This window comes from Peromyscus eremicus, chromosome 19 (assembly GCF_949786415.1).
Source record: "Peromyscus eremicus chromosome 19, PerEre_H2_v1, whole genome shotgun sequence".
NCBI lineage: Eukaryota > Metazoa > Chordata > Mammalia > Rodentia > Cricetidae > Peromyscus > Peromyscus eremicus.
The window spans coordinates 65076847-65221025 of NC_081435.1; the positions used below are offsets into that span (position 1 = coordinate 65076847).

The 144179-nt window shown below is 42.1% G+C and overlaps 2 protein-coding genes and 1 long non-coding RNA gene across 4 annotated transcripts in view; 1 reads left to right on the top strand and 2 right to left on the bottom strand.

Moving 5' to 3' along the window:
- Window positions 1–30742: 30742 nt before the first annotated feature.
- Window positions 30743–75886, bottom strand: Ark2n (arkadia (RNF111) N-terminal like PKA signaling regulator 2N). Of its 2 annotated transcripts, XM_059246016.1 has the most exons (4): window positions 75107–75886; window positions 52175–52342; window positions 43455–43581; window positions 30743–33571 (listed from the first exon to the last, which is right to left on the bottom strand). In XM_059246016.1, the coding sequence occupies exons 1-4, from the start codon at window positions 75819–75821 to the stop codon at window positions 33382–33384; spliced, it is 1200 nt and encodes a 399-aa protein (XP_059101999.1). In that variant the 5' UTR covers window positions 75822–75886; the 3' UTR covers window positions 30743–33381. The 2 variants fall into 2 exon arrangements, with proteins under 2 accessions (XP_059101999.1, XP_059102000.1); XM_059246017.1 differs by lacking the exon at window positions 52175–52342.
- A 52753-nt stretch (window positions 75887–128639) lies between these two features.
- LOC131895959 (uncharacterized) lies at window positions 128640–129762 on the top strand. Its single transcript, XR_009375335.1, has 3 exons — window positions 128640–128701; window positions 129220–129247; window positions 129497–129762. It is a non-coding gene; the product is annotated as an uncharacterized LOC131895959 (long non-coding RNA).
- An 11184-nt stretch (window positions 129763–140946) lies between these two features.
- The window catches only part of Haus1 (HAUS augmin like complex subunit 1), an 11248-nt gene continuing 8015 nt past the window's right edge, over window positions 140947–144179 (bottom strand). Inside the window, exons 8-9 of the mRNA XM_059246446.1 lie at window positions 142739–142786; window positions 140947–141139 (exon numbers count right to left, since the gene is read on the bottom strand). Coding sequence (XP_059102429.1) covers window positions 141089–141139; window positions 142739–142786 — 99 coding nt within the window. The 3' untranslated portion in view covers window positions 140947–141088. The remainder of the gene's footprint in view (window positions 141140–142738; window positions 142787–144179) is intronic.

Genomic DNA, 144179 nt, shown 5'->3' on the forward strand with positions numbered 1-144179 from the left:
GACCCCTGGAGAACTTCAGTTCACATTATCAAGGTTTTAAATATCAAATGTTTTCTTCTATTTTTTTTTCTTGTGAATTGTATGAAAACGGAGACTTTGGGGAAAATGGGAAGAAAACGGGGAGGGGGGTGAGGGGTTAAAAAGGTGAAGCTGGAAATATGTAGAGAAAGGAGGGAGCCGTCTGACGTGGAAACAGAAATCTGAACACTTCCCCCACGTTGTGGATGTTTCCTGTGTCCATGGCAGCTGGCCTGCTCTGGGTGAAACATGAAATAATTCAACTATAGTCTCTGCTCTTCACCACTCCTCCAGGGATCAGTAGCTTCCTGGGAGAAAGAAACTGCATTTTGCCTGCTTGCCCTCACTCTTGAGGGCAAGTTCATCTATCCTGTTGTGACATCCTTCCTTCACCCACATTAGAACCAACTCCTTCTTTGAGCTTTCAATATAGACTGAAGGCCAAGCAGTTCTCCAGGACTCCTCCAGGCCTTTGGTGCCATATGAGGACTGCTGAGACATTTAGCCTTGTGGACCAAGCAACCTACCAGAGTTTCAGAAACAGCCATTGTTGAACTACCCAGACCACATCCTGCAAGTCAAAGCCAATCTAATAAGTACCCTTACAGTGTATGTGTATATGGGTATGTGTGCATATATACTCACACATATGCACTATATGTGTGTGTGTATATATATATGTGTGTATATATATATATATATATATATATAAAAAATATCAGTTTTGTTCCTTTAGAGAACCCTGACTTTATTCAAAAGATTTTATGAGATGCTGGGGAATATGGTGGGGATAAAGGGACTCTTGGAGTCACCAGGTCCTGTGCATAAACCCTGAGATGTTCCTCCACGCGTCACCAGGAGAGAGAAAGTTCAACAGAGCCCAGGTTTGAACTCATTTATTAGATGATAATGATCATCTTTAAAATGATGCCAGGGAACTTTCTGGCCATCTGACTTCCTCCCTATGCTCCTCACCCCTTTGGCTCCTGGCCAGTCCTGCTGAACCAGCTTGTCACAGCCTCCTGGATCCTGGTCAGGGCCTGGCCAGATGCTCCCCCAGCCAAAGAGGATTAGGCCGCTCTCTTCTCCATGATATAGGCACCATTCACAGATGTCCAGCTGCTAATGCAGCTGCTCCTTCTCACAGCTGGGGTGAGGGCAGAGCCTGGGGATCAACACTCATGGAGAGACACACCTCAGAATCCAACCTCCGTCCGCACCAGAGGGGCCCAAGGCAGGAGCTGTCAGGTAACTTCTACAACAGAGTGAGGAAGTTCCAGAGGGTCCCTGGGAATGATGGAGCACTCTGGGGGGTATGCCACAAAATTCAGTCCCCAGGACCGCCATAACAAATTACCACAAGTGTAGTACCTCGCAGAGCAGAAACGTATTCTTTCCACAGTTCTGAAAGAGGAACTGTGAGACAGACAAGAGGCCCAGGAGATTATACTCTTGCCAGGGATCTAAGACAGCACCCCCGTGGCTTTTTCCAGCTTCTAGTGGCTCCAGGCATTTTCAAACTTGTGGCCACATCCCTCCAAACGCTACCTCAGTGGTCACATGGCTTATTGTGCACCTGGAAAATCTATTTTCTTCTCTCTCTCTGTTCAGGACAGTTGTCATCAGATTTTCAGAGCTTACTTGGGAAATCCAGGATGACATCATCTTTAACGTTGTCATCTCCACAATGACCTTTGTTCAGGGAAGGTCACAATCTTGAGTTTTGAGATAATCTTTCATGGGGACTCCCTACAATCCATGGCCACCTCACAGTCTCTTGGCCACCACTTCCTGTAGTTCCTCCAAGTGCACCCGTTGGGTGGCTGAGGCATTTCACTCTACCCAGATAAAATCAGGAGTAGGCAAGAGGCCAACCTAGTGTTGCCAACCCCTGGACCTTGAGTTCCCAAGGCCTAGGGGGAGGTCTGGCAGGCCCAGAGGCTTTAGAGTTCTAAGCCCTGAGAGCCCGAGGCTTACTGCCCCAGGCTTTACAAGCTGGAGACATATGGCTCCAGGGACTGGAAGCTTACTGCTCTGGATCTTAACTCCCAGCAGCCCCAGCACCTGGCAGCTGTACAATCCCACAGCAGTGAGCAGCCACAGTGGGCAACCCTAAGCCCTTGGCTACTGGAACCCTCTGCCTTCAGGCTTGGTGATTTGCTGTCCCACCCACTGCTGCTTCTGCTGTCCCCTCCTCCTGTTACCTGTTTGCTCAACCCATTCCGCTAGCGATGATGTCACTGGGGAGCCACCTCTTGACCGGGTTTAATGCTCTATGTGCCAGAGAGTGTCTTCTGGCTGACTCAGAAAGTGAGCCCAGCAGCTTGTTTATATGGTCAGAAAGGAAGGTGTCTTGGTTACTTTTCTGTTGCTGTGAGAAAAACACTCTGACACAACCAATTTATGGTAGAAAGGGTTTGTTCTGGCTTCCAATTCCAGGGTACAGTCCACCATGTCAGGGATGTCACAGTGGCATGAGGGAACTGGTCTTGCTGCATCTGCAGTCAGGAAACAGAAAGGGATGAATGCATGTTCAGCTCACTTTATTTCATACCGTCTAGGATTCCCTTCCCATAGTGGGTCAGTCTTCCCACCTCAATGAATTTAAAATAATCCCCTGTAGGCATGCCCTGAGCCCCTTCTCCCAGATGATTTTAGACTCTGTCAAACTGATAATTAACATTAACCACAATAGGAGGTGAGGTGGCAGTCAGTGTTTGCCCCAATTAGTATGCACAGCTCTTCATGCAAACGAAGGATTGTGTCTGCACTAATCACAAGCCTTCTGCTGGGTAAGCAAGGGAAGAGCCTCGCCTCTAGCACACTGAGTTGACTGAGGCTTGTGATGGCAAAATACTGGCACAGGCTGTTTGAAGCAGCTGTGGCTGGAGCTTGGGAGTCAGAGTTCAATTTCCGCAGCAAGTAGCTGTAGTTGTAACATAACTTCCTCAAGCCATCCGTGGAGTGTTCAAATGCCAAATCCCCGTGCTTCCAACTTACAAGTTGCCTCCACATCTGGCTCTGATAATTGGCATTTCTCTTAACACTGGTAAAGTTGAGTTTCTTTTCCTTTGCTTGAGGGCTATTTTTATGCTGGTTTTATGGTTGGGTGAATTATCCATTCCTATCTTTTGCATGTTTTTGTATAGGATTCTGTCCTTGTTTGCTTCTCTGTTGCTATGATAAAACACTGAACAAACGTAACTTGGGGAAGGACAGGTTTATTTCAGCTTACACTTCCTGGTAACAGTCCATCACTGAGAGAAATCAGAGCAGGAACCTGGAGACAGGAGCTGATGCAGAGGCTGTGGAGGGGTGCTGCTTACTGGCTTGCTTCCCCTGGCTTGCTCAGCATGCTTTCTTATACAACCCCAGGTCACCACCCCAGGCGTGGCACTTCCCACAGCAGGCTGGGCCCACTCAAACATTAATCAAGGTGATATGCCACAGGTCAGTGTGATGGAGGTAGTTCCTCACTTGATATTCCCTCTTCCCAAGTGACTATAGACAAAAACTAACCAGTAAATATCTAGTTTCATTCTTAAAGACTTCTTTTATATTCTTGAATTATGTGTACGTGTGGGCATCTGTGTGGGTATGTGTGGGTGTCTATGTGGGTATGCGCACAGGGGTATAGATACCTGTGGTGATCCGAATGTAATTGGCCCCCATTAGCTCGTAGGGAGTGGCACTAAGAGGTATGGCTTTGTTGCAATAGGTATGGCCTTCTTGGAGGGAGTGTGTCGCTGTGGGGGCGGGCTTTGAGGTCTCATATATGTTCAAGTCACCCCTAGTGTCTCAGCTCACTTCCTGTTGCCTTCTTCAAAATGTAGAACTCTCAGCTCCTTCTCCAGCACCGTGTCTGCTTGTATGCCACCTGCCATGATGATAATGGCCTGAACCTCTGAACTGTAAGTGAGCCACCCCAATTACATGTTTTCCTTTATAAGAGTGGCTGTGGTCATGGTGTCTCTTCACAGTAATAGAAACCGTAACAAAGATAGTACCCAAGGAGGCTCAAGGCATCAACTCCCCTGGAGCTGGAGTTACAGACAGCTGAGAGCTACCCCATGTGGGTGCTGGGAACTGAACTTGGGTTTTCTACAAAAACAGCATTCATCCATTGCTTCAGGCCCCAGTAGCTCATTTTTATTTTTGTTATGAATCGTGCAAGGACCAACTTGGAAGCATCCTAAAGATGCAATGCCTGGAGTGGTCACAGCTTAGAACAGAGTAATGACAACACAACAGTCTAAGGCCTCCAATCATAAACTCGGGGGCGGGGCCTGACTCCCAGGACTTCCTTCCTGCCCCCCACCACTGTCTTCCTTTCTCTATTCCTCCCTCCCTTCCTTCCTGGAGGAGCTTCTTTTTGTGTTTCTGTCATTTTTTAAAGATTTATTTTATGTGTACAAGTGCTTTGCCTGCATACATGTCTGTGCACCACATGCATGCCTGGTGCCTGGAAGTCAGAAGACAGCATCAAATCCCCTGGAACTGGATTAACAGACAGTGGTTAGCGGCCATGTGGGTGCTACAAATCAAACTCGTGTCCTCTGAAAGAGCAACAAGTGCTCTTAACTCCTAAGCCCTCTCTCCAGCCCCTGTTTCTGTCAGGTTTTAGAGAGACTATCGCATCTGTCTTTGTCTTTTATGGTGCAAACCTTGAAATAATCTTTATGATAAAGAGGGATAACCAGGTAAGGTGGCACACACCTGTAATCACAGCACCTGGGAGGTAGAGGCAAGAAGACCAGGAGTTCGAGGCCTATCGTGGCTTTATAGCAAGACTGAAGCTAGCCTGGGCTACATGTATCAATCAATCAATCAATCAAAATCAAGCCAAGAACAATCCCGCTTTAAAAAGGTACGTTAACCAGTTAATCTACCACACTTACTTTGACCACTGAGCCATCTCTCCATCCCGCTCCCACACCTTTTTTGAAATAAAGTTTTGCTATGTAGCCCAGGCTGGTTCTAACTTGTGATCCTCCAGCCTCAGCCTCTTGGGTTCTGGGTATATACAGGTGTATACTGCCACATCTAGCTATAATCTCCTATTTTTGAAAACCATATAGACTTTATGCTTATCTACATAGATTGAATAAATCCAAATTTTATTGCTAGAAACCGTTCAGAAATGGTTTGTGAGGCACCTTCTCCCTCTGTCCTTCTCCTTCTCCTTTTCTTTGACCCACTACCTGCTCCCTTTTCTCCTCCTCGGATACCTTTCTAATAGGTTTGGTGTTTTTTTATAAATGTACATTCTTGCTTAATTAACATGAATGGATTGCTGTGGCTCTCCCTCTCCGTGTTTCCTCCGACTCTGTTTTAAGCTCCTCCATGTGGCCATGCATATATCAAATCTGTTCCTTTTGACTGTGGGTGTGGAAGGGAAGGACACCAGCTTCGGCATCAGCAATCTGAGGATAGAACAGAGGCTGGAGTCCAGCACAGGACATGTGAGGATACAGGGGCTGAGTTCTCGGAAGCAGAGAGCCCGGGTCCTAAAACCTGCTTCCCTCCATGCACAGTCGGGCCCTGCTCCTTGTCACACTTGGAATAGATGCTGTGGCTCTTGTGTGTCCACACAGGGACTGACCTCATCTGGCTGAGTCAACTTCAGAGGCATTAGCCTTTGGGGGTTGTAGAGCTTGGGGAGGGGGTAATCGGCAAGCATGTCAGGAGAGAGGGGGATAGATAATATCGGATGGCAGCTTATCTCAGGAGCTCAGCCAGCTCTCGGGGGGAAATCTCCAGTTTTGCCTGGTGTGGTGGCACATGCCTGAAATCCCAGCACTTGGAAGGCAGAAGCAGAAGGATTGCAGGGTTGAGGCCAGCCTGGGCTACATAGCCAGACGATGATTCAAAAAACAAAGAAAACCCTTCATTTTTGTCCCCTCTTCTGAAGCTCCAGGATGAAGGAACAGAAAACCCATACAGCAGGATGCACACCCTAGGCTTGGGGCAGAGAGGGTTTGGTACCAAACCTATGCCAAGCATGACCTATAGGACCAAGCGGGAACCAGACCTATAGGACCAGCTAACTAAGGCCCCTTCCTAATCCCACAGCCACTGCCCAGGGCCCATCAACAATTTGGGAGGAGAGATCTGAGTTCAAATAGTTCCAGGCTAGTGGGAGGGCGGTGGCACTACCATAGAAAATGGAATGGAGAAGAAGACAATGGGCTCGCTTGAGGTTCCCATAGCTGACGAGACCCCAAATACATACACAGACCTCTTTCTCTCTCTCCGATGATTGTGCTTCCTCAGCCCCAGGGGCCGACAGGATGATGCCAGGCTCCTTGTACTTTCCGACCTGGGCCACCACAAGGTATTGCCCTGTTAAATACAAATCACTCCATCCTGGGTATGTCAGTGAAAGTGAAAAAGTGAGTTTGTTTAACCCAGGTGGCCTGGACTGGAGGTGCTTTGGGAATGGGTGTGGTTTGGGAGTAGTTTAGCATTAGAGGAATCGGGGCTGTCAATAAGGCAGAAAGGAAGAAAGGAAGAAAGAAAGAAAGAGGGGGGAGGGAGGGAGGGAGGGAGGGAGGAAGAGGAAGGGAGGGAGGGAGGGAGGGAGGGAGGGAGGGAGGGAGGAAGGAAGGAAGGAAGGAAGGAAGAGAGAAAGAAAGGAGGCCTTATTCCCCCTCACTGGCCCCAGCCCTCTGACCTCTCCCAGCTGCCTGCTCAGTTCCAGGTTTCCCACCTGCTTATCCTGAAAAGGAAAGCCTGTCTGTGTGGGGGCAGCCCCATGAACAGACAGCCAGGCACGGTGCCACCAGACACTTCAGTTCCCCAAACCATCTTCCCAGATCCAGACAAAGGAGGGTGGTCCCCAGCTCGGGCTGAAAGGCGATCTGGCCAGGCTGGATTTCATGAGGAGCCTCTGTCCATTCATTGACCAAGTGGAGGGAGGGAGCCCCAGCCACGCAGACCTGGTGGAAAATGTTCTTTCCTCTCATCCCATGTCGATGTCCAACAGAGGAAGCAGCAACAGCAGCTCACATTCCTGAGTGGCATGTGTCACAGATGTGCTCAAAGCATCATGAAGCCAATGGCTTCCATTTCCACTTCGTAGGTACACAGGGTTAAATGACTTGCCCAGAGTCAAGTCACTTGTGAGGAGTGGGCAGGGACTCACCTCGTGTGGTCTGGGCCCCAGCCCTGGCTCCATGCACCTCTAGAGCAAGTGGCTCCATTCACCTCCAGACAGATCTAGATCGTTGTAGACATTCCAGGATTCCCATGACAATGGATGAGTATCAGGTTTGCCTGGGAAACTGTCTAAAAGGCACCCCTGTCTTCTCACAGCCCCCAGTAATGTATTAGCATAGATCACAGTGAAAGTGTATAGCTCTTGAAAGAATCCTCCAGATTCTGAGGCTATCCCCCATCACCCCCAAGAACTGCCATCTCCAGGCCTGTGCCCATCAGGCCCAATGAGAAATAGCTTCAGTCCTCCCCATATTCAGAAGTTGCCTATTGCTCAGCTGGGGACAGCTCCCAGGCTGATGGTGCCTCCCAACCTTTCCCCGGCCCAGAGGGTCATTTCCAAGGCAAGGAGAAAAGTGTAGATATGGCCAAGCCCCTTGAAGTGTGGAGACAGCAGGCACAGGGGGTCAGATAGCAAGGATTGAACTTCTGACTCCAGCTGTTGAGCCCAGTGCCCCAGGACCTCACGAAGCCCAGCCTGCAGCATAGGCCGCGCATTGGAAAATGGCTGCATTGAAAAGCTGTTTTCCCCAACGGCTTGCCGTAAGGATCACAGGAAAGCATAGACGCCCTACGCTTAGCCTGAGAATGTTTTCAGAGAAGTGAAAATGAGAAGGGGAAGACCTGTGCTAAACGTGGGCAGCACCATCCCATAAGCAGACAGCAGCATCCATCTCTCTCTGCTTTCCTAGTGTGGATCCAATAGAATCAGCTGCTCCAAGCCCCCGGTACCCTGCCTTCCCCCACCTGATGGCTGTACTCCCAAGCTGTGACAAACCTTCCTTCCTTCCTTCCTTAAGTTACCTTTGCCAGGAATTTGGTCACAGCAATGAGAAAAGTAACTAATATAACTAGAAGTAAGCTAACTGTGACTACAAACCACATGAGTAGTCTCTGCTTAACCCTAACTCAACATACCTCCAGTTCAACCTCCCCAGCCAGAACCCCAGGTCCCCAGGGCCACTCCAACACCATCTGCCAGGAGATGAAGCACAACAGAGGCCATCAGAGGAAAGACACAACAGACTTAGCCAATCACCCTCAAGACGATCTTTTATAAACTTCACAAAAGTGTATGGACGTGTGTGTGTGTGTGTTTGGGCCTCTCCCAGTGGGCCCTTCAGAGCCAGGAGCCTCAACCATTAAACTCACCTGTCTCACCTTTCATTCTGTAAGCTCTCACCACACAAATGCCATCAGGCAATATGGAGGGACTCACAAGTTCTCATTTTAGTTTTTATTTGTTTGTTTATTTGGCTTTTGTTTTGGTGCTAATGGTTGAAGCCAGAACCTCACACATACTACTGAGCTGCCCCACAACACCTATGTGCTTTGGTTTTGGTGGAAGGGACAAATGTGTCTGGTGAAGTACAAGAGAGCAGGAAGCTCATGAAATCTGACTCAGGGGTCCTGGTCCTAGCACAACTGTGCCATGGAGCTTCCCTAGTGAATGATGTTCATATTAAGTGGGCAGAATCTAGAATTGTCAAGAGAGAGGATCCTATGGATATGTCTATGGGGAATTGTCTTAGTTAGGGTTGCCATTGCTGTGAAGAGACACCATGACTACGGCAACTCTTATAAAGGAAACAGTTAATTGGGGTAGCATGTTACAGTTCAGAGGTTCAGTCCATTATCATCATGGTAGGACATGGCAGTGTGCAGGCAGACATGCTGCTGGAGAAGGAGCTAACAACAGGAAGTGGTCTGAGACACTGTGGCTTGAGCATATATGAGACCTCAAAGCCCACAGTGACACACTTCCTCCAATAAGGCCACACCTATTGCAACAAAGCCACATCTCCTAATAGTGCCACTCTCTATGAGCTTATGGGGGCCAATTATATTCAAACTACCACAGGATTTTTCTTGATTATGTTCATTGATGTGGGGAGACCCATCTAATTGTGGGAGAGACCATTCCCTGGGCAGGACATCCTGGACTATAAAATAGAGAAGGTGAGCTGAGCACTAGCATGCATACATTCACCCCTTTCTACTTCCCAACTGTTGCTATGATATGACCAGAAGCTTCAGGCCCCTACTACCTTGACTTTCTGCCCTGATAGACTATACCTTCAACCTTGGGCTAAAATAAACCCTTTCTCCCTTAAGTTGCTTTGGTTAGAGTGTTTTTATCACAGCCACAGGAGTAGAAACTAAGACAATGGGTACTGGTGGCACCCGCTGACAGTAGATACAAAAGCACACCATGAGTTGAGACTCTTGAATAGGTCCACACAGCACAGGAACGTGCAGGGTGGTGACAGGTTGTCCTCAAGACAACACTCCTGGTGGTGGCACATGAGCTGGACCCTAGAAGACTCAGACAAACAAAAGAGCATACCCAGGCAGGCCATGAATGTCTCCAGCAAAGAGCGTGGGGAGAGATCCCCTGAGAAGTGCAGCTCTGCTGAGCAGCCAGTGGGTTCCTGTGTTAAATGACTTCCAAAGGGTCTTCTGTTTATAAGGAATTTAAAAAAAAATTCCCCCAAACACACTGTCCTGTAGGCCAGACAGTCAGGGACAGTGCTTCTGGAGTCATACAAGGATCAGCACTGAGTGGCTTGGGAGTCCCCCACCTAGGCAAGCCCTGTGGTCAACCTTGTCAGGAATCCAAAGAAAACCCCTTCTAGTGTTACAGTTCAGTCCCCAGGACATGTGGTCATCTCTAAGATCACTGTGCCCACGTTCTCACTGGCCTTGACCACACACACTCCCTACCTATCCCCTACTTCATTCACCTGACAAGGGTATGGTCCTGTTCACAAAGAGCTCAGAGGGTTTAGGGACAGATAAGCGAGGTGACACAACAATGCAATAGGCACTCGGAAAGGCCATGCTCTAAGAGCATAGAGACAGAGCTGTGGTCACATATATGCTCATGTATGTGGTGAGTGGGGGCTGGATACTGACCTGTGCCAGGACTGTATTCCAGCGAGCTTCTGTTCTGGTAAGTATGCTAACATGTATTGGATGACAGACCTGAATTTGGTTCAGCAAATCAGGTCATTAGTTACCAATGGAATGCTCACCAAATCTAAACAGTTCTGCCTGACTCTCAAGACCCCCCACAGCCAATCCCATCTTAAAGATCTACCTAGAAAATTTTTCTTCTTTCCACACCCTAACTAACTGTCAGCCAAGAAAGCATCCTCACACATGTGGGAGACACATCTTCTTTAACTTGACATTTATTGGATTTGAAAGCAAGTCAATTGTAGGAAAGTTGAAGAAATCAAAACAGTCCTATGACGTGAAGCATCTCCCATGGTGCAAGCCTTAATAATCATTTTCTTGCCATCTCTATTCAATGTAAATATACTTAGCTATATGTTGCTAAGAAAACCCAGAGCACAGTTTTACAGCCTACTCCTCTGCCTCAATGGTAACTGAGCCTACTTCTTTCTGCCTCTACATATGTACCTACAGATACAAAGACCTTAAACCAGTGGTTCTCCACCTTCCTAATTATTGTCTTACTTAATTCAGGCAACAGGAAGTGTTCCGTCTCACTGGGGGTATATGAGAACTCAAAGCTAGGCTCCAGAGCAACACACTTCCTCCAACAATACCACACACTTCTTTCCCTTGGGCTGGTTCCACTCCCTGTTAGCAGCTCTCCTTGACAGGTATTCCACGACTCTGGCATCTCCAACATCTTAGGGTCTCCAAGGCAGTCCAGGCTTCAACTTCAGTTTCACACAATGGCCTCTCTGGGCCTCCATTCAGGGATACCCCTGACACATGCCTGGCCTCAGTGGCTTTCCTTAGTCACGGAGGGAGATTCCATAACCCCCTTCTTCTATCCTTGATCTAAAGCCAGAACCATGTGGCCGAAGCTACCAAGTTCTGCTGCTTACTGGGATTGGAACACAGTCCTCTCATTCAATTACATGGTCACTAACTTCATGTTTTCGATGGTTCACTGCACTGCCTAAGTAAGCTTGGCTGTTCTGGAACTTTCTCTGTAGACCAGGCTGGTCTCAAATTTTACATTTTTTAATTTACCCTGCACATCTTGCTCCTTTTCATTATAAATCTTCATCAGAGTTACCACTAATAACCACATGACAGAGTCTACACTAGGCTGTTTTGAGGTTTCCTCTGCTAATGAAATTAATCCAAAACTCTTTACTTTAGCCTCAGGCAGACTCTTCAGACAAGGGCAAAAGGCAGCCACATTCTTCACCAAAATATCACAATACTGGTCTCTAGGCCATATACCAATGTTCTTCCCTTCTGAACCCTCTTGACCTAGTGCCCCCACAGTTCAAATCACTCTTAGCACCACTGTCTTCCATGCTCCTAGTAGTATGACCCATTAAGTAGAGCTTAAAGCATCCCACTGCTTTCTTAACCCAATGTCCAAAGGTCTATACTCCTTCAAACAAAAGCATGGTCTGGCCTATCAAGGCAATACCCCTGTCCCTGGTACCAACTTCTGTCTTTGTTAGGGTTTCTATTGCTGTGAAGAGACACCCTGACCATGGCAACTCTTACAAAGAAAAAAAAAGAACATTTAATTGGGGTGGCTTACATTTTCAGAAGTTTAGTCCATTATCATCATGGTGCAACATGGTGGTGTACAGGCAGACATGATGAAGCCGAGAGTCCTTACATCTTGACTCAGAGGCAACAGGAAGTAGTCTGTCTCACTGGGCATGGCTTGAGCATTTATGAGACCTCAAAGCCTGCCTCCACAGTGACACACTTCCTCCAACAAAGCCATGTCTCCTAACAGTGACATTCCCTTTGGGTGGGGACCACTTTCTTACAAACCACCACGCTAATGATGCAACCCTTTAATACAGTTTCTCATGTGATGACCCATAACCATAAAATTATTTCATTGCTACTTCATAACTGTAATTTTGCTATTGTTACAAACTATAATGTAAATATGTGATCTGCAGATATCTAATGTGACCCCAAAGGGGTCAAGACCCATAGGTTGAGAACCACTGTCTTGGAGTCAGATGGGGAATGACGGTCACAGGAAGAGGCAAGGACTAACTTCTGCTTGAGCACCCCGGCAGCCTTACCCCCCCTTTCCCAAGGTAACCCCTCCCACTAGCTGGCAAATCTCTCTTCCTTTTCTGTGAACTGGATTTAGTCCCTCCAGAAGGCCCTGTGTTCTAGTTCTGTCCTGAATGAGACAGGCTGGCCCTACGGCTTTTCCTTGCCAACTCCTCAGTGACTCACAGTTCCTTTCCAGGTTTAATAACCCCAGACCCCTCGCCATCTTAAATACCATCTGATCCATCCTCACTGCTATCCCATTTGGTCACACACTATCAATCTGTACCACTGAGGAAGAATTGCAGATGTCTTAATTACTGCAGGTGTCTTCATTACTACTTATGATCTTTAGTTTCCAAATTTTCTGTCACAAGTTTATACTACTTCTATTACTTAATAAATAATAATGTATAGTATTACTTTCCTATTGTGGTATTAGTTTGTTGTTGTTTTGGTTTGTTTTTTGCTCTTAAATACTTGTAAAACTTTTTTTTTCTGAGTCAAGGTCTCATTATGCAGCCCAGGTTGGCCTTGAACTCATAGTCCTCCTGAGTGCTGAGTGCCATGACACCTGCATTAAACAGTTAAATTCATAAGTGCCAGTGGTGACAATAGTCACTCCTAACCCAAGGGCTCCAACTGTACCTGACCCAGTCTGAACTATTTAGTGGAAATATGCACACACCATCAATTCACGAACTATGAGTGGTTCTCCTTGCCATAGGTTGCCATAATTGTTCCATTGCGTCATTAGAATTATTGTTAATCTACTGTTAATTACTGTACCTAATTTATAAATTAGAATTTGTCATAGGGCTGGGGGGTCTAGCTCAGTGGAGAAATGTTTACTTAGCATTCACAAGGCCTTGGCTTCATTCCCATGCATCAGAGAGAGAGAGAGAGAGAGAGAGAGAGAGAGAGAGAGAGAGAGAGAGAGAGAGCTCTACCATAAGTACATGGATACAGGAAGAAATATATTCGGCCTTGGTACTTTGGTCTAGTCACAGGCGTCCACCAGAGGTCTCAGAATTCGTCTCCAGTAACTGAACCCCCACTGCACTCACTGTGTCCCCCACCCACTGTTTTCCTCCAGCCCTTTGGTGAGTGGACCCCAAGCTCCAAGGCCACAGTGACAGTGGCATTCTCCCCGCTCACATCTATCTCCTGTGCACACAGGCAGCCAGGGAAACTGCATTCAGCAGCTTGCAAAAGAGTCTTTGCTTCTCCTGTCTGGCTGATCATAAATATGTTGAGAAAGTGTAGGAAAAATACTTTGGTAACGAAACTCACTGGGTATGGCTTGCCATGACTTAATGAACTATTCTGGAATGAGCATGTTCTTTGTAACGAGCTCACAGACCATCTGTTTAATAATTCCAGAGTGCTGTTGAGTGGCATTAAGCTGAGATGCCAGAAGCTGGATCCTTTTTATTTTGAAAATCAGGACATTTTGCTCCCTCTGGCTGCTTAGTCCCTTCTCTTTTCTCTAACCCATCCTCCAAGCACTTTCTCCTCCATTCCTTCAGGACCAGCCAGTGGCCTCATCTTTCTGGAACTCACAACCAGAACAGAACCATAGCAGCAGCAGCAGCAGCAGGGAGGAGAGCGTTTGTGCCAGACCTGAGCTACTGTGGCCGGGAACGTTGCTCACTCACTGTTGTGTCATAGGGAACTAAAGTTCCAGTCATCTAGTTCTAGTCAGCAGCTGCTACTGTCATCTCCACTGGCTAAGGGGTGGACAGATTCCCTGGGGTTCTGGTCCCTGCATTGCTCAGGGACTCTTACTCAGCACACAGTTGCTGAGCCTTGACTACAAACCTGGATTTTAATGTGCAATGTCTCATTTCTTTCTTTTTTCTTTCTTTCTCCAGCTCCTCCTCCCCCCCTACCCCCGCGACAAGGTTTCTCTGTGTAGCCCTGTCTGTCCTGGAACTCACTCTATAGACCAGACTAGCCTTGAACACACAGAGGTCCACATGCCTCCGCCTCTCAAGTGCCGGATCAAAGGCATACACCACCACACTCATCACTTCTGGGGCTCTCAGCTTAGTATTTCTAGTACTTTCTATACAGGCCCACAAGGCCATGGGCCACGGGAAGTGGGTCCCCTATGGCTTTTCTTCAGTATCAGTCCTGGTCCTGCCTCCTGGTGAGCTCTGGCAGCAACCTTCACCTTCACTCTGTCACTGGGAGAAACTGACTGGAGAGGCTGAAAGACCTTGCCCAGTGGCTTCCACCTCTCACCAGTTTGGAGAAGAACCCACATTATGTTGTTGAGACTGTTGGGGTGTACCCAACTCCTAGGGCCTGGAAGGATGACACTGTAAATAAGATTTTACCTTTTGTTCCTCCTGCAGCACCCTGAGGGCCGAGACCCGCAGACAATTCTGTTAATCCAATACTCACCAAGGCCTTCCAGGCTGGTAATTGAATTCTGCTTCCCTCCCAACCCAATGGGGTGGGGAGGGGGCAGGACTCAGCCAGCTTCTGCCTGACAACACACTGGGACAGGCATCTAGGGAGGGCAGGGACCTAGAAGTTCCTTGCCAGCTTCCCAGAGCCACACGGGGACAGACTTGCTCAAGGGCCACCTCTGCCATTGCTTCAAGGTGGGGCGTGGCTTGTCTGAAGCAATGGGTGATTGACAGCAAGATTCTGTCACATGGGGATGAAGTCCTGGAGATGAGAATCCACAGATTACAAGTAATCCTGTCTGGATGGGTCTTCACGGCCTCTAAACCCCAACCCCAGGTCGTTCCAAAATAAACAGTTGCCAGGAAGTGGGACAGGGGAGTCTGTCTCAGTGTGCCTTAGACCCAGCCACATGGAGATGGAAGAGCAAAATGGAAGCCTGGTTCTGGGACCGGGTATCCAGGGAACTCTCTGGCTGAGGACAAAGTTACCTGTCTCCCCTTCCTCTCCTTCCCCCTCCACAGCAGACAGCGTGTACCCAAGCTCTATTTAGCATCCCAGCAGCTCCTCAGTCACCCTGACTGGCAGGCATGGTCACACCTGCTGCTGCACCAGCCCCCCTGGATCATGCTCCTCCGCTTGCTGTGCTCTGGCAAATTCTCCACACATAGCCCTATGTGGCTCCCCGGCACCTGTCACTCTCTAGTGGCTTCTTAAGCCCCTTTAAGTCCAGGCATCTCTGTGACTTTGACCCCTCACCTCTCCAGTGTTATCTCTTGCTATACTAAGCTCCTCAAACATTTTAGCTTAGTCCTGGCCTGTTACCTCAACCGAAGATTGCAGCCCGCACTCCAGCAATTCTGAAATCCTATTCCTACAGGAGTCTGTGTGGAGGGGCCGCTAAGAGGGTAAGATATTCGATTGCATTCATACCACTAGAAAGGACAGCATCTTTGCACCCAGGCGCCTGGTCTCATAGTCCAATTTCTTAAACACAGTCCCAACTCTAGCTTCTTTGGAACCTTCTGTGGGCACCAGCATCTCCCCTCAAGCCACTCCATCCCCTAAGCCCATATCTACTAACAAATCCCTACTACAGTTACTATTCCTGCTTGCCTGATACCCCGCCCCTCAAAGCTCACTCTGCTCCAGGTTGGCTTTAAGACAGAGGTTCCCCCCTCTTGCTACACACTGGCATCACTTGGGAATCTTAAAAAATGTAGATGCTTAGGGCTGGAGGCACAACTCAGTGGTTGTGCATGGCTCACATGTCTGAGTTCCGGGTTACATTCAGCCTGGCACTGAAATCTGACCCCATTCCTGGACATGTGATTAAATCCATCCCATGTGTGCCCTTGACGAGAAGTCTCCTCCAGGTTACTCTGAAGTTCAGCAAAGTCTGCTCAGAATAGAGATGGCACCAGAATCATGGGGAAGATGACGGGAACACACACTGACTCCCTACTCTAGTCTGACTCTACACCTGAACTGTAGTCCCAGCATGTGCATTTCTAACAAGTGCCCCGGTGAGATGTGGGCTGCTGTCACTTCAGATCCAGGAGCCCTGGAGCTCAGGTGTCCTCCAGATCTCTATGTATTCCCAGAGCATCTATTGTTAATCACGATGAGTCCTGGTCACACTTGCCAGCCCAGAGCTCTTTGCTTGGTCACACTCAATGAATCACGAGGCACTTAGAGAGGCTTCATGCTCCACACAAATGGCTGTCACCATAGAAATGGAACGGTGAGGATGATCGGAGCTGTCTTTCACGGAGGGCCTCCGGAGGCTGGACCATGTCCTCAGAGCTTCACATACAGGGCTGCTTTGATCCTCACAAGCTTCCTGTAAGCAGGAAATATCACTCTGCTTCACAGACAAGGGTACCTTGACACTGGGGTAGGGTGTAGATGTAATGACTCAAACACGCAGGTCCCGGATGGACAGGACAGCGGTAGTGTGGAATTACATTTATATCATTGTACCAGAAGTCCCTTTTCCAGGCAACCCCAAAGCTCACTCTTCCCCTCCTCCACAGCCTAGATTCCCATTGAGTCTCAGAACAAGGGCTCCACCCTTTGGCGGGCTCTCAGATCAGGGTGTTAGCAGTATTTTTTTTCCCCAATAACCGAGTCTCAGAAAGACGAGAGGGGAGAGGACCATACACAGCATTGTTCGCCAAACACACATGAGCTTAAGCCCAGAGTGCTTCAAGATGTGCATGTCTTACCACAGGTCCCTGGCAAAAAGTTTACTCGCTTAGAGTAAAGGCCTCCACATCTCCACAGAAAGGGGCTCGTTCCCTGCCGTGCAGGCGCTGGGAAGAGCGACGTCGGCCTCTGCTGGGCACCAGAGACATTGCAGAAGAGCTGTGGCATGGGAGAGCCCTGAATTAACCATCATCTGGGCTTAGGAAAAAAATAACAATTTCTTCAAAGCAGGATATCACATTGTTTTTCTAAAAAACAGACACACTTTGAAACAAAATGTATGCTGGCTAGTTTTTTGTTAACTTGAAATAGCAAGCTTCCTATGGAAGAGGGAACGTCATATGAGAAAAAGACTCCATCAGTTTGGCCTGGAGGCCTGTGGGAGCATTTCCTTGACTAATGATCGGTGTAGGAGGACCCCCAAGTCACTGTGGGCAGTGGCACCCCTTGGTAGGTGGTTCTGCGTTGTATAAAACAAGCAAACCGAGCAAGCTATAGGGAGGAAGGCAGAAAGCAGAGGTTCTCCATGGTCTCTGCTTAAATGTATCCTGCCTCTTGGTTTCTGCCCTGCTCGAGTTCCCTCAATGGACTGTGATCAGGAAGTGTAAGCAAAGGAAACCCCTTCCTCCCTGTCACAGCAACAGAGAGAAGCAAACTAATAAAAAATGATTTTTGTTTTTTATTTTGATTTCCAAAACAAAACCTGCCCTGGTCACCACACTGTCTTCTCTGTGAGCTGATCGATAAGTCCACAGTCATTTCTTCTTTCTAGGTAGCAGTGGAGCTCCTTGAGGGGAGTCCCCATTTCTGTCTTCATCCAGACCCGGGTGCTGACTGACCAGTTTGTGGTCATTATGTAAACAGACTCATGTAACTAATGTTGCAGAATACCAAGGCAGTGCTAAGGCCCGGTCTTTTTCGTGTTGCAGAGGCAGAGGAGGCAATGAGATGTGTAGAACAGACTAAACATGAACTCTCTGCTCCTACCTCCCTAACCTTGCTTGACACTGAGGCCTAAGATCCCAAGACTGATGTGCTGTTCGGCCAATTCCAGAGCTGGGCCTTCTGATTCCTGGGCCAGCTCTCTGGAAACAAGGAGAGGGGGTAAAGTAAGGTGGAACCATCTTGGCCTCTTTCTCACCTCTTGCTCTGCCTTTCAACTTTTCTACCCATTGTACTTGGCAGAGCTAAGACTGGATGAGACTAGACAGTGGTCTCTGCAGAGTGGGACCTTTGGTGGGTAGTTTCAGTGGGTCTGGGCATAAATCCTATGGGTCCCTAAACCCAACTCCGAAATTCGTTGTCTAATACAAAATACACTTTCACTGTTTTAGCCATAACGCTTTCTATCACAGCACATCTCTAATAGAAGGTGGTCTTGTCAACTGTGCACCATAGTGATTTGAGGCAAGTCTGTGTGGGGTGGGGAGCTCAGAAGGCCCAGAAACGGGGTGTTAGTTACAGCTGCCTTGTAAACCCTTGGAGCAGTACTACTACATCAGTGCCCTGGCTCTGGGACTGGGAGTTCCCCCTGGGGTCTGACTTGCATGTACAGGCTGTTAGCAGTACCCCCGCTCTCTATTCACTATATATCAGTAGGAACATGTACCCCCCCAACACACACACACACACACACACACACACACACACACACACACACACACACACACGACAGTACTCAGCCTCCTAACAAAGTCCCCACTTCCAAATGTCAGTTCTCTTCTAATTCAGTTCATTGCCAAGAAGAAAGAGTTCAGTGATCCCCATCATTTCAGAAGTATACCTTGATTGTAGTTAGGGGATTTTAAAACTTGTCTTAGTTTTCAGACAGGGTCTCTGTAACCCAGTCTGGCTTCAGATTTTTGGCGAGCCTCCTGCCTCAGCCTTCTGAATGCTGGGATCACAGGCCTGGGTCACCATGTCTGATGCACTTTTGTTTTTTTTTTTTAAATGTGCTCTCCCTACCTTTAAATATAGAGTTTTTTTAGGTAACAGCATGGCTCCCACAGCTAGCATATCTGTGGGGTGTTCCCAAGGCAACTGCTCCCTCTAGCAGTTTCTCTCTTGAACCATGCTGCTGCTCACCTCCATGCCTTGTCCAGGTTTTATACCCGAGTAATACCTACCCACGCGCACCTTCCACCTGCTGGAAACCATCCTCAGACTTCGATGAGAAAGTCTGTCCTTCCACAGGAACTCCCTTCATCCAGCCGTCCCATTCAGCCTGCTGGTTTAGCAGACTTCTTTCTGTGGTCTCACCACCTTGTGTAGCAACCTTAACATTTGGCTAGTTTTTGTGATGGGTTGTTACACCAGGGAGCGCCAGCTACTTGTGGATGAAGACTGGCCCCAGGGTCTGGCCCACTGCCTAACACTTAGCAAATACTTAAGTCTTGGCTGGTCCAGTCACATGTGCACAGCCCAGAGACAGCAAATCAGCAGCCTGGGGCTATTTCCGACCTGCAACGTTTTACTTGGCCCCACTACGCCCAGCTGGGCTAGGCCAAAGAGCACTGATCCAGATGATATGGTTGGCAAGATTCAGGACATAGATTTGGTCTTTCTTTTGGTTGACTATTTACTAAGCCAGAAATGTACCAGGAAATTATTGGACCGAGGATGCCAGCTGCCACTGTTCCTTGAGTATGCTCTGTACCTTACAGGAGTGGCTCTCTGTAGTCTTAGTAGCCTGCATAAAGTCAAGGTCAGGGTACCTGGCCTCCCAGGCTCTCTGTTCATGGTGGAGAGACAGAGGGGAGGGAAATAGGAATGGTGACCCCTTAGTAATGGGTCTGGCTGACTTTTATTTCTCCCTGTACTAACAGGTCTGTTCCAGCTGTATAGCCAGCAGGCCTGACTATGACCACATGTGAACACTTCAAAGTCAGAAATTTGCACTTTAAACGAAAAGGAAGAAAGAAACCTGTAGCTTAAGTTTTCCTGCCTGGCCCACAGTCAGGACAAATCTCTCTCACCTGCCAGTCCCACAGCCGCTCAGACCCAACCAAGTAAACACAGAGACTTATATTGGTTACAAACTGTATGGCCGTGGCAGGCTTCTTGCTAACTGTTCTTACAGCTTAAATTAATCCATTTCTATTAATCTATACCTTGCCACGTGGCTCATGGCTTCCCGGCATCTTCATATGCTGTTTGTCATCATGGTGGCTGGCAGTGTCTCTCTGACTCAGCCTTCCACTTCCCAGCTTTATTCTCCTCCTTGTCCTGCCTACACTTCCTGCCTAGCCAATGGCCAATCAGTGTTTTCTTTATTGACTAATTAGCAACACACTTGACATACAGACCATCCCACAGCAGAAACCTACATTTTAAAATTTAAAAAAAAAAAAGGAAACAAAAAAGGAATGAAAGAAACTTACATTTTAAAACTCCTTTTAGGAAACACAGCCTCTTTTCACTTACCTTTGTTTGTCTGTCTGTTTTTCCAAGACAGGGTTTCTCTGTGCAGTCCTGGCTGCCCTGGAACCTTTGTAGACCAGGTTGGTTTCAAGCTCAAGGTATCTGCCTGCCTCTGCTTCCCAAGTGCTGGAATGAAAGGTGTGCTCCACCACGCCCAGTCTCATTTATCTTTTTTATTAGTGTCTCAGGCAGGGTCTCACAATGCAAGCCCGAAAACTGCTGTGTATGCCAGGCTAACCTCCAGCTTGTAGTGTTCCTCCTGCCTCTGCTTCCGATCTGATCACCAGCAGTCCCACACAGTGTAACAGGAACAGGTGTTCACACATCGAAAGACTTGAGTTCCCAAGAGCCTGTGGCAGCCACACCTCCAGTGTGGTTGGTTCCAGCTAGTTAGTGCCTGAGCTGATGCTCAGTAGATTTGGAATATCTCACTGCTAAGGGGAAGGTTTGCATTTTTCAGTGCAGGAGCAACTGTGCTCTGGCAAGGGGCCAGGGAGCCCATCAACAGAGCTAAGCCTTGGAGGATAGCAACACCACCTGAAGCCAAGGCCTGGCACATTCTTGCTCAGCATCCCTGAACGACACCACAATCTCTCTGCTGTGACAGCGACTGAAAGCCTGCAACCAAGAAACGGAGTGAGAGCCTTGGCAACAGATCTTAGAACAGAAAAGGGCATCGAGAGTGAGCTGTCACAATCTGACCCAGTGCCCCAAAGGCAGTCATGGCCAGACTGGCAGGATGCCAGTTGTGGGACATGGGCTCCTTACAGTGGTGGCAAAACCTTTCGGGTGACACGGAAGAAATGGTGCTCAGCAGGACCCCGAGAACTCACTGCATCCTGTGCCCCACCTTCCTTACACAGCCTGCCTAGAACCTCTCCGGGAAGCCATAAGCACTCCCATTCAGTGGGAATAAGGGTTGGTTTATTTAAGAATAATTTTTACCTGTAGTTTGGACAGTGAGGAACTGTATCTCTCCAAGGGGTGGGGACTCTTCTGTAAAGGGTGGGAGTTCTTCTGAAGTCTCCCAGTGTCAAGATAAGTGTGGAGGAAGCCAGTTATGTTTGCCTTCAGTTATGGCCATTTTGTCTCCTGGGTCCCCTGTACATAGGTCATAACTGTGTTTTGTGGCCCCACTATTTAAAATTGTCTTCAGAGAAGTGTGTGGCATTTAGTAGCATTAACCACTCAAAACATACTACCTTCAATTCCAAAGGTAGTTCATATATTTCTAATAGAGTTGCATACTATAAATCATCATTTTAAAATGTTTTATTTATTTTTATTTTTATGAGTATTTTCCTGTATATATAGACATGGATGGATGGATGGATGAATGGATAGACGGATGGATGGATGATATAGATGTACCATGTGTATGCAGTGCCCTCAGAAGCCAGAAGAGGACATCAGATCCACAGGAACTGGAGTTGTGAGCCACTGTGTGTGCTGGGAACTGAACCCAAGACCTTTGCAAGAGCAGCAAGTGCTCTTAACAGAGTCATTGCTCCAGCCTTAGAAATTAATATTCTAAGGAATGTAATTCAGTGGGGTTTAGTATATTCACATGGCTGTAACTATCACCTCCATAACTTTTTAAAGTGATCTTATTTTTAATTTTAAAATAAGGTGTGTGTGTACACGCCTTTGTGTATACACACATGGAAGTACCGTGCCCACAGATGCCAGCTGATTCTTTGGAGCTGGAGTTATAAGCAGTTGCAAGCTGCCTGACATGGGTGCTGGGAACCAAACTCAGGTTCTCTGCAAGAGCAGTACATGTTCTGAACTACTGAGCCATCTCTCCAGCCCCACCACTACATAACTTTACAGCATTTCATCATCTCCAAAGATAGCCCTTATAGTTTGGGTTTTTATTGCTGTGAAGAGACATTATGACCATGGTAAATCTTTTTTTGGGTTTTTTTTTTTTTGTTTGTTTGTTTGTTTGTTTTTCAAGGCAGGGTTTCTCTGTGAAACAGTTATGGCTGTCCTGGAACTCATTCTGTAGACCAGACATCCACCTGCCTCTGTCTCCTGAGTGCTGGGATTAAAGGCACGTGCCACCACCGCCTAGCAACCATGGTAAATCTTATAAAGAAAATATTTAATTGGGCTGACTAGCTTACAGTTTCAAAGGTTTAGTCCATTATCATCATGACGGGGAGCATGGCAGCACACAGGCAGATGTCGTGCTGGAACTGAGAGTGCTACATCTTGCAGGCAACGGTCGACTGACTGTCATACTGTGGGAAGCTTGAGCAAAAGAGACCTTAAAGCCCACCCCTACAGTGACACACTCCCTCCAACAAGGGCACACCTCCTAATATTGACTCCCTTTGGGGACCATTTTTTTAAAACCAGCACACCCTGTTTCCTCCTTAGCAACCAGTAATCTTTATCTTTTATAAATAGAAGAATGTGCAGTCTTTTTATAAGTGGCTTCTGCCATTGAATGTGGTTTAAAGGCTCATTCATGGATCACTAAGCTCTTGGACTAAGATAGCCACTTGATGAACAGTTGAAAGGTTTCCCCAAAAGTCTCCGGCACTTTGTTTTCCCACCAAGGGTGCACGAGTATTAGCTTCTGCATTTCCTCAACACTTAATGTCACCTGACTCTTAAACACATACTTGAAAGTTTTTATTGGTGGAAACAATAATGGGATTTATGGTATTATGGTTTACACATGCCAAGTCACAATCCATTAAGGGACATGTGGTAGTTTGCATGTGATTGGCCCCCATAATCTCACGGGGAGTGGCACTATTAGGAAGTATGGGCTTGTTGGAGTAGGTGTGGTCTTGTTGAAGGAAGTATGTCACTGTGGAGGTGGGATTGAGGTCTCATAGATGCTCAAGATACTGTCCAGTGTCTGAGTCCACTTCCTGTTGCCTTCTATCATGATGTAGCCAGTACCATGTCTTCCTGCACACCGCCATGCTCCCCGCCATAATAATAATGGACCTGAACCACACAGGTAAGCCACCACCACAATTAAATGCTTTCCTTATAAGAGTTCCTGTGGTCATGGTGTCTCTTCATAGGAATAGAAACCCTCACTAAGACAGGACGCCAAGGCAGGAATCTGGAGGCAGGAATCAGAGACCACGGAGGAACATTGCTTTTTAGTTTGCTCCTCCTGGCTTGCTACAGTTTGCTTCCTTATACAAGCTAAGATTACCTTCCCAGGGAGGGCACCACCACAGTGGACTGGGCTGTTCCACATCAATCACCAACCAAGAAAATGTCCCACAAGCTTGCCTTCAGGCCGTTCTGAGGCGGCATTTTCTCAACTGAGGTTCCCTCTGTTCAGATAACTCTAGCTTGTGTCAAGCTGACAAAAAGCTCACAGCACATCTACCATACCTCTCTTCCCCACTCAAATGATGGTCACCCCCTCCCCCAAATAAGTGCTCTTCTGCTCTCATGGCAGACACGTATGTATGTATGTATGTATGTATGTATGTACACACATTTATGGTTAAATCTAGATTCTACGTGAAAAATTCAATATCTTGTCCTTTTTGGCCCCACATCACTCTCTCGTTCTCCCACCTTTCTCCTTTGAAACCCTTTCCTCTACCCACACAGGCCCTGTTCACACACACACACACACACTCACATGCAAGCATTCATGCATACATACACACACACACACACAGGCATGCACACACATGCACATGAACACACACACATTCACACCCATGCACGCACACAGGCATGCACACACACACATGCATGCGCGTGTGCGTGCACACACACACACACACAACGTATTTTCTCATAATAGATATGCTATCTTTGTTTTTCTGAGTCTGTCTTGCTTTACTTTAACACGATGGTTTCTAGTTCTGCCCACTTTCCTGCAAATGACATTTTATTCTTCTATTCAGCTGAATAGACTCTATGGTATAGAAATATGTTTTCTTTATCCATTCTTCTGTTGACGGCATCTAGGTTGGCTCCATATCTTGGCCACTGTGAACAGTGAAGCAATAAACATAGATGTGCAAGTATCTCTCTAGTGTGCTCAGACTCCTGTGGGTTGATATCCAGGAGTATAGTTGGATAACACAGCAGCTCTATCAAAGAAACTCTTTCCTCCTCAAGTTGCCTTGGTCATGGTATTTCATCACAGTGACAGAAAGCAAACTAAGATAGGTTTGTGGGAGCAAATAACACAAAAAGAAAAAAACCTAGTATCTTTACACATGAAAATGTTATAATGAATCCCATTATTGTTTTCGTCAATGAAAACTGCATTCTCATTTGTCAATGATTGTAATTATTTACTGAGTGACCACAGTACTCCTTAGAAAGTCCTCTAAGTATCTCCTGCAGTGCCACTTTGAAAGTTGTGAATTAGTCAATGGTTTTCTTGAAATATCTACATTTCTTCATCAAATGTAAAAGGTAATTTTGCTGCATATAGCAACCTTGGTTGGAAGTTACGCTCAGGGCTTGAAATATAGAATTCCTTTTTTTCCTGATCTACTGAGATGTCCACAAACAATCTCAAACTCCTGATGCCATGACTTCCCTACAATGGACAGTTTTCTCAAATTGTGTGTGTCTGTGTGTGTGTGTGTGTGTGCACGAACACACAAGCCCATGCACATGGGCTTTGAAGCTAGAGATACCAGGTGTCTCACTCTACTGTCCCAACCTTATTTTCTCAGAGGGACCTACTCAGTGTCAGCATTGCTGTGATGACACACCGTGACCAAAGCAGCTTGGAAAGAAAAGGCTTTATTCGGCTTACACTTGTACATTACTATAGGCAGATTTTTCTGTCCCGCCTGCCAGCTCCCAAATAACCACACAGAGACTTAATTATGAAAGTTCAGCTGATAGCTTAGGCTTGTATTTGGCTACCTTTTATAACTTAAATTAACCCATTTCTAGTCATTTACTTTCTGCCTCATAGCTTTATTGTTTGATCTCCGTAGAGCCCATCCTGCTTGCCTGCACCTGGCTAGCAACTCTCCCCTTCTTCCCAGCATCCTCTGTGCCTGAAAATCCTGCCTAGTTACTGGTTGTTCAGCTTTTTATTAAACCAATAAGATGACACATCTTTACAGTGCAGAAAAAGGTTATTCCACAACATATCATAGTCCATCACTGAAGGAAGTCAGGCCAGGAACTCAAGCAGGGCAGGAACCTAGACACAGGAGCTGACACAGAGGCCATGGAGGAGCGCTGCTTACTGGCTTGCTCCCCATGGCTTGCTCAGCCTGCTTTCTTATAGAACCTAGGATCATTGGCCCAGGGGAAGCACTGCCAACCATGGGCTGGGTCCTCCCCCATCAATCATTTATAAGAAAATGTCCTACAGGTTTGCTTACAGCCCCATTTTTATGGAGGCATTTTCTCAATTGAGGCTCCCTCATCTCCGGTGACTCTAGCTTGTGTCAAGGAGACATAAAACTAGCCAGCACAGAGGGTCTCTCACTGAACTTGAAGCTTACTATTCTGGTGGTGCTGGTGGTCAGTGAGCCCCTGGGAAAAGCCTGTGTCTACCCCATAGTGCTGCAGTTATAGGCATATAGAGGCATGCCCCACTCTTACGTTGGTGCCAGAGATTCACACGCAGGTCTTCTTGCTTGCACAGGTCCTCTTGACTTAAGGAAGGGCTGAAGAGATGGCTCAGTGGTTACCAGTGGGAAATGCTCTTGGAGAAGAGCCAAGTTTGGTCCCAGGACTCCTGTCAGGTAGTTCACAACCACCTGTTACTCCAATTCCTGGGGCCCTGACCACCTGTGGCCTCCATGGACACCTGCACTTCTATCCCTACCTCCCCCCCCACACACACACACATAGACACGATTACAAATAAATCTCTTTTTAAAAAAGAAATGAAGGGAAACACCAAACAAAGAAGAGTTTTTTTTTCTTCTTCTTTTTTTTTTCCGAACTGGGTCTGTGTGTAGCCTGGGCCATCCTGGAACTCTCTGTAGACCAGGTTGGCCTTGAAGAGATCTGCCTGTCTCTGTCTCAAACAAACAAACAAACAAACAAAAAACCCTCAAGTCCCTTTAGCACCCTCAGTTTTCAGAGGTTATCCGCCACCTTTTGTTGCTCACTCACCCATCCACTGACCTGACCTCTGGCCCAGGATAACGATCTACCCTAATGTCAAACGTGCTTTAGAATTAGCTATAAAGATTCACTAGTCCACCTCAATTCACCTTCTCACTCCTGAGACTAAAGTGTCACCTGAAGGGAATAGGTCTAACTGCTTCAAGTGCCAATGACCGAAGCACAGAAGGTGGAGGGTCCCCAAGGAGCTTCTTTCAGCAAAGAGTAGGGAGTCACACAGAACAGCTAAGGTATGTGACCAGGCAGCATGTCAACTCTAGACCCCCACCATACCTCTTTGCAGAGTTGGTTGGCCATTGGCACTCGTACCCATCCTTCACCCACCCATCAAATGCCACACCAAGGCCCAGCAAAAAGATCTCATGACTCCCCATCCCACGACGGGATCTGCGGTGGCCCTGAAGATCCACATCCTCCTGGGTAAGCACGCATTTCTTCTGTACGTCTCTGCTCCTCAGGATCATTGCCTGCACTACTGAGCTCACTGCTCTTGCTGCTGCTTCCTATAGATTCTCTGGCTTCAGGTAGAGTCTCGGAATCAAAATCCTACAGTGGCCCAGGAGCTCCCCTAGTTCTATGTGTCAGTGCTTCTGAAAATGGAGTTTGACCCTGGTACCCACGTGGAAGGAGAGAACTGATTCTTGTAAGTTGTCCTCTGACCTCCGTGCTTGGGGATACACATGTGCATGTGAGCAGCAATAGAGAGAATAAATGTTTTAAAATTTAATTTATATTTTATGTGTAAGAATGTTTTGTCTGTGCCTGGCACAGTTATACACTACCACGTAGGTGCTAGGAATTTAACCTGGGTCCTTTGCAAGAGCAGCCAGTATTCTTTAACTGCTGAGCCATCTCTCTAGCCCCATGTTTCAAAATTTAAATGATGATGATGATGGAAGCTGAGTATGATGATGCACGCCTTTAATCTCAGCACTTGGAAGGCAGAAGCAGGCAGATCTCTGTGAGTTGGAGGCCACCTGACCCACACAGTGAGTTCCAGGCCAGCCAGAACTACACAGTAAATGCCTATCTCAAGAAAGAAAAAGGAATGGAGTCAAAGAAGAGAATCACACTTACCAATGATCTCAGAGGACTACTCCTTCCAGAGCAGTAACATAGCTAAAATAAAACTAATGTGGTGTGTGTGTACGATTGCTCTGTAATTTTTTCTTTTTAGATTGAAGTTACAATAAGATGGTGTCTACAGTAAAGAAAACAAACCATTAAGACAGCAGTTCTCGCCTGGTGGTGACACATGCTTTTAGGCAGGCAGATCGCTGTGAGTTCAAGGCTAGCCTGGTCTACAGAGCAAGTTCTAGGATAGCCAGGATTACACAGAGAAACTGTGTCTTGAAAAAAAAAATTAGGGCAGTGGTTCTCAACCTTCCTAATACTGCAACCCTTTAGTATAGTTCCTCCTGTTATAGAGACCCCCCCACACCATAAAATTATTTTCGTTGCTACTTCATAGCTGTAATTTTGCTACTGTTATGAATTGCAATGTAAATACCCAATGTGTGACCTACAGGTTGAGAACCACTGCAATAAGGGCAAAGAAAGCCAAAGTCCAGCAAGGACTTCTAGAAGAAAGAAGCCCATATGGGACAAGCACTAGCCACATATTATTTTATTTACTTGTGCCTATTCTACAAAAGTCAAAAGGTCAGAAAATGAGGTCACCCATAAACAGTTTCCTTCTAGAGTCAAAGAGTGTGTGCCAGGGGATGGTTACAAACTCTTGGTGGGTGCTAATACATCTAGGTTTCAGACACAAGGCAGTATGGAGGAGGCATTTTAAACAAACTGGGAACAGCCCTGCTTGGTAAGCAGAATCATTAAGTCTTGGACTGCAAGGATCTGGAGTTGAATGACAGGAATTAGGAGCTAGGTCTCACTCTCTCTCTAGATCTTCATTCTTCTTCATGCACTTTACAAAAGTCATAAGATATTCATACATGGATGGCTTCTACCATTTTGGTAACCAAATAAAATTCTGAAAGCAGAACCAAACTAGGAAAAGTTTGTGAGGTTACTTGTAAACTACAGTGTTAAATCATAGGCAATCATGGTGGTCAGACCCTGGCATGGTGGTTTCTGTAAAATGATTAGTCCTGAATGGAGTTTTGTTCCTGGGAGCAAAGGTACCTTCAGTTGTAACTAAAATCACTGGCCCTAGCTAAGGAGAGAGATACAGGCTATAGAGAAACTAACGTATGTGGTGATATATTGTGTACCCTAATAAAACTTCCTGAAGATCAGAGAGACAAAGGAACAAGCCACTGTCACGTCTTACCTCTAGGACTGAAAAAGCCTCTAGTTCCTGTCTCCTCACGCCTTATATACCTTTCTCCGCCCAGCCATCACTTCCTGGGATTAAAGGCATGTGACTCCCAAGTATTGAGATTAAAGGCATATGCCACCACTGCCTGGCTCTATTTCTCTCTTAGACTGAGTCAACCTCATGTAGTCTAGGGTGGCTTTGAACTCACAGAGATCCAGACGGATCTCTGCCTCCTGAGTGCTAGGATTAAAGGTGTGTGCCACCACTGCCTGACATCTATGTTTAATCTAGTGGCTTGTTCTGTTCTCTGATCTTGAGGCAAATTTTATTAGGGTACACAGTGTATCACCACAAATATAAAACTATCTTTTCTTTTTTAAGTGCTTTTTATCACTGTATACGTGTTGGACAGTACACACGCAAGTATGTGTTGGGAGATGCAGAGAATTATCTTGGTTGCCATCCTCAGGAATGCCATTCACCTCCTTGAGACAGGGTCTTTCACTGGCCTAGAGCTTACAAATGACTGGCATGTCTGGGCATGATGCTCCAAGGATCCTCTTGTTTCACACTTCCCCAGTGCTGAGATTCCAAGCCTCTACCACCACTGAGCTTTTTAATCGGGTGCTGAAGACCAAACCCAGGTTTGGGTTTGGCAAACACTTCACCAACTGAACCAACCCCCTAGTGTCATAAAACTATTTTTCCCTAGATCTGACACAAGCTACTCACAACACATCTTGGAAATAGGACACAGCTACGGATTAGATGGTCTATGAACAAAATAGAATGTTTTCACCTCCAAAGGTTAGCTTGGGGATGGTTACCAGCACTACCTTGTTAACTAAGGCAGGAAAAAAAAAATTCTCAGAAAGTATCATTGTTTAAATACACTCTATTTTTATTTTGTCTTAAAATAGTTTAACCTTTATGCTACAGACTTATTTCAAAAAACAAAATCTCATCTTGCACCAAAAAATATATATATAACACTCTGTTTATTTTTTTTCTCCAAAGACCATTAAATACTAAATGGAAACACAAACTAAATAATGATGTAAAGAACCAAATTTCATTTTACAAACTTGAGTTGCACATTTGGAAAACATTACTTCTACGCAATGATTTGTCGTCACTGCATCAAGTCCACACTCAGTCCCCAGCAACAGCAGATCTGTTAACGCCAAGTGCACTGGTTCCTAGCCATACAATGGCTGACAATTCATGTTCAAGGTAAGAAGAGCAAAAGATTCAATGACCTCTGCACTCTTTAAAGAACAAAGCAACAACAAAAACATTTCCTAGTTTCCAGTGATTTTTTTAAGATCACTACCCTTTGAAATTTGTTAGAGAATAAGTAGTGTTTTAAATAAAAAGAAAAAAAAAACACAACAGCATTGGACTAAACTACGTGATTATTTTAAACAAACAGTGCACAATCCGAGGAAGTTTGGTTAGGGTGCAACAGTTTTTATATACACATGGAAGTCACATCACACACATATGGGAGAGCAGGAATGGGGGCTCAGCTCTTTGCCTTTATTAAAAAAAAAATAAAAAGGAAAAGAAAGTCAAACCTAAGACAAAATTGTGCCCTAGGCTTTTGCAAGCCTTGTGACACAGTACAAAAAAAGCAGGCAATGCATTTGTCTTCAGTCCCTCACGGTGTTAATGTGTTAACAGTAGATGAACAATAACTAACTAGCAACCCGGGCAGCTCATGCTCGGAACTGTGGGACAAACACACAATGGCTGCTCTCTCACACTGACAACATCCAGTTAGTCTACAACAGTGGTTCTCAACCGTCCTAATGCTACAACCCGTTAATACAGTTCCTCATGGTGTGGTGACCCCAACCATAAAATTCTTTTCATTGCTACTTCACAGCTCTAATTTTGCTGTGAATTGAAATGTAAGTATCTGATATACAGATGATCTTAGGAGACCCCTGTGAAGGGGTCGTTCAATCCATAAAGGGGTCATGACCCACAGGTTGAGAACCACTGATCTACAAGAACAGCCAGCTACAAAAGAGCAGTAGTTGCCGCACAGAGCTGTGCTCCTCTGATTTTTCAAATTGGAGGGGAAGGGAATTAACCACATTTGTGTCATAAACCAATATGTGATCCCACTGTATCCCTCAAACAATATCTTGGCAAAGCATAAAGAACTACTTACGCTACCAAATGTAAAACTTTAATTAGAAAACAATACTCTTTAAGAAAATTTCAAATGTTCTGAGAGTTATATGTCACAAAATTTGATTAACACCTTGCCAGAAACCACATTCCCACTCTCCTGGATGTGCAATAACAGAGGAGTTTGGATGCCCTCTTAATTAGTTATCAGATGGGAAAGTCCATACTTTTTAGAGAGCCGACAGCCTCAAGCATCCCTTCACTCCTTGCATATTAATGCCTACATCTTTGTTCTGATGCACCAAGTCAAGTAGTCAGGGACCTGCATCAGGAGTAAGGATCTGTTTGTACAACCTAAGATAAAGGCAAAAAGCCAGAAAAGAGCTTAGTTACAACTCCCTTCTGTCCCCAATCCACAGTGCACCCAAAGTTAGGGGATGGCTAATAGGGACTAAAGAAAATGTCAGGGGAAATCACCTACTGTATAGACTTGAACAAAACATTATTAACAAGAAAATAAGTAATGCGAAAACATTCTTTAAAATGGGGCTGTGCCCTGATACTGGGGGAGATATAAGCTATGAAAACTTCAAGTCATACACTCCACTATATTCTCTTATCAATGATTTTCTGGAAAGCAAAGACCAGAAATTATGTTTCTCCTTTGTTGAGTATTTTAATTCAAGTAAAAAAAAAATGTGTAACAGTAAAACTCAATAAATTAATCCTAAAGCAAGATGTGAAGGTCCAAAGATACACCAGCAGTGAATTTTCAAAGTTCTGTTTCGCTCTGGCCTCTGGGTCTTTGGTTTCTGTCTAGGATTGTGGCCAGGTGAGAGCGATAAATGATGTACTGACACTGGAGATTCATGATTTTTAAAGCCTAATTAGTAGTAGACTGAAGGAAAAAAAAAAAAGAGAGAAGTTGGTGAGCAGAGGGCAGATCAAATGAATACCACCAGAAAAGATCAAAGGACACGTGCTCAAATACATACCTACTGAAGAAATCTACAGAAGACCTGAAGTAACAAGAAGGGGAATAAAAGAATAAACTTGTCTTTACGTAAGAAAAAAGAAAATGCCAGGCAGACTCATGCATGAGCATGCAGGCTGTGTCTCATTCCCCTCAGGCCTCCACAGCATCCACCCTGCACAGTGTTCTATGCAGTATGGGTCCTTAGTCAATTGTGTGTGCACTGAATGAAAATGGCTGGTCTCCTCCTACAATCAGGAAGAACCAGCAAGGCATAAGGAGGGAGGCAAAAGGACATGGCAACAAAGCATGTAACAATGCAAACAGAATCAAAACCCACTAAAACAAACGTGAAGTCTTCTGAGCCAGTATTACTTCACTCCCCCGGTGCACAATACATGGTGTTCTTATTCTAGGTATTGCTTTTTAAAGTACTTCACTAGTAACTACAACAGTATAGGAAAAAAGGTAGTAACTAATGCCACAAAATTCCTCTGCTGGCATTTCCTAAATTCCCTGAAGTTTCTATTACCCTTTACTAATCCTTTTAGACATTGTAAGACTTAAAGTACTATCAATGTGCTTTGCATCTGACTTCTTAAGGTATGTTTTCATTTCTCTTGTGTATATATCTTAGAAGGCAAAGAAAACTACGCAAACACAGCATGAGGTCCAGTTACACAGTTGTCACACATCCTCTCTGGGGCAACCAGCTGCAAGAAAAGGCACTTTCCTCTCAGATTTGCAAGTGCCTACAGACTTAGATGCCACACAGCCTCTTAAATTCTTCCTACTCAAGTAACTAGTTTCCATGTTTGCCTTCCTAGTTGAATAAACCAGGGGGAAAAGCTGAGAGAGAGATTTCCCACTGATCTCTCAATGCACTCTTCAGATATCCAGAAACTCTCAAAGAATTAACAATTATTGCAACAGGAGACCAATTGAGTCCCCTTAATAGTATCTGGAAATAAAGGGAGGGGGCATTTCAAATATTTGTGTCATGGCAAATTGACAAGGAGCTATGTCAGGAAAGAAGGCAGAAGACATACACTAAAGAAAAAATATATTTTATAATACTTCTGTCTTCCACTGTAAAGGAAGGGTTTTCTAAATGCACATGCCCTACCAGGTGCCAATGAGGAGGACCTGACTGATGTGAGCGCAAATGCCCTAGAGTAGGAGTGACAGTGAGGCAGACAGAGGGTGGTCACATCTAGATATTAATTATTAATTTCATTATTCAGAAAAATAAATATAAGATTCAAAACCTGAAATCCATTTTGACTAGTAAGTAAAATATTATTCTAAATGGAGGGTGACTTTTAAGGTAAGTCACCAAGCAAAATGAAGTTGTCTAATAAAATCCGCCATTCTCATATTCTTATGGAGGAAAAGAAAAAAATTATTTTCTCTGTGATAAGTTATTTTCCTAAGTGAATTATTTTAATAAAAAGAGGAGGGGAGGTTATCATGAATTTCAATTCCACAAATGCCACAAACAGCTTCTGAAGCTGCAGCTATGACAATGAACTTCCATGTCACAAAGAGGAGGAGGTGAAAGGGAACAGTGCAGAGAAACAGTGACATTGCATTACAGTAGGTATTTACGTCTGCTATCCTCATCCAAGGTCAGGTCAACAACCTCTGCTGGTGAAGCCCAAGTCTGCTGGGGAGTCACAGCAGTCCATGACTGTGTTTGCCGGGAGCCCACATACTGCGTGCCAGAGCCATGCTTCCAGGAAGAAACACTCTGTATCACACCTCCTCGGGGGTGAACACACCTGCAATTGTGTGAAAAATAAAGTCCAGTTAATCTCACCGTTAGAAAATTATGAGATAATATGACTTCATTTGTACTGTCAAATACTTTACCAATCCTATTATGCAAGCTTATTTTAAAAGACCAAGTAAGTCAGCTCCTGAGAAGTACCACGGTCAGTCATTGACAATAGGGAACATGATTTTCTTTGAAATCACTTAAATCTCTCTGATTTCTATGATAATGAAATAGAAATTCTCAACAAGTTGAAACAACAAGAAAAACAGGTAAAATCTGCTTGTAAAATAAGTTCTGTAACACAATTAAATAATCATGTTAAAAATAGTGAAGATAGGCCAGGTGGTAGTGGCGCACGCCTTTAATCCCAGCACTCAGGAGACAGAGGCAGGAGGGAGGGAGGGAGGGAGGGAGGGAGGGAGGGGGGGAGGGGGGAGGGGGGGGGAGAGAGGGGGAGAAAGGGAGAGGAAGGGGAAGGAAGGGAAAGAAGGAAAGAAGGAAGGAGGGAGGGATGAAAGGAAGGAAGGAAGGAAGGAAGAAAGGAAGGAGAGAGAGAGAAAGAAACAAAGAAAGGAAGGAAGGAAGGAAGGAAGGAAGGAAGGAAGGAAGGAAGGAAGGAAGGAAGGAAGGAAGGAAAGAGGATGGGAGAGAGGGAGGAAGTGAAGATAGGGGGCTGAAGAGATGGCTCAGTGGTTAAGAGCACTGGCTGCTCTTCCAGAGGTCCCAGGTTCAATTCCCAGCACCCACATGACAGCCTAAGACCGTGCAAGACTGTGCAACTCTAGTTCCAGGGGTTCTGACACCCTCATACAGACATGCAGGCAAAACACCAATGCACACAAAATAAAAAAACAAATTGTGAAAAACAGTGAAAATAACGCTGTTTTATAAGTTATATTTCTAAAACATATGGGAACCTTGCATAAAAAACTTATAAGTCTCTCACTGTGACTCAGTGAAAGGCACAGGGCTGAAGCCCTCAGTTTATAGCACACGGGAGGGAAGAACTACACTGCTAACAAGTCACACGAGTCCCTGGGAGAAAACGGTTTCAGAAACACTAGAGCTTGAATTCCACATTCCAGGCAAATGATAAGCCCAGAGCCCCTGGAGGAACACTGAGTCTTGACTCAGATTGAGAGGAGGGCAGAGGGCTCTGATCCCACACCTGAAATGACTGAGTGTGTGTGAGGCAGCAAGCAGCATGAGCTCTGGTAGCCGACAACCAGAGCTCAGCCATCACCACAATGTTATTCTCTGACCACTACATGCTCACCATGATGTGAGTGAATCCATCCACACGTATCACACACATGGTAATGTTTGAAAAACAACAACTGCTTTTAAACCATACACCACCCCAAAATTATCTACCTGGTCTTTCAAAGGTTAGCCTGCCAACAACTAAGAGAACTATGGAAGAACAGGGCCACTGGCAGATGTATGTTGTTGTTGTTTTGAGACAAGGTTTTTGCTATGTACTCCAGACTAGCTTTAAATTGACTAGATATCACAAGCTGGCCTTGAACTAACACTAATCCACCTACCTCAGCATCCTGAATGCTACAATTACAGGTGTAGGCCACCACACCTGGCTCAGAACACAGATTTCCTAAGTATCAGAGACACAAAATCTGTTCAGAAATGGGCCAAGTAGCCACCAAGCCAGAGGCTACAACAGTTTCAAAGACTAGCTAACCAAAGTATTAAAATAAGGAACCCACAGCCCTACAACCTGTTAAGTAAACACAGACTGAGTGACTAAGAAGTAGGAGATTGTCCTGGAAGTGAAACATCTACAGAAATTATTGGATGGGATACTTCAGCAGTTTCATACATATCACCTTGCTGGACAATTCCAAAAATCCTGTGAGGTGGAATGAAAGTCATTACCCATGGTCTACATATAGAAACAGGCTTAAGCAGGTGACAGGACTTACCTAGTCGCAGTACTCTTAAGTGTCAGGTAAAGGAACTTTGAGACAAGTCTACTTTAAATCAGTGTGTAAAATGAACCATCTTAAAGTATGAAGTTCTCTAAAAGTTCAAAAGCTCATTTGCACAAGCATTCTAATTTAAGTAAAGCTAGCTAGAAACTTAGTAAGAATTCAGGGACCAAGGCAGCCAATATAATCTTTGCACAATTCCTAGAACATCTAAGCTAGGCATATAAAGTCCCATTGTTATTCTTCCTAAGGAATCATGAGCAATGGTTTTAAAGTGATCTACTCTAATCTGTATTTTACAGAAGAGAAGGACCAAAGATGAAATGCAACCTAAGTATAGAACTACAGCAAAATCATGTCTCCATTCAGGTTTATCTTCCTCTAAGTAACTATGCCTTCTTCAAATGACAGCTGAAATACTACAGTTTGATCCAGAGGACTGCTGCCCAGTCCCACGGGTATTTGTTAAACATCAAAACAGATTCTAGAAAAGTATTTGGTGTAGGAGCAGGGAGTTTGAGTGAGAGGTTTAAAGCCTGCATTTACTACTGAAGAGTGAACAGCCAAGGAGGCCAGGAGATGAAGCACATATTTAACTAAATGGTCACTCTGTATCGTGTTACAAGCAGTTCTAACGACCATAAGCGAAAGGGGTAGTTAAGACACTGGAACATCTAAAAGACCTAAGGACGAAAACAAGCCATGACCACCTCAGATTCTCTAGAGGATATAATGATCATACCTCTCCGGTCCAAAGCTTTCCTGGCTCCAGACAGCTGTAGCCAAGTGGTTAGCTCCAACAGAGAACCACCATAAACTGCACAGCCCCATGAAAGGTGCCATTCTGCCCTTCAGAAATGTCAAAGGCAAGTCACACAAATCAGCTTCCAGAAGGCAAGTCTTGGGTGATCACGTCTACACAATCCAGCCACCACAAACATAATAAATTCCCCCTTAAGATTCAAGCTGGGGGGCTAGGAGGGCTTATTGCTCTTGCAGAGACCCTGAGTTCAGTTCCTAGCACCTACCTTGGGCAGCTTACAACCACCTATAACTCCAGCTTCAGGAGATCTGACACCTCTGGGTTCTGAAGGCACTTGTACTCATGTGCCCACACCCCCACACAGAATGAAAAAACACACATTTTTTAGAAGAGTCAAGCTGGACACCTCTGAGAATTAAAGAAAATGCTAGCTTGACCTTAGAAGTCATCAGTGACCAGGATTTCTTGGAAGTTAGGATCAAAGTCACTGGGGAATGGGCTGGGGAAGTCAAGACTACAGAGTGAAGACACAAGAGAATGCCTGTGCTTTGATCTGTGGACTGGCTACTTAAAAATGAACAGTTTGCAAAGATTAAGATGTACATTATGACTTGTTGTGTGTTATCAGCAGCATTCATTGTTTTCATGATTTAATTACATCTTAAATAGAATGACAGCCAGGAAATGAATGAAACACAGTGAAAACATGGCCCTGCAGCCCTAATACAGGCTTGTTTGTTGTTTTTTTAGTACAGAAAAATAACTTTGAGGGGTAGTGGTTAATGTACGTATTCATGTGGGTACATGCATATGTGTGTGGTATATGCAGCTGTTTTGTGTGTACACACCCACAGACAACTTCAGCAACCTTCCTTGATTGCTTCTTTTCCCTGAGACCCTGAACCCAAGGCTCATCAATCCAGCTGGACTGGCTGGCCAAGGGGCTTTACGGGTCTGCCAGCACTGGAGCTACAGACACAGCTGCCCTAGGTGCTGCGGATCAGAAATCAGGTCCCCATGCTTTGTGCACAGGCACTTTACCAATGCAGACACCTCTCAGCCCAAGAATTTGTTCTTAAGTGCTCAAAACAGGCTGGTGTTGGAGAAACGTCTCAACTGCTTTGTAAAATAGTGCACAGTAGAGAGATAATTTATAACGATAGGATGGAAATTTTCATGTAATAAAACTACATTGGTTTTTATAAGGCCCACGGAGTTGATCTTGGGGCTTGAAAGTTTGAGGCATTAAAATAAAAAAGGAACAATTTTCATGCATTAACCCATATGCTTTCCTATATTATGAAAGGCATAGAGTAAGGAATATACTTAGCTGAGTTTTAATTGGTCCAGTCCAAATCTAGAGCAGATACAGGCTGCATACTTCTGCATAGGAACTGCAATGAATCAAAAAACCTAGAGACACATTTGAAGGAGTTTTTGTTTCTGTTTTGACAGGGTCTCACTATGCAGCCCAGGCTAACTTCCAGCTTGCTATTCATCTGCCTCAGCTCTCAAGTACTGGTTAGTATGGGCACTATACCTAGCTTATTCTTTTTTTGTTATTTTGCCTTTTTTTTTTTTTTCAGAGCTGAGGACCGAACCCAGGGCCTTCAACCACTGAGCTAAATCCCCAACCCCGCTTATTCTTAATTTTACATTTTTTAAAAAATGTCTAGACCTCATTTTCCAAAATTCTAGAAAAAATGTATAAACAATAAAATCTTATAGAATTTCTTATTTATCATATACTCTGAAGCCAACAGAATAAAAATTTCACAGAGGCAATTTCTTTACATTATAGAAATCTGTGACATGGTTTACTCACTATTCTAAGAGAACAATATCAAAGATTCATCATTTTTGCTCTCACTTACAGAGCCTGAAGGTGACCTCTTAAACATCTAGCTGTTTTTCCTAAGTGAAAACAAAATGCATCCTTGTGATTTTAGGGAGGTGCCGGGTTCCTTCTCTGTTCTTTTTTAGTATTGATGTTAACAATTGGGTTCATAAAACAGTATGAAATGCAAAGATTCTTCTGTAATTCACTTGCTGCTTTCTAAAACAACATTAATATCTAAAATGTTAGGAATCTTATTCACTAAAGTCTCAGAAGAGGTTACTGAAGGACCATCAACACAGTCCTATAAAAGAGCTCTATAGGCAGTAACCTACCTACCTAGGAAAACTACCACTGGGGCTGGTGGAAGAAAAGGGGAAAAGACCAAGAACAAAGAGAAACATCGGCATGAGGGTCATGACTTCTCCCAAGACTTAAACAGGCGCAGAAGAACTAGGGACCTGACAAGTCTCCATCTTACTAGCAAGAAACACACTGTGATACAGAACTGCCCCCAAAGGAACATCTGGAAATGATAATAAATTTGAATAATGCCAGGAGCTCACCACAACAGTACAAGGTCACCATAAACAATGCATTCAACCATTAGTTCAGAGAACACACTTTCTAATCTATGGCTAGATAAAATGCACAGGACAAAGTCTAGCATGGTTTCTATGCCAGCCTGGTCTACACAGCAAGTTCCAGGCCACCAAGGCTAGCTACATAGTGAAAGCTTGTCTCAAAAATTACATAATAAAAAAAAAATAGATGGATAGACAGATCAATCCATAATAAAAGAATACAAAAGGATATTAGCAAGCAAGAAAAGAAAAGCAACCTCACTGAAAAGGCACATTATTAAGCACAGAAGTCAAACAGGGAGAGTGGCACCCGCCAGAGCAACCAACCCCACAGAGAATACTCAAGGACCACATTTTCTAAAATTCTTAGGAAACCCATGACTATGTAGAATAGCAAAAGCAGAGAGAACACAAGACAACTAAATCCAAACAAACTATCTACACATGCAAATAAAATGAAAACAGAAAGACTTGGCCAAAACCTAAACTCTTTCCAAGTGATAATCTTTTTTTTTTCGAGACAGGGTTTCTCTGTGTAGCTTTGCGCCTTTTCTGGAACTCACTTGGTAGCCCAGGCTGGCCTCGAACTCACAGAGATCCGCCTGGCTCTGCCTCCCGAGTGCTGGGATTAAAGGCGTGCACCACCACCACCCGGCGCCAAGTGATAATCTTACCAGAAGCCTACCAATACTTCCTAATTGCAACCCAAGACCTGTAAATAATTTCTGGATGAGATACAAGCAGGCAAAGGAGAAACTCTGACCACCAGGAAAGCCTCCTCTGTGGGCTTCGCTGGGTTTTAATCCAATGTGTGAGTGAAGTTTACCAGGCTATAAAACACTTCTAGCAAGATAGAGCAGTCAATCGAGACTACTCAATTCAGTCCTGGATCCAAAGGCCAATATAAAAGATAACCTCAAAAGGAAATAGGATTTCCTTTAAAATCTCCAACAGAATCCACAAACTTTGTATTCTGCTGCCCACACAGCATTTACCACTGAAGTTTCAAAATGGTTTCTCATCTGTAATATGTTTTCCCCAAAATTCAAACTAATGGATCAGAATAAAGTGCAGCTTTACACTGCAGGGCCTGTAAGAAAAGGTCCTTGAAGGTAATGACATTCAAAATGTATTTTAAGTTACATGACTTGGTTCAGGAAATAGTACAAAATAGATACAGAAGATGATGACAATCTAGACCAGTGGTTCCCAATCTGTGGATCGCGACCCCTTTGGGGTCAAACAACCCTTTCATAAGGTCACCTAAGACCATCTGTATATCAGACATTTACATTATGATTCATAACAGTAGCAAAATTATAGTTATGAAGTAGCAACAAAAACAAATCTATGGTTGAGGGTCACCACAACATATGGAACTGTATTAAAGAATCCTGGCATTAGGAAGATTGAGAACCCCTGCTCTAGATCAAATACTGACATTAAGATGGGTATACCAGAGATGGCATCTATACACGAGTTAGGGTTAAGAAGGAATTGAGATTTTAGACTGAATGTTTTTAATGATAAAACTAGTGCCAGACACCATAATATTGGTGGGGGTGGGGTGGGGGAAGTGGGTGGAGGTAGAGATGGCTCAGCAGTTAAGAGCAGTTGTTGCTCTTCTAGAGGATCTGGGTTCAATTCCGAGCCTCTACATGGTAGTTTACAACTGCCCATAACTCCTATTCCAGGCGATCTGCTGCCTTCTGACCTCCACAGGCACCAAGTACAAATGTGGCACACATACATACATGCAGGCAGAACACTCACACATACAATAAAATGAATAACTCTTCAAATAATTCAAAAGGAAGCTAAAAAGTTCATGGTGGAAGAAAAGCTGAGCAAAGGAGCTAAAAAGAAGGGCATCTAACATTTCTAGGTATAAGGAAACAATGAAGAAGGGAGACGTGACAGGAATACAGAGAACCAGAACAAGGGGTGTGCCTTAGCACACACAAAAGACAATTTAACTACGTCAATCTCCCAAGAGGGTATCATAGTAGACAACCTTAAAAATCACAACAGGAAAGTCCAGAAAGAGCCTAACACAGGACTGAAAAGGGAGAGTGTAAGAAATAAACCAATGGCAAAAACATGTTAAACTAAGGGGAGAAAAGTCAGCATTCTTTCTTCCTCATCTGATGAGAAAGTCAGATTAAAAAGAAAAGTTAACTAATGTAAGAGAATCTATGAGGAAAAGGTTTTTTATTAAGTCAAGAAAAGAAGAAAAGATAAAATTGGAGTGGAAAACTCGTCTCCCATACAGACAGAGCTAAGAGAGGAAGATGTGCAGGCGCACGTCTGGCCAAAGGACTGGCGTGTGATGCCCAGGACAACACCGACTTCCAGAGAGGCAGAGCTGCCACTCCTCTGGGCTCCGCTGAAAAACTCCCTCGGGAAGTATGACAAAACCTTAGGTACCTCAGTTCACACACATCTGCAGGTCACTGCAATCTACTCCTAAATTCATTCTTTATAAGCTATACATAAAACACTGGTAAATATTTTATTAACATACTAACATGGGATGAAATTAGAACAAGGAACAGAGTAAAGAAGGTAAGTGTGTTATACGCTTCTTTGTTAAAGCACACACACAACTTAACCCTTGTTGGGGAGAAGCGCTAGTTTTGATAGATGGAATATACAGATTTGAAAATGTAAATGCTTGGTTTTCATGTAACTGTATTAAGACAAAAAAATACATCTGAGAGGACTACAAACAATTTTTTAAAAAAAATAAAAATAAAATAAACAAAGCAGTACCTGGGACTGATACATGTAGTCAAGCCCTCCACCCTTGAGTTATACTCACAACCAATCATTTAAAATAGAAAGCTTGCGTAGTGGCATATACCTTTAATTCCAGTACTCTGGGAGGCAGAGGCAGGTGAACCTCTGTAAGTTCAAGGCCAGTCATATCAACCTACTGCATGTACCAAAAGTGAAAGAAAGGAAGGAAGGAGGGAAGGAGGGAGGGAGGGAGGAGAGAGAGAGACAGAGACAGAGAGACAGAGAGAGAGAGAGAGAGAGAGAGAGAGAGAGAGAGAGAGAGAGAGAGAGAGAGAGTCTAAGACTTTTTTTTTCCTGCCAAAGACTAAATATTTGGCTTTGGGGACCATGCAGTCTGCTTAAACTATTCAACTCTTTGGCTGCAGTGCAAAAGCAGACATGTGCTATGTGCAAAATGGACTAACAGTGACTCCATTAGGATAATTTTATGAATTTCTTAAGAATTTTATGTCATAAAATACCATTTCTGCCAAAGTATTTTAAAACATACAAGGGCTGACAATGCTGATCTTCCAGAGAATCAGTTCCCAGCATCCACATCAGGCAGCTCACAACCGTCTATAACTCTGTAACTCCAGCTCCAAGGAATCTGACACTCGGACTTCTACGGTCGCCTGTACTCTCATACAAATACACCTACCCCCACACACGACTAAAAATAATAAAATCTTTAAAAACTAAAGTATAAAAATCACTCTTAGCTCTCAACACATACAAAAGCCTGTGGTAGGACAGATTTGGCCTATGAACCACAGTTTGCTAACCCCTACCATAAAGAACATCAAATTCCATAAAAATTACATTCTTTAACACCACATGTTTCATGGATATTTTTGATTCTTAACCAGCACAAGAGGTGTATCAGATTCATGTCCCCTAGCTGTTTGTTCTCAATACATTTCAATGTAAAATGAGGGGAAAGAAAGCAGGAATGAGAAAACAGCACACAGTACTTCTTTTCTTTCTTGTTTTGTTTTGTTTTTTCGAAACAGGGTTTCTCTGTGTAGTTTTGGTGCCTATCCTGGATCTTGCTCTCTAGACCAGGCTGGCCTCGAACTCACAGAGATCCGCCTGGCTCTGCCTCCTGAGTGCTGGGATTAAAGGCATGTACCACCGATGCCCGGCTTGTTTTTGTTTTGGAGACAGGGTTTCTCTGTGTTGCCCTGGCTGTCCTGGAACTCAGAGTGCTGGGATTAAAGGCATGCGCCACCACAGTCCAGCCAGACACATCTTCCTTTGCTTAAGAGCAAACTCTGACATGGTACCCAGACATTTGCTTAAAAGGAGGGGGAAACCAGCTGTAGTTCACACACACCCATGACTGACGTGTTCCTTTTTTTTTTTTAGATTTGTTTTATTTTGTATGTATGAATGTTTTGCCTGCATGTATGCACCATGTAAGTGCCTGGTGCCTGCTGAGGTCAGAAGAGGGCATTGGATCCCCTTACACTGGAATTAGCCGACGGCTGTGAGCAGGCACGTAGGTGCTGGGAAAAGAACTCTTCTATAAGTGCAACAGTGCTCTTAACCACTGAGCCAACTCTCCAGCTCCAAATGATATGTTCTTTATATGCAACAATATGGAACATGCTCTAAACCTCAAACCACATCTTAACAAAAAGTATTAAACCAAAGAAAGCTGCAAGACAGACTACACCTTTATGCCAAGGATGAGGTCTACCATTTTCTTTGTTTTTTTAAAGATTTTATTTATTATGAGTGCTCTATCTGCATGTACGCCTTTATGCCAAAGAGGGCATCAGAACCCACTAGAGATAGTTGTGAGCCACCATGTGGTTGCTGGGAATTGAACTTAGGACCTCTGGAAGTGCAGCCAGTGCTCTCAACAGCTGAGCCATCTCTCCAGCCCCGATCTACCATTTTCCTATCACTTATTTTTTTTGGTTTAAATAGATTTACAATTTTAAGTATCAGAATACCCCCAATTACTCGCCTACCTTGCATGCTCCTGAACACCCACAATCTCCACTTCACTGTCTGAAGAGGCAATATGAATTTCTTCGTTAAGTGGTGCATTGCCAACAGATGTTTTGTCACCTGCTAGGAATCCTGGATCCAAATGACCTGAGAGAGGAGGAGAGGAAAACAAGCAATACAGTTTGATTTCTTTATAGTAACAGCTCACTAACAGATTACTCATCCAGTTCGAATTACAGAAAAGGTAAATCTATGCAAGCTCTGTAAGTCACAGCAAAACTGCTACTATGTCAAATAAACAGGGGCACAAATCTATTGTTTTCCCCTTTTTCCCTTTTTTGTGTGTGTGTGCATGTGTGTTTGTTGTGCATGTGTTTATGTATATGTGGTGTACATAGATGATTTTTTTTGCATGTGTGTAGGTGCACATGTGTGGCATGCGTGTGGATATATAAAATTGATATCAGGAATCATCTTTCATCCATCTTTTACCATATTCACTCAAACAGGCTCAATTCAGAGCTTACTGATGTGGCCAGTCATAACAGCCAGCTTGTATCCACCTTCAGGCTGAAATTACAAGCAGGCTCCCATGTTTCCCTGGCATTTGCATGGGTTTCTGAATTCCAATCCTCACAACTGCATGGTAAGCACTTTAACCACTGAGCCATCTCCCAAGATGCTCTGCCATTTGAAAACAAACAAACAAGCAAACAAACTGGCTTTTAAAAAGAAATATAAAGGGCTGGAGAGATAGCTCAGCCGTTAATATTAAGAGTATGTGCAGTTCTTCCAAAGAACCCAAGTTCAGTTCCCAGCAGCCTGTAACTCTAGTTCCAAGGGATCTGATACCTTCCTCTGGCCTCTATGGGCACCTGCATTCATATACACATACCCACACACAGATGCACATAATTAAAAATAAAATATCTTTTTTTAAAAAAAAATATGATATATGGATATGGCATGTATCCAAGCAGCAGATCGGGACTTTCAGGTAAAAGTCTCTTATTCTACACTTCTGTCTCTTAGGAGAACAACGAAATCCTTCAACTAGCACTCTACCTAAATATATTTATACATAAACTGTACGACATTCTATATTTTATTCTGTAGTGCTTTTTGCATTCAGCTCTAGTGTACTATTAATGACCTGCACAACCACCTCGAGGTCAATGAGGTAGCTCTCTACTGTGTATCATCATAGAACAAAATTCTAAACCAGAAATCTGCAAAGGCATACACAGAATAAAAGTAACTACTACTACTGTATTTACACCAAGATGCTTTGTGGAAGACTTAACATGTTTTCCCTCTCAGGGAATGACGATCTGGCAAAGTCTAATCCCCAAATCCATCTAAAGGCAAAGACAAGAGGCAGATGGAGCTTTGGGATCTGCGTGACTGACACATAAGCTGCACACTGCCGACAACTCTCAATAGATACGAACGAGCCTGAGTGCCAGAGGCGTAAGCCAGTTCAACGCAGCACTGAGACAGAGAGGCTCTCCATAGGCGTCTGCGTACACTATTCATTACAGCATACAATGAGATGCCTCCAGTGTCACAGTGAGCTGGACAGTCATAGACCCGACATAAAAGGCAATGGGCCACATCAAATCAAAATACACGGCTCTAAAAACAACCCAAATATGAAGAAAAGAGTTCAGCTAAGTGCCCTCCTCTTAAATATACAATCTTGAATTTGCAATTCCTACATGGCCAGCAATTAAGTTCAGTGGTAAAATCATTTGTCCCTCAAGCCAGACAACCTGAGTTCAATCCCCAGGCACACAATGGAAGGAGGAAATAGACTCCCGATAGTTGTCCACTGACCTACACACACACACACACACACACACACACACACACATACACGCTCTCTAACAATTTTTAATTAAAAAATTAATTCCTACAAATTAACAGGGTTGCAGTCAACATAAATTTCCATTTACTCTTTAAAAGATATTTGCATTTGAACATGTTGTCATCTAATACAAATGTTTTCTCTATACTTAACAAAAATGTTTATGAAACCTCATACAAATGAGACCAATGAAAGGAAAACTTTACAGACATGGGTCTTCCTTCCTCTCCTCTCACTCGCTCCAATGCATCAGCAACACTGAGAAATCTTGCATCCTCACTCCCGTCAACTTTTCACAAGACCCTTCTGGAAAAGCACAGGCAGCCCCAAATCTAAACTTCATGGTGTTTGCATCCTCTAACCCTGCAAACTCACCTTGGAGAGTTCCCCCAAGAGGAAAAGGTGTTACAACAGTCATGGGCACTACAGTGCTAACAAAAGCTTGGGAAAGGATACACATAACATTTAAAGTAAAGTACATAACTATTATAAAAATGTGTAGACAGTAAGGAAAGCTGTGAAAAGTAATCAGGTTTGGTGAGAGTGTTAGTGCTTATTGTTTAGTGCTGTTTTTCCTATTTTAGGAAGTTTAAAATGACTGAGTGTTGGTGAGATGGGTCAGTGGGTAAAAGCACTTGTGGACAAGCCTGGCTACCTGAGTCTGATCCCCAGGACCCACATGGTGGAGGGAAGAACCTACTTTCACAGTTGTCCTCTGACCTCCACATGTGCACTATGGCACATGTGTGCCTACATAGAAATATTTTTTTAATGACTAGAAACAAGGTGAGCAAGACTATATTACAGTCTGCATGAGTCTATAACATGGTCTGGATTTCATGTGGTGGCACTGGTAGTAGCCACCAATCTTTGAAACCTACATGCACAAATATTCTCCACACAGCACCTATTTTTGCTAAATCTGGGATGTTGTTTAAACGGGATTTGGGGAAGTCTAGAACTGGCAAACTCAGATCCTTATTCTGTCTAGCACCTTGCTGTGGTATAGTGTTTCATCCACCAGTACCTTGATGCTTTAGTTACGGTCATCACTATGCACACTGCTCCGGATGCACTGCAGGGAGGGACAGACTGACAGCCTTGATCTTCGCAAGTTTCAAAAAGTCTAGACTCGATATCTCCAGTAGATTTTACTGTTTATCTGTGTGTTCTTATGTTCCTATAATAAGTATATTAGCTGTGACATCATATACATTATACTAGGCGGTAGGGATACCACTGGACACAAGGCAGACTCAGGCACTTTTCTCAACAAATCTATAACACATTCAGTGATAGTAAAAAAAAAAAAAGCAGCCCGCTACCCACAGTTCAAAGAGCTGCTCCATGAGAGGGGTAGAGAACAGCCTGCAAAGACGAGTAATGATACACATTTGTGATCCTAGCATCTGGAAGCCAGGCTGGGTTACGTACATATCTAGCAGTGCAAGGAAACAGACCAGGCACATTCTCCAGACTTAAGTTTGATCAGGGAAGCTGAGCTCCAGGGAAGACTGGGCACAAGTGAGAAGGAAGTACCTTTAGGGTCTAAAGGTTTATTGATAGTTAGAGTAGAAAAAGTAATGATGAACAGTGCTGGCAATATTGTAGAGGTGAAACCACAGGTTGGAGTCTGGACTTGATCTTGAAAAGTGAGAAACTACTGAAAGACCTATAGAGTGACATAATTCAGTTTTGTATTTTAAAGACTTCCCTTTGAAATATAGAAGCCAAACTGACAGCAGGGCCAGAAATTACAGGCAACGGAACCAGTTAGCTATACTGCGACACTTTCTAGGGAAGATACAAAATGGGAAATGCTCCTGTGACACTGGGATCAGATAAATGGAAAAATGCAGGAAGTAGAAAATGATGTACGCTCATTATTTAGGCAACTTGAAGGAGACAATGGAGGCTGAGGATGGCTGCATGCCTACTTTTCAGATCTCCGACAAACAGTTGGGGGTACTGTTCAAAAACTTTTTTGACTCAGAGATATAAAGAAAACAGACTTGATAAATCCTTACCATCTCTGAGAAAAGGGAGCACAGAACAAAACCCTAATGACCACCACTAATGAAGAGGTGGCACAAAAAGGGGAGTCTATGAGGAAACAAAAGCAAAAACCACCAAAGACATGGTCAGGTAAGAAGTGCCAACAGGGTATTATCCACTTGGAACCCCTCCCGCTCTTGGGAGTTCTTTCTCAATTTTTCTTAATAAATCTGTGCTCACTCTGCTGAAGGAAAAAAAGGGAAAATAAGTAGGAACCTCTATAGTCAACAACAAGATGACCTTAGAAAGCAGAGCCTCAGGAATGATGGGACCAAAACAGCACAAAAACTGATGGGAAACAAGAACAGACAAACTGCAAAAGGTGGAATGTGGACGGAAGGATGTAAGACAGTGGTAAGCAAGCAAGAGGACTCGAGGGAGAGAGACGAGTGTATATGATATGTACCATTCTTAAAGATGTGCCAGATCAGGCTTTATTTAGAAAAAAAGAAGAAGAAGCAACAGAGTCATGGCAGGCAGCTAAAGTGATCTTCACTGGATGTGAACAGGGAAGCTGGAAATGGGTTTAGAGAAGTACTGCAATCACTCAAGGAAAAGAAAAGGGAGGGGGAGGGGGGAAGGAGAGGGGGAGGGGGGAGGGGGAGGGAAGGGGAGGCAGAGAGGGAGAGCAGAGGAGAAGAGAGGAGAGGAGAGGAGAGAAGAGGAGAAGAGAAAAGGAGAGAAGAGAAGAGAAGAGAAGAGAAGAGAAGAGAAGAGAAGAGAAGAGAAGAGAAGAGAAGAGAAGAGAAGAGAAAAGAAAAGAAAAGAAAAGAAAAGAAAAGAAAAGAAAAGAGAAAAGAGATTCCTAAGGAAAGGACAGCCTGAGAGTCAAGGTGAAATTTCCGATTAGGGAAATAAAGTGACCCTTAATCCAATTCTGTAACTGGTTCAAAAGCATCCTACACAATAATTCAAACATCACATAAGAAAAAGTAAACACATGGCAAGGACACATGGCAAAATTTAAAAATGTACAACTTTGGCTGACTAGTGTCTTTCCTGATTCCAAACTAGTCTTTAAAATCTGCCAGTTACTCAACTCTTTTACCGAGGTCAAAACTAAAGATATTAAATAATGCTAACTCATACAAGAATATCATCTAATTGTTTTGAAATGGAAGCTGGCTACTCTATTACCAATGTTACTCAAATGACCCTACATACATCAGGGCTGTGGACTTGAGCTGACATCCCACTATTAAAGTGAACATATGAATAGTCTGGTCAGTAACTAGAATTTTATCTGTGACACAGGGACACCAGAACATTTAACTTATATTCAAAACTCAAAACAGAGAAAGTGCCAAAACTAAAAATCATGACTTCTATTAACATTTTATAATGGATACCACAATCTTTAGATCCATATAATAGATTCCTACTATAAATTATAACACTCAATTTTATTATTTTTTATAATGACATCATAATATTTAGAACTATAATATATTATAAACTATAAGACTCAATTTTTTTATCATTCACATAACAGTCTACATTTTCGTATCTAGGGAAAATGACTTTGAAAGAGAGACATCTTCACAAGAAAATGTCATGGGAGCTATTGAACAGTGGTAATTGTATCCTAAAGATTAACCTAACATAATTTATGGCCCAAACTGCACACATACTCTGTGTATTATAACTTAAATTATATACATATATATAAAATTATATGTGTATATACATATATACAAAAATTATATGCATATATACAAAAATGTTAACAGCAGCATCACTTAAAACAGCACCCTAAACATTCAGTAAGAGTAAGTTGTGATATACTCACATAGAATATTAAACAGCAATGAAAAACAAACAGTAATGAACCAGACTCATGCTTAGCAAGCACAAAGCTCACAAAATGTTTGAGAAAAAAATTACAAGTGATTGTCTGCAATGCAATTAATTCTAAAGTAGGTGTGTTTTTAAACTAACTACTAATTAACAAACTAAATACATGAAGAACACAGAGACGCCAAACGTGAAACAACCAATTTAGGACAGCTCTGAGAGGAAGGGGAAAGCAGCCGAGCTGAAGGCCCTGGTGTCAGTCTCCTCACACTCCTTCAGCGTGTTGTACTTCTTAAAAAGAACAGTGGTAGGTACACAGCAATCATGACATTTTAAATAAACAAGCTAAAATGCACAGTGAGCCCTCCATCCCCATGGCTGCACATTCAGAATTTCCACCAACTATGAACAGAAAATACCGAAGGAAAATTGCACTTGAACATGCAGTCCTTTTTGTCAGCATCCCCCAAATAACAAATAGTACAATGACGAGGGCTTGTAAGTAATCCAAGACGACTGAAGTACAAAGATGTGTGGGAGTTATATGCAAATACTATACCATTTTATAACAGGCATTTGTTACTTCCTATGGATTTGGATTTGTTGTTTTCAGACAGAACCTTACTCTAGCACAAGTTAACCCCAATATACTCTGTAGCCCAAAATGGCCTTTAACTCAAAGTGATTCTCCTAATTCAGTCTTCCAAGTGCTGGAATTATAGGCCCAGTTCCTCTGGGGTTTTTCATTTTCATTTTTTGTTTGTTTTTTATTGGGGGGGGTGTCAAGACAGGGTTTCTCTGTGTAGTTTTGGTGCCTGTCCTGGATCTCACTCTGTAGACCTGGCTGGCCTTGAACTCACAGAGATCCACTTGGCTCTACCTCCTGAGTTCTAGGATTAAAGGTGTGCGCCACCACCGCCCAGCTTAGTTTGCTTTACAATCCAGAGACTCTAGAACAATTCCCCCACAGACACTGAGATATGACTATACCTGAATCTGAAAATGTAAATACTACCCTAGATAGAACTGCTGGGTTTTCTTCAGATCAAAGAAACACATTAACATTTCTACATGAGTCAAAATACTCTTAAGAATTCTCTATACTAAGAATTACATGGGCTAGAGAGACAGCTCTAAAGTTAAGAGCACTGGCTCCTCTTCCAAAGGATCCAAGTTTGATTCCCTGCACCCACATGGTGGTTCACAAGCATCTATAACACCAGTTCCAAGGAATCTGATGCCATCTTTTGGCACCAGGTATGCAAGTAGTACACAGACATACATGTAGGTGAACACCCACACACATAAATTTAAAAAAATAAATAAATAACATGTGGGCTAGAGAGATGACTCTGAGGTTAAGAGCACTTGCTGTACTGCTGGTCTTGCAGAGGACACAGGAGCATCTCCTAATACTACACAGTGGCTCACAAGCACCAGGAGCTCCAGTTCCAGGGAATGACAACCTGTTCTGGCCTCCATGGATACTGCATGCACATGCAGACAGGCAGGTGTTCACGTTCACACACACGCACACAGAGAGAGACAGAGAGAGAGAGAGAAAGAGAGAGAGAGAGAGAGAGAGAGACAGAGAGAGATTTAGTTTTTTGTTTTTTTAAGAAAAAGAACAACATGCTGGAAATTGTTCTTTTTTGTTGTTGTTGTTGTTGTTTTCGAGACAGGGTTTCTCTGTATAGCTTTGGAGCCTGTCCTAGAACTTTCTCTGTAGACCAGGCTGGCCTCGAACTCACAGAGATCCACCTGGCTCTCCTTCCAAGTGCTGGGATTAAAAGCGTGCCCCATCACCACTCAGCTTTTTTTTTTTTTTCCTTTTTTTGAAATTGTTCATTTTTATCCCCAATAATGTACTAGAAAGTGGCCTGTATGTAATGACATGGTCAGGGAAACAGGAAAATAAAATTGAGATGGATAGATTACTTCTTCAGCCATGGATAAGAATTGAAGAAAAACACATCTAGTAATAGAACAAACTAAATCACACAGCTTGGAAACATGTTATACAAGATGTTTTTAATTTTAAAGTATTACCTCTATTCAAAGTATTGATGCAGAATACTAATAAATCCTTAAAAAAGTCTTCTTAGGCAAATATTTATACACATAAAAATGAAAATCCAAAAGAAAAACAACTGATCCAAAACAACCACCATTGGCACTGTGTTTTAATTCAGAAAACTAAATTATATTATAAAATTTCAAATAAAAGTAATACTTTGGCTAATGATTAAATTACCAGACCAGTGCACTAAACCAATGAACATGATCCTTCAAAAGCAATAAAGAAAACATACACGGCCTAGGAAGGTTTTTTACGTTTCTTCCCCTTTTATCTTAAGTACTAATCTTTAAAAATGAAAGTTCAAATTAAAAAGAATATTTGAGGAAGAGATTGAAGGGAAGCTGGAGGCGTGGGAAGAAGTTCCCAATATGCAGTGAGGTTCCTTATAAGTGTCATGTTAAGAATGTCAGAGACCTCAAATAATGGGACACAAAAAGGACATTCTCTCTGAAATGGCGCAGGCCGAAGGTGAAAGAAAGGTGTTAGAGGAGGTGAGGAAGAGCTTGCTGGGGAGGAATTCACGGGGAGAATGCAGAGAGGAAACAAGGACCGCACTGTAGATGAAGAGGCACAAGCAGAGAGCATCCACAGCCCTCCGGAAGCTGCAAGGCAAAGCTATCCACAGTCAAGGCAGGGAAAGAACTGGCCAAGGAGTACGAGGACTTCTTGGTTGCCTTTTTAAAAGCATTTTTAACCCAAGAGTATGCCTCCTGGAATTTGATGCCTACACATTCATATATTTTCATTTGCTTCCTTCTAATTAAGAAGTAAAATGACATGCTACTTAAATCTTTTGTTATACAGGGCAGCCTGGATAGACACAATTACTCAACGACAGAGGCTGTGTATGGCCTGTTCTCCTCAGCAGGGTCTACTACTAGAAGAAACGGTTGGCAGGACTCATGCATATTATGTCATTAGAAAAAGGGGTAGGGAAGACCAACCTGCCTCTAGAAGCCCGCTGGTCCTCCAGGTAGCTCCTGTGTTCTGGCCGCCTACTGAATTACTGTGCTCTTGAACTACTGCAGCCGCCAATAAATTGTCCACATTTACCACTTCTGGGTCAGAGCTGGTGTCAGACATATCATAATGAGCTACAACTGGAGGTCCATCTAGGGAGGAAAAAAAATGTATACTTGTATCTAACTTGTGGGGTAAGAAATATCTCTCCAACTAATTAAGAGCCCACTAAATGCTGGGTGCCTTAACTTAAGAGCTCACTTTATGCATCTAGTATTGAGAACATGATGCTGAAGTAGAAAAAAAGCGGAGGGACACATTTTGGAAAGAGGAAAAGGGCAGTACTATGAAGAACAGAAGACAAGACTACACTACACAATGGAACACTGAATTATTCCTACAGAGCAACAGATTAAGAAAAGGCGATGAGGACTCCACAAAGAAAATGGGGGGAAACTGCAGTAAACTGCTGAAATCTAACTTCATGTCTTTAGAAAAATGAGTTTAGCTCTTTTAGTAGCTAATATTAAAAATTCCTAGTAGACTTAGAAAGGAAAATCACACATACATTTTCTTATTTACTAAACAAAGTTGTCACAAGAGCTCTGCTCCACTAATGTATTTACCGCCAGCAAGGCCCTTTTACAGTAACAGGGATGTTACACACTTTATAACATTCTACAAAAAGGCAATACCACAAAACCCACTGTCAGGATTTTGCTTTCGCTATCTTATGAAGGTATAGGGATATTTATATTTTCTTTTCCCTGAGAAAGATAAGTTCATTCAAGTAAAGGACAGCAACCTTGTGAGTAGGTTTTAAAAGAAGTTGAAAAAGTTCTCATTAGAAAAGTAAGAACATGCTCCCAACCCCAAATCACATCACTAACTGCAGGTAAGTACCAAAGTAATTATACTACAGTAATTCATGCTACAATAGCCCAATATTCATGCTTATAAAATGAACACATGCTTTAAAATGGTATTGCCACTCTCTTCCTAACACAGTAGCAAAAGTATTTTGAAATAGCTTTCTTTCAGGAAATCCCTCAACCCCTCCCCCCTTTTAGAACAGAGCTAAAGGGAATGCTGTCCTTCCCAATAGCTAGCTATAAAGAACAAGCAAACTGTTTTCTCCACAGATTTTTAACATCACCCAACAAATGAGTATCAAACACACCTATTTATGACTATGAATATATGTATCAGTGAATCAAAAAATAACATACAATGAAGGCTTATTGTTTCAAATACATACATCCATTGTATAAACTATCACTGAACAAAACACAGAATACAGATGGGCTATTTATCCCACATCTTATGTGGCAACATTTTTTAAAAATAAAAAAGTGATCAGACATAAAAGCAAATGAGTTGTCAGGTGCCACTATATAAAGGACAGACACATCACAATATGAAATTCTGACGATCATGGCAATTTTAGTTAACTACTTAAAATCATTTCCAGTTTCCTTACAGGGGTAAATCAAGTTCATCAAAGCCCATAAAATTTAACAAGATGGTAATGGAATTTAGATCAACAGCAAAATTTGTTCACGTTTGAGGTTTTTCTTTTCTTAAAAAGTGCATTTTCCTATAGAATTTTCGTCAGAGTTCGAAATGACGATTGTGGAATTATGATACTGTGTGATGTCCAAATACTTAGGTACAGAAGGTAAGGGGACCAAGTACAATGTTGACTATGTGACCATAGGTTCTATTTTTGAAAGAGCTTTGTGGATTTCTTCAGTTGTTTGCAAAGAATTATTTACTGATTTATTCTAAAATTTACATAACCAATACCAATTCAGAGCCATTTATCCACATATTCCCCATCTTTGTCCCCAAATGGAGAACACAGGTCACAGGTCAAGTCAAAATTGTACTACTCCTACATGTATAATCATGCAAATAAGTATAAATGTATGTATACATGCAGAGTCACATCACCTACCCATGGAAATAACTTGTCTGAAAGTCTTCATCAGTAGAAAATACAAGCATAAACTTGTTATCTGGCTTCATTCTTGTATCTTCCATATTTCCAAACCGCACACCTTATAACTTAGCTTAAATTTAGTATTTATCGTAAACAAAGACAGCAATATTTCATATTTTAATTATATTTAACAGTTAAATTATGATCACTGTCATTTTTCATTTCCAATGGATTCAAACAATGACAACTCAGAACTATACAATCTTTAATAAAGTAAAGTACTTTTCCAGCTTTGACTTTCAGTGAGAAAGCACTATTAAGGATCCTGTGTTCCAAGGTATCTTACACCTATCATTAGTAAGCCAAAACTAAGTAAATGTATGGCACTGGCAATGGAGTTTGATTTGAACTCTGAAAAAAATATGTGATATTAGCTAAATAATGGTGACAATTTGTGATAATATTTTAAAGTGTGATTCTGGCTGCATAGAATTTAATTTTTTTCAGTTGATTATTTTTACATTTACTATGGGAGTGTGTGTGTGTGTGTGTGTGTGTGTGTGTGTGTGTGTGTGCGCGTGCGCGCGCATGAGCATCCATTTGCATGTAGAGGTCAGAAGACAACTTGCAGGATTCAGTTTGCTCCTTGCACCATGTAGGTTCTGAGGATCAAACTCAGGTCAAACTTGGCAGAAAGCATCCTTCTCCACTAAGCCATTTCACAACCCTTTATCTGTTTTATTTTTTAAAATATATCTTCAAGTAAAACAATAAGACCACTGAGAAGCTATAAAAGTTCAGTGTGTTAACACAAAGATCTATGCTGTCAATTCATGGCTGCATATAATAAGCACTCTCCTGATTATTCCTATAAGTTTTTAGAACAACTGAATTCCTACTAATAAATTATCTTGACTTTCAAGAACATCAAAATAGTTGCTTTACGTAGGTCTACATGGAAACACTAACAATTTAAGATTCAATTGTTAACATAAGCATATTCCATTCTACAACAAATAAGGCTACCCAAACAGCATTCTCCATCTGCCAACTGAGAACCATCACACCCATAAAAATCGGCACACAATAATACATTCGCTAGTTTTTGTACAATCATTAAAAGCATCTCCTTATAAAGGCAAACTGAATACAGTTAGTTAATAACATCAACGTGTGGTTTATCCATGTGCTATTCCCCCTCACTAGTTGCTTTCATGGGAGGACCCAGACAGGGGATCCTTCTGAGTGCTAGGATCACAGGCATGTCCACTTAGCAGAAACATTTTGAATGTTTTATCATTTGTTGCAAATACAAAAGAAGAAAATTTAAAATCAAGAATCTACCAACTACCTTTTATATAAGGACACCAACACAAAGCTGGAGAGGTAGGTCAGTTGTCAAGTCCCTATATAGCATGCACTAGGTCCAGGGCTTAATCCCCACCAACACAAAACACTGTGTTAGGTTTGTACTAAGTTCCTATCTTATATGAATAGATTCTAATCAATCTCTCAATCTCTCAGTCTCTCAATCTCAATCTCTCTCCCCCTCCCTCCCTCCCTCCCTCCCTCCCTCCCTCCCTCCCTCCCTCCCTCCCTCCCTCCCTCCCTCCCTCTCTCTCTCTCTCTCTCTCTCTCTCTCTCTCTCTCTCTGCCAGTCTGTCTGTGCACCTGCATGCGAACGCACCAACCCTGAATATTCTTTCTAGTCTCAGGCCTCATTCACCTTTTGTTGTTTTGAAACAGGTACTCTCACTGGCCTGTACCTCTCCAAGGAGGCTGTTCTCCTTGGCTAACACACCCCAGTGCTGGGATCAGAAACCTATAGTATTACTCCTGGCTTTTTCACATAGGCTCTGGAACCAAGCTCAGGCCCTCCCTCACATGTGCTGCAAGCACTTTTCTAAGTGAGCCATCTCCTCAACCTGGTTCTAACTTTTCAAATACAAATACTGATGAATCTGTACTGCTATTCATTCCTAATAAATTGAAGTTTTATTTCAACTTTCTCCATTATTGATATTAAATGTTTAATAAAATTACTTTCTTTTTCAAATGTATTCTAATGGGAAAGAAAATCAAAATCACAGACTAAATAAATAAATAAATAAATAAGTAAGTAAATAAATATTTCTTTACTATGTTTATCCATAATGAATTTCCTTTCAAATTTGGCAATGAGAAGCTTATAATTTTATAACTATACAAGGTCATCGCACAATTTAACTGCTTTTCCATCCCCCTTTTTCCAGTATTGGAAACTCAGGATCTCATGAATGCTAGACACTACCACTGAGCTACACTCACAGCCTTTTCAAAATGTTGAGACACGGTCTAGCTAAAATGCCTAGGCATTTACCCTCTACCCTGCTTCTTTCTCTACAGATGAAAAGCCTAAGTCCTTAGTAGGTAGAACTATTTTAAAGACTCTTTAAAATAGTTGGGAGGCACACACAAACTCTGTGAGTTCGAGACACTTATCTACATACATAGCATGTCTTAGTCAGCCATGGCTACAGTGAGCCCTGTCTCAAAACAAACAAACAAAAAAAAAAAAAAAAAACACTTGCCTACTGGCCCATCTTTCTGTCAGAAGGAACTATCCTATTTCATCTGTCTGCTTCTTTTTCCATGTACACTCTGCAAAACAGTTTGCATGCAAGCAGCTTTGGGGAAATAGCAATGCCTCAGCTGGTGCCTTCTATGGTTATACACAAACCTAACTTGCTAAGTATCAGGCTAAGATTAAGTTAAATGAGGCCATCATTAATGCAGGTTTTATTCTCTAATCTCAGTACCTAGGAGACTAACACAGAAGGTTTATAAGTTCAAGGCCAGCCTAGACTACATAGCAAGTTCTAGGCTAACCCTAATTAGCTACAAAGCAAGACTCTGTTTCAAAATCACTAAAAAGAAAAACCAAGAAACAGAAATGAAATGTTAGTTTGTAAGTATTCTTATAAAAGCATCTCAAAACCAAAGATCATTTTGGATTGGTCCACACTTGGCATAATCCCTACCTACAGAGCACTTCCACTAACTTGCATTCCCAGTATCTCATTATAAAAGTTAATTAAATCTAGAATAGGATGTCTTCATGTATTCTAGATACCTAGAAATATCACTCTTCATTCACTTTCACTTAAACCATATCAGGCAACGCACCAAACATGGTTTATTCCTTTGAGTACTTCTATGACTACAGTAACACACAACAAAGTCCAGAGAAAATTCCCTTCATCTGTTAGAAAATTCATTTCATCTGTTACACCTCATCTCTCCAATCCCCAAACAAGGAGAGAGAATGTCTGTCCTGTTGCTACTAAGGAACCTCAAGTGGTCCCCTTTCCCCAACAGGCCTATGCCCAGTGCCATTACGCACAAAACATCAAGAGGAGAATGAGGGGAGAGACACCCCTCAGCCCAGTCTGCTCAGATAATGAGATATGAAAGAAGTTAGTCTCAAAGAAAGGTTCTAATGGATCACCTAGCCAAGGAACCACAGAAAATAGAATGTGTGTGCTTGTGTGCATGGTGACTTATAAGGTAATAAGGTGTAGGCTTGAGGAACTGGAGGAAAGGGACAGACTTCAACATACAGAAAGGAGAATGAATTTTAGAAGAACCTACTTTTAAAAACACTAGTTTTACTACCTTCTAGAAGACAAAAATACAAATTTGTATTTGTAAGTGGAAAAACGCTTGAGAATACTTACTTTGTTTTCTCATTACTATCAAAGAAAAAAGTATAAATTAAGCCCAGCCACCTCTGAGAAAAGACTTATGTCAACAGAAACAAAAATTTTAAAATTTTTAAAAGTGCAATCTTTAGAAAAACAACCTTAAGTATCAAAAGCTGTGTGAGTGTATTTTTCTTCAGAATAACATTATAAAGCTATTTTAATCAAAAGAAAAATGTTTAAAAAGGGGGGGGATAAACAGATGAAATTCAGCAATATGTACTACATTTTATGTTTAGGAATTATGCCACTTTTAAAATAAAAACAAGCCAGTCTGCTCTAAATTTTTTCCACTGTATTCATCTCAATTATTAAAATTGAGGAACTTCATAAAGTTCCTACCATGGAAATGGTTTTAGGAACCATTGTCTTTTCTTCATACTGATAAACAATTAAGTCATTTTGCTCAGAAACAAAGTTACCTACGATAGATACAAGCGTTTCACTTATCACTTTCAAAGGATCAAAGAGGTAAAGGGAGTGAGTGCTTCAAGATGCTCAGAATACTTGAAAAGCTGATCAAAAGAAAATGGCAGCTTAACACCGCAGCATTATCTACAGAGAAAAGTAAGCACTGAATAAAGTGAGCTAACTGAAAAGATAACCAGTACCACTCAGAGAGATCCTTAAAGGAACCGAGAAATACAGGCCTGGGGCATTTGAAGAGGCTGCCATCTGCTTTAAGGACTCAGATCTGTAGAAACTGACTAAAGCGTACACTGCAGATGCCAGAGAGCACATGCTAGTGTAACTTCTCCAAGTTTAGTTCCTTGCCAAAGATTCATTCATCCGCCACTTTAATTCCTTCTTTAAACAGACATGGTCTACATTTCCGCATTTTCCCAAATACCCTTTGATTTTTAACATGTAACCAGTAGAGCAGAGAGTTTAAAGGAAAAGATACACTTTCAGGTTTACAGTTGTGTTTTATCTCCCTTTTCAATATGCCAATTCCAAAACTGAAAATCATCCTATAAATATTGTGTAAAATCCATTATTCTAACTATAAACTAACACTGATAATTTTATTGTAGAAATATTATTTCTTGATTCAGGAATAGACAATTTGTTGGTAGGAAATGACTAACATTACAATGGAGTCCTCAATAGAGTAACAAGAAACATTTCTTTTTCAAATTTTTTATTTAATCTATTAGTTACACTCCAGATGCACAGACATATAAAGGATATAAAGAAAATGCAATAAAATAAAAACAGCAATTTAATAACATTGTTCTCAAACCTTCAAGGTTCTAATAGAAATAAGAATACATTTCATGAAGGCCATTCCGTTGTTGTTCATGACACATTCTGTATAATACTGTGGTGACCTAATACAGCAATGAGACCATCTACTCTGTACTTAGCACTCTAGTCTGCTGCTGACTAACTTCTCTAAACTTCAAAGGAAGGAAGAACAGAAATTACAACCCCCTCCAAAAGCATAGCATGAAGTACTTTTCAATGTTATTTAAGTTTGTCAATTCATGTACCTTCTAGATAAACTGACACATTTCTTGTCTATACCATAATTAAAGGCACCTATGCCATTTTTAAGAGGATCTGAGAAGAATCTAAGAATTTTACAAAACAAATCAATAAAATAAATTTAATGTATAAGTTTAATAAATTTTGTAGAACTATTTTTGATACTATACTTTGACATTTGGCATACACAAAATCTTTTCACCATCTCCATACATTATTTAAATCATTTTAAGAGAAAAAAAAAGGTTTAAACTAAATAAAATATAATACTTTCAGAAGATTGCCTTTGCTATGGTAATTTGCCCATAATTTTTTATTACATATATATGAAGACAGCAAGAAGCCTGCATACCATTTTTCCTATGACTGTAGTGTAACTATCATTAGGCAAAGTCAACTGCACACTAAAATGAAACTTAAGACCTAGTGTGAGGATACAAACTGTAATTCCAGAACTTGAGAGATAGAGCCAAGAGAATCACAAGTTCAAGATTATCCTTGGCTACACAGTAAGTTCAGGTCAACCTGCATTACAGGAGACTCTGTCTTAAAAGTAAGAAAATAAAATAAAAAATTAAGAAAGAAGAGGAAGGAAAAAAAAAGAAAATTATCAGTAAGAGTCAAGCAAGGTGACAAAGGCCTGCAATTCCAGCAAGGCTGGGGCAGGAGGATTATAAATTCAAGGACAGCTACATAGCAAGACCTTGTCACTGACAACACAAAAGTTTATCAGTAATATCAATTTAAGATGCCTTGCTGAAAAAAATGATTTACTACGTAATTTTTTCATTAATAACCACAGTGTACTTGTATGAGCCACGTAAGCTTTCATAAGTCTAGAAATACCTATACTCAGAGGCTCTAGCTTAAAACCTATATAACAGTAATGCAATAAGCAAAATAAATTTATTTGTGTATGTGTACTTTTTTGATTTGTTTTGCTTATTAAAGACAGGAACTCATTTTGTAGGCCTCGCTAGCCTGGAACTTGCTATGCACACAAACTGGCTTGAAATTTGCTATGTAAAGCATACCAGAGTGGCCTTGAATTCAGAGATCCATTTGCCTCATCTCCCTGGTGCTAGAATTACAGGCATGCACCACCATGCCAAAGCTAGATCTCTTACATTTTTTTATTCAGCTTGTTAGCAATAACTGATGTCCAAAGATATTGTTTTAAAATAAAAGCTCTTCCCCTCTCCAGTTTAATTACCACTAAGTTTATAGTGAGTAACATTTTTCCCTGCATGTTAGGAAGCAACAAATGGACAGTGTATTAATGACTGGATCCATTCCTAACACTGTAGACTATGACACAGGAATTTGCCTCTAGACACTCATCAAACTAATTTTAATGAATTCAGAATTAAGGTGATAGGTATATATGTGCATGCATACACATCCCTGAGATTAGACTCCTTTATCTGATTTGGGAAAAATAACAAACAGAAAGAAATGAGGGAGGAAAGGAAGAAAGAAGGAAGGGAAAAAAAGAAAATTAAAAAAGTTTCTTATTTTATAAAACTTCATGCAATGGGCTGGAGAGTTGGCTCTGCGGTTAAGAGCACTTAACTGCATATAGTGGCTCACAACCATCTTTAACTCCAGTTCCAGGGGATCTAATGCCCTTTTCTGACCTCAGAGGGCAACAGGCTCACATGTGGTACATATACATACATTTGAGCAGAACACTAATACATATAAAACAAAATAAAATTTTTTAAAAATTTAAAACTCATGTAAAATATTAAATCTTAAGCTTTTAATTTCTTATGTATTCTAAACTAAATTTTTACTTGAACTTTTAAAGTTACCTCAATTTTAATAATGCCTACAAAATATATATCAATATAGTTGTTAACATCTCATAAGTGGCTCTAATAACCGGACTACTTTAATCTGCTACTTAGAGTCTCTTCAAATGACTAGGTATATAATATTTCAGAATGCTACACTAGTAAATACTAGGGGAAAGCAGACTACAGAAACATTATTAGAAAATATTATTTAACTTAATGAGGGAATTATGCCCTTGAAATGCCACAAACTAAAGTGAAATACTGCTGTGAGGAAATAAAATGGTCAGTAAGAGTTATTTCTAAACATGTTCCTTAACATTTGCCAAATAATTTAACTGAAGTAACAACTTTTTGTCAAGTCTTCAACTTGACTGTCTAATTCTCTATCCCATGAAAAAAGCCACAAATGAAGACAATCTCCTGATAAAGAAACTTCCATAGGCAGATTAAGAGATGGCACAGTCCAAATAAAGGATTACACTCTTACATAGAAGCATTTCAGTAATGCCTGGACTAGTGTTATAGGTTGAAAGACGCTTCCTGCCAGAACTATCCCTTTACGGACTATAAGTAAATCCAAACAGAATACAAGGTTCTATCATTTTTTTAAATTGCTGGACAACTACAGGAATTCATGGGAAATGAAGGGTTGACCACTAGGCACTTAAATAACAGCTACATTAAACTGTTATCACTTAATCTGGAAACAATTCTCACTTGTGATTTTAAGAATACAGACATTTCCCTCACTGAAGACAAATTTAATAATCCATTTCTTTGAATGTCCATAATACAAGCTCAAATGATTTTGACTTTTGAATCTGTGCAATCTGGAAATGATGCTATTGTTAGAGTAAAATCTATTCTCAAAACAATAATCCTTAAGACAGTTATAATGCATTATCTTCAAGGCACTGTGTGAAAATGAAATCAGAATAAAATTTTTTTGTACATGCTTCTACTGAAAAATTACTAAGGCTAAACTCTGCAAACTATAAAATGCCAAGTTTTAGTCTAAGATAAATTCTTAATATTTTAGTATATATTTTTTGAATTAAACAGTGCATTATAGAGTTCCTTCTTTCTACCAAAACCCACTTTCACATCTTTATCCAAACTTTTGCAGAGAAGACCTCCCAAAATGAAAAGTATTTAACACATCTTCAAATATTCAGAACAGTATTCTATTACCTGAAAGTATCAACTATTATTGAAAAATTCCAATTAGTTGAATTTTTCCTGGTTTTATTCTTGGAAAAAATATAGAAACATTTATATATCCAGGGTGGTGGCACATGCCTTTAATCTCAGAATTTGGGAAGTAGAGGCAGGTGGATCCCTGTGATTTCAAGTCCAGCCTGATCTACAGAGTGAGCTCCAGGCCTGCCAAGGGCTACATAGTAAGACACTGTCTCAAAAACAAAACAAACAAAAACCTATAGAGCTCTTACTCAACAACAAAAAATGAGACTATATCTAGTCAATATAATCAATATCAACAATAATTTTCTTACAGGTTATTTCTAAAAGAATTGGTCTTTTTATTTTAAAAAATAAATGTAATTTTCAGTTACTTATTACTTGCTTAATATGTTAAATATTTTATCAGAAAGCAAAATAGAACTCATTAAGTTTATGCATGCATTAGAAAGTCATAGCAACATGCTGAAATGAAAGTAGTATTTTTATGTCTATAAGTCTACTTCTAGTAAAATTTGATTCCAGATTGAAAGAAAAGACAAAATAAATTTCCTCTGAAAACATCTCAATTTCAAGGAAAGATTATTGATCAAAGTTCAGTCCGTTACCCAAAGGCAGGACGCTTTCTGTTGATATAAAACTTAAGATCTATGCACGTATATACTTATAAAATCTGACATAGTCTGTAACTGTACTTTCACTTCAGAGAAAACTCCATCAGTTATAATACACTCCTATATCTTTTACAGGGAAAAATCTTGATGTTCAAACCTTATCTCAATTGATCAAATGAAGTTCATAAACTTTCAACTCATTACACAGTAATGAGGACATCAATCTTAGACAAGAACACATTAAACTTTCCACAGTTAACACAATTCCCATACACTATGTTAAATTACAAGTATTTGCTTAATTCAAACCTTCTAAGAAAAAGGAAAACCTTGGCTGAGTCTATTACTGTTAATTTAAAAGTTGCAAATATTTACATGCTCTATGATACCTGGCTGGCATGTGTGAGGCCCTGGGTTAAATCTCAAGACCACCAATAAGGGGGGGAAGGGCTTGGAATGTAGCTCAGTTGGCAGAATGTCTGCTTAGCATGCAGGAAGCCTTGGGTTGGATCCTGAGTACCTCATAAACTGGGGGTGGTCCATAGGAGGATCACAAGTTCAAGGTCATGCTCAGCTATACAAGTTCAAGAACAGTCTGTGATATATATATAAGAAACCCGTCTCAGCCGGGCAGTGATGGCACACGCCTTTAATCCTAGCACTCAGAGGCAGAGGCAGGCAGATCTCTGTGAGTTCAAGGCCAGCCTGGGCTACAGAGTGAGTTCCAGGAAAGGCGCAAAGCTACACAGAGAAACCTTGTCTCGAAAAAGAAAAGAAAAGAAAAGAAAAGAAAAGAAAAGAAAGAAAGAAAGAAAGAAAGAAAGAAAGAAAGAAAGAAAGAAAGAAAGAAAGAAAGAAAGAAAAAGAAAGAAAGAAACCCCATTTCAAAGTAAGTAGGGAAAGGGGTAACTTTTTTTCACATAAGATTACTGAGAAATATTAAGATGAATTATAGGCTTCATTTCTTAGATGCAAACTTCTAAATATACTATCTAGTCTGCAAAACATAGAATTTGGTTTTTTCCATAATAAAACTAATCTTTTTTATTAATGTGAAGGAAAAGGCCAAGTTTCTCAAAAAGAAAGTATAACTTAAAAACCAGTTAACATTACCAACATTATGTATCTGTTGAAGCCTTTCATGCCAGTTTAGCTGTCTCTCACCATACTCCTACAAATCCTCAAAAAGATTAAAAAAAAAAAAAAAAAAAAGAATCCCACATACAAACACATCTATCATACTGCAAGACTTGTGTTTTGTTTTGCTTCCGGGGCAGAGGAGATCATACAGTCAGGGATGACTTTGAACTCCTGGTCCTCCTGCTCCACCTCCCATCCTGGGATTAGAGGCATACACCACCAAGTCCAACAAGCCTGTCACTGCTGTCCTATTTAGTCCCTTTGCTACCCCAACATGGCACTTTTAACACAATCAAAGACTATTTATTTTCAGTCTAAGGAATGAAAACAATATTAAACTAGTAATTTGAAAAGCAAATTAACTAAATAAACTTTTTCACTAGCAACTTGAAAACCCATTCAATTCCCCTGACTGATACTTGCCAGGGCTAATTGAAAGTTGATCTGTGTAACAATGAAAAGTAAAGTACTGCCCACTAAGGACACTTTTATTTTCCTTGGTTTCAGTTACCCTACAGTTAGCTGAAGACCGAAATAATAAAGAGGAAAACAGAGAAATGACTAATTCACAAATTTTAATTTGCACAATATTCTGAGTAGTGTGATGAAATCTTCCACAGCCCTGAGCCCAAGCTCGGAGTCATCCCTTTGTCCAGTCTCCACAAAGAAAGCCACCATCTCAATTATGAGACTGTTTCAGTATTACAGAACTTTTGTTCAAGTAACCTTTACCTAACAGTCCAACTCTAGGCCAGTAGTATTCACCTCACCATGTAGGCATGATATCTGCCATCTTACTACATCACAATAAGGGTGAATATAGTCCAATAGGATCTTTTGAGACACTAATTCACACAGCTTTTTAGTGTACTGTTAAAATTTTTCTATTTTTGTTATTGCTATTAACCTTAATGTGCCTAACTCATAAACTAAGTTTTATAGTAGAGTACATACACAAGAAAGAAAAACAGTATATACAGGGCTTGGTACTATATGTGGCTTACAGCATCCACTGGAAATCTTAGAACATACCCTTTCCCAGTAAGGGGGAACTATTGCACTATTTTTCCTCATGCAGGAAATCAACCTGCAGTAAGCTGGCCTTTCCTATAATATTGTCCTGCTCCCCTTAAGGAAGGGCTTTGCTATAACCCTGACTGACCTAAAACTCATGATCCACCAGCATCAGCCTCTTAAATGTTGAGATTACAGGCCTGCACTATCATGCTCTGGTATTCCATACAGTATGTTGCATACCGGTACAAAAGTAAATATTTACTCAAGAAAGTAATGCATGCTTCCGATGTACAATATATTATAATTTAATGAAGACTACTGACAAATTAGTTCATTAAATAAGGAATATAAAATGCTCATGTAGTATATTCTTTCATAATCTTCATACAAAAATTACAGGATTTAAATCAGAGTAAGGTGACAAATATTTATGGAATGAATGGCAAGATACTCAAGTTATAAACTACTTATGAGTTTTTACTAATAATTTTTTCATTAAAGTTTTATTTAGATTTTTTTTGCACGAACAGGCATAAAAAAGAGACTCATTCCTTCCTATTGTTGCAAAAACATAATTTACGTTCCAACCTACAAAATAAAAACACAAGCTAAAACTTATCAAAGTGTTGCTTTCTGTTTTAAATACTTTTGCTTTTTGTTTGTTTTTGGAAAGTTTCACATAGCCCAGGCTAGCCTCAAACTTGCTAGATAGCCAAAGGTGGCTTTGACTTCCTAGTATCCCTGCCTCCCTATCTCCCAAGTTCTGGGATTATGGGTACATGCCAACAGGCTCCAGTTAGGAATACCTCATTTAAAAAGAAAAACCAAAGCAAACCTGTTTGCTATGTAGTCTTTAAATACCATCAAAAGAAACTTTTAACAGGCAAGAGTATACTTTTTCCTTAATTCATAAAATGGGCAACACACTTTAGTGACAAGTTCATAGGTGATTCAGAAATGCTTCCACTTTTAGCAATGTTAACTAGAAAACTATTATGTTTTGGGGAATTCTAAAATATGGTCAGCCTTCCAATGGGCAAGGAATGTAAGAAGTAACCAGGGATTGCTGTGGCAGGACTTGCAAGTTGGGCATCAGCATTTAAGCACCTGACTGGGTGAGGGGGAATTCTTGGAAATTTGGGTTCCCTGGGTTCCAGGGCTGCTCATTGTCTTCACCAGTGTCAAAGTGAGTTAGTTTCACACCCACATTCAGGACTTCTGCCTATCTCTGTAACTCAGGAAAAGTTACCGGCATCTTCTAGACCACTGCCTATACAGTTCCTATCACACACCACACCTCTTGTCAAGTAATCTTGACATTTCCTAATTCCTTGAACACTCATTCAAATCCTCTAGCACAACTGATGTCAGCTTTGAGACACTGCGGCCAATAATAAAACATTAATAATTTAGAAAAGTGTATTTTTATTTAAACACACTTACCTCAGGAAAGTGGCAACAGCATTGTTGTTTGGTTTTGTTTTGTTTTGTTTTAAAGCCTGGTAGATAGATATACCACTGGTAAGCAGTGTTGAAATTCACTAACCAAGCCAAAGTAACTTATTATGAGGAAATTAATAAAATTACTAATATCGTATGATGCTACCCTTTTTCATAGCTTCAACAATCTATATGGGAAAATTTGTTCTCTTACTGTACGACTGTCTTTACCTGCAATTAACTGGTTTTTAGCCTTTGATAAACATAAGAACCCGGAATGGCTTAAAACACCACAAACCACAATGGCTCTCAGATATCTAAAGTTTATTTAATTTTTTTTAAGTTTTCAAGATAAGTTTAATATACAGCTTTAGTTGAGAACCACTGTATATACTTTGTCAGGTGAACCCATAATTCTCACCTGACTGAAAGCATTTATTTATTTATTTATTTATTTATTTATTTATTTATTTATTTATGTATTTTTGATTATATGGAAAACCACATAAAGGATGTATAAGATCCATGTGTACTTCTGGGCCAGACCTTAGTGTCTGCCAGAGTGTTAAAAGGACTGTATGCCACTGGGAGCAAAGGAGTCTTGTGTTTAAGTTTGGGGTATACAGGCTAAATATGTAGGATGTACAGCTCTTGCCTAGCATGCATGAAGCCTGGGTTCAGTTCCTAACACTGCATGAAACCAGATGTGGTGAAACACTCCTATAATCCTATAATATCAGTATTTGGAAGATGAGGTGGAGTCAGAAGTTCAATGTCATCCTCAACTGGGAGCTAACCTGGGTTACAATGAGACCCTGTCTCAAAAATAAATAAATAAATAAATAAATAGAAAAATAAAGTTCAGTGAGAATTATATTTATCCCCTATATAAGATATATTAACAGTTCTAAGTTGTCCTCCAGTAAAGAAACTCGTTTTCACATAATCTAGCATATTCCAAATATGTGAACATATAAATAGGTATTGATATTCTGTAGAAGAGTAGTTTCATAGAATTCTTGTTTAAGATATGGCCTTACACAAACTGTTTATCCTTGAGCTGGATTCTTTTGGTTTAGGCCTCTAACAAAACTAACAATATTAAACTCTTCACTTTCAGGACCAATATTAAATAACCTGCCTTCTCACACTACTCTTGACTATACTATCTACAATAGTTTTTCTATCTAACTCTCATTCAGTCTTTATCTCCTATATGCTTTATTATTGTTGTTGTGGTAGTTGTCATTATAGTATCTGTAGTATATGGTATATATTAACATATATAAGTATATATTAGTAATATATTAGTATATTTTATATATTATATAGTATAGAATCACCTAGTAATAATGAATGCATTTATTATCTGGCTCCTGAGGGTAGAGTATATTTCATGAGGGAGGAGACTTCATTCACTATTATGCCCCCAACACTGTATATTAGGTACGCAAATACTTGCTGAATAAAATGACTGATGGAATCAATCAATACTGGACTTATACCATCTACCTATATCAAGAAATTGTATGAACAGTCCTGGGCTTGGGATATAGCTCAGTGAGAGAACACGTGCCTAGAATGTGCAAGGTCTTGGTTGGGTTTAATGCCCAGCACCACCCTAAAATAACACAAACAAAATTGGAGAACAATCTTATGAACTGTTCTATCATGTTTACTCCGGGTTTTTTCTAACAGTATGGCTCACTTTATCATTTAGTGGCTATTTACAAGGATGCAAAAGAATGCCTCATTATCAAGAAAAACTGTAGACACTAAGAACTTTTCAATCATGCCATCCTTTTTTCTATACCTACATACTACTGTATCAATTTTTAGCTCCATTCTACTTAGTAATAAAAAAAAAACTCTTCAAGTTTGCTACCTACACTTCCCCTAACTTCATCTTACCCCTTTTCTTCTGACTACTCTTTCTCCACTATCTCCACTTTAAAAAACAAAACAAAACAAAGCCTTTCATCTATATGCATGATTCTTTGAGAAGGATGTGCCCTCTCCTATTGTATATTTAAGCTTAGGGAAACCAGACCAAATAGAATTTATACTTTATTTTCCTTGTGGTTTTTGAGACAGTGTCTCATTATGCATTCCATGCTGGTCTAACTTGCAATCACTCTGCATCAGCCTCCTGGGGGCTGTGAGTGACTTATAGGGTATTACTATACCTGAACTTTGTACTCCTGTCTTTGTGACAGGATCTCATTAGGTAGCTTAGGCTGGCCTTGAACTCGCTATACAGCCAAGCTTTCATTAAACTCCTGCCTTTGCCTTTGGGTACCACCCTGCTTGGCTTAAGCAGAATTTAAAGAGTAACTACTTTCCTTTTAGCTCCATTGCATGTGCTGCGTAAAAATAAGTGTAGGGCAGAAAATCAGAAAGCAAAGCTGATCTGTTAAATACTGGCACTAGCTATTTCTTGATGAATATATAAATAGGTATTTAAAAATTGAATTCAGGAAATAGTGAGCGAACACTTATACTAAGGACAGTAACAGAAATTCTAGCCTCAAAAAGATGATTGTCGGCCATAAACACTAACAAATATGAATTTCAAGAACTAAAAGCAAAGGACACATTTGTCAAAATCTACAGAACTTAGAAAAATGAAGTGAACCCTAACAGTACATAAAGGACTTCAGGAATAACAGAAAGTCAATGTAGGTTTATCATTATTTTTTTAAAAATTTAATTTGGGTCATTAATAATGTGGAGGCTGGGTGTGAAGGCAGGAATTTGGAAGAACTGTTCAAATTTGCTGTGAACTGAAAACTACTAAAAAGTAGCTTGTTAAAAAAAATTTTTAAACAGGGACAATATTCTCATCTCAAGTGAACATGATCTTTTTTATTGACACTAAGGTATAGTCTGTGTTGTGCATACGAAGTTAGTGTAGACACTCATTTTAGATAAGGATGAAAATAATGTATCTTTAACATGAGAGGCTGCCAAAGGACATCTACTTCAAAGCCTATAAATGTAACATGCAGGAACTGTAACATCCAGATATACCCTTAAACAATGGATGCTTTAAAAACACTTAGGGTGGGTGTAATGGAAAACGAGGTGGAGGCAGGAGGATCACTAGTCAAGGCCAGTTACCTGATCAAACACTGTGTCAAAAATACACAAACATTTCACTTAGCTGGAGAAAGAGGTGCCCATCCAATTAATAAACAACTGTGCACAGTATACAACTCTGATTTCTAATCATCAGACCCCATTTTTTTGGAACATCACACCCACTGGCAACTCAGATGACCAGACTACCAATTTTACATTCTCATTCTCACCACCACCCACATTCATGCCACACAGCCTGGCTAACTAACTGAACATTTCACCTGGAGAGTTATAAAGGCACTGGTACCTAGGTTCAGACCCCAGAAGATTCTGATTTGATTGGGCTGAAGTGTGGCCTGGGCACCAAAAGTTTTAAGTGGCTATTAAAATGCATAGCTAGGTTAAAACCTGCATGACTCTCTTTTAGCCTAGTCTGCATTTACTGAATAGTTTTTTACCTGAATGTTCTGCCTCTGTGTTGTATTAGCAATATTATCTACCAGGTCTCCTAAACAGCTGTCAAACTAATTCCAATTACAGAAAACACAGTTACATTAAATACATGAGGCTTTAAGCCACTGAGGGTCACTTCATATTTAATCTAGGAGAAAGGTCAACAACCGGTGCTTCATGGAGATCCTTATGAGTCTAAAGGTCTTCTACTATGAGTCCCCACTGCTTGGATTAATATCAAAACTTTTCCAACAATTAAATACCCAATAGATTAAGAAACCCTACAAATTCAGAAGACAAAAAGCACATGTGCCAAGAAGAAAATGTATGAAGAACATGAAAATTGTTTACCAAAAGAAACAAGTGCTGGGCGGCAGTGGCGCACGCCTTTAATCCCAGCACTCGGGAGGCAGAGACAGGCGGATCTCTGTCAGCTTGAGCCAGCCTGGGCTAGAGTGAGATCCAGGACAGGCGCCAAAAACTACACAGAGAAACCCTGTCTCAAAAAAAAAAAAGAAAGAAAGAAAGGAAGGAAGGAAGGAAGGAAGGAAGGAAGGAAGGAAGGAAGGAAGGAAGGAAGGAAGAAAAGAAAGGGAGGGGAGAGAGGGGGAGGGAGGGGAGAGAGGGAGGGAGAGAGAGAGAGAAGTAGCAGAAGTAGTTTTTCAACTTTACTAAATAGCAAAGTAATACAAATTAACCTGAAGCTCCAATTCTTCACCAAATCAACAATAAATAATTTATCTATAGAAAGAATATAATACATAAACACTCAAACTCCAAGATAAAATAAATAATGTATTTTTAAACATAGTTTTAGACTATATGGTCAGAAACCCTAAGTATTCATACTCTTAACTTATAACAGCAAAATATAAAAATGGCTTAAATGGTAAACATTAGGTAAGTTATTTTTATAGTTAACTAAATTATTCAAAATTCAAATAATTAATGTATTAGTTAAAGGTGTAAAATGCAATGTTATAAAGAAAAGGAACACAGAAATATACCCAGCATGACAAATTTTGTATTATAGAAGACAACATACTCAAATGTTAACAAAAGTATTATTATGGCAGGCTGGAGAGATGACTAAGAGGTTAAAAGCACATGTTGCTCTTGCAGAAGACCTGAGTTCAATTCCAGGCACCCACATGGTGGCTAATAGCCATCCATAACTCTAGGTCCAGGGAATCAAAAGCCTTCTGACTTCTATGGGCAACGAGCACACACATGATCCACATACATGCATTCAGGCAAAACATCTGTACACATAAAAAAATAAAAATAAGAAAACTTAAAAGTCATTTTTAAAAAGTGAAATTATGGGTCACTTAAAAATTTACTACTATTTTTAAAAAAGATTTATCTTTATTTTTAAGTGTGTGTGTGTGTGTGTGTGTGTGTGTGTGTATCTGTGAGTAGGTGTGTGCACATGTGTGCATGAAGGCCAGAGGCATATTAGATCCCCTGGAGCTAGCATTAAGGGCTTTGTGAGTCATACAATGTGGGTGACAGGAATTGAATCTCTGAAAGAGCAGTACTTGCTCTTAATCACTGAGCCTTCTCTCAACCCCAAATTTGTTACTTTTTAAGAATGTTTAATTCTAGACAAGAATTATGTGATTGAGTATAATAATCATAGAAAATTAACTAGACAAGTTTGTCATGATACATCTGAGCATACCAATATCTGTGGTGGATATTAGGTATGGAGATGCTGGCTTCAGTAGGGATGAGCTGGTCTGATGGCCTCACATGAATTAAGAATTCAGGTTATTGTAGACAGCTGTCCTCAATAACCATCCTCACCTACTCCAAAAAAGGTAAACCAGCTGAGACAACTGACTCTTATCTGCCACAATGGGTACCCTTTTGGAACCTCATTCTGAAAAAGCATGTATAAGACTATTAGACCACACAGAAGTAGTCATAATACCAAGATGAGACAAAGTTACCCCAAGGCTCACTCTAGGCTAACTATTAATGAAAAGGAAGGGTTACAGGAGAAAAAAAAAATGTTTTCTGGATGCCCATATATACAATGATGCAGATGTTTACTCAGGAAATTAATTCCCTGAACTGAAGTCTAATGCCCATTATTCCTAACTAAAATCAAAACACTTCCAACAAACTTTACAGAACTAGAGTGGTTTTTACAGAGAAATTGCCCCCCCTATGAAAAAATAATGTTCCATTCATAAACTGTAAAGAAAACAAAAAACATAAATGTTCCAATCATAAAACTGCAAAGATAATATATAAAGCACATCAAAAACTCTAGAGATAAGCCAGGCATTTGATAAAAGGCCTTAAGTATTCAAGGTAACTATCACATAGCATTTTTACATTGGTTTACTATAAAATACTATAAATTTATCATAAAATCTCTAAGTCCTCCAAATGAAGCACTGCCAGATTATCTTCATCATGTTCTTCCAAATAGATATTTAAAGCATCCATATTTCTAAAAACTTCAAGAAAATGGTACAATGCAATACTAAGCAGCCTATCAGTTAACTAATTTTTTAAAAACCATAAACATCTCTTCCCAAGATATCAAACTAAATCAGTAAGCCTGTACTAGTGTGTACCATTATCTAAATTCTTTAAAAGAAAATATACTGTTAAATTACTTGGCATATAGTACAATCAGGATACTTCCTTCAATTTTTAAGATGTGACTAAACAAAAGCTTGTAATAAAGCATTTTCTGAATTACTAAATTGGTTGTATCTTGACAAAAAAATCACATAGTAGGAAACTTTTTACTGTTCCAATTGCTTTCCATTCTGTGTAAACAGCTGGACTCAAATTTCAGCATCCAAAGATTCTCTTAGACACATCCAGTGAAGGTTCACCCGAATGTCCATGTCGTTGCACTCAAGTTGGTTCACAGCACTTTTCAACAACTACTCTTGCTATAAGGTTGAGTGTACCTCCCTTCTTGCCCAGAGTTATAATGTGACACAGGAAATTAAAAAAATATGTGTCTGTCACAGTAGAAATGTACAAGGAAACAGTTTTTCAAAGATAACAATACAGTTGACCTGGAGTTCCTTATATTTAAACACTAGTTCAATGTTTTCTGCTTTGCATAATTACCAAAAAAGACCATTTATACCTGTTCTATGTGTGAATAGGGCCACCTTCCCCTCCAAAAATATAAACAGTGCACATCACAGTCATACAGTGGCCTCCATCTTCAACTACCATTTGATTTTCCACAATTACCTTAGAAACTGTTACCTCTTCTCAAAGGCCAAAAACTTACTAAGTAATATAAAAAAAAAAAATAGAAACTATAGTAAATATTAATTTACTTCAATGTTTGATTGGCATACAATTCAGAAGAGATGGCAAAAACAGAAAGAATACCAATGTTTCAGAGATCTTAAAAAAGGTCTAACAGTCAGAAATGAAAAAACAGCACCTAGCCTGTATATTAAGGAAAGAAGGAGAGTATTCATTAGACATTACTCATTTCACCTCTACAATGGGATTCTAGCTTTAAAAAAGACTTATTCGCCCGCCTTCTCCTTTTCCATAAAAAAAGGCAAAGTGTTGAGGTTATATGAAAATCTGTTTATAACTGGAATTAAGTACTGTATCAGGAGATCCATTATAATTTGATTAATAGATTAGAACAGAATATAAGAATACACAAACAATTTTACAGGTATTTAAAGGCTTCCTTAAAAAATTATTAAATGGAAAACTGAAATATACCTAGAACATGCTTTAGAACAATCTAAAAGTCTGCTTCTTTCATGAACTTCATTTAAATCTTTTCCCATTTGTTTTAATATAAGGAACTACTAAAGGAATTCAATCAAGATATTATCACAGTAAAAAGCATTTCTCAAGACTGTTTAAACTCATATTTAATATGCTATATGAAAGAGACTTATTGTTAGAAGTTCACACCTATAAAGTGTTTTTTAAATCATTCTTGCTATTGAGTTTACATGGTTAGGTATAAATTCAAATAACCAATATGATTTTTCTTGAAATATCTTTTGTACACCAGCAATATGTTGCCTTATGCATAAAACAGAAAACTAAAAAAAGTCACCTATAAAACTTCAGAAAACCAAAACTTTCCCCTCTTCAATGCAGCAATAAACAATGCTGCCATGACCTCTTAAGCATGTTACTTTACAAAATAGTCCTAGTCATATGATTCTCTTCAATAATGAGAACTCTTCACTTAAGAACCATCCAGATATCATCTTTCTTCCTCTATGAAATCTCAAGACTGCCTCTGTAGCACACAGTATCAGATGTGACAATTCAGGGAAAGCAGACATGTTAAAAATGTAATAAACTACAGACCCTTTTCTCTATGAGAGCTGAAACAAGCCAATTTCCAAGTAACTTTTTAAAGCTTGGGAGATTAAGGGGAAAGTTTTTTTTAAAACATTCTTTACAATTTGAGTGACAAGGTAGGATAAAAAATGTGCAATATGGGTAACTAGTTTATCATCCACTAAACCTGAGGGAAAACACACAAAACTATTGTTTTAGGAGGAATAGTAATTAGAAAGCTTTCATGAAAAAAAGTGTATTATTCCAGACACCATAAGCTCAAGTGCAGAGACTAGATAATAAAGCAAGGTGCCTATTCCTGAGGAAAACGTACTTGTACTTAGTAATAATGCTGAACAGTGAGTATTAAACCTATGCAGTGCTAAAAAGGCAATGATGGAAGTTCAGATAGTATATTACAGAGAAAGGCCTGTAAGAATTCCATTGCTTAAAAAATAATCTTGTCCCTGTCATTAACCACTTAATGTTTTTGCTGATGTGCTAAAGTGCACTGGCAACTCAGAGCAGGTCTGCTTGTTTTTTAAGTTGGCCATGTCTTGTTAATAGACTGCAGTCTTCAAATTTATATAGAGCTGCAGGTCTCCTGGATTTTTTCAAGTGTCACTCATCTAACTGAGTCTGACAGCTGAGAAAAGCCATCAAGTGCTTTACAGTCAGTTTAAAAAACATCCTCTACCTGGTATCTCTGCAGTGATTGTCTTGCTGCTCCCTGAAACCTCTTCATCATCATCTGATGAGCTCGTGCTTGAGTCACAAGTCAGGTCACTATCACTGGTACTACTGTCCTGCAGCAAGTTGTACTTCTTTCTTGCAGCAGCCTCCCTTTTCTGCCTCAGTAGTCTGATCCTTTCCTTGTGCTTTTGGCTCCGATGACCTTTAACCTTGGTGACTCGGCCATTCTGCTTATCACTGGATTGCCGGTTTTTCTTGGCAGCCATAGTAGATGTTTCACTTTCAGAACGGGACCTCCTGGACTTGCGCCCAACAGTGGCACCAGGCACTCCTGAAGTATCTCCTTCTACTGTTGTTTCTGCTTGAGAGGGCTCATTCTCCTCTACAGAAGACAACGTATCTGAATCAGCCAAGTGACCACTAGAGGAAGGGGAAAGCATGCAATGATTAGAGGAGTCACTCTCATAGACTCGGCCAGCTGTGGGCTTGTCACTCTCTGTGGATGCTAACTGAGACTCCGAAGAGTCCCTTCTCAGTTCCATCAACAAACAGGGCATTGAAGAAAGAACTGCAGAGTCAGCTACACCATCCTTCGGAACTTGAGATTCCAGTTCTACAGAACCATCTTCCTCTTTGACCGTCTCTTGTTCAGAGGTTTTTGGTGGGGCTGCAGACTCAATGAGTTCTTCTACTTTTCCCACTGTCTCCTCCATCTTCATTTCAGAATTCCAAATTAAATCATGGAGCAGAGTCTAGGAAACGATATCAAAGATGCAACAGGAAAGCAGCCTGTATGAAAACACATAAAGTCAATGACTAGAAATGGAAGATTATTTAACCTATACAGTATGCGATTTTTCTAAGTGGCAAAAGCTACTACCTAGGCAGACCTTTAAGATATTATGTACCCATACTCTGCTTGACTGGCAGTCAGAATCACAAGATTTTATAGCATCACAATCCTAGCAGTCTTATCTACTAAAAATAGAACATTAATCCCCTATTGCTGTAATTACAGTAAGTAACCAAAGAGTTAAGTTTAGAACTTTAGATAGAGTTGGGAAAGTAGTGTAGCACACAGTGCTTGTTTAGGGTACCTAAAGCCCTGCACCAAAATAAGAAAGACTTAAAAGACTCAAGAAAGAAATCTTTGAAAACTTTTAATATAATTAATGTGTACTTGGCTTTAGTATAAATGAAAAGAATGATTTAAAATACGACTACTCTGGGGCTGGAAGTGTAGTTCAGTTGATAGAGTGTTTGCCTCGCATATATGAAGCTGGGTTTCAATCTTCACCACTACCTAGAATTAGACATGATGGTACATGCCTGTGATTTCAGTACTATAGAGGCAGAGGCAGAAAAATTAGGAGTTCAAGGTCATCCACAGTGAATTTCAGGCCACTCTGGGATACATGAGACCCTATATCAAAAAAGAAAAAACAAAAACCAAAAAACAAGGAGGAGTAATCTGACCTAGACATGGTAGCACAGGCCTATAATTCCAGCTACTTGAGAGGCTGAAGTATGAAGATCTCCAAGTTAAGACCTACTTGGACAACTTTCAGGACCCTGTCTCAAAATGAAAGCGAAGGGGCCAGAAAGATGGCTCAGTGGTTAAGAATACTTGCTGCTCTCGCAGCATATCTTGGTTTGGCTCCCAGAACCTACACAGCTGCTCCTTTCTGTAACTCCAGTTCCAGGGCATCTGGTGTGTGTGTGTGTGTATGTATGCATGCATGTATGTATGTATGTATGTATGTATATATTATATATATTCAGGCAAATACTTCTACACATACAAAACAAATCTTTCAAAAATATATACATATAAAGGGGGAAAGGGTTGGTATGTAGCTTAGTAGTAGAGTGTTTGTCTAACATGTTTAATGCCCTAGTACCATCAAACAGCAGGAGCCTGGGAATCACTGTAACTGAAATGATGGTTTTATACTCAATTCCCTAAAGAAAGAGGAGATGTAAAAGGGAGAACTATCTAATGTACTCTCATGGATTATTAGGGGATTGGTGGTGTGTTTTTTATACACGTGTGTGTGTGTGTGTGTGTGTGTGTGTGTGTGTGTGTGTGTAGGTGCATGTGGGGGCAGATGAAAATCTCCTGTGTCATTCCTCAAAAGCCATCCGCCTGTTTTGTGAAACAGGATCCCTTACTGGCCTGGAGATGGACAATTCCACTACACTGGCTGGCCAGTGAGTTGTAGGGAAGCCTATCTTTGCCACCCCAGCACCTGACTTTTTAACACAGGTCCTGGGTATCAAAGTCAGGTCTTCTGAATGAACTATCTATCTCCTCACTGCTTCCTTTAAAAAAAAAAAAATCAAACTACATGCTTTTGGTAAATGAGGAACCAAAGTAATTATATGCATCAAACCTGTTTGCATTCCCCTCAACAGAAGCTATCCCAAAGGAGGATTAAGAAACAAGGCCATCTGGGCATGGTAGCATATCCGTGTAAGATGGCTCTTGCAAGGCTGAATTTGGACTGAAAGTTGGACATCAGCCTAAGCTACACATTGAGAGCCTGTCTCAAAGGCCAAATTCTGCTGTTCTCTCAGTCCATCTACTGACTGAGTCTTGTGTCTGATGTTTTGTTTCAAAACCAATAGCCACTACATACAGTTCAGTTACTTTGTGAACCCAGGAAATTCTCTGACTAGGTTCAGGTTTTAAAAAAACTCTCTATACGTTTTACACCTTATATGCTGTATTGAGCCTGCAATGTCCTCACCACCACCATGAAGGACACAGCTCTGATTAATCGTGAGCAGAATACAACCTTTAACCACAAGTCTGTACCTTTTCCATCGAAAAGTTCATTGATGGTTTTCCAGAGAATGCTAAGAAGGAGCAAGGCAAGCCACTCCCTCACTTGTACACAGAATACAGAAGGCAAGGACCATGATGTCCCCATAGGCCACAAGTGCAAACGTTAATCATGATGGTATGCTAGTAAGGTATAATATAGCTTCTCCATTACTTTCGTCTACCAAGTATCAGTTCATTTTATGACCAAAAAAAAAAAAAAAAAGACAATACCAGAAAAAGCCTTTTATTGCTCTAAACATTAGAAGCATCATTTTATGTACTTTTTTTTTTTTTGCTTTGCATAGCCCTGTTCGCTAATAAAATGGACATTGTGATAGTTTCCTTAACAAACTCAGGAAGACTAAAATATTCCTACTAGAGCATTTACTAATTTGAGACACTCTTGTATAGCCTACTCCATAAACAAATATGTATTACAACTAATTTTTTAACTAAATGAAAATAAGTATAGATATTTAACAGTTCTAAAAGAAATGTAACACTGCTGAAAGCCAACAGAGGGAGTATAGGCTAAACCAATAAACAGAGTGTCACAAATAAATATGCTAACAACATAAAATATTTGTATGTCTATATAAAATACCCCTGGAATAAAAAAAATAATAAGCCAAATTTTTCTGATAAAAATAAAAGAAGCGAGAGTTGAGGCTGGCAAGATGGTTCAATGGGTAATATAAAGGCAAAGGCACTTGCCACCTAGCCTTATGACCTGGGTTCAGTCCCTGGGATTCACAAGGTGGAAAAGACACCTGTAAGTTGTTCTTTGGCCACTACATACACACTGAGCACATGTATATACCCCTAACCTCAAATAAATAAATATACTTAGAAAAAACTTAGGTGGGAGTTGGTGGGATTGGTGTTTGCAAAAGCCCAGGGTTCAATTCCAAGCACTACACAAACAAGGCATGGTTAAGTATGTGTGTAATTCTAACACTCAGGAAGTGTAGGAGACATAAAAATTCAAGATTATCCTTGATACATAACAAGATCAATGCCAGCCAGACTTTGCTGAGAGAGAGAGACAGAGAGACAGAGAGAGACAGAGAGAGACAGAGAATATCTCAACTGATCCTTCTGTTGAGAATCCATTCATACACTCTAGAACAAAGATTTTTTTCTTTAAAGTGAAATATCTAAAAAATACTAAAATAAAAGTAATGTCAATAATAAAGCAAACACATCAAAGTCTTGTTTTGAAAGAAGGAAGCACTAGATCTTTTCAAAGTATTACAATGTAGCATCAGACTGAAAATAATTTATTGCCTCTTTCTTCAATGTTGCCAAGGTGTACAGTCTTCTAAAGAAGCTAAAGCTGCATTGGATGAGGGCCTCATTCCATCTAGAGATTAACTAGCACATCACCCAGCAATAGCAGTCTCCTCAGCACCATCCCCACTGTCCACCATGGCTTATCTCCGTGTTTGTCTGCATCTACTCTGCTCTCATCCTGTAAGATGAGGTGACCTGTACAGAGAACATCAATGCTCCCATTAAAGCAGTTGGTGTAAATTTTGAACCTTTTGGTCTGACTTATTTGCAAAGTCTCAGCCAATGTCAGTACCAGGAGTCTCATGTGCAACATAGGGGCTGGTGGACCTTCTCATGCAGCTGATGTCACGCTAGCAGGAACCCTGTCCACTGCTGCCATCAGAACAAGAGAAAGCCAGAAACAAGAATCAAGAGAGTGGTTGGCAGCTGAGGAGAGAAGGCTCAGTGGTTAAGAACACTTGATGCTCTTCCAGGACCTGAGTTCATTCAGTTCCCAGCACTCATATTGGGCAGCTCACAATGGCCTGTAGCTCCAGCTGTAGAGGACCCAATGCCTTTCTCTGGCCTCTTCAGGCACATACATACATGTGGTATACATTCTCATATTCCTATTCTCTCTCTGTGTCTCTGTCTCTCTATGTCTCTATCTTTATGTCTCTGTCTGTCCTTGTGCCTCTGTGTCTCTGTCTCTCTCTCTGTCTCTCTCTCTCTGTCTCTCTCTCTCTCGCTCGCTATTTCTCTCTCTCACTCATACACACATACACACACACACACACACACACACACACACACACACAAATAAAAACAAACTTTAAAAAAAAGGAAAGAAAGAAAAAAGAACCCAGAGACATTGATAATGACATGGGCTTTAGTTTGTTTTTGCTGCTGTTGTTTCCTTCTAAGATTTACTTGTTTTATTTTATGTGCATGTGCCTGAGTGTATGTTTGTGCACCACATGTATGTATACAGGTGTTTCTGGGGGCCAGAAAAAGCTTATAACTGGGGTTATTAGTTATAGTTGCCCAATTTGGGTGCTGGGAACCAAACCCACATCCTCGGCAAGAACAAGTGCTCTTAACTGTTGTGGAATAATCTTTTTGCACACTGTGAAGATGTGTCACTCTGACTGGTTTAATAAAAAGCTGAATGGTCAATGGCTAGGCAGGATTGGGGGGCGCAGAAAGAACACTGGGAAGAAGATGGAGATGAGAGGAGACATGGAGGAAGCAGAAAAGCAGGATGGACAGTAAGTATGTAGATGAGGTAAACAAGCCTCAGGGCAGCACATAGATTAATAGAAATGGGTTAATTTAAGTTATAAGAGCTAGCTAGAAATAAGCCTAAACTATCAGCTGAGCTTTCATAAATTGATAAGATAATAAGTCTTCATGTTGTGATTTGGGAGCTGGCTAGCAGGACAGATAAAGACTTGCTACACTTTACTAATGAGCCATCTCTCTAGTCCAGCTACGGACTTTTGACTAAACTCTTCTGCAATATGTTCAAAAAAAAGCTAAAATCCAAAAAATTGACTAACTACTTAGTTAAAATGACCAAGACTCTTATTTCTTCAGAGAATATGTTATTTGGGTAGCACAAATGAATCTGAACTACTTTCTTTGTAAGAAACTAACAATATTATTTTCAATATTATATATCAATCAATTAGCTTGCATTTCAAGATCCTTAAACTTAAGTTGTAAATAAGAGTTCATATGTCAACAATACTGTGGTTAAAATCACTGTAATATTTCCCAAATCAATCAAAAAGGACTGGCATTAACCATAAACAGAACCAGTGAGCTCATCGAGGTATTTCCAAACAATGTGGGCACTGAGAAGGAAAGAGTTCTTTATATAAAATGACACGAGACACCTCTCATGAACAAAAATTAAATGAGGAGGCAGAGAGGTGACTCAGTTGGTAAAGTACCTGCTGTACACACATGAGGACCTGAGTTTGGACTGCAGACATTTATACCCCAGTGCTTGAGGGTAGTAGGAAACAGGCAGATTGAGTTCACTGGCCAACCAGCCTGGCAAAATCCATGAGCTCTAGGTTGAATGAGAGACCCTGTCTCAAAAAAAACAAGGTAAAGAGTGATTGATCCAGGAAGACAACTGACATCAACCTCTGGCTTCCATACACATGTGCACACATGCACATGCCAACACGAATACGTCCATATAACACACACAAACCTTAAATGAACAGAAGAAATAATTATACTATCTGTTTAAGTACAAGCAATGGTATTTATAATTTTGTCTACAGGACACATAATCTCTATAATAATCCTTATTAACAAAGGTAGTCACCATCTACCTTGAGAGGAAAGAGAGGAGGAAGGAATAGAAGATATTATTATATGCAGTTCTGTACCTGTTAAATTTTGTATCATATACAATAAGTATCTCTCAAAGCTCTAACATAAGTCTTCTGAAAGGGTAGTGCTTTTTTTTCTGGACATGACACTCTATCATTTGGGTCATTTTTCATCAATAAATTCTATGAAGCTTCCCCCTAGAACAGTGGTCAACCTTCCTAATGCTGCAACCCTTTAGTACACGTTCCTCATTCTGTGGTGACTCCCAACTATAAAATTATGTTCATGTTACTTCATACCTGTAATTTTGCTACTGTTATGAATTGGAATGTAAATATTTGTGTTTTCCAATGGTCTTAGGCAACCCCTGTGAAAGAGTCATTCAACCCTCAAGGGGTTGCAACCCACAGATTGAGAACCATCATTGCTCTAGGATATAATTTCCTTCTAATTAATCACAGAGTTGGGGCTAAAAAAGTCACCAGAAATCCAAGCTATGAAAAAATTCTTTATAATGGAATTAAAATAAAGTTCTCTAAACACAACAGAAAAGATATCATACAAAAAGTTTAATCATGCCAAAAAACAAATTATCATTTTTAAATTATATTTGAGTTTATAATAGAATTATAGCATTTCCCCCTTCCCTTTCCTCCCTCCAGACCTTCCCATATTTCCCTCCTTGCTCTCATTCAAATCAATGGCCTCTTTGTTCATCAATTGTTCTGTGTGTGTGCATGTGTGTGTGTGTGTGTGTGTGTGTGTGTGTGAGTGTGTGTGTGTTCTTAAATACATAAATACAACCTGCTCAGTCTGTACAGTGTTACTTTTACTTTTATGCACGTTTTCAGGGCTGTCCATTTGGTACTGAATAACCAATTGGTGTGCTCATCCCTGAGGAAGACTATTTCTCCTGCTCTCAGTGTTCCTTAGTTGCCTGTAGTTCTTAGTATAGGGTAGAGGTCTCATGGGCTTTTCCCTGCCCAAAAAGTAGATTTTTCTTGGTAGGGATAATCAAATAGGTGAAAGTAGAAAATGATTTTAACATGTGAAGCTGGGGCTGGTAAGATGGTTCAGCAGATAAAGGCACCTGCCACTGACAACCTGAGTTTGATCCCTGGGATCCATACAGTAGATAGAACTCCTTGTCCTCTGACCTCCATATGCATGTAGTACACACACACACACACACACACACACACACACACACACACACACTCACTCACTCACATCAAGTTAATAAATAATTAAATTTAAAAGTGTTAGGACAAGAGAGATGGCTCGGCTAAAAAATGCACTTGCAGCAAGCAAAGCCTGACAACCTGGGTTCTATTCCTGGACTCACATGCAAGAAGGAGAGAACTGACTCCTATAATGTGTCTCTGACCTCCACACACATACCATGGCATGTGCATGCCACCACCACCACCACACACACACACACACATAAATAAATGTGATTTTTAAAAAGTATACAGTGGGATTTACATCATTTCAAAGGGATAAAGGCCCTTAACCTTCTGGGTTAATGTTTATAATGTACAATGAGTATAAACATACACCATCATTCTTGTTAGAAGGGCAATCTCATCCATGATGCTCTTCCCATCAAACCAAAGGCAGCCTTTTCCTGTGTGGCTATTACAGCTCATTCTCCCTATGACCAGACAAAATTGACTGTTCTTTGACTCTCATTAGCCCATTCATTCATTTACACATTGATTCACATGTCCATTCATCTATTCATTTCTAAAATCTTGCCAGGTGTGGTAGTTCATGCCTGTAATCCCAACATGTAATCCCAATACTCAGGAGGCTGAAGTAGGATGAATTTTGGAGGCGAGCCTGGGGATACATAAAAGACCATCTCAAAATATAAGGAGCTAGAAAGATGGCTCAGTAGTTAAGAGTGCTTCATTGTGGAGAGGGTACTTGAACTAACCTTCCCCTATACTCAGATCAGTGACTACCCTAATTGTCATCATAGAACCTACATCCAGTGACTGATGGACAGCCAAGCACTTGGCCAAGCTCCTGGAGTTCAGTTGAAGAGAGGAAGGAGGGACTATAAGAGCAAGAGAGAACAAGATCATGATGGGGGAAAAAAAAAAAAGAGACAGGTGATCCAAGCTAGTGGGAGCCCACGGACTCTGGATTGACAGCTGGGGAGCCTGCATGGGACCACACTAGGCCCCTTGAATGAGGGTGACAGATGTGTGACTTGATCTGTTCTTTGAGTCCCCTGGCAATGGGACCAGGACACATCCCAAGTACATGAACTGGCTTTTTGAGAGCCCATTCCCTATGGTGTCATGCCTTACTCAGGCTTGATGCAGAGGGGAGGGGCTTGGGCTTGCCCCAACTTGGTATACCAGCCTATGTTGAATACACAAGGGAGGCCTTACCCCTATGAAGAATGGATGGGGGGGGTGGGAAGGCAGGAGGTACAGGGGGAGCAGGAGAGGAGGAGGAAGGGGGAACAGTGGGCAGTATGTAAAATGAAAAAAAAAAACTTTAAATAAACAAATAAACCTTAAAAAAAAGTACTTGCTGCTCTTTCAAAAGACTAGAGTTTGGTTCCACATCACCAACACCTCCTCTAAGTAAGCTCCAGAAGATCTAATGCCCTCTTCTGGCCTCTGCAGGTGCGCGCGCGCGCGCGCGCGCACGCACACACACACACACACACACACACACACACACTGTGTATACACTAACAATATGTCTTAAATATAAACATAAATAAAATTTTTCTATTTACTACCTCAACTTCCCACCCCCACCCCCTTGATACAGGGTCTCTCTATGTAATTTTGGCTGGCTTGGAACTGACCATGTAGACCAGAATGGCCTCAAACTCTCAGAGATCCACCTCCTGAATGCTAGGATTAAAGGCGTGCACCACAATTGGCTGCCGTGTTCTTTCACAGGATACTTCACTTTGTTGTCGGGGAATAGTATATCCAGTCACTAGGGAAAATCACGTACATCAATGGGTCAAAATGAGTTACCTGGTAGAACATGAGATTCCAGAATTTTCAGTACCATAGTATGGTGTAGCTAGCTACTGGTAAGGACCCCATTTGCTACTTCAGAAACCCTTCAAACTGTACTACCAAGGGTAATACTGCATAGAAGCACTATTAAATTCACTTGCTAGAGTGGTTCTGAACAACAGAATATTTCATGATTATTAACTGGCTAAACAAGAAGTCTATGATATTGCTGATACTGCATGCTCTACTTCAACAAACTTCTGTGGGGAAGCTGAGACCCAATTATAAATGACAAGGGAATAAGCCATGTTTACCAGTCTCACCCCAGTTCCCTTGGTCATTTGTTTAACTGGTTGTTTTGAAGCCTGGATTTTTAGAAAACAAATAATTTTGAAAACTGGGACTATCAGATACTCTTAATTTTGCTCTGTATTATCCTTTTTAAATTTTGTATCTGTTGCTGCCTGTCAAGTTTCTGAAGAAATATAAGTACCAGAGGTCAGCCATCTATCTCAGTGGGTAAAGGCACTTACAACCAAGCCCAAAATCCTGAGTTCAACTCCCAGGACCCATATTTGAAAGAAAACCAACTTCTGCAAGTTGTCCTCTGACCATATGCTCACTGTGGCACGTGTGCACTCACATACATACATGAAAACATATGTGAATGCAGACACTAGATAGATAGATAGATAGACAGACAGACAGACAGACAGACACACACACACACACACACACACACACACACACACACACTCACTCACTCATGTACTAACAGAATAATGCTGACCCAATGCTTTGAGATGATAAGCAGCCAAACCTGTAGGACAGACAAAACTGAATCTGAGAATGAAACATTGAAAGCTTGGCTCAATGGGTTAAATAAATAAATAAACAAACAAACAAACAAACACTTGTCAAGCATGCCCAATGACCTGAGTTTCATCCCTGGAACCACAAATGGAAAGAACCAACTCCCAAAAGCTGTCCTCTGACCTCTATCTGTGCAACATGGCATACACACATAAGTCATATACTCACACACACATACAAACACACACACACACACATACACAGAGGAAAAAAGAAAAAAGAAATCCTGAAAGTCTCTCCTTCTGTCAACCTTGCTGAGCAAATGTGAGCAAACTACTCAGGTGGTCTGTTTGTTTGTTTGTTTGTTTCAAGATGTTACTGTTTATGTGTATATATGTGTATTCATCTGTGTGAGTTTATGTGCATGCCATGTATGCAGTCCTCTTAAAAGAAAGAGGGCCACCCAATGTGGATGCTAGGAGCAGAACACAGTAATGAGTAAGTGTAAATGATGTTAACTACTGAATCAACTTATCTCCAGCACTGCTATGCATGATTTTAGTATCAACTAAAACTAAAATTTTAGCAACTCTTTGTTGCTAGTCATTTTCTTCCCATGTGGTAAGACAAAACAGAATAGGTCTGTCCTATCTACTAAGAACAAACAAAGCTAATTTGAGATAAGCAATGTTTTTAAACAAGGATATCCATAACGAGGGAAATGTAGTAGTGTGGTAACACATGCTGTAATCCCAGTACTTGGGAGGTGGAAGCAGGAGGAATTACAAGTTCAGAATTTGAGGTCAGCCTGGGCTCTGTGAGACCCTATCTGAAAATGGCTCAGTTGGTAAAGTACTTGCCTTGCAAACACAGACCTGAGTTCAATCCCTAGAACCCATATACTTTATTTAAAAAAAAAAAAAAAAAAAAAAAAAAAAAAAAAAAGCCTGCCATGTTGGTGACACGTGCTTATAATGCCCGCATTGGTAGGCAGAACCAAAAAGATCCCTGGTGGTTCACTGGCCAGCCAGTCTACCCTACTTGGTGAGTTCCTGGCCAGTAGGAAAAGAAACCCTACAGTGAAACAAATAGAAAGGTGGACAGAACCTGAATAACATGGAAGGTTGTTCTCTAGCCTCCATAGACACATACATAACACACAAAAGAAGGGATATGTGTCACGTCCGCCTCGACCAGCAAGGAAGACGCAACACCAGGCTCTTCTCCAAGCAATTTATTCTGGAACCTTGAGACAATCTTCTGACCCCGGGAAAAGCCATCTTCTCTCTCTCTCTCTCTGGGGAAAGCCAGCCCACGCCCTTTATAGCCACTAGGCAACCAACCCCGTAGTGCCACGTGGACAATGCCGATAGGGTCAGACATACGTAAGCAAGCCAGATTCCACGCCCAAGCCAAGTAAGGAGTTGTTTATCCCAGAGAACACCTGCCATCGGGAAGGCGGAAGCCGGACGCTGGTGCCATCTTTGCAGCGCGGCCGTGCACGGCTCTCTACAGATACGCAGTATGGCAGTTTGAATTGTCAAAATGTAATTACTTGTGTAAAACCTTAAAAGAATAGCCCTCATATCTGTGTACTTATGATCGGGACAATGCAAAGACTTCCTCAAAACCCACTGTAGTCTACCCACATAAGGCATTTGAACAGGAAACCTACCTAAATGCACGGCACCAATGACTAATGACAACCCCTAAAACAAGTCCTTGTAATAAAAACCCACCCTAACATTTAATACACTCAAGGTGTATTTCTTCTTGGGGCTGGAAAAATGGCTTAATAGTTAACAACACTTGCTCCTCTTGCAGAGGACCCCAACCATCTCTAACTCTAGTTCCAGGGAATCTGACCCTCTCTTGACCTCCTCAGGCATTGCAAACACATGATGGACAGACATATGCAGGCAAATCACACATACACATAAAATAAATCTTTACTTATTCCTAATGTGTGTGTATATAAAATAAAACTAATGCTGATCATGACTCAGTAAACTGATTTCACAACTGATGGCAGCCTGAAACTTGGAAAGCACTCCCTAGAGAAATCTGTACACATGGGTTGTGGATATACTCTGTTAGTAAGAATGTGTGTCATTTGTCTAGCACACACAAATCCTCAACACCACACAAACCAGGAGGACCTCTGATCCCAACACTAAGGAAGTAGAAGAAGGAAAAATTAAAAAGTTCAAGGTCATCATCAGCTATACAAGGGAATTTGAGATAGCCTGGAAAAGAGAAACCCATGCACAAGTTATGTTGACAACACAATTGTTTTAGTTTGGTTTGGTTTTTTTGTTTGTTTGGGTTTTTTTTTCTTTTTTTGGTTGTTGTTTTCCCAGACAGGGTTTCTCTGTGTAGACCCAGCTGTCCTGGAACTCGATCTGTAAACCAGGCTGGCCTCGAACTCACAGAGATTTATCTGCCTCTGCCTGCCAAGTGTTGGGATTAAAGGCGTGCACCACCACCACCTGGCCACAATCGTTTTGTTAAAAAACACAAATTATGGTACATTACACTGAAGAAGCACTGGGCTAGCAAAATGGCTCAAAAGATAAGAGCACTCTTTTTGCTTCAAAGCCTGACAACATGAGTTCAATCCCCAGGACTCATAAGGTAGAAAGCTGACTTCCCAAAGTTGTCCTTTGACTCCTGCATCAGCACTATGAAATGTATGCATGTACTTGCAAACACTTGCAAGCATACAAGCACACACGCACAAGCATACACACACAGAGAGAGAGCCACAATAAATAAATGTAGTACTAAAAAGTTAAAAGAAGTATATCAAGTGGAAACAAATTAAGAGCAACTATATTAATGTGAGTAAATTTTAGAAACAATGGTAAGAGAACTCAAGAGAAAAGGTGTCCAAAGTATATAAAGCTCAAAACCATGCAAAATGACACATTGTGTATAGACATTTAGTTGCACACTAAAATTTCTTTTAAAGCAAGGGAAGTTTTACTAAAATGTTAGGGGAACAATTATCTATAAGTGGAAGTATGAAGTTTATGAGTATACAAAGATTTAAAAGTATTGATAGGGACAAGTATGGTGGCTCAAGTATGTAATCCCAGCACTTAGGAGACTGAGGAAGGAATACTATGAACTCCAGGCCATCTTAGGCTACATACAATATCTCAAAAACAAAGCAAAGAAATAAAAAAGGCCAGGTTGGGGTGGGGGAGTGCTTGCTGCACAAACATGAGAACCTGAGTTCAGATCCCTAGTATCTATGTAAAAACAAGGCACAGCAATATTGTTCATCTGTAATCCTAGAGCAGCGGTTCTCTACCTGTGGGTTTTGACCCTTTTTGGGTTATATATCCTCAATATCAGATATTTACATTACGATTCATAACAATAGCAAAATTACAATTATGAAGTAGAAATGAAATAATTTCATGGTTGGGGTCACCACATGAGGAACTGTATTAAAGAGTCATAGCATTAGGAAGGTTGAGAACCACTGCCCTAGAGGGAAGAGAGAGTATGGGACAAGTAGGTCTTGGGAGCTCAGGTGGACAGTAACAGAGGACAACATCTGATCTCTGTCTTACACAGGCTTTCTGCCTATAGGCAAGTTTTAGGGTTACCAAAAAAATATTACTATAAAGCAAAGCAAAACAATAACCATTTTAGTTCTCTGGAAATCCAACAAAAGCATACAAAAAGTGTTGGTGCTTGAAAACTTCTCAATTTTTGTTGACAACAGGAGTTAACATTCTTGCCTGTGGCTATCTGCAAGCTGAGTAGATTCTGTCAATGTGGAACAAGCACTGACTACAATGTGTAATAGAACATACCTATATCCAGGCATTACAAGAGCAAATGACAATCTTAGCAGGCAACAGAGTACCCAAGGGCTCTAGTAGTATAAAGATATGGTTGTACATGTATCGAGCATATTCTTGGTTGATGTGGTAGTATGTGTGAGAAACAATCCTCCTCTCCCTGGATCCCCAGTTGGTAGTGGGGTTTAGAGAGTTTATGTAACTTTAGGAAACGGAATCTTGCTAGCAGAAGTATGCAATGGGGGTGGCCTTTGAAGGTTTATAGCCTTGTCCCAATTACTGTTTCTCTCTCCCCAACCCCCATCAGTACCCACCCCAACCCCTTTGCTTCTTGTTTTTTATATAGATACAAATGTGATCAACTAGTTTTCTGCTTCTGCTAACACACCCTGCCTTCTCCACCAAGATTAAACTTTATCCCTCTAGAACCATAAGCTAAAATTAAAAATCTTTTCTACTTAAGTTGCTTTTGGTCATGGTATTTTATCACTGCAACAGAAAGGTAACTAAAACAGAAGATACTGAGCTATACTGTCAAAGCATTTTAGAAAATAAAAGTGGTGGATATATTTTGAAAAGACTTCGGCTTTAAAATGTATTCCCACATCTACTCAAGGAGATATTCTCTACTAGGAGAAAATGAAGTTTTATTAGCCTCAGATTTTTATGTACAACCACTGTCTAGTCACAGGTTATAGATCAGTAAGCAATATCAGAAATGACAAAAGCAACCACTAAAAAGCTTAAAATTAGAAGAAGAAGAAGAAGAAGAAGAAGAAGAAGAAGAAGAAGAAGAAGAAGAAGAAGAAGAAGAAATAATAATAATAATATTGAGCAGAGTAACTAGTAGCTAGATATACACTGGAGTGAAGACATTTCACAGATCTGTTATCTAAAGAAAGTATAACATCTTCAAAAGGACAAAGATCAAAATCCAAAACTGGAACAATATTTTGTCTGAGATGTCCAATTTCAACAAAAAAAAAATATTAAGACTTCCAAAAGAAACAAGAAACTGTGACTCATACACAGGAAAAAAAAGTAGTCACTGGGAAAAATTCTCAGATGTCTGACTTAGCAAAGGCTTCAAAGGAACTATTTTAAATGTGTTCAAAACACTTAAGGAAGGGACTGGGTGTGTAATCTCAGTGATAAAGAGAGCTTACCTAGCATGCACAAAACAAAACCCTGATCTCAATTCTCAGCAAAACACACACACACACACACACACACACACACACACACACACTTTTAAAAACTTATTTAAAAAGAAGAAAAAAGAAAAACAAATAGCACTTTGAAGATTTACAGAATGGACAAAATAACAAATACCATTATATATTTAATAGTAATCCTCAAAAGAGAGTAAGACACAAGAAAAAAAATTGGAAAAAAAAAATCTCAAAAGCCAGTAGTAGCACTCATCTGTAATCCCAGTACTTGAAGGTAGATGCAGAATCAGTTCAATGTCTTTCTCAGCTACAAAACAAGTTCAAGGCCAGACTAAGCCACATAACACCCTGTCTCAAAAAAAAACAAACAAAAAAGCCAGGCGGTGACAGTGTACACTTTAATCCCAGCACTCAGGAGGTAGAGGCAGGTGGATCTCTGTGAGTTTGAGGCCAGCCTCAAACAGTGAGTTCCATGACAGGCTCCAAAGCTAAACAGAGAAACTCTGTCTCAAAAAAAAAAAAAAAAAAGAAGAAGGAAGAGGAGGAGGAGGAGGAGGAGGAGAAGTAACAATTCACATATACTCTAAATTTGGTTTTTTAAAAAAAATCTAAGAAGCTCAAAAAAAAAAAAGTAAGATACATGCACAGTGATCCACATATTCACATCATAGGTAAGTAAAGGACAAAAGAATGATGGGTGATGTCATTCTGTATGCTGTGAATATGTGTTGCCCTGATTGGTTGATAAATAAAGCTGTTTGGCTAATGGTGAGGCAGAATAAGGGTAGGTGGGACATTCTAGCTAGGGAGAGGAAGGAGAAAGACAGAGCAGGAGATGCTGCCAGCTACCGCCGCCATGAGAAGCAAGACGTAAAGATACTAGCAAGCCATGAGCCACATGACAAAGTATAGATTTACAGAAATGGGTTAATTTAAGATGTAAGAGTTAGCTAGTGATAAGCCTGAGCCATTAGGGCATACAGTTTGTAATTAATATAAGCCTCTGTGTGTTCATTTGGGTCTGAGTGGCTGCGGGACCGCGGGAGCATGGGACCGCAGGAGCCAGGCGGGACCAAGAAAACTTCAGCTGCAAAAGAAAAATACTCAAATCAGCTAAAGTAACCCATCAAATGCAAAGGAACCTTATTTCATCTTAATTTCTTCTTTGAAACAGAAGCCAGAAGGAGTAGACCCATACATTCCAAGTGCTGGGTAGAAAATTGACAACCAAGAACTCTAATTCCAACAAAACTATTCTTTCAAAATGAAAACAAGAAGTCCAAAAGGATCTTCAGACCCAAAGAAAGTGATATGACCCTATGCTTGAACTTTAAAAAATGAATAATGACAACAAACACTGGAGAATGTGCTGGGTGAACCTACAGGAATCTACATACTTTCTTAGTTTTTATCTTCCCTTTAAAATAAAGGAAAGGGACCAGAGAGATGGATCAATGGGTGAAGTCTCTTACCATAAAGCCTAATGACCTGAGTTCAAAACCCAAATCCACATAGTAGACAGAGAACCAACTCCCACAGGCAGTCTTCTAATCTCTAATGCCATGGCATTCACATACACACAAAATACTTGAAAATGTATAAAGAAGTAATTATGTCATTCTAATGTTAGGTTTATAATTCAAACAAATGTCAAATACATGAAAAGTATACTTATCTAGCACACCTCTATAATACCATTACTCAGCAGGTAGAGAAACTCAAGAGCATGGGCTATATAAGACAGCTGAAAACATAAATAAAAATAACACTATACAGACTGAGGTTATTATTTAGAAATATATATGTATATACATATATATGCATGCAATAAAAATAGAAAAAGAAGTCATGAATTTGAAAGAAAGCAAGGAGGGGTTTGAAGAGAAGGGGAAAGGAGAAATATTGTAATTATAATCTCAAAAATAATAAAGTATAATAAACAAATAAGTATAACTAAAAAGGACCGGGTATGAACATGCCTTTAATCCTGGCACTCAGGAGGCAGAGGTAGGTAGATATCTAAGAGTCCCAAGGATTAGAAGGATTAGGAGGTATGGCCTTGTTTGAGGAAGTGTGCTGCTGGTGGTGCGCTTTGAGGTTTCAAAAGTCCATGCCAAGCCCAGAGTCCCTCTCTGCCTATGGATCAGGACATAGCTCTCAGATACTGCTCCAGCACCTGCCTGCATGCAGCCACACTTCCTGACATGATGCTTATGGACTAAACCTCTGAAACCATAAGCAAGTCATCAATCAAATGTTTTCTCTTATTACAGTTGTCTTTGGTGACTTAAGACACTCTTCTACTACACTGCGAGTATCTAAATAAGGGTATGTATTAAGTATCTTCAATACTCAAGAATAATTCTGAATTTATATTTAGTGTCTAATATATGGATTGAAGCAGGATAGATGGAGGTAAAAGTGACATGGTGTTATGGTTTGAATGAGAATGTCCCTCACAGGCTCATGCATTTGAACAGCTTGTTCCCAGCTGGCGGTGTTGGCAAGATGGGTCACTGAGAATGAGCCTCTGAGGGTTATAGCTCTATCCAACTTTCTATTGGGGATCTCTGCTTCCTCATCTTCCAAGACAGGAGGAGCCCTATGCTCCAGCCATCATGTCTTCCCCACTATGATGGATTGTACCTTCTCAAACTTGGAGCCCAAATAAATCCTTCCTTCCTTCCTTCCTTCAATTGCTTCTCTCACAGCAACAAGAGAGGGGAGCTCCTTCCTCTACATCGTTCCACTCACTCTCACATCAACACTAACTCTGCCAATCTAGCTTGCATTTCTTGATGGCTTAGAGTCAAAAATTTCAACACAACTAACAAAAATGACTGGGAAGACTGCTTCTGTAGAAACAATATTCCCTTCCCAAGACAGATCTCAAACTAGAGTGTTAAAATAGATGACAAACCAAGGTTAAGGCTTTTTTAAGCTAGAGAGATCGCTCATCAATTAAAAGCACCACTCTTCCAGAGGACCCAAGTTGAGTTTCCAGCACCCAAGTGGCTTGGCTCAGGGGACCCAACACCTTCTCTCCTGGCCTCCTTGGGCACCCATATACATGTGACATATACAAGCACAGACACAAACATACACAAAAATAAAATCTTCAAGTTCAAAAAAAATTCTTTCTCATCTGTAAGGCTATTTTTTTCCTAAGAAAATCTCATATACATGATGAATCATGCTTACAATCATAAAATATGTCTTAACAACCTGGTAACCTATGTATAGTTAAATAAAGAAAATTTTTTTAAGAAAAAATCATCTTTTTTTAGATTTATTTTATATGAGTATTCACCTACATGTATGTCTATGTACTACATGTATGCAGTGCCCACAGAAGATAGAGGATGTTAGATCCCCTGGAACTGGAGTTACAGATAGTTCTGAGCCATCATGTGGGTCTGGGAATTGAACCCAGGTCCTCTGAACAGTAACCAGTGTTCTTAACCACTGAACCATTTCTCCATCCCCTCTCTTAGCTTTTTGTTTGTTTGTTTTAAATCGTACCAAAACTAACTCTTCCTTTTTATAAACTTGTACAAGGTATACCATAAACTGCTTAGGGGGAATAAAAAAAAGAAAGAAAAAAAAAAGACTATATAGCCTTGGCTGGCCTGGAACTTGCTATGTAGATCAGGCTGACCTCAAACTCAAAGAGATTTTATTTTACAGTCTACGCCTCCCAAATGCTGTAATTAAGGTATGTACCACAATGCTCAGCACTAAAACACTTACACACTGTATCCTTTGAAATATGTAACTTCAAAATCACACACTCACACACACACTCAACATTTCACAAAAACACTGAGAACCCTAATCCACCCCTTGGGAGTATACTGCTCTTTACTCAATAAACCCCAACTTTGCTTCATTCTGATTCATCTTCAAAGTTTTCTCTGAGATCTAAGTCAAGATTCAGGCAATACTTAAGTGGAGGTCCCTGAGAAGACTTCTTCAAGCAACAAAGCTGATCATTTGAGTTACATCTCTTGCTGCCTCTAGCAAATCAATTACTTAAGCTATCCAGAAGTGATGGGGCTGGAGAGATGGCTCAGCAGTTAAAAGTGCTTACTGCTCTTGTAGAAGTCCCAGATTCAGTTCTCAGTACTTATATAACAGCTCAGAACCATCCGTAACTCCACTTCCAGAGGCTCTGATGTCTCTTTTGGCCTCTTCAGGGGCCACGCACACATGTGACACAAAAACTTACACTCAGGCACACACATACACATAAAGTCAAATAAAATAAGTATTTTTTAAAAAGTTTTTCTTAAAAGAGATAATAGTGGCTTCAATAAATCAGATTTGAGAGTTACTCAAACAAGGCTTCAAGAGAGATCTGGAAAGTTCTTTCAAAGAGGAAAAAAATGGGCTTGAAGAACACTCTTTAGATGACAAAAGTAGACTGTCGAAAGGATAAACTAAGTGGTGGAAAAATAACCAACTTGAGTGTGTATGGAATAGTACAAGAATACAACCCCCAATAAACAAATATGTGGATGAAATGTGGTGGCACACACCTGTAATCCCAGCCCTCTGAATTTATTAGACTACAGTGAGTTTCAGGCCAGTCTAGGCTATACAGTAAGATCCTGTCGAAAGAAAGAAAGACAGACAGAGAGAGAGAGAGAGAGAGAGAGAGAGAGAGAGAGAGAGAGAGAAGAGAGACAGAGAGAAAGGCAAAAAGACGAGAAGGGAAGCAAAGAGAAAAGGAGGTACAGCGATGTATGAACCCACTGAGCACTCAGCTTGTCTTACCTTACCTTTTCAACTGTATAGCTTTATAAGCAATCATAATCATTCACACCACTATAATGATAGTGCATTTCTGCTAAAAACAAATAAACTGTGCTGCCCTTTACCCTTGTGACAAAATACAAACTGAAGTCATTTGATGTTACAAGTTTATTGCTGCCAAAAAGACTTTTCAGTTGAAACCACAAATTGATGTTGTAAGCCGACAAAAGTACAGCCCTTTAATTTTCCTAGGACAAGATGTAGATCAGTGGAGCGTCCATGTACACAGATCTGGGTTCTATCTCCAGGACTATAACAAATTAATTAATTTAATTAAATAAACAAGATACTTTAAGGCAAGATTTTCTCCACAGAATAGGCATTCTAATTGCTAGCACTGCTACAACTACTTACTTTCATCATCACCCTAAAACCGAAAGAAAAACAAGCAACTAATATCTCAACAGATCTATATAAACCAGTTAGCTTACCCTGCTGCTTCATATGTATGCTCTAGCATTAGGTAACATGAATTCCAACTGCAATGTCTTATACAAAACATATAAACTAAAAATGGATTTCTAGTTTTAAAAAAAGACTCAAAATCTTTAGAGAGTCAAGGTTTACTGATAAAATAAGAAAGCTTCTGTTCACTAAGAGCATATGAAATTTTCCCTGTCAACAGAAATCTGAAGGGAGAAAAAGCCTTAGAGATGAGGTAATTTTATTCCCTTGCAACATACAACTGGGCCAAATAACACACGTGCTGTTTTAAGTAATCTAGTTTCATATACCAAATGATAGGACTTTTATCAATCTCCTTTGAAAGAATACTATATTCTATATGCTGGAGGGGATGCTAGGAAAAGAAAACTCTCATTTCCTGTCAGTGAGATTGCACACTGGTGTATCTACTATCGAAATTCATGTGGAAAATCCTCAAAAAGCTACACATAAATCTACCATATGACCCAGCTATACTACTCCTTCACATATGCCCAAAGGATTCAACATCCTACTCCAGATGCTTGCTCAGTTATGTTCATTGCTGCTCTGTTCACAATAGCCAGGAAACAGAAAGAACCTAATTGTCTTCCAACCGGTAATGGATAATTAAAGTGTGATATATATATATATATATATATATATATATATATATATATATATACACACACACACACACACACACACACACACACACACACACACACACTATGGATAAAAGCCCTATCATTTGTTACTAGCTGTAAAGAAAAATGAAATCGTGAACTTTGCAAATAAATGGATGGAACTAGAAAAGATCATATTGAGTGAGGAAGGCCAGACCCAGAAAGACAAACATCACATGTTCTCTCTCACTGGAGGCTCCCAGCTCCAAATCTTCAGATGTGAGCATGTAAGCTTAAAGTAACTGCAGAAACCAGGTAAGTAAAATGGGGCCACTGCCAGGATTGAGGACTGAGGAGCAATAAAGAGGGGAAGAGCAGGGTACAAGTGGTCTGATTAGGGAAATGGGAAGAGGGGACTCTTTTTTGGGGGGAGAAGAAGGCAAATACAAAAGAAGATGTGGGGGTCAGTAAAGGGAATAGCAGGGTACAAGTGATCAGATAGGGGAAATGGGAAAGTGGGGGATCCTTAGGGTGGGGGAGGGAAGTAAACAGAAGGAAAGAGGGTAAAATAACAGTAAGGAAGTCTAGAAAAGCCATAAGGAATCATAGTTATTAAGTATTTACCTAGAAAGAAACTAATATACATATATAGTTTTGACAAACTTTTCTCATCTAGACTGACAATGGTCCTTCCAAGAACCAAAGACCACTTAACAAAAACTCCAAACCAGACTGAGAAGCCCTCTTGAGTTGTTGGCCAGGGTTTTCCAAGAGATTCCCCAAACATATATATCGTTTGTTGCTATTGTCCTTGGTTGCCCCTAGAGGTGGAAGGTAAGTTCCTATTGCTGAAGACATCATGCACTTCAGAAGCAGGGCCCAGAGAACTCTGAGCTAGAACTGCCCTGAATGCCTCCTCCCTGAGGACTAGCTTTCATGGTACCAGAAGGCACTGTGCAAGCTTCCAAAGGAGGGCAGTAAGCAACAGTCCTACCCAGCTACGACACCTATGAACCACATCAACAGCCAGCATGGCAATCAATAACCTGAAGGGTACAGTAGTAACACACATACCTAGGTAGTAACCAACAGCTCTCTAGATATGCTCAAGTACTCAGTGCTAGTGAAGTCATGGATATTCAATATGGAGAAGTTGAGCTGGTGACTCACTAGAGCCTTCACCCCCTACTGACTAATGTTATGGTGCTGGAAGGTACTCTGCACACTACCAGAGAAGGAAAAGGATAACCACCAAGTCAGTTAAAACCCCAGCTATCAACAATGGTGTCCTGCCTGCATGATACTCTGATACAATAGTGGCACAAAAGTTGTGGACCACCATCTGGCTAGATTTAAGGCCCACTCCATGAGATAGAGCCCATGCCTGATAATACTCAGGTAGCCAAGAATCTGAGATTAGATAGACCATGGGCCTAGGAGAAACCCAAATACTACTGTTCTGCTAAAAGAACATAGCAATAAAATGGTTCTTAAGGATATTCTGCTATACCTATAAATCAGTGTTTTGCTCAGCCATCATCAGAGAAGCTTCCTCTTGCCATGGATGGGAACCAATTTAGAGACCCACAACTGGACAATGCTGTGGGATGGTCTGTATGTCAAATTGCTCTGATTGGTCAATAAATAAAACACTGATTGGCCAGTGACTAGGCAGGAAGTATAGGCAGGACTAACAGAGAGGAGAAAAGAAAGAACAGGAAGGCAGAAGGAGTCACTGCCAGCCGTTGCCATGACAAGCAGCATGTGAAGATGCCGGTAAGCAACAAACCACGTGGCAAGGTATAGATTTATGGAAATGGATTAATTTAAGCTATAAGAACAGTTAGCAAGAAGCCTGCCACGGCCATACAGTTTGTAAGCAATATAAGTCTCTGTGTTTACTTGGTTGGGTCTGAGCGGCTGTGGGACTGGCGGGTGACAAAGATTTGTCCTGACTGTGGGCAAGGCAGGAAAACTCTAGCTACAGGACAATGTGCAGAGAGTGGGAGATTTTGTTACACTCAGTCTTAAATGAAGAAAGGTCTTCATCATCTCCTCTCCCCAGACTCAGGGAACTCTGCAGAAGAGGAAGTGGAAAGACTGGAAGAGCCCGAGGTGATGGATGACACTAAGGAAAGTGTCTTCCAGACACAACAGGACTAATACACAGATGAACTATAGCAGCATAGGGTCTGCACAGGTTCAAGCCAGAAGCGGAGGGAGCGGCAGGAGGGAATGGACACATACACAAACTCCCATCCCCAACCAAGAATCTATCTCCAACTGACAACTGACTGACCTTACAGTCTTAGTCTTCCTGCCTCCACCTCACAAGTGCTGGGATTACAGACAGGTACTACCACATACACCTTTTCTATTTTAACTGATGATGATATAGTGTTCCTTTTAAAAAGCTGTAATTTGGGGCTTCAAATGCAGTAGATTCCCTGTAGTAGAGCATGATGCCTTGGATTTGATCTCTAGCACATAAAATACAAAGTGTTCCTACACTGATAACTACCCATTTAGGTTTTGAGATCAATTTATTAATTCTTATTACTGATCATAGCTAACCTGAAATAAATACTCATTTCTAAGAAAAGAATATGTAGGTCAATGGCCAAGATATATTTAGAAAGATATATTTAGAACACTTTCTGAATTTCTACCCTGCTTCAAGCCTGGCCCATGCTACACTAGCAGCCTCCTATAATCAAACACAAGCATTCTACACATCTAGATTTCTAGAGAAGCTGAATTAGATTGTAATGCTTGAAAGACAAGAATTTTGGGCTCGGATTGAGTTTGATGCCCAGCACCACATAAACTGGGTATGTTAGAGCATGCCTATTATATACCCTGTCTAAAATAAGGCTACTCTTCTTTGAGAAGCCCATACTCACCATGCCCTGGGTGTATCTGTCTTCTTGCTCATTGTCTCTTACTCTTAACCCTCTGGGGGTAGGATCTATGTTAAGATATCCATAATAGAGCAAAGCATGGTTGCACACACCTTTAATCCCAGAACTCCAGAGGCAGAGGTGGGAATGGATCCACCTAGTTCCAGGTCGCCCTGGTCTACATATCAAGTTGCAGGCCAGCTAGGGCTACTAGTGAAAAAGGAAAGAAAAAAACAATGTTTAATTAACCCAACTCTGCTTCAAATGAAATAAATGAAAGTTTTTGTATTACTAAGGTTTGAAACAAAGACTCATGCATGCTAGGCAAGTGCTCTACCACTGGGCTACATTCCCAGCCACTTTTTAATTTTATTTTGAGACAGGGTTTGGCTCAATTGTCCACGCTGGCCTTCAACTTACAAGGGTTCTACCTCAGCTTTCCCTGAGGGAAACAACTACATTCTGCAATGTTTAAAACAGAATCCTTTAAAACAAAGCTTTCTTCAGCCAAAGACCCCTTTAAAAAATATTTTAAGCCATACATACCAGTGTCTGCCTGCAATCTCAGCATTTGAGAAACTAAAGCAGGAAGATGAGAAGTTCAAGGCTAGCCTGAGCTTTAAAACAAAATCCTGTCTCAAATAAATAAGCCAAGGGTTTAGGAAGCAGAGAAAGGAGAAACAGTGCAAATTCAAGGCCAGCCTGGTCTAAATATTAAGTTCCCAGGCTAGCCAGGGCTACATAATGAGATCTTGTCTAAACTCCCAACACACACACACACACACACACACACACACACACACACAACACAAAGCCTAACAAATACACACACACACACACACACACACACACACACACACAACACATAGCCTAACAAATAAATTGCCAAAAGTAAGTTTCCCAAAGGCTGGAGAAAACAGCAGTTAAGAGCACTGGTTGCTCTTCCAGAGGACCCAGGTTTGATTTCCAGCATCTGCATCTTCATGGCAGCTCAAAACTATCTGTAACCAGAGTATGCAAACTCCTGTTCTGGGACACCCATACATGCAGGCAAAATACCCAGTACACACACAAAATAATAAGCTTTCCTAACTTATTTGAAGGTTGCTATTTGCCGGGCGTTGGTGGCGCACGCCTTTAATCCCAGCACTTGGGAGGCAGAGCCAGGCGGATCTCTGTGAGTTTGAGGCCAGCCTGGGCTACCAAGTGAGTTCCAGGAGAGGCACAAAGCTACACAGAGAAACCCTGTCTCGAAAAACCAAAAAAGGAAGAAAAAAAAAAAAGGTTGCTATTTAGAATTTGGATGTCCACAAACATAGATATATCTTTTGTGTAAGAAAATATCTACACTTTACCTAAGTATAGTAAAAATATACTTAAAAGGCTAAAGAGGACTGCTGCTTTTTGTTGTGTAACAGTTTCCTCAGAGACTGAAATATTTCATTCTGCAGGGAAGCACCTTAAGCAGGAAGCAACTCAAAATAGCTTCAGGAAGTCTCTAAAACCAACCAGATTCCCTGGCCCCTCGTTGCCAGAATAAGCAATAAAAGCTGCAAAGACTCTTGAGACCAGACCAGCTACCTGGAAGAAGCACAAACCAGCTTAGACACCTGGAAGAGGTTTAGGACACCTGAGGTACCTGCAAAGGATACTCTCCAACCTGTTGAGCTTCCTGCAGGCTGTGAAGTATGGTCCAGGTTCTCTGAGTCATTTCTGTTTCTTTTTCTTTTTCCTGCTTTCAAGACAGGGTTTCTCTGTGTAGCTCTGGCTGTCCTGGAACTCACTCTGTAGACTAAGATGGCCTCAAACTCACAGATCCTCCTGTTCTGCATCCTGAGGCTGGGATTAAAGGCGTGCAGCACTACTGCCCAGCCATTTCTGCTTCTTTAAGTAACCATTCATCTATATTCCTGTAAGTGACCCCAATAAAATTCATGGTTCACCAAGCTGTACTTTGGTGGTATCTATACTTTCGTCTGACATGGGTTTCCTATCTGAGGTGAGTAGTTTTTTGTTTTTTGTTTTTTGTTTTGTTTTTGTTTTTGTTTTTTTTTTGGGGGGGGGGGGAGACAGGGTTTCTCTATGTAGCCCTGGCTGTCCTAGAACTTGCTCTGTAGACCAGGCTGGCCTTAAACTCAGAGATTTGCCTGCCTCTCTGCCTCCTGAGTGCTGCGATTGAAGGCATGTGCCACTATTATCCAGCTTAAAACTAGTTCTTTCTAAAGGTGGTTCCTTTTTAAATTTCCAGTCCAACTTAAATTCTTGAAGGTTTCCTTAGGCAGGTGGCATGGCTCAGTAGGTAGAGGTGCTTACTCCATAAGCCTGACAACCTGAGTTCAGTCCCCAGAACCCAACTCCACAAAGCCATCCTGACCTCCAAAAGCATACTGTCAGATTGGAGCACACCCCACAGGTACATATATGTGTATGTACACATACATACACACACCAAAAAAAAAAAAAGGAGTATTCTTTAAATATTTCTTGAAGAATGGTTTCCTTAGTATATTCAGGCCACCAATATAACAGATCAGACTAGATGGCTTAAACAGCAAAGCATATTTCTCCCAGTTATAGCAGCTAGAAAGCCCAGTATTAAGGGTCTGGCAATTTAGGCAGATCCAATATTGGCAAGGGTCTGCTAGCCAATCTAGTCTGAACACTCCTGATCTGATCTCATCTAATCGTTCTCTGGCCTCTTTATAAAGGCACTAATCCCACCCATTCTGGCAGATCTCTCTTGACCTAATCACCTCCCAGAGGTCTCACCTTTCTAATGCCAATACTGGAGGTTAAGACCTCAACATACAAATTTGGGGAAGACAAAAATTAAGACCATAGTAAAAGGCTTTCATTAAATGCACTAAATGACTCCTCTCATTCACACTCTTAATATTTAAAACAAATGGAAAACAAGTGTAGCTGAGTGAGAATCATGGTAGGGCATGTTCAAGAAGCTGAGGCAAGAACTGGGGATAGGGCTCAGCTGGTAGAGAGTGCTTGCCTAATATGCTTGGTGCCATGGGTTCTATCACCAAGAAACTTGGTATGGTGGTACATGCTGTAAGAGGCAGAAAGATTAGGAGCTTAAGGCCAGTCTGGGCTACAGGAGAGCTTGTCTCAGCACACACAAAAGTACTGATGGGGATGGAGAGGGAACTCAGCGGGTAAGAGCACTTGCTGCTCTTGCAAAGAACCTGGGCTCAGTCCCAGGCACCTACACCAAACAGCTCCTGACCACCTGTAACTCCAGTTCTAGGGGTTCCCATGCCCTCTCCTGGCCTTGAAAGCACCTACACACACACACACACACACACACACATACACACACACACACACACACACACACACACACACACACACATACATACACACACACATACACACACATGCACACGCACTCTCGAATACACAGTGCATACAGACAAGCAGGCAAACACGCACACACATAAATAAAAATATATTCTAAAAATACCTTTATTAAAGTATTGAAATAGCATTTTAACATTTTGGCTCATTTCCTCTGAGCACTGACTTTACCTATAAATGTGTTATTAATAGAACAACACAAGTCTTTAGAAATGAGTTACTTTTTCAAAACAGCAGCTATAGGATATGCAAACAGTATGTAATACCCTTGTCTAGATCTATGGCTCAATTAATACAAACTATTATTATAAGCAAATACTATGCTACTTTATGAATGTAAATACTATTTATTTGACAACTTTTCCTTAAAAACATAAAACCACCATTGTCTTAACTGATTGGGGAAAAATAATCCCTTGCACACTTTAATACTATACTGAAGAAATGGTGTAAAAATAAACAAAAACAAACCAACCAACCAACCTTGGGCTGGCAGGATGGCTCAGCAGGTAAAGGCACCTATCATCAGGCTTGGCAATCAAAGTCTGGTCATCTCCTGGGCCCACATGGTACAGAAAAAGAACTGATCCTACAAGTTGTCCTCTCTCTTCTACACACATTTCTCTAATAGTTGGAAACAAGAGCCAAAAAGAAGAAAAAAAGAAAAAGAAAAGTTCCTTAAGAACAAGTTGTGGCCAGGCATGGTGGCGCACACCTTTAATCCCAGCACTTAGGAGGCAGAGGCAGGCAAATCTGTGAGTTCAAGACCTACCTGGTCTACATGGTGAGTTCAGGACAGCCAGGGCTCTGTAGAGAGACCTGTCTCAAAAAAAGAAAAAGAAAAAGTCATGGGTATTTAAGATTATATTTCTGTGGTCCCTTTGTCTGAGCTATTTCTATACTTAAAATGTACAACTAAAAATGTTGACCTGGTGTGGTGGTCCATGCTTTTAATCCCAGCACTGGGAGGCAGAGGACATTGAATCTTTGTGAATCCAAGTCCAGCCTGGTCTACATATCAAGTTATTGGGGGGGGGGGGGGGGGGGGGGAGTACAAGTAAAGATGTTCTTAAGATTCAAGTTTGGGAGTTTTGTTGATTTTTTTTTTTTAGACAAGGCTTCACTATGTAACCCTGGAACTTGATATGTAGACCAGGCTGGCCTTTACTACTGGCTCTGCTTACTTAGTCTTTTTTATCACAAGAAACAGGGAACAAGAAATATGAAGACTGAAAACCAAAAGACAAGTTGTAACACATAAAGATGCAACGAGAATGCAGCAAGGCTTTCAAACAATCCTGTACCATCTACTCCCTGCTGGTCTGGGCAACTAACTGTCATAAAAAGATTTCATGTATTTCACAGGCTAGGTATGCAATTCAGTGATGAAGAGAATGCTTGCCTAGGATAAACAAGGTCCTGGGTTCCATCCCTAACACTAGAAAAAAATGAAATGTGTTATTTTGCACATCGTTAGACAAGCTGGGTCTCATTGCAGCACTGTAAACAGGCCAAGGCGTACCTGTAATTCCAACACACAGGAGGCAGAGGCAGGAGGCTTTGAGTTCAAGGACAGCCTGAACTTCAGAAAGCATGTCTTTAAAAAAACAAGGCCTAGGGCTCAAGAGATGGCTCAGATATTAACTGTACTTGCTGCTCTTGCAGAGGACCCAGATTCTGCTCCCAAGACCTAAGTGGTGGCTCAACAACCCATACCTCCAGTTCCAGAATATTCCACACCCTCTTCTGACCTCCACCCGCAAACATAGCTAAACACTTATACACACAAAATAAAATAAGTAACAAGGCCTAGAAATGTAGCTCAGTAAGCAGAGTATTTTATTTACCCAGCATGCACAAAATCCTAGGTTCAATCTCCAACACCTGCCCCACCACACACACACACACACACACAAAGTATGCTATGGTGATATTTTATTTGTGCTGAAATGTGATTTTATTTGTATGTTAATAAATAAAGTTGCCTGGGGATCAGAGCTAAAAGCAAGCCATTTAGCAGAAGTCCGGCCTTAATCCGATCACATGGCAGGCAGAGTCTCTGTGTAATCAAGGACACAGCCAAGTGGTGACCCAAACCTTTAATCCCAGTACGAACCATAGAGACCTGGAGGTGTGTACAGACAGGCAGCGACAAGGAAATCATATGGTTGGTTTTAGAGCCAATGAGAAGGTAGAACAGAAAGGCAATAAAAAGACAGGTCACACAGGAGAAGGTCTCTTTCTCAGGGGAAGAAATGGCAGTGACTGGTAAGCTAAAGGTAGTCTTGGGCTTTGCTCTAATCTCTTAGGCTTTAACTCTGTATTTGGCTCTGCGTTTCTTATTTACTAAGACGGTTTAGAATTTCATCTATAGTATGCTATGCAGCTATGAAACTGCACTAAGTAGAGAATTGTAATACTAGCCATCATCTAAGAAAATTAACACCTGAGTTATCTAATTTCTGACTATGGCCACAACAAATACATTGCTTCAAAGAATACTTTTTTTTTTTAAAGACAGGGTTTCATGTAGCCCAGGTTAGCCTTGAACTCTTGATCTTTCTGCTTACACTTTCTAAGTGCTAGAATACAGGCATATGCCACCAAGCCCAGTAACAGTACTCTTAATTACCAATACCTCAACAATTTTTGGTTTTCCAACAACTTTCAACTATTTGTAAGGATTGTAGGTTAGTTTTTCCACTGAGAATCTGTAGCACAGATAATGTGAACTGTGCAGAAACCAAAGATTAGAATTGAAATAAAAACACCTACAGAATATTACAATGAGCTCTTCTCTACAGCAATTCATCCTTCCCCAACTCTCAGAAGGAAGAAATTAAAGAGACTACAAACAAAACACACACACACACACACACACACACACAGAGAGAGAGAGAGAGAGAGAGAGAGAGAGAGAGAGAGAGAGAGAGAGAGAGAGACTGACAGACTGACTGACTCACAACTGGAAATGATGAAACAGAAGAAATTCATTAATGGAATTGGACAATAACCATCAACAACAGCTAACATCACAGACAAAATAAAATATGTGCCTCCCAAGGCAAGTACTCAACATTAACTATAAAGTCGCCTTACCAATCAAGAAAAAAGAAAAACTGACAAAGAAAGACTATACATAACAGAAACTGAACCAGATCAACTCTCCAAACAGAAGATATCAATTAGCAAACATGCACAGGCCAGAAGAACATGCTCACCACCACTACAGGAACTAACAAATTCAGACTATGGGAAATTTTCAGTTTCTTCATAAATGATGTGTAAAGAAAAAGAGAGGAGCTAGAGATTACTAAAACTAAACGACTACATTTGGCTCTTGATCTAAATAACTGTAACACCACGTTTATGAAATAATGAAGAACCCTGAATGCTCCCACATGACACTAGGCATTATTAAACTTATTATCCTTCATTGTGATTAACGGTTTTTTGGTTTGTCTTTCCTTAAGGGTGAAGTTGACTGGGAAATGAGTGTCAAATGGTTGAAGCACATAAAAAGAAAACTAAAATTAATAAAGCTGAATGGAGTTATCAGAAACATCCTGAATCTAGACTAACAAGCACGGAAATATAAACTGCCAGACTGCAACCATGAAGGCAACTTTGCATGTCTGCCAGCCAACCTTATCTCCACTGATACAAGCCCTATAAATAGGCCAAGAGTGATAATAGCCACTCAGATCACTTCATACTGCAGATACTACCACTTCTAGCATGTACCTGGCCCTACACCAGGACTGTGAATAAACCATCATCAGGTAAGAGGCCAATGAAGTTACCAACTGCAAAAAGCCCTGCAGCTAATGAGAGAAATCCTAAAGCACTCATTCTAAAGCACCATTATTGTAAATCAAGAATAATTTAAATTACAAGTTTTAAATTTCTCCAAGATTTTTGCTCTTACCATTTTCTAGAAGATCATTCAAAAAGATAGATCACCAAATAACCACATATGCTAGGACCTCAGGTCCCTAAGAAAAATGAAAAAATGCTGCCAAAAATCTGTCTCAGGCTCATACCAAGTTGTTCTGTGGATTGCAGCAGAGAAAACAAACAACACTTGATGATTAAATGTTGGTTTAAGAATATGCTTCTAGATGCTGGAGAGATGACACAGTAGTTAAAAGGTTCTTGCAGAGTTCAGTTCCCAGCATCCATATCAGGAAGCTCACAACTACCTCCAACTCAAGTTCCAGGGCACCCAACAACCTCTTCTGACCTCAGGCAGCTGTACTTACACGCATATTTTACATTCACATACACATACATTTTAAAAAAGTAATAAAAGTCTTTAAAAAGTAAAAAAATAAAGGCATGATGGCAGACACCTTTTAGTACTAGGAAGGCTGCAATGCAAGTTCCAAGTCAGCAAAGGCTACATAGTGAGACCTTGCCTCAGAAAAAAATAAAAAAGAGTATGCCTCTTACCTAGGAGTAGTAGTGCAGGCCTACAAATCACAGCACTTGGGAGCAGAGGCTTGTTGTGGATAATTGATCGATAAATAAAACACTGATTGGCCAGTAGCCAGGCAGGAAATATAGGCGGGACTAGCAGAGAGGAAAATTGAGAGAACAGGAAAGCGGAGAGGAGGAGACGCCAGCCTGCTGTCTGGGGAACATCATGTGAAGGCAGCAGGTAAAGCCACAGAACACGTGGCGACATATAGATTAACAAAAATGGGCTGAGTATAAGAGTAAGAGCTAGACAATGGTAGGCCTGAGCTAATGGTTGAGCAGTTTAATAATATAAGCATCTGTATGTTTATTTTATAAGTGGGCTACAGGACTGCCAGGGCTTGGCGGGACCCAGAGAAAAAAACTAGCTACAGAGGCTGAAAGATCATAAATTCAAGACTAGCTTCAGCTATGTAGTTAGTTTGAGCTCATCCTGAGTGAGCTACATTAGACATCACACACACAAAAAAAATCAATACAATTTTTTTTAACCTTTTTATCAAATGGGCATGGTGATTCATTCTAGTATTCCCGTAATCCCAGATCCAGGAGGCTGAGGCAGAAAGACTGCCTCAAGTTCAAGGCCAGCTTAGGGTACAAAGTGAGATCCATAACACAAAACCAACCTTTCTCAATAAATAGTTTTTCACTATTTTTGTGTATGTGTGGGTATCCATATGCCCATATGCAGTCAGAAGACAACTTGCAGGAGTCCCTTCTCTCCTTCCACCATGTGAGGCCCCCCATCAAACTCAGACAGTCAGGTTTCATGACTGGAGCCTCAATCTGCTGAGGCACCTTACAGCCCCTCTTTTGTTATGTTAAGGGGAGCAGGGTCTCATAAACCAAGCCAGCTCAAACTTACCTAGCTGGTGAGGATGACCTTGAACTTTCAATCTTCTACCTTCCAAGTAATGGGATTACAGGTGTGTACCACAATACTTGGCAAAAGAATATGCTTCTATGCTAGGATGAAACTAAGGCAGACAGGAAAGACACTGTTTACAATCAACTGGATGAGGGTTTTGTTCTTAACACAGAAAGGAAAACAACCTTGTTCTCCTAGAGTTTTATACTCCACACGCAACTTCCCTATCCCCAATACCTTTCTCTAATCATAAGGCAGCTAACAAAATACTGACTCTAAACATCATAAAAAGTTATTTCTAAAAATCTGACAACTCCATTTACAAAAAATTCTGATGTCAGTCATCTTAGTTCTCTAATGTCAGCCATACATATAAAAACTTAATTTCTAGACTAGCTAAACACAATTCTAGTTTAAACACATTCTTAGAAATAGCTGCTCTAGGGAGCTGGAGAGATGGCTCAGCAGTTAAAAGCGCTGACTGCTCTTCTATAAGACTCAGGTTCAATTCCCAGCACTCACATGGCAGCTCACATCTGTCTGTAACTCTAAAATCTGACACCCGCACACAGACATACATGCAGGCAAAACATCAATGCACATAAAATAAAAATAAATAAATAAGGAAACAGCTACTCTAAGGAAGATAAAATCTGAGAAAATAAGTGTCAGAAAACCAAAGAACAATAAATTTAATAAAGGAAAAAATGCAAAGACATACCATGATATTTGATTTTCAAGAGATTTATACCAACAGACCATTCATAAATAAAAATTGGAAGCACTAAAAAGAAAGAAAGGGAGGAGGAGGGGGAAAGAGAAAAGAAGAGAGGAAGAGACAGGAGGGGAAGGGAGAGGAAGGAAAGAGAAGGGAGGAGAAGGGAGGGGAGGAAGAGGGGATAGCTGTTCTAGGGCTTGGGAAAATGTCTCAGTGGTTAAGAGTGCTTCCCACTCTTCCAGAGGACCTAAGTTTAGTCCCCAGAACCCACTAAAGGCAGTTTACAACTGCCTCTAATCCAGCTCCAAGAGATCCAACACCCTCTTCTGGGACTCTTTGAGCAAACACAAACTGGCGACACAATAAACACACACACACACACACACAAACAAAAATAATAAGAATAAAATCATTTTTAAAGTTTTAAATATAAGAGCCAGGCGTGGTGGCACACGCCTTTAATCCCAGCACTCAGGAGGCAGAGGCAGGTGGATCTCTGTAAGTTTGGGGCTAGCCTGGTCTACAAAGTGAGTTCCAGGACATCCAGGGGTGTGACACAGAGAAAACCTGTCTTGAACCCCTCACCCAAAATGAATATAGCTACTCCAAAAATGTTAATATGATGCTCTTTGAACAACCACCCAAACTAATTTATTAATACACAGACTTGAACTCAGGTGGAGGAAAATACATTTTGCAAAGAAACTGGCAGTACATTTAAAAAACAATTTTTTTAAGGTGTCTACTTTTTTTAAGCTTAGAGAATTATTTAAGAAAAACTCTGCTTTCCAAACACCTTATTGAAAACTGGCTTACAAAGGAAAAGACCAGCTTCAGCCTACAACTGCTGTGAGTACTTTCCCCTTATAGCATACTTCCTCTGACATTCTAAGGCAGGAAGGAGACTTAGGAATCATCTGGCTCACTAGAATCATTTCCTTAGCTAGAAACTATTTCTTTTATCTACATACCCATCCCCAGCTGCACTTCAGCACTCAGTAAAGGAGGTTTTAATTTAACCACTTTGTAAAATTTACCCACATTCACACCAAGTAGGGATTTGCTGATAAGACTTAACGATTATTAGTCTTCATCTAACTATGAAAACATTTTCAGGTAAATGTGTAAATAAAGCCAAGTTCATACTTTATGAATTTACAACATCTACTCAATCTATTGGCTGAGTAAAGATAAATTCCTTATTTTAAGTAAAGATATGAAAAAGAACAGGGTTAAATTTACAAGAACCAAGTCAAATCCAGAAATTCCCAAATAGAGCAACTGACCAAATCCATCATATAGGCTAAAGTATTTTAATTTAAATCATATTAGGAACTGTCAGCTGCTCTTACTACTTTTTGATAAGTATGTACATATATATGTGTACATATGTATCCGTGTATGTGTATATATATATGTGTGTATAAATATATATATATAGACAGACAGACAGATAGATATGTTTCTCATGTTTTCCGCTCCTAGTAGCGCAGGAACACTGAAAAGAAGAAGATATTTTCTTAGCTTGCCCTACCCCTTCCTTTTACGACAAGGCCCTGTAGGCTTGAGTGTGAAAACTGACTGAACATCAATCCCACTCTTCTGAGAGATGCTGCCCACACAAGAAGCACTGCTTCTTTCCCTTAAGTTCAATAATGAGAGTTCTGAAAGAATAAAGAAAGCAGGTATATTTAAAAGGCAAAAACTAACAAAATTTTTTCATAAAGTTTCATGACAATAGTCAAATTCAAAGCAACTAAAGAAAAATAATTACCAGAGCCAGTAAGTCGGCTCAGTAGAGGCACTTTGCTACTGTGGTAGTCTGAATGAGAACAACCCCAGAGGCTCATCTATCTCAAAGCTTGGTACCTACCTAGTCGGTGGAACTGTTTGGGGAAGGATTAGGAGATGTGGCCTTGTTGGAGGAGGTGTGTCACTGGGAGTGGGCTTTGAGGTTTCAAAAGGCCAGGCCAGGCCCAGTCTCAATCTCCCCCATCCCCTTCTGCCCTTGCTTGTGAATCAGGATGTAAGCTCTTAGCCACTGCTCCAGAGCCTGCCTGCCTGTCTTCCACCTTGCTCCCCACGATGATGACTGTGGACTCACCCTCTGAAACTGTAAGCAAGTCTCCAATTAAATGCTGCTTTCTTCTATAAATTGCCTTCATCATGATGTCTCTTCACAGCAATAGAACAGCGACTTATACAGCAACCAAACCTGACAACCTGAGTATGACTCAGGAACCCACATGGTAGGAGAGAAAGGATTCTTACAAGTTGTCCTCTTACCGCCACACTAATCAGACAGATAGACACACACACACATACACACAGACAGACAGACAGACAGACACACACACACACACACACACACACACACACACAGAGTAAATGGCTAAAAATGTTTTTAAATTAAAAAAAAAATCTATCAACTTTCTTTAGCCTGATGATCAAGGATCAAGGCAAATTAAGTAAGAGCAGGGCTGTGAGAGCTCAATGATAGAGTGCTCTGCTAGCATACACAATACCCTGGGTTCAATCCCCAGCACTGGGAGAAAATTGAAAATAAACAAAACCAAAGACTTCCTAGGCTAGTAAGATGGCTCAGTGGGTAAAGGAACTTGGTACCAAACCTGAAGAATTTCATCCCTGGAACCAACCAACATGGTTGTCCCTGCTCTCCAGATGTGCACCATGGCACACACAAATTAATGGAAAGGAAAAGTAAATAAATCAAAGAATTCCCACCTCACCGGGTATATAGTTATTCCTACCAGTAATCCCCACACAATGAACACTGAGTAAGGGATCACAAATTCCAGGCCAGCCTGGGCTAGAAGACTCTGTCTTTGAGTTTTCATTCCAACTGAGGCAGGAGGAGCCATCCTAAAACAAAATTCACAACCCATTAGCAAACTAAGAAATCTTCGCAGCTTGGCCCTATCTCTATCTACACAGTCACCCCTCTGAAAGCTTAAGGCTCTGCCGCCCTGATCAACTCCTAGTTTGATAATCATGACTTCACTTTGGCTGGTCCCTTTCAGGAAGTACTTGTCTGGAAACTCATATCAAACTTTAAGTACAAAAGCTGAAGTTTTTTGAGCATGCTCCATCATGGCTCTATGGAACTTCTGACAAGCATTAACAATCAATAGCTTAGGGCTAAGAAGAAGAGGTGTCACATAAAGAAGGCCAAGGTGTAGTGGTGTATACCTTTAATCCCAGCACTGGTGAGGTAGAACAGGTGGAATCTCTGTGAGTTACAGAACAGCCAACGGCTACACAGTAGACTCTGATACACACACACACACACACACACACACACACACACACACACACTGACGTCCCATATGAATATTTTGTCTTCTTTCTCCATATCTCTTCTAGATACCACCATTTTATTCATGTTATTAAGCCTACATAATTATAGTTAACAAAGAAAAATTTGGGCCCCAAATCTTTCTTAATCTATTAAAATCACTGGGCGTTGTCGGTAGGCACAGGCAAGTAGATTTCTATGAACTAGAAGCCAGCCTGGTATCTACATAGTGAGTTCCAGACCAGCCACAGCTATATAAAGAAACCTTGTCTTGAAAACACAAAATTAAAAAACGAAAAACAAAATATACTACATTAACAATATATTTTTAGCCTTTTGCGGAGTTTCAAGTATAAGCCTAGTTACATGCAGGAAAATGAAAGTCTAAGATAATTATTATTAAAGTTATTAAATTAAGGATAGGGTTGCTACTACATCCAAGCTTTAAAAAGGGAGGAAGACAAACTGTCCATCCACCCTGTCTATTCACGCACATGTTGGAGCAAAACTGTAAGACTAGGGATCCCAGCAGAACAATTTCTTGAATAGTAAGTAACTACACACTCACAGAAATGATTAGTTATGTAGTAAACAGATTTATTTATTTTTGAAGTTTAGTCCCACACTATAACCTAGGCAGTCCTAAATCTCACTATGTCTCCCATGTTGGCCTTGAACTCAAAGCAATCTTCTTGCCTCAGTTTGTATTACATGTGTAGGCCATCACATCTGGCTCAGTAAAGAGATTTAAAGTATCAATACCTGAAATATGAATATAAGGAAATTCTGAAGTATCAATGTCAGCAAAATCTTTAAAGGCCATACACTGAACACAGAGCTCCAGCAGAATTGCATTATATCTGACAGTTAAACTTATCTTCATTATGTAGGGCTTGAATTAATCACATAAAACAAACAGTATTATGACCGTTAGTCTCATATGAATGCACGTGGTGTAAACAATGCCAGGAGTAATGAATGGCACAAGCTTGCAACCCCAGCACTCCAGAGGCAGAGGCAGAAGGACTGCCACAAATTCTGCCTGGACCCTGTCCCTCCTTGACACATACACCCCAAAAAAATATTAAACAAATTGAATTATTCCTATAAAAATGCACTGTGAACTTAATATGAAGCTAATGATGGACAAGTTTCTTATTCCAAAAATCCAATCCACAAAGTTGAGGGGGCGTCCCAGTAAGCAATCTGACTTGCTACCAATCCTAGGGACCCACATGACAGAAGTAAAGAGCCAACTCCCACAAACTCCTCTGACCTCCACTTAATAAAACAATGCATGCACCCAAGCATAAAATTGTAACTCAAATTAAAAAGAAATCTGAGCACTCAGGAGGCTGAGGCACGAGGACTGAGACTGGCCTGAGCTACAAGGTGAGACTGTCTTCAACAACAAAAATCTGATTTACTTGGTCCTCTAGTTAAAGCTGTCTTGTCATTTCTCCTTGTCTTTCAGATTTCATACATTTATTTTGATGTTTACACCTATGTTAACATGAAGCAGGGCATGGTGGTGAACCCTTGCAATCCTAGCATTTGGAAGGAGGAAGCAGGAGAATCAGGAGTCAAAAACCAGTCTGGGCTACACAAGATCCTGTCACGAACACACACACAATCTCCATGTATGGGGGGGGGGGGGGGTGCGGACACAGAGTGTAGTTTGCCATTTTAGTACAACATTGCACAGCCAGTCATTGTGGCACATTCCTTTAATCCCAAAACTTGGAAGACAGAAGCAGACAGAACTCAGAGTCAACCTGGTCTACAAAGCTAGTTTCTGGACAGCCAGAGCTACAGAGAGAAACCCTGTCTTGAAAACCCAAAACCAAAACAAATAAAAACAAAACAGTATTACTGAGAAGCACTCTAAAAAAAAGTCAATTTATAGGTTAAAAATATTTTTCTTTCTCATGTAATAGAAGTGAATTAAAATTTCAGTAAAATTCTTTTTAAAGTAGTATGTAGGTCACTGGAGTCAAGTCCATCTTGGCTTCCTAAATTCAAATTTAATTAAGTAATCACATATTTATAGACAATCAACTATGCACAATGCACTCTACTTAACATTGTACTAGCATATAAATATGGTCCTCCAAAAAAGAAAAAAAAAAGATTACTGCTGTAATTCTTCAAGATAACAGAAGATACATAGCAACTGTAGGTCTAAACTGCTAGTTAAACCAAAAGGCAATGCTCTGATTACTGGAGAAATCCAAATTGCCAGAATCAGCAAAACTACATTACAAAGTTAATAGCCTCCATCCTTAAAATACCCCAAGAGGAGAAAGAGAGTGATTCAAACTGTTAGCATGTGCCTAACGATACTACACAGTAATAACCTAAGCAAACGGTCAGATGCATTAATAATTAAGTGACCCAACCTTTACAAGGCATCATCAGTGGGGCTTCCACCCAAATGGATGCAAAGATTCAGATACAAAAGCGCAAATGCAGAACTGCAAGCACAAACTGCCCAAGCGGTGAAAGATCTGGAAGGGCTGCACAGGTTCTATCCTTCAACCGCTGAGCCTCTATTTTGTGATAAAGCCGGGGTAATTTAAAGGTGAGAATGAATGGCATACCAATCTGACGGGGGCGGGGGTTGCTCCATTAAAAAACAAAAACAAAACAAAACACAATACATTATAAAAACAAGCTCTTTAAGATATACGGTGAGGCATTATACTGGGGAGGGAAATACTCCGGGAAATCGGGGGAGGCAAGAGTCCTTAATCCGGGGGTCGTCAGGTCACATCTGCGCTGTCCTTTAACTCAAGTTGACAAACTCGCAGGTCAGTGTCGGACCAGGCACACTGATTCTGGCTATCTGTGCACCGACAGTCGCGGACGCGGCGAGAGGCCGGTACCAAGCCAGGGAAGCCCTTTCACGCTCCTCCAAGGCCACCACCGGAGGGGGCTCTCCGCGGCTCGGGCAGGTGTCCCCCGCCAGCCTCCCGTGCCGAGCTGACGGAGCAGCCGCCTCAGCGGCTCCCACGGGCCGGGCTCCGGAAAGTTGCTCCAACACAACTCTGCGGCCTGGGGGCTGCGGTCCCTCCAGCCCGCCGTCCCCTCGGTGCCAGCGGCCGGGGGAGGGCACTTGGGCGGCTAGAGGACGCGAGGGTCACCCGCGGCGGGCGGGCGGGCGAGCGAGGGGGTCCGGGCCGCGCCTCCGCTCGTCGTGACCCCACGCTCGGGCGCCGCAGAGCCCTCAGCCCGGCCCCGCTCCCCGTCCGCCTCGCAAGCGCCTCCCTGGAACGCAGCCCCGGCCCCCGCGGCTCGCCCCGCAGCCGAGGCCGCTCCCCCCCGCGCGCCCCTTCGTGCCTCACCTGCGCCCCGCCGTCCGTGCCTCCTAGCCGGCCCCGCGCGCCCCGACGGGGCACGCGCCCACCCCGGGCGACGCTGACGGGCCGCAGACTCGGGCCGCGGCGGCCCCGCCGCCCCCCTTTCTCCTCAGACAACTCCCAGCAGCGAGCAGAGGAGCGCGGCCGGGGCCCCGGCAGAGGGGCAGAGTGAAAGCCCGCCGCCTCCGCAGCCTCCAACACCAATTCCCTTCAGTCGTCCGCGCCGCCCCAAGAAAATGTCACCAGAGGCCGTTCCGCTCTGCGCCTCACTTCCGCCCGGAACCACAGAGCAGCGCCACCGGGCTAGAGCGGCCGCCGCGGCGGCGGGAACCCGTCGTGACTGGCGGGCGGCCGGGAGCGAGCCGCGCAGCGCCATCTGGCGGCGGGGACACGCGCAGGTCCTTCGGTGAGCGCGGGTTCCAGCGCGGTTCCAGCGCGCCGGCTTCCCGGGCTTTCGTGCGGACCCCCCCTTCTCTTCCCACAACCTCCATCCGGAAACGTCGGTCTCGGAGAGCCAAGATGCCCGGCGATGCAAACCAGGGACGATGCCTCACAAGCACGGGAATCCGCTTCCCGAGCGCTGCCCAGTACTCACCCACTCGCGAAGCCTTTCCGATGGAAGCTCACGATGTCCAAATCGTAGAGTCACTCCAGCCGGGGGTCAGTTCCCTTCCCTTGCCACTTTCCCGCCGGAGCCAACAGCTCCGGTCCGGGAACCGCTCGTCTCCAACACCCGCACTAACTAACGTCTTGTTCAAGTTTCGGCTCGGGAACGGCGCCGGGCTTGCGGCTAGCGCGCCACCTGCTGGTGAGACCGTCCTCCAGGGGACCCGGCTCCGCCACCACACGCTTCAGACGCCCCAAATTCCACCTCTGCAGAGTCACTCTTTGGTTTGGCGCGCCCTGGGAAGGGTGACACAGACCAATGTGAGTTTTGCAGACCCGTCCTTAAAACGGGCGCAGGGCACGTGCTGGACTCAGGACCTGGAGAAAATGGGAGGGGCAAGTAGAGAGCTCCAGAGACTGATGCTGAGGACAACCTTTCCACACAAGGTCGACTCCCTAAAAGCAGTGCAGGTTTTGGAGGAGAGGAAGGATATAAAAAGATTTGAGAAGAAAATGATAGCCATCTGTACCTTTTGTTTGGTTTGGTTTGGTTTTTTGGGGTTGTTTTGTTTTGTTTGTACCGGGAATTGAACTGATGCCTGCAGATGCTAGGCAACTACTCCACCCCTGAGCTACGTCCCCAGACCTTTTTCAAATTTTGAGACAGGTCTAGGTGTCTTCCAAACTGGTAAAAATCTGCTCTGATTTCTGGTAGCAGAGTCTGGAGACATCATACACCTCGGAAAAAGAAGGAAAAGACTTTGTCAAGCGGCTGAAGGGAAAATGGATTTGGTGTCTGCCATGTCTCTGCATCCTTCGGTGATAGTAACTTTTTCATATCTGTGGTCTTTCTAGCCATCTGCCCAGCGACTGGCAGAATGAAGGTGAAGGCTGCCTGCAGTGAGTTCTTCCCTGGCTGGTTATCACTGCCCTGCATCTCAAACTCCAGACCGTAGAAGAAAACGGGACCAAGACCCCTGAACGTGGGGCCCACTCAGCCTTCAGAGCTTCCATTTGCTATGGGATGTCACCCCATCCTCTCCAACAGCATCTGCAGGAAGAGGGTTCAGTCAATTTCTGTTAATAAATTGCCTTTGTGTAAGGGGGGTGTGAAATCTTGTGTGAGGTTCCTCAAAAAGAGATTTGGAAAAATCTGCAGCACTGGTCCCACGCCTCCATCAACATCAGTTACCTCCTTAGACTAGGTAGCTCTGCTCTCCCGTTCACTCAGGATTTATGTTTATCATTATCTTGTTATTTTGAGAGAGAGAGAGAGAGAGAGAGAGAGAGAGAGAGAGAGAGAGAGAGAGAGAGGCGCTGGTGAGCTCAGAAGACAACCTTGGGAGTCTGTCCTCTCCTTCCACGATGGGCTGTGAGGGTCAAACTCATAGTCGAGCTTCCAAGGCAAGCACAATCTTCTCACCAGCCCTTTCTCAAGACCTTTTAAGTATGTTTTATTCACATATAACTGTAGTATTTGTGGGGTACAGTGTGCCATTTCAAAACACGTATGATGTCATGATAGATCAGCATAATTGGCTCAGACATTTATTTTTTGTATTGAAGACATTTAAAATCCTTTCTACTACTATTTCATTTAACTAATTGCTGCCAACCACGGTTATCCTACCCTGCTGCTGTAAAACCGTGTAAGCTGTTCCTCCCATCCAGCTGCGCCCCGAACCTGTTCTTAACCATCTCTCTACATCTGATCATCCCTCGTGTCTTCCCCAGGCTCTGGTAACAGCTGTCCTACTGTGTGCTCCTGTGAGATCATCCTTTTAACCTCTACATATGTCATAGGATCAGTGTCTCCACCAGCTAAAACATGACCATCCCATGACCATCTTGGAGCAGAAATAACTTTGGCCTTCTAGTCTTGGCCATGGCACAGAAACAATACAGCGATAACTTAGGTCTGTGATAACAGTAAGGGGACTGTTAACACATTCTAGTAAAAACGAGAGTGTATCTTAGAACCTTAAACTGGGATTCTAGTTGTTCCCAAGTTGGCACATGATCTTGGCAGTTTCTAGGATATATATGTGTGTATATATAATACATATTTTTATATGTGCATATAATACATTTATAATGCATGTATATGTGTGTGTGTGTGTGTGTGTGTGTGTGTGTGGTGGAAGGTTAACTGAAGGCAGGACTCCATGGCTTCCCTGAGGCCACTACTCATGATGAAGTAGGACTTTCAGTGATAAAGTTGTTTTGGAATCACCCAGGCTCCTGGAAGTAGCCCCTCACCTGTGTTCCTATTATAAATAAGCCAGGAAGTTCATTGGTTCACGAAGTGGGACCTGGGAAGAATCATTACTTCGATCTGTCACAAGTGTCCTATTTTTTTTTCACAAGTTTTTCCCACATTTCCCCTGGGGAAAGTTAATATGACAACATTTAAGTGAAAGCATGCAGAGCTTCAGCACTTGTCCTTTGGTCCCTGACATATTCCATTTAATATTCAAAACCTCCAACATATGAGAAATGGTAGAATTTTATTTCATGGCTGGATAATAGTCTACTCTGTGTATCACATTCATATCTTGTAAATAGAGCTGTAAGAAACATACAAGTGCAGATATTTCTTTAATATACTGATCCCATTTGAGATATGTATTTATATATATATGTAATATATATATATATATATATATATATGTTATACAGTTCGCTCATTTTTGCTAACTGGCATTGGCACAAGAGATTTCCAGTCCTAAGTAAAGTGAGAGAATAAGATAATAATGGCTTTTATTAAATACTATGCACCAGATGCTGTGCTATTTAAATGGGTTTATTCATCTACACCTCACAGCAGCCCCATGGGCTTGGTGGTATTTTTAATCCCTGTGAAGGTATAAGGCAGTAGACTCTGGGGAAGTGCTGAGCCTCCGCACTGTGCTAGCCATGTAACCGCAGACAAGGGACAGCTTCCGAGTTCACTTACTTACCCTGCCTGGAAGTAGCCTCCCACGGAATGGCATTGCGTCCTCATAGAGAAGGCTATGAAGCTAGAAACAGTCAAAGGAATCCAAATAGTCAAAAGTCTGAATTTGGAGCTGGCTCTGCCTTCAAGCAATTGTGTGATCTCACTGAACCTTGAAGTCCTTACTGGTCCAAAGGATGACCTCTTGATGCTCTTGAGGGTGAAGGTGAAATGAGAAAGGCATAGAAAGATCCCAGAACAGTCCTTGGCTCAGAACACACAACTCAGGACCGTCCTTCTGGTGCCAGGGTCCCGAGTCACACGTTAGGAGTCCCAAGGCACACAGGCAGTGCTTCAGTACAGTGACATTCCCATCTCAACAGGAATTTTTTTTCCAGAACAACAGGTTCACATGGAACTAGAGCCATAATGAAACAGTGCAGAATGATGTCAGGAGGTGGAACCAGGAGGTAGCCAAGTGAGGGCTGGGAAGAACTCTTCTCTCTGTCTCTCTGTCTCTCTGTCTCTCTCTCTCTCTCTCTCTCTCTCTCTCTCTCTCTCTCTCACTCACTTTTCCAGAGCTGAGAACTGAACCCAGAGCCTTGCGCTTGCTAGGCAAGCACTCTACCACTGAGCTAAATCCCCAACCCCTCTTTTTTCTCTCTTGGCAGGATGATTGACATTCCTTAGCCTGGGGTGAAGTGCTCAGAGACCTGGTTCCATGCCTCTCTTTCTTGTCAGTTGAGCCAATGAAACCTAGTCCATATAGAAAGACTAGCTTTTTTTTCTTTAGATGTATTTCATGTGTATGAATGTTTTGCCTGCATGTACATAGGTACACCACATGCTTGTCTGGAGCCTGTGGAAGTCAGAAGAAAGTGTCAGATCATCCTAAGTGAGTCATCATATGGGTGCTGGGAGTTGAACTTGGGTCCTCTGCAAGAACTAGTGCTCTTAATTGCTGAGCCATCTCTCCATCCCCAAGTCTAACTCCTTAAAAGAAGGAAAATACATGCACACCTTTAATCCCAGCACTCAGGAGGCAGAGGCAGGCGGATCTCTACAAGTTCGAGGCCAGACTGGTCTACAGAGTGAGTTCCAGGACAGCCAGGACTACACAGATAAACCCTGTCTCGAAAAATCAAAAAGAAAAAGAAGGAAAATGGAAATAAATGCAAAAGATAGTTTCTAATTTGTCAACAAGGCTCGCCCACCTCCTGCCCCTCTCTCTGCTCCAGCTATATAGCTAAGGATTTCTGGTTCTCCTGCTGAAATGACAGGCATGTGCCACCACACCTAGTGACCCAGTTTATACTGTGCTGTGGATCAAAACTGGGCATTCTTGTATGCTAGCAAGCACTCTATCAATGAGCTCATTCCCAGTCTATGGCCTTCCATTTTCTTAAATAAAGCTATAATAAGCTAGGCTACCTGCCCACAGTAGACTAACTAGTGAGGTCTAACAACTTCCCTGTCCCCTACAAATCCAACCTCAGGATTCTTACATAAGGTTTAGGTTTAAACAGAGAATGAAGCCAGGCATAATGGCACATGCCTTTAATCCCAGCACTCAAGTGGCAGAGGCAAGTAGGTCTCTGTGAGTTCAAGACCAGCCTGGTTTACATAGTGAATTCCTGGCCAGGTAGAACTACAAAGTGAAAACTTGTTTCAGAAAGAAAGCTGGACTTTCTCTTACCCACTAACAGTTCAGAGAAGAGGGAGCGAAGGACTCGAACCAGCTGCCCAGGAGGCTAGTAGGAGCTCTGGAAGAAGAAAAGGCTACATCTGAAGGCTCTGGGGGAAGCAAGGAAAACATGGTCGGGGGGGGGCAGGATATCTATCCTCAAGAGTTCCCTATGAGTGGCCGCAAAAGACACCTGATGTGTGTGTCTCCACTACCCCACCCCTCCTTAATCCAGCCAGTGCCTTTTCACATTACTTGAGGAACAGGACTTCAATTTTCTTTGCCTTCCTCGCTTCTAACAACCAAACCTTCCTGCCTGGGACTCTCCATCTCCATATCTCCACGTCTTAACAACTGTTTGTGGAGACTAGTTCTTATTAGCGTGGTAAATGACTAATATAGTGTCCCTCCCAGGTGACAGAACACCCTGTCCAACTAATATAAACGCTTCCCCAGAGTTTGTCAAAGGGAGACACAGAATAGAGGGATTTTAGACAGAAAGATGGACCTACTGGTAAGCCAGGTTTTATGGAACCCTCAAATCCTATTCTGTTAGCCCAGAAGGGCCAGCCTAACATGCACAAATTCATGTCTGTATTCTTTCTATGCCCCAATGCCAACTATCTTCCAGACCCGGGAAATACCAGGACATTCTGGACATTGCAATCAAAATAATAAAAAGAACTAGATCTGTCTTGTTGATATTGGTGTTGTGATCACTCAGAGAGAGAAAGATTGCTGCCATAGGTAACAAAGCCTCTGCCATAACCAGCAAGGTTGGAATTAAGGTGTAGCCAGACTCTCATTGCGCTTCTTAGGTAGTGGGCCAGTGTCAGAGCACTTGCATGGCATAAACATATCAACATAAAGAAGAACCCAAATGTGGAATGTCCCAGGCCTTTTCAAATTTCACTTGAGATCCTTCTAATTTTCTCCAGAAACTTTAGAACACCTCTCCTCAACTCTATGCCAAAATGAAGGTTAGATGTAGTAGGTAGGTTTCTCTGGTCCTGCTCAGCTCCGTGGTACTGCAGCCGCTTATAAAATAATCACTCAGAGGCTTAATATTATTTATAAACTGTATGGCCTATGGCAGGTGTCTTGCTAGCTAGCTCTTATATCTTACATTAACCCATTTCTATTAATCTATGTTGCCACGTGGCCGTGGGTTACCGGTCTGCTGGCATGTTGTTCCTTGGGCAGCAGGCTGGCATCTCCCCCTCCTTTTTTCTCCCTGTCTCTCTGCTTGGATTTTCTCTCTCTTTCTAAGCGGCCTTGCCATAGGCCAAAGCAACTTTATTTATTAGCCAATAGGAGCAACACATATTCACAGCATAGAAAAAGACATCCCACAGCAGTTGGAGGGGCTTGTCATGGGACTTCAGGAAGCTGGCTTCTACCCCGGCAGACTCCCCATCCTCTCAAGCAGCCCTGTTCCTTTAGCCTGCCCCTTGGCAGGGGTGTGTTCACAGCCAGAAACTTTTGGGTGATGGTGAACTAAAAGAGCAAGCAAAGACAGGGAGGCAGTTTGTCTTTATAGGAGACCTGAAAGAGATGGCCCCCGGCTGCGGGGGGAGGGGGGGTGCTCCGTCATTGCCAAGGCCAACCTCCCTGCCAGTGCCTACCAGGCTAGTGGCAGAAACACCACGCCTCTGGCTTCACCCCAGCCCATTGGCAAGCCACTACCTCAGATCTGCTTCTGCGGTATCTCAAGCTCCGTTTCTTCTCTCTTTTTGTCACCTGTCCCCACTCTGCTTTGCCCTCCTCTCTTTGAGTCCTGCTCGCCTGGTCCAGTGTAGACTCTCTGGCTGTGTCTATGTAGAGACAGGAGTCTCCCAGGCTGCCAGAGTGGGAAGCAATGAGAGTCCTCCATGTGGTTCAGAGGAAGCCCTGGTCTCTTCTTGATGGTAGAAGGGGACAGCAAAGACAAGTGGGCTATAGAGAGGACAGAGGTGCCTGTGGTTTCCAAGAGTCTTCTTGGGACAAAGGTGACAATACAATTTCAAAAGCTAAACTGGTATTCTTCCTATGTCCTTGGTCCCCTGGAGGTAGGCCGGGTGCTGGCTGGGTGCATCATCTTCAGAGCTGGAGGGATGCTGCCTATCCTGCACAGGCCCTCTTGGGCTTGTTTCTGGGCAGGCTTTCCTCTGCAGTTGGTTGAACTTTATCTGTGTCATCCTCTCCACTCTGGTCCTCAGTGCTGGAACAATGGAAGGATTCATTAGTTAGCTAGACTTTGGATCTCCAACTAGAAGCACCCATCCATTGACAAGATACTCTTTGTGCAGGGCTTCCCACAAGTCACTGTGAAGAGAGCCACCATTCGGTCTCAGGAGTGACAAAATACTCCCCAAGCAGGTGAGGGTCAGTTCAAGACCTGGCAACATTTCTATAGTGTGCGCGTTGGCAGTAGTGGTAGTGTGAGGAAGCAGTATTTCAGGGAACAACTAGGGATTCAGTTTATCCTTTAGGGTTGGATAGCAATCTAGTCTTCCAACTCACCCATACAAGAAACGTCACAAGGGTACATGACCTATCCACCTACATCCCTATCTTCCTATCAACCTACCTATCTACTGATTGATTGATTGATCTACATCCCTATCTATAGTCTATCTATTGCCTATCCCCAAAGCCAAGAGAAGAACCCAGAGTCTCACACATGCTATGCAAGACCCCACCCTAATGCCTAGTTTATACCCCCATCCAAACTATCCTAATTTCCACTCCAAGGCCCCCACTTGTCAGAAGGGCTCATTTTGTTATTACCAAAGCCTCATTCTCTCCCCTTCCTGCTAAGTACTCCCCGAATCCAATCGTCCAGAAAGGTGTGCTCTAGACCTTCATCTGTGTACATCCCTCACTTGCCCAAACCCAAAAATACACTATGGCAGGGTCTCTGGCCTCATGTCATGAGTGGAGACACCTTTCCCAAGGCTGGGATACCCAAGTTGCTCCAAGGACATCTCTAGAGTGGATGGCTGTGTAAGGATCGGTATAGCAGCACCTTTCTCCCCACTGAGGCTCTGAGGGTTGCGTCTCTCAAAAGGTCTCATCATCTTTCACCCTATTCCCTTCCCCACTTAACAGTACACATAGAAATGGCAAGAGCTGCTGACCTCGGTTCCTTCTGCCCATGTCCCTGACGCTAGTGGTCACCAGCCTGGCTGTCTACTGGAAAAGGGAGGAGTGGAGAAGAAGACTGGATGGAAGGGATGGGAAGGCCAGATGCCATCCTGCCGCTCATCCACGGAAACAGCACTGCACGGACACCTGCTCCTGAGTCGGGTCCCCTGCTAAGCACCGAGGACATGTGACCACAGGAAGCCCCTCCAGAGTCACACACAGCCTAGCCTGTGCTTTGGAACAGTCACCTCACATGAAAACCGGCTAAAAGGTTGTAGACAGACAAGCTCTGCAGAGAGGACCAATCCAGTCTGTTCCTTCCCAGCAATGCTTGTATCAAGCAAGTCATCCTCCATCTAAGAGAGGCCAGCCAGATGGGCTGAGAGATGGATCTGCATTAGAATACATACTGGTCTCCAGAAGGTCTGAATTCGGTTCCCAGCACCCACATCAGGCAGCCCACAGCTGTCTGTAATTCCAGCTCCAGGACATCAGACTCCCTCTCTTTGTCTCCCTGGAAATCCATGTCCATACACAGAGACATATAAATAAAAATGAATCCTTCTTTTTTCTTTTTTTCATTTTTTGTTTGTGTTTGTTTGTTTGTTTTGGTGGTTTTTCAAGACAACGTTTCTCTGTTTAGTCCTTGCTGTCCTGGAATTCATTTTCTAGACCAGGCTGGCCTCGAACTCAGAGATCCACCTGTCTCTGCCTCCCAAGTGCTGGGATTAAAGGCGTGCTCCACCACCTGGCTCATTTTTGGTTCTTTGAGTCTCACTATGTAGCCCCAGCTGTCCTGGAACTCTCTCTGTAGACCAGGCTACCCTCCACAGAGACCTGCCTGCCACTGCCTCCTGAGTGCTGGGATTAAAGGCGTGTGCCACCACACCAGACAAACAGAAATAAATCTTGATAGAGAGGGGGAGGGGGCAGTCCAGAGACACCCATGGAAGGAGGCTGGCACAGCACCCTAGCTACATGGAACTAAAGAGGAATTGCAATGAAGGTTCGGGGCACAAGCCGTTGTGGTTCTTTCCTGAATCAAAGAACCCCTACACATTTGAGTAGAAACCCAGCTATGTATTTCTTTTTCCCTGGTAGTGCTGGGGATCAAACCCAAGCCCCCACACTTGTTAGGCCCACATTCTACCACTCAGCTACATTCCTAGCCTGAGACCACACTGGCGGTTATTTCCACATCCATTTAATAAGAGCACGCGCGCACACACACACACACACACACACACACACACACACACACACACACAAGACAGAGTGTTGGGAAATCACCAAAGCCTACCAGCTCCTTTTACAGATAATAAAGTCCAAGCCTAGACGTTAGGAAACCAACAAAGAGTGGCAGCTAGATTAGAGGCCTCTTGGTCCACACACTATCCACAGTCCGGAGCTCATCTAACATTAAGGTCTGCTACCTGCAGCTTTCCTAGTGTTTATATTCTTTCCTCTGCAGCAGCTATCCTGAACACTAGCACAAATCCCCTCAAGAGAGGGAACTGAAGTCTAAGAAATTCCAAGTGCAGCTAAGTGCTCTGCAGGAGCCCCAAGGTGTGCTTCTGTTTGTACTTGCCCTGTCTGGGCTCAGCTTAAGCACTGAGCCATGGACGATGATGAGCTGCGTGTAAACCCGAATAAACGAATAGCTGAAGAACTAGAAGACAAGAGATGCTGTTTAAAGACACGAGTGAAGAGGGACTCTTGAGACAATAGAGCAAAGGAACTTGGCATTGGCCAGAGGCCTCTGCCAGGCTTGTGCCCGGGCACCTGTCCCCATTCTCCAGGGATCTTTAAAGGTCATCTTGGGCTCCTTTCTCTCCTTCATCCCCATATCAAATTAGTTTCCAAGTTCTCTTGTTTCTCCTTCTTTTCCATCACTGTGGCTGCATCCTGGCCTAGGTCCTTATCACTTGGAGCCAGTCTGGACTCTGGCTGGCTGGGTGAGCACAAAGTCTGGCAGGCAGCTCCAAGGCCAGCTTACTGCCTCCGGCTGTGCTGACTCTGGGTTTGTCTCCTCCCTCTTTGTGGTTCAGGTCTCCCCCCTTATCAGCTGCCCTCACATGTACCCCGGCTCCTGCACCCTGTGCCAGCTCCCGGCTTGGCCACCCAGTCCCTGTGTACTCAGGCTTTCTCTACCACCTCTCCCTCCCCCAGCCCCTTCCTCAGGTTTCAATTAACTAGCTGCCCATAGATTGCGGCAAATTTACTGTCCCTGAAATAGAAGTGGCCCATAGCGAGGCTTAATGAGATCATCCCCCAAGGAATTTAATAAGGGACAATCCCTTTAGCTAGGCAGATGAGAGTTTAGCTGTGTGTGCAAGGGGGTGTTGGGGGAGGGGAGGCAGAGGGTTCACGATGCACTACTCCTGGAGTGAGTGGGCAGTCGGATTGAGGGGGTGTCAGGGAGTGTGGGACTGAGAGCGAGAAAGGTGGGATGTGGGGAGACATGGCAGATCGGCTGGGTGGGGGAGTGCAGCACAGCCTTGTGGCTTCAGAAGCTTGCCAAGAGCCACAGGAAACCTGACTCCAGCCCTCACTCTGCTGCTCCAGAGGGCCCAGGTCAGTTCTAGAGGACAAGCCCAAGAGTTTCCAAAGCCTTGAGAGGAGGCTCTCAAGCTGTAACCTCTCCCTCTCCTAAATATGGTGGGGTATCTAGCACAGTGGAGCTTGCCTTCCAAGCAGGGAAAAGAGAATGCTTCTTTTTCCTGCTCTTCAAAACTGACTCTCTCTGCAGCCAGGAGCTCTGCCAGCTGCTGTCAGCAGCCAGCTGAGCAGATGGGTCAAGAGGGACCCAGGATGATTCCTCAGCTGTCTGCATTCCCTCTGCCTATGGGTTAGCCACTTCAGCATCACAGCTCCTGGGCCAGAACAGTCCCCTATGCCCTCCCAGGGGAGGGCTAGAAGCCCACACACACACACACACACACACACACATACACACACACACTAGAGCAATGATTCTCAACCTTCCTAACGCTGCGACCCTTTAATACAGTTCCTCATGTTGCAGTGACCCCAGACCATAAAATTATCTTTGTTGCTACTTCATAACTGTAATTTTACTACTGTTATAAATCTTAATGTAAATATCTAGACATCTGATATGTGACCCCCGAGAACTACTGCTCTAGAGGAACCAGCCACTGGTCATTATTATACAGTCTCTCCAAAAGCTGAAGCCTGAAAAACTCCCAGCCATGACGTAGACCAGCCATCTCTCTAATTTAGAGGTGAGCAACCAGGACCTGGGGAGGTTGAGACATCCCCGAGTCCTAGGCTGCAGAGCAATGGCCCCATCTAGCAGATTAAGCCAGAAAGTCCCTTAGCTGAGTTCCTAGAGTGGGAGAGCCATGCTGGCGCTAGTTGGCACTACTTTTAGCTCTCACAAGCTGAGATCAAGGTGTAGGGTTGGGGCCGCAGTCTGGGGACTTAGCTGAGGAAAGACCTCCAGAGATTCCTTGAGCTGTTGGCAGAATTCTTCCTGTTCCTTTGCTGATGGTCAGATGTGATCACAGATAAAGGCTGACCACAAGTTCTTGGCCATCTCCCATGGGTCTTCTAACAAAATAGCAACTTACTTACTCATTTAAGCCATAGCTCCACACATGCTAGCAAGGCGCTTTACTTTTGTACTACACTTCCAGTCCCATAACAACTTTGCCTGGGTGAATATGTGAATAGGGGTTAAAAGTCTCTTCCCTTTGCCATATTCTGTTGGTTAGCAGCAAGTGACAGGTCTGTATCAGAGATTGTTTGTAGGGCCAGAACAAATATGAGACAGACAGACAGATCTAAAGTCAGGAGGGTGGCTGCTTGTTCTTAATTGTCAACTTGATTGGAACAGTGAGGTTCACCTTGGCTGTGTCTCTGAGGGCATTTTCAGAGAGGCCTGGCGGAGAGGAGGAGACCTGACCAGAGCTTGGGTAGGCTGCACCATCCCATGAATGAGGATCCTAGAGTGAATAAAAATGGTGGAAGGAGAAAGCTAGGGGAGCACTCACACTTCCTTTCCTGCTTCTTGAGCTGTCCAGATGTGAGCAGCAGCTTCCCAGTCCAGCTGCTACAGCTAACATAACCAGCAGCCGTCCTCCATCCCCAGGCCTTCCCTGCCCAGTGAACTGTCCCCTCAGACTGGGAGTCTGCAGAAGCCTTTCTTCCAGCGCCTTGTCAGTGCTGGCTTCCTCTCTTCTCAGGGTTTGGTTACAGCAGCAAGAAAAGTAACTCATGTCCATGCCTCTAATGCCAGCATTTGGACCAGGAGAACAAGGCCAACCTGGACTACATGGGGAATCCTGTCTTACACACAAACACAAAAAAAAAAAAGAAAGAAAAATAGCTAAATAAGGGGTTTATTAAGAGAATAGGTTCATGTTCATCTGATTATGTGGGCTGAGAAGTTCTAACACAGATCCAAGAGTGCCCGCCTCGCCCAAAACCTCAGAACCAATTCTTAGCTTGAAGGTAAAAGCCCAAGAACACACAAGGACATGGCTTAAAGGCTAGAGATCCTGGAGTTCTGATGGCCTATGGCAGGAGGTGGTAAGCATCTCAGTTGAGAGAGAGAGAGAGAGAGAGAGAGAGAGAGAGAGAGAGAGAACATGGTCTTTCCATATCTTCTCTAGAAATGACCTCACGGTTACTCTCAGTTCGTTAGGTACCCACTTAGTCCAGTCCAGTTGATTTCTAAACTGAACCATCACAAAGTAGGTCCCACCCATACTCAAAAGAAGGGAGTCACTATCAGCATGGTTCCTGAACCTTAGGACCACCTTAGGATCTATCCATCATACCTATCATCACATGGATGGAGAATGGCTGAGATAAGTCAGAGAGCCTGATTTCATAATAGGAATGGGTTCAAACTTCAGGATGTTTCAGTTCTAGGAAGCAGGTATTGTACTAAAAACTCACAGTGTTCCAGCGAGGTCCGGGTCAGCACCAGTTATCACAGGTGTCATTTGGCTAGACTGTTTGAGCCTGTTCCAGTAGGATTGTTTGTTTGGCTTTGTTTTTTTCCATTGTGATATCGAGGATGGAACTCAGGGCATTGCATGCTAGGTGAGCCCATCCTCCATCTCTGAGCTTTATCTGGAGTCCTCACGACGAATAAATCCAGGTCAGGCCAAGTTTTGTCTGATGAGTTATGAAACTCTTTGGGTTTTGAGAGCTTTGGGAGCTTTAGAAATTCTAGTGGAGAGGTGTGAACATGTAATAATTGATGTGCAGTGTGTTCTTACCATAGGCCAGATGCAGGTCAAGAAGCTGCAGTCTCCCAGTTTCAGGAGAGATATAGTTCTGCTGTGTCAGCCTGTGTCAACCTGCGTCAGCCTGCTGTGTCCTCCCTGTGTCTTCCCCCTTTCCTTCTCACTCCAGTAGACTCTGCCTTCATGAACATGGGATGGGGACAAGAGGAGGCTGCAGGGGGCCCAACTCTCTATTTTATATTTTCAATAGTATTGTTATTGTTATTATTATTATTATTATTATTATTATTATTATTATTATTTGAGACAGGTTCTCACTATCACTATACTGCTCTGACCGACCTAGAACATGCTATGTAGTCCAGGCTAGTCTTGAACTCACAGAGATCTTCTTGTCTCTTCTCTCCTTCTTTGTTTTTGTGGTATATAGATTGAACCTAGGGCCTTACACGAGGTAGGTAAGTGCTCTACCACTTAGCTATATGCCAGCTTAATTTTTTTAATTTTTATTAGCATACAATTTATATAAAACCTAATGGGTTTCATTTGACATTTTCCTAAGTGTATATAACTTATTTTAATTATATTCACCTCGCTGCCCTCTCTTGTGCCCCTCCTACTCTACTGATGCCCTCTCTTCCAGCTGCCACTTTTTCGACTCCCATGTCTTTTTTTTCCCTCATTAGTTTAATTAGATTTACCCACAGGAGTGTGGGCAACTTATTAGTGTCTACAGCGCTGAAGGAAACCACTCTCCACGCTCCCTCTCCCAGCAACCACTACCTACCTATGAATCCAGAGATGGGAGACTTCTCATGAGCCCCACGCCACATCAGAATGTTTGAAGATCCAGTCTTTTGCAGGTGATATGCTACCGAGAGTTCAAGAGTATAACTGCCATACTGTGCCTGAAACACAGTGCTCCTCAGCACTCCACCCCTCTCTGGTCCTTCCTGTCATCTCTTCTGATTTTCCTGAGCCATGGAGGGGAGTCTTTTTATTTTCTCTTTTGAAACAGGGTGTCATTCAACTACCCCAGCTGGCCTTGAACTCACTGTACAGTCAGTCCAGCTAGACCAGATCCAGCTCCTCCTGCCTCAGCCTCCCAAGTACCAGAGGATTACAAAACAGAGCTCCCAGGCCTGGCTCCGACTCTCTGTTGCTGTGTTTTCCCCAATCTGCTCCAGCCCCGTATTTTGAGCTTTGACAAAAACACTTCAGAAACAAAAACCAACCAACCAAATAACCAAAAGCACTCATGAGTTAGCCGAACACCTAAGGCAAGCTCTGTAGGCTGTTTAAACAAACCGGAATTGGGCCACATGGCAGCACTGAATCCCCTCCAGTGGAGGGAAAGGGCATCCTGGCTGGGGCCACCCCAGGATGTGGTGCCAGCTAGCTAGAGAAAGTCTGTTTCTCTCCAGCCGTAGCCATTGCTTAAACAGCTGTTGCTCAACAAACGCTCCTGACTGACTCTTCCGTACAAATTTGACGGGTGGCACGGTCTGTGGACACCCCCGGTACCTCCCCCACAGGCTCCTGCGCAGCTAACATCCTAGGGGTGGGTGTTAGCTTTGGGAAACTCTGTGACCTAGTTTGTCGTGGTGGGCATCAGGTTCCACTGTGCTATCCTCCACCAGGGGCCAGAGCTTCACGGTAAACTAGCAAAATCCCAGGCCGAGAGAAGAAAAAGAGATTGGTTTCTGGATGTGTGATCCCCCCGCCCCCCAGACTGTGCTTCTTCTCCACATAACCCATCCAGAGCCTTTTCTGGACCAAGTTTGTCTTGTTGGTGTTGTTTGGAAGCATTGTAGAGTTATGGCCGCCCTCTGGTGTCTGAAATGATGTATGCCAGCGCCCGTGCCTTTCAAACATGATCCCAGACAGGGAGGGAATTTGAGCACCATGAGTGTGAGAACCGCTGAGGTAGGTTCCTGAGTGATTTAGGATCACAAAGTGGATGGTAACAATTTTCTGTGTTTGCTGGCGTAAAAGTCAGACTTTAGTAGATAATTGGTCAGGTCATTTGGGGGGGGGGGGAGGCAGGGGCGGGATGTTGGGTTTTTTGTTGTTGTTTTGAGGTTTAGGGAATGTTTTGTTTGACGCACTGTTTTCTCCTAGTGCTTTGCAGAGTGCTGGCAGGACAAACAGTAACCACTCTAAGATGTTGATTGAATGAATGAATGAATGAATGAATGAATGAATGAACGAATGAACTGGCCCCTTAAAGGGAGCAACATAATTCCACTCATTTTTACCTTATTTTGCTGTCTCTCCATAGATTTTTTTTAAAAGTATTTTTGGGGAAAAAGTCTACATTTTTTTTTAATTGTCAAAATTAGAATAGATTAGTTTTTTTAATATTATGGAGTCAGGCTTAGAGCAAAATTTATTTGGTAGACTATCTTCTGCTTAACTCGGGAGCATTAGGTTCTCCCTTTGGCAGACTGTATTTCCCAGCACAGCTCCATGCTCTTACTCTATAATCTTGACAATCCACTCGCTGGGTGAGAAGACGGTGTCCACTTGGGTGTCCACTTGAGAGGGAAGGGTGGGAAGGCTCGGCTGTAAGGAGCCTTTACAGAGAGGACCTGGTTCCTAGCACCATGCAGGGCAGCTCCCAACCATCTTTAACTCCAGCTCCAGGGGGTCTGAAGCCTTTGAGGCACCTGCACGCATGCGCATATCCTCACACACAGACAAACACAAAAGCACACAACTAAAAATAAATCTAAGCCAAGTGTGTTGGTGCACACCTTTAATCTCTGTGAATTTGAGGCCAGCCTGGTCTACACAGTGAGTTCTAGGACAGCCAGAGTTACATAGTGAGACTCTGCCTAAAAAAAAAGAAAGAAAAAGAAATCTATAAAAGATAAAACAATGGGATCCTAGTAACATCTACAAAATGGTTTTTTTTTAATATGTTGGGGTTTTTTTCTTGGTGGTATGGGGTGCTATTTTAAGAAAGAGTCTCTCACTCTAAGCCAAGCTGACCTGGAACTCACCATGCAGCCCAAGCTGTCTTGAATTCAAGGTGATTCTTTTGCTGGGGCCTTCTGAGTGCTAAGATCACAGGCCAGTACCACCATGCCTGACTGTTCTAAAAAATCTTAAATGACAATGCCAAGGATTTATAAGGATGTAGGGCTGAACAGAGTAGAAAGGACTACAATCATTTTGGAACATATTTTGATAGAAATTTCTAGTTTAACATACCAACAATTTTATTCCTAAATACATATATATGTATGCTAAATGACATAAATGGTAATGTATGGTCGTTGTTCATATCTGTGGGCTTTGCCTGTGCAGATTCTACCAACCATAGAAAATATTTGGTTAAAAATTACATTTGTACCGACATGTACAGCCTTTCCCCTTCTCATTCTCTAAACCATACAGTATAATAACTATTTGCATTGTATTAAATATTATAAATAATCTAGATGTGATTGAAAAGGACAAGCAGGGTGGTGTACGCCTTTAATCTCAGCACTTGGGGGACAGAGGCAAGTGGATCTCCGTGAGTTCAGGCCAGCCAAGGCTACACAGTGAGACCCTGTGTCAAAAATAAATAATAAATAAATGTCTTAGTTGGGATTTTATTGCTGTGATGAGACACCATGACCATGGCAACTCTTATAAAGGAAAATCTTTAACTGGGGCTGGCTCACAGTTCAGAGGTTTCATGGCAGAAAGCATGGCGGCATGCAGGCAGACATGATGCTAGACAGGTAGCTCTGAGTTCTACATCCAGATCCACTGGCAACAGGAAGAGACAGTGAGCCACTAGGTCTGGCTTGAGCATGAAACCTCAAATCCCACCCCCCAATGACACAGTTCCTTAACTGAGGCCACACCTACTCCAACAAGGCCACCCTTCCCAATAGTGCCACTCCCTATGGGCCTATGGGAGCCATTTTTATTTAAACCACCAGAATAAATAAATAAATGTGATTTAAAGTATATTGCTGTGGGATGTTCTGTATGGCAAATGTGTTGCTAATTAGTCAATAAAGAAAACACTGATTGGCCATTGGCTAGGCAGGAAGTGTAGGCGGGACAAGGAGAAGAATAAAGCTGGGAAGTGGAAGGCTGAGTCAGAGAGACACTGCCAGCCGCCACGATGACAAACAGCACGTGAAGATGCCGGTAAGCCACGAGCCATGTGGCAAGGTATAGATTAATGGAAATGGATTAATTTAAGCTGTAAGAACAGTTAGCAAGAAGCCTGCCACGGCCGTACATTTTGTAACCAATATAAGTCTCTGTGTTTACTTGGTTGGGTTTGAGTGGCTGTGGGACTGGCAGGTGAGAGAGATTTGTCCTGACTGTGTGCCAGGCAGGAAAACTCTAGCTACAGTATATGGCAAGTATAGCGTTCCTGAGAAATATAGACCATAGACTTCAAATGCAATTACCTTTGGGGAAGGGATACTATATAGTAAGGTTACCAGCTCTTGCTGAGTAATCAATAGTTCTCAATATATGTGCATGCTGTTTGTTTTGTTTTGTTTTTATTGAATGAATTGTACTCCAGGCTGGCCTTGAATTTAATATGTATGTAATTGAAGATGATTTTGAATTCCTGATCCTCCTGTTTCCACTTCCCTAGTGCTGGGATTACAGGCATGTATCACCATGCCCAGGTGAAATTTTATATACTTAAAAAGAAATTTATGCATATAGGCGTTTCACCAAAAATTTTTTATGTGTATGGGTGTTTGCCTGCATATGTGTCTGTGTACAGCATGCATGTAATGCCCAAAGAGACCAGAAAAGAGTGTTAAATCCCCTGGGACTGGAGTCACAGATGGTTATGAGTAGCCATGTGAGTGCTGGGAACTGAACTTGGGTCTTCTATGTTTACAATAAAAATGTAATACAAATAAGCAAAGTCTATGGACATATAAGACACTTACACTATGTAAAACATACTTCTTACTTAGCTTACAAAACTAAGATTTGGACTGGGCAGTCTGATGGTCTTTGGATTTATAAACTGTCTTCCTGAGATTGAGGGAAAATTCTTATCTTTTTCATAACCCCACTATGTAAGGTATCATGCTTAGTGGGTGCTAAGAAACAAGCCAATGAACAGTGAAGAAGGCCTTTCAGCTCAGGAGTCTGACACCCGAGAGTTTCTTGCAGCATTTAAGGTCACACTGCAGGGAGCATAAGGATGGGCTCCCATGCTCTGTGTTGAACATGCTGAAAATCTGGCTCCTGAGGAGGGAGAGAGAGCAGTCCCACCCACCTACACTGTGGAGGCAGGCTGTCAGCCCACAACTGCTGCTGCAGAGTTTAAAGAAAACTGAACATGTGGGAGCCGGGTGCCGAGAGATGAGCCTAAAAATACACACCTGTACAATGTGAGAGAAAGCATGCCGAGATCAGAAGGGAGACATGCATCGTGCTCCCAAATAAAGGTGGCAGATTGGCCTCTCAGTGGTGTTCCATCCAACCCACAACCTCAGCAGTCCAGGCACAGGGTCACAGCCAGCCGAGGGTAAACCATCCCTCACGTGCTTCTGTGACAATCCACAAGAAAGTTTCCCTGGCAACCAAGGACACCCAACACCATCATTCCACTCTTAAAATAGTAGCAGCTGCATCTTCACAGCAAGGTCTTCTCATTCAAGCTGCACCTCGCACCCACCAGGCAGCTTCCAGGGGCAAGTGGAGCACAAGTGTCAACAACTCCAGATCATCCCTGGCTACGTAGTGAGTTTGAGGCCAGCCAGGTCTACATAAGACCCTGTCTCAAAAAAGCAGAAAACAACAAAGACAAATGGGACTATACATAATATATGTTCCTAAACTGGGCAATTATATATACTGTGCATTATTAAGATAATTGAAGAAATCTGAGTATGAATCATACTGCAATAATATTTCATCAATATTAAATTTCCTAAGATGAAATATTATATTTGATCATTTTACTGTGCTTCACTACAAATGTTTCTGTTCTTAGGGGATGGATATGGAAGTACCAGGAGGGAAGAAGTTAGACATGTAGTCTAGGGTCAGATGTAGAGACAAAAAACAGAGGTTGCCCCTCACACCACCTCCCCTGTACAAACAACTGAGTTCACAGCAGAGAACAGTGCTTTGTATCCTTTATTTATTGGTTTGCTGAAAAAAAATTATTCCTTTGTGTGTAGGCACATACATGCCACAATGTGCATATGAAAGTCGGGGAACAGCTTGCAGGAGGTGGTTCCCTCCTTCTACTATGTGGGTTCCCAGACTTGAATTCCGACCCTCAAGCTTGGCAGTAAGTACCTTCCTCTCGCCACTGAGCCATCTCACCAGCTGTGGTGGTTTGAATGAGAATGAATATATTAGAATGTGTGGTCCCTGGTTGGTGGAACTGTTTTGGGAAGGACTAGGAGGTGTGGCCTTGTTGGAGGAGGTGTGTCACTGGAGGTGGGCTCTGAGGTTTCTCAGCTATTCCTGCTGCCATGCTTTTGCTCCATTATCATGGACTCTAAACCTCTGGACCAGTAATTCCAATTAAACACTTTCTTTTATAAGCTGCCTTAGTAATTATGCCTCTTCACAGTGATAGGAAAGAAACAAATACAGAAACCCCACAAAGTTGGTACCAGGAATGGGGTATTGTTTTGATAGGCTTAACCATGCTGTTTGTTTTTTTTTGTTTTTGTTTTTTTTTTTTTTAGAGGAATGCAGAAAACTTTGGAATTTATACTAGGAAAGCAATTGAATGCTATAATCAGAGATTAATGGGCCATTCTAGTAGAAGTCTGGAGGACAGTCGTGCTGAGAGACGTGTGGAAGGTGGAGGCACAGCTCAAGAGGCAGTAGAAGGGAACAATATCGGCAACCAAGCTAGGGACCATTCTTGTGACACGTTGGCAAAATATTTGGCTGCTTTCTGCCCTAGTCCTAAGAATTTGCCTGAGGCAAAATTGGAAAGTAATGGACTAATTTATTTGAAGGAGATTTCAAAATAGTCTAATATTGGCTCTCTTGCATAGTTATTAGTAATTGCATTTATGTAGGTCTACAATAAAAAAAGAGCAAGTGGGGCAAAAAGAAATACAAAATGTAAAGTTTGGGGAGAAAAAGAGCACCCGAAAATTTCATGTTAGAGGCAAGGTGTGTGCTTAAAAGATCAAGGTGAGGCCTGACCTGCACTGTTATAAAAAGGGAGAGGTGCCCTCAGGGCAAGACTCCACCCAGATACTCCAAAAATTTGTGAAAGCAAAACGCCTAAGAAATGTTACACGCATGAAGAGCAATAACTAAAAAAAGGTTCTGCAGATATGACTCAAGGGCCAGGCTCCAGTCCCAAGTAGGAGGCCAGATTTGGCGGTGCTGTCCACATGGTTCTGGTTTTAGTCATGAAAGATACCTGAGTAAAGGGGTTGTGGGGTTTTCATCTGATGTCAAGGAGAGTCACTGAGGCCAGGTGTGTAGCAGAATCCCTGCATGGAGACCCTGAGAGGCCACTGAAAGAAATTGTGAAAGTGAAGCCTGTATTGTACTGGGCACCTCAAGATGTTAGATCAGCCAGAGTCATGGGCTGCATACAGGGAGTGGAACCAGACTGAGAGAGAGAGAGGTTTTACAGGCAGCAAGCTGGAAGTGTGCAGCCATCTAAACCCTTTGACATCAGACAGGATTTGGAGTTGGCACTACGAGGTTTTGGTCTTTCTTCATTATGCTCCAATCCCTCCCCTTTGGAATCGCATTACATATTCTGTGCCATTGTATGTTGGAAGTATGTAGTTTACCTTTTGCTTTTTATAGGGAGTTGCAATTAAGCGATTGCCTTGAGATTCAGAAATGATTTGGACTTTTAAACTGTTAAGACTGTGATAGACTATGGAGACTTTTGAAGTTGGAGTAAATGCATTTTGCATTATGATATGCAACTAGCCTACGGGGACCAGGAAGTGGAATATAGCGTTTGAATGAGAATGGCTCCTATAGGCTCATGTTTGAATACTTGGTCCCCAAGTTTGGGAAGAATTGGAATGTGTGGCCTTGTTGGAGGAAGTGTGTCACTGGGGGCGGGCTTTAAGGTTTCAAAAATTCATGGCATTCCAGTACTCTTTCTGCCTCCTACTTGTGGATCAAGATGTGAGCTCTCTGGCCCTGCCCCAGTAGAAGCCACAAGGTGGGCATGGGAGAACTAGCCCAGCCTGTCATGGGAGAGCTGGCCCTGCCCTGCTCTGGCCATCCTTGTAGGCGTAAGTTTTCTCGGCTTCCACCTGGCCCAACGGTCCCACAGCTGCTTATAAAATAATCACTCAGCCAGTCAGTGGTGGCACACGCCTTTAATCCTAGCACTTGGGAGGCAGAGCCAGTCAGATCTCTGTGAGTTCGAGGCCAGCCTGGTCTACAGAGCGAGATCCAGGACAGACACAAAAATTACACAGAGAAACTTGTCTTGAAAAACAAAAATAAACAAACAAAAAAATCACTCAGACGCTTAATACTATTTAAAAACTATACGGCCTATGGCAAGCTTCTTGCTAGCTAGCTCTTATAGCTTGACTCAACCCATAACTATTAATCTATGTATCGCCACGTGTTCCATGGCTTTACCTGCGTCCTATTACATGTTGTTCCTTGGACAGCAGTTTGGTGTCTCCTTGCCTCTGCCTTTCTTCTTCCTGTCTCTCTCTTGGATTTCCTGCCTGGCTATAACCTGACTCGCCATAGGCCAGAGCAGCTTCTTTATTTATTAGCCAATAGGAGCAACACATATTCACAACATACAGAAAGACATCCCACAGCACATCCTCCCTTAGAGGGCTGGCCACTAGGAATTTGGTCATGCTCTATTGAATATATGGACAACAAAAAATAGACTTGCTTTTTCTTTCTTGGGGAGTGGGAAAGTCACGGGGTGGTAGCAGACATGGGAAGACTGGGAGGTGAGAACGATCAGGGCACATGATGTGAGGTTCCCAAATAATCAATAAAAATATAATTAAAAAAAAGATTGCTGGGCAGTGGTGCCACACACCTTTAATCCCAGCACTCAGGAGTCAGAGGCAGGAGGATCTCTGAGTTCGAGGCTAGCCTGGTCTATAGAGTGAGTTCCAGGACAGCCAGGCTACACAGAGAAATCCTGTCTCAGAAAACAAAAACAAAAACAAAAAAAAAACCTGTGAGCTCTCAGCTATTCTTGCTCCCATGCTTTTGCTCTGTCATCAAAGACTCTAACACTCTGAAACCATAAGTCCAATTAAACACTTTCTTTTATAAGTTGCCTTGGTCATGGTATTCTGTCACAGCAATAGAAAAGAACTACTACACCAAAGCAGGGACTCAAGCAGGGTGAGAACCCGGAGGCGGAGCTGACACAGAGGCCATGGAGGAGGCTGCTTACTCACTTGCTCCCCATGGCTTGCTCAGACTGCTTGCTTGTATACCAGGACCACTGTCCATGGATGGCACCACCCACAGTGAGGGGAGCCCTCCTATATCAATCATCAATCAAAAAACTGCACCATAGGCTTGCTCACAGACCAGTTTGGTCGGGACATTTTCCAGAGGTTCCCTCTTCTCAAAGCTTGTGTTGTTGACATAAACTAACCAGCGCACAGTTCCAGCTTGATTTCTCTGTGTCTTTCAAAGCGTATGTTTCTTCAGCAATAGGGTCTTTACCATCTAGTTATGGCGGTCAGTCAAGAGCAAAGCAATACACTACATTGTTCTGAGAGCCTCTAGGGCCTCCATAGGAAGATAGCCCACACCAGGCACTGAGAACTCATTTAATAACTCAGGTCTTCTAGGGTAACATTGTCCACCCATTCAGGGCATCACCATTCAAATACATTGTGTGTGTGTGTGTGTGTGTGTGTGTGTGTGTGTGTGTATACATATATTTATAAACACACACACACACACATATTAAAATAGGCATGGTGATGTATACCTTTAATCCCAGCACTCAGGAGGCAGAGGCAGGTGTGTCTCTGTGAGTTCCAAACCAGCCTGGTCTACATAATAAGTACCAGGACAGCCAGGGCTACATTGTGAGACTGTCTCAAAATAAAATGAGTAATAAAAATAAATAAAACCATGTACTTTAAAACTGGCTTACAGAGTATGACTCTCCCTGAGGCTTCTCCATCCATCCTTAGTTTTGGATTGCCTTACCATCCACCCCACTCAGACTCTTAATCCCCAGTAATCCCCATTTTCATGTGTTCTATTAGCCCTTCCCCGCTAAAGACCTCTTCCCCTTTCCCTCCCATGGGCCCTTTTTAGCTTCTTGACCTCTACAGACACTCCCATTCAGACACACAAATGTAAAAATTCAAAGACAGGACCTGTATGAGAGAGCATGAGGTATTTGTCTGAATCACCTCATTCAATGTTAGCACTGCTAACCACCACGCACTTCCTAGGAATCTCTTTCCACTGACTCCTAGGCAGAGTCTGGAGGCAGATGTCAAGGCAGCATGCTACAGAGACAAACGCCATGCTAGCTCACTAAAATCCACCTCCCTTACTCACAGTTTTTAATAGTCTTCATTGCTGTATTTGGGGAGTGAAGTATTTTTTCTTTGTTTGAGCAGGATCTCTGGACACAGCCCAGGTTGGTCTTGAACTCTCAACCCTCCTGCTTTTGCAGCACAGTGATTATAGGTATGCGCCACTACACTCAGCCTTTTACATTTTAGTAGAGGTCATCATTCCTGCGACTTTTTGTTCCAGTTGTAACTTTTGAAAATCAACTATCAGTTAAACTAAATGCTCTGAATTGTCTCCATGGCCTTTTCTTTTTATGTGTTATGTCTCTGTATATATCTTGCTTGGAATTTTGTTCAGATTTGGGGATGGCTTTGAGGTCTCCTTGGGTAGAGTAAACTATAGTCTAGATTTCATTTTTATTTACAGTTAGGGTAGAGAGAGATTCTGCTTGAGTTAGAGTGGATGGCAGGGCAGGCACTTGATAGCATTACACTTCTTCTTCCAGGTCCTCAATCATGTACCAGTCAGGCACTATCTCATATGAGGTACTACAAATGTGCTTAACCCCAAATCAGGTAAGCTATGGCTTGGGCCAGTATGGTTGAAATTTGCAGTCTGCCCATGGCTCCACTGGTGCTAGACACTCTAAGAAGGCCTAGTTCAGACATCTAATAAACCTTTCAGTCCAGCACTGAGGGAAGTCAGGGCAGGAACTAAGCAGGACTAAAGCAGAGACCACAGAGAAATGCTTACTAGCTTGTTCAATTTGCATTTTTATACAGCACCATGTGGCCAGGGGTGGCATGACCCACAATGGGCAGAGTCCTCTCATATCAATAATTAATGATGAAAATGCCCTACAACATTACATACAGACCAATCTGATGAAGGGATGACTCCAGCTTGTGTCAAATTGACAAAACCAGCCCAGACATGCACACCACGCTGGGCTGCAAACTGAACAGAGCTTCATGCATGCCAGGCAAGCATTTCATCAACTGAGTTACACCCTAGTCGAGTATTTTTATTTTTAAATTTTTATATTGGTCTTTGATCCTTTGGATTATCCTAATATAAGGCATGAAATATGAATTTAGCATCAAATATTATATTATTCCTTTCTGCCACTGGCTTAAAGGTCTAATTTTTTTCATAAACTAAACATACTAACATTTAGAGACAGGTCAGTAGGAGCTGCTCAGGAATGGAGGCAAAGCCCTAGAGAAGCAGCAACTAGAGAAACTGGAACAGCAGAAGCTGTCCACTAACCTAGTTGGTGAGAACTGTGTTTGTTTCTTTTTTTTCTTTCTTTCTTTCTTTCTTTCTTTCTTTCTTTCTTTCTTTCTTTCTTTCTTTCTTTCCTTTCTTTCTTTCTTTCCTTCCTTCCTTCCTTTCTTTCTTCTTTTCCTTCCTTCCTTCCTTCCTTCTTTCTTTCTTTCTTTTCTTAATGTGCATGAATATTTTACCTGTATGTATGTCTATGTACCACACATGTGCCTGTAGATGCCAGGTGTCAGATCCCCTGGAGCTGGATTTATGGATGGTTTTGAGCACCATATAGGTGCTGAAAAACAAACCAAGGCCTTCTGCAAGAGCAACAAGTGCTCTAAACCACAGAGCCATCTCTCCAGCCCCTCCCTGATATTTGAAAGATTCTTAACTGCCAGGTACAGAGTAAATAACAGGTAACACAAAATGCTTTTTCATATGAAAACTGTATTTAGGCCAAAAAATTTAAATGCATGACCAAAAACTGTTATTTTATCAGGAAGGATATTATTATCTCCTCTAAGAACAGCCATTTACTTCTTGGGAAAAGGATGTCTACTTGGCTCTAGTCACAGCTCCATCATTTCTACTTTCTTGGTAAGTTCAGCTTCAATGGCATCCTGGAGAAAGGAAATAAGCCATAGATGAAGACATGAAAGAAATGCTATCAACTTCTACTGATATTTAAAAAAGAGAAGTAGAAAAGGAAAACATTACAACCAAGTTTATTTTACTTACTTATTTTTGTGGTACTAGGGACCAAATTGAGGAATTTATGTATGCTAGTCAAGCCCGCTACTACTGAACTATAGTGCCATCCCTTCGTGTGTGTGCGCACGTGTGCATGTGTTGTGCACGTGTGTGCACATTGAGTGTCTGAGGAACATAGGTCTACTAGTCAAGTCTACTACTAAGCTACATTGCCAGCCCTTGTATGTGCATGTGTTAGTGTATGTGGTTTTGTTTGTGTGTAGTTCTGAGAGAGAGTCTGGCTATGTAGCTTTAGCTAGTGTCAAACTTGAAGTCATCCTCCTGCCTTGGCCTTCTGAGTACTGAAATTTTTAAAAACCCTCTCCCCTCCAAGCCCTGCCCCCAAGTTCTCAAACTCCTACTGATTCTAATAAACACCTGAAGGGATGATACCCTTAGAAAGCTGTAGTGGCACATTGATGGGTGATATCGTTCTGTATGCTGTGAAAATGTGTTGTTCTGATTGGTTGATAAATAAAGCTGTTTGGTGGGCAGTGGTGGTGCACACCTTTAATTCCAGCACTCGGGAGGCAGAGGCAGGCAGATCTCTGTGAGTTTGAGGCCAGCCTGGGCTATAGGGTGAGTTCCAGGAAAGGGTGCAAAGCTACACAGAGAAACCCTGTCTCGAAAAAAACAACAACAAAAAAACAAAACAACAACAACAAAAAAAGCTGTTTGGCCAACGGTGAGGCAGAATAGGTTAGGCAGGGCATTCTAACTGGAGAGATAGGAGAGAAGAAAAGACAGCAGAGGAGACACTGCTAGCCGCCACCAGGTGAAGCAAAATGTAAAGATACTGGTAAGCTACAGGCCATATGGCAAAGTACAGATTTATAGAAATGGGTTAATTTGAGATATAAGAGCTAGCTAGCAAGAAGCCTGCCATGGCCATAGTTTAAAAATAATATAAGCCTGTGTGTGTTCATTTGGGTCCCAGCAGCTACAGGACTGCGGGGCCATGGGAGCCGGACAGGACCCGAGAAAACTTACAGCTACAGCACTTGGGTAGACTTTTAGGTCTGTGCCCCGCAATGTTGCACACACAGTCTCTCTTTCATTCTCATTGCTTTATCACTTTATTCTTTAGCACTTCTCACCTGGCCTAAATAAACCAACTGCTCTCTGCAATTTTCTTCTCCCCACCCCAGTCTGCCCCATACGCTGATTATAGAACTCTCTTCCCAAAGCACTTGCCTGATCAAAAAGCACAGCTTTGATTACTTTTTTTACTTTAAAAAATACATACATACATACATACATACAAGAACTCAGCAACTGTCACCAGTCTCTTGCAGCTTCTAAGATCAAACTCTGTAAGGCCCTTTACAATTTCTATCTCAAACCCTGTCTTGGGCTGTGTACTCCCAAGCAGCTGGACCTCATCACTCAACACAACTTAGAAATCTTAATATCTCAATTTAATAACTGTTAATTAAAAAGGGAAATGAGGAAAAATGGGAATTACTTACTAATTCTCTCTTTGCCTCTTCAATTTTCACTTGAGCAAGAGATGGATTCTTAAAAAGAAAAACAAAACAAGGAAAGGTTTGATGAAAAGTTTACACAGGCTCTTGTTTGGATGCTGTTGGTACTATTTGGGAAGCTCTGAACCTTCAGGAGGAAGAGGTCACTATAGGTGAGGTTTTGAAGTTATAGCCTTGTTTTAGCTTGGCTTTCTATTGCTGTGATGAAACACCATGACCAAATAGCAAGTTGGGGAGAAAAGGGTTTATTTGGCTTATACTTCCACATTGTTGTGAATCACTGAAGGAAGTCAGGACAGGAACTCAAACAGGGCAGGATCCTGGAGGCAGGAGCTGATGCAGAGGCCATGGAGGGGTGCTGTTTACTGGCTTGCTCCCTATGGCTTGCTCAGCCTGCATACTTTCTTTCTTTTTTTTCTTTGGTTTTTTGAGACAGGGTTTCTCTGTTTAACAGTCCTGGTTGTCCTGGAACTTGCTTTATACACCAGGCTGGCCTTGAATTCACAGAGATCCCCCTACCTCTCCCTCCGGAGTGCTGGGATTAAAGTAATGTGCCACCACTGCCCAGTGCAGCCTTAATTCTTATAGAATCCATGACCACCTGCCTAGAACAGCCCCATCCACAATGGGCTAGGCCTTCCCCATCAATCACTAATAAAGAAAATGTGTTACAGCCACATCTTATACGGAGGCATTTTCTCAACTGAAGTCCCCTCCTTTCAGATGACTCTAGCTTGTGTCAAGTTGACTATTCAGTACAAGCCTGGTCCCTGGCTTGTTCTCTGCTTCCAGGTCTGCCATGTTGTACTGACCTGATCCGCCTGCCTTTCCCACCACTATGGCTGAAACTATGAAACTATGAGCCAAATGAGTCTCCGCTCCCTTAAGTTGTCTCTGCGAAGTATCATGGTCACAGTGATACAGACAAATACAGGAGGCAGCTCACTCAAGGAGGAAAGCCGCTTCACAACACAATCCCTTCAAAAGGAAAATTAGAGGGAGCAGCCGGCATACAAACAATACTGAAATTCACCAATAACCATTTGGGGAGGGAGTGTTAAAACAGGATCTTGACGGGAAAAATGGTTCACTAAGTAATGGCACTTGCTGCCAAACCTAGTGACCTGAGTGGAATCCTTAGTAAGGGAACCAACTCTAGTCTTCACGTGTACTGTGGCACCCACACCCAAAATAAATAAATAAATGTAACAAGACAGAACCCAAATTGGTCTTGAATTCAAGATCCTCAACCTCCCAAGTGCTGTGATTAGAGATGTGGACTACCATGCCAAGCCTACCACTGTAGTGGGTAGTTGTTCCAGCTTTGACCTGGAAGTACTACCCCCATTGAGGCTTCGGTAACTGTTACACCTACAAGGCAGGACCGAGAAAGGAGCCCTTAAGACCCGAGATCTGGATGTGCCGG

Excerpts from the sequence above, each read along its gene's own strand:
- Ark2n (XM_059246016.1), bottom strand. The coding sequence starts at position 75,821 with ATGAAGATGGAGGAGACAGTGGGAAAAGTAGAAGAACTCATTGAGTCT. Across the intron at positions 52,343-75,106 it reads AATCACTGCAGAGATACCAG|ATGGACCTCCAGTTGTAGCT; the intron begins GTAGAGGATGTT and ends TTTCCTCCCTAG. Across the intron at positions 33,572-43,454 it reads GGTGTTCAGGAGCATGCAAG|GTGTGTTCACCCCCGAGGAG; the intron begins GTAGGCGAGTAA and ends ACACAATTGCAG.